A 144,179-nucleotide genomic window follows, 5' to 3' on the forward strand; every position below is an offset into this window, starting at 1 on the left:
ACATACATCGAGCGTTCTCAAGAGAAGTAGAAGAGGGTTGCCAACGAGCATAGAAGGCAATCGAACATAAAAAAGAATGAGTAAGTATTGCTGAAATTTGGGAAAGCCGAACTTCGTAAGAGACCTGAGAACGAGGGGTTGTGCTCCAAGCTCTCTACCGAGTACTATGGGCCATTCAAAGTCCTTGAAATTGCCTTTGCACATGTGCGAACAATCATTGAGCATTCTCAAGTGAAGCATAAGAGGGTTTGCAACAAGCATAGAATGATTGGGCATTGCTGAAATTCGAGAAAGTTAAACATCCTGAGAAAGACGAGATGCACACCAAGCTCTTTACCAAGTACTATGGATGGTTCAAAGACATTGAAAGGAGCCTCGTGTAAATACGTGGGATCGGAAGCCTAAAGAGTAGATACATCTAAAGCGGATGAGTTGGAAGAGGTGTTACAAGTGGAACAAATTGTGAGGTGCGTAAGCTTGTAGGTGGAAAACTTCAAAGACGCTAGCTTGTGAAGTTCAAGAACAATTCACCTATGGTTGTGCTATGGATGGATGAACCCCCCGCTCCTAGAAGCATACTTGGAAGCTTTTTATTTGTGGTCAACACCTTAGAAGCAAGAGGGTAAGAGGGAGGGGGGGGATCATTTGGGCATTCTCTACACTTTGCACCTATGGACGAGCTCCATAGTGTGGACACAACACATGGATGGCCGTAGACTATGCCTATGCCAAGGAGTCATGTGGACTGGCACCCAAGATGGCAGGGGACTTACGTCTACACGAAGGGCTGGTAGGCTTGGGTACGTTTGCTAGCTCCCAGATCCAAAGAATGGTATTCCGGTTTGCTTGGGGACATCTTGTCAACGCCCGAAATGACCACCAACTACAAGCTAAGTGAAAGGGATATTTGCATGCTTGGAAAATGTTTTCGTGTGAAATGTTTTACTACTTGCAAGATCTATATTATGGGCTGGGGATGCCCTCTCGTAAACTGTGCATGTGAACTCGTATTCTAACCATGTGGTAAGTGTGACTCTCTAATTTTTGCAAGAGTATATAGTTATAATATGATTTGCGATGGTACATTCATTGAAGTGTGGGCAGACACTGACATGAATTAAAGTGGCGGACCAGACACTAGGTGTCCCTTTATTAAAAGCGAACTGTGGGCACTCTTGCGAGTACCCTCCCCACTTATGGGAGAGGTGTGGCCATGGGTGTAAGGTGACCCAATGGCCACCATGGAACATCACAACTCTTTCCCTCTCTCCCCCAAGCCTATGCCAATCTCTAAATAAACCACGCTTTAGCAAACCAGTTCATACAGCCATACCACCATGCCAGCACTCTATCCATCGGTATACAGCAGTCGTAGTACAACCTGTGCAATTACTCCAGAGTCCATACATATGTACCACACAACCACGCATGAGGCCTTCAGCTCTCTAAACCACTTCGCAGCTAGATCCCCACTGCACATGTCCCATACCACGCAAGGTACCACCTACGAAGCTCAGAAATCCTTCGACTCACCGGCTAGATCTTTAGGTCCAAAGCCACACGCAAAGGGTGTGTAATCATTTATGAGCCTCTGGTTCACTTATATAGTGCTCTGCTCTATTGTTAGCCCATCTTTATGGGGTAATACTCCCTCTCCGCACAAGTGACTACTAATCCCGTCACACCTTCAGGGGTTAACACTACAGTGAGATCATGAGAAAGCCAAAAAAACTGGCACGAACTGAAACAATGGAAGGAGCAGTGTCACAAATTTCCAAAGACATGTAGAGATACAAATCTCTCGATGGTTATTCTATGGCCGTTTGTGGATTCCATATTTGGCCTCTTTAACTATCAACTTCCCAGGATGACCTTAAAACTTGTACTAGATTCTTAAATCTTACACTGAATGTTTCTCCGATAAGTGCTTGTGTATTGGACCCAACTGTCACAACTGTCACACTGCCTTAGTATCACTTATAACTTTTTGAAGTATCACTTATAACTTTTTGAAGTCATCATACAGCTCAGAGAAGCACATTACATAAGAACCCTACATGAACATCCCATAAAGGAACCAGACATTCCGTGTTTGTATATATTACTGTTTTACAAGCTCATTTCCAGTGACACGTTTAACACTTGCATGTAGTGTTCTCAATTTTAGTCACTCCCCCTTCTTCCCTTCTCAGTTTGAAAGGATTGCTGTTGTAACTGCTGAAGCCAAAGGACTTGTGAACCTTTGCTTTTTACAGATCTTCAGCATCCAAAGGCAGGACTGTAAGAATCTGTTTTGATTTCACAACTATTTTCTTCTTAGATTTCCTCAGTCTCACTACATGACCTGCTTACAAGAATTGCTTGTTCTGAAATGTGTGCTACCTGCTTCAAACAATGCTTGCTTATGAGTAAAACTGGTCTCGTAATATTGCTATCTAGAGAACCAAAAAAATAACTATGCAAATCATGTCAATATGGGGGATGATCATGTCAGTATGGCGAGTTTCATTACCTCGAGCTGCAGATCTCTGGGAAGCTCCACACTCGAAACAATGTGGCACATTTCCAAATGAAGTTTGCGGTCAGTTATCTCTTCCCATATTGACATGGGAAGCGCTAGAAGTAAAACAGAAAACAAATCTCTTGTTGTAGGATGAAAGCTAGCTTCTTCCAAAGAGCATTTGCAAGGGCCTCCAACAGTGTCTACTGCAGATGTTGTTGGAACAAGAGCATCGATAACCTGCTCACATCCATTAACAAGTAACTTGCTTGACAAAACAGCAGCTTGACCTTTGTCACAGGATCCCACATAGGTTTCAACATTGTTCTTAATGCACATAATATTTGATGAACATTTTTCCCCCATGAAAGCAGCAGCGCCTTGACAGCAAGCTTGCACAACCATACTTTGTAGGCTTTCATTGGCTGAAAAATCTAAACAGTTTGTTAACTTAGATTTCATCCACTTTGTAACCAAAGTAAAGGCATTAGTTCTTCGTAGCTGTTGAAGCACCTTGCTCTGTCGGGATAGGTATATAATCAGTGCTCTCTCTCTCTCTCTCTCTCTCTCTCTCTCTCTCACACGACAAAAGTACATCATCAACCAACCTTGCTCTAACCAACACCCTACCCAAACTCACATAGAGTCTTCCTTCTCAGCTACGCACTCCATACTGCAGCCCTACAAAGCTCTGTCTTCACAATCAAGTCAACCAAGAAAGCCCATGAAGACAAGAGTTGGAATGAAAAACTCCATGATCACTATACTTAGTCCAGCCAAACAGAGGGATTAGTGATGTCAACATTAGATGCCAGTTGCGAAAAACGAGGATGAAAATGAGGAATTGCTTGATGACCTTTATTGAGAGAGAGCAGTTTGGCCCTACTCTTGCTGAGTCATGATTGAGGACCAGGTAAGTGTGGCACTTTTTTGTATAGAAAAGTCATGAGCAGGCCAAAGGAGAGGATAGATAATGGCCAATTACTCATCACATCTTTCCAGAATGTCAGGCAACACTTACCTAGAAAGCCACATAACAAGGTGATAAAGGGCGCGAAAGCACGCGTCAAAAGACTCCCGCCCTAGGCAGTCCTCATAATGATGACCACACATAGCTGCATCTAGGCGAGCCCATATACTTGTCACGTGGCATCTCACACACCCACGTCATCCCATAGACTCACTATTCATACTACCCCATCCACTACTCAAGGGACACCACAGAAAACTCACTGTTCACCACATAGCCCCTGGGAGGATGAGGTCTTTACCCACCTTTGCAGCTCCAAGGTCTAAACTGAGAGAACTTGCAGCATGTGTATGCTCAAAAAGCATTCAATTTTGCCAATGGCTCTAGGGAATGCCATTTCATCTCTTGTCACACATTGTCTTTACATTGTACTATTTTGGTCTCATAAACCACTTTGGCCTTCAGTAGACAATAACCTCTCTCTCTCTCTCTCTCTCTCTCTCTCTCTCTCAATCTACACCGGCTAGGTGTGAACGTCCTTGGGCACCATCTCGTGAACAATATACACGTCACACTTAATATGTAAAAGCCACATTGCACATAACTACTGAATGATAAATCATTGCACAAGATAATCTGCAAAGAAGACGAGCACTGCACAGTACACCATTGCCGGGGTCACGAACGCCCCCCCCCCCTTTTCCCTTCAATACTGCAGTATATTATTGGAGTATTTAAATCTGTACAAATTTCCAAGGGCTTGCCAGCCAGATAATCCAATGCAATGCAAGTATGAAGACAAGTTACCCAAATAGAAGTGTGTTGATGCCGGACTTGTCGAATGAGTCTAAATGTCTCGACCCTGTGTTTTTCTCTGGACAATATGCAGGTGTGCACGGGGACATGGTGGACAGTGTGAATGGCATCAGGTTGGAGTGAAAAAGGAAGCCCATGTGTGGACAACCCCAAGTGTAAAGGGGGGCCAAGTGATTAAAGTCTTCCCTCATAACTCATGGGGACAAAGGGGTTTGGAGGAGACAAAGGTTTAAAAGCCCTTAAAAATCAAAGAACCCCTTTTAGGGGATAATCATGGCCTTATGCTTTTCTTAGAGGGAGTCGAGCTGCAGTTCCAGATGCATGTGCTTTTTGGGAGGCGCCTGCTGGATTTCTGAAGGAGGGAGCTTCTAGGTCTTTCTCTATCATCTGATAGCCTGAACTCCACGTGGTTGGACTGCACAGGGGCTGGACTGCAGGTACAAGTCGGCTGCGTGGAGGAGAAGACAGTCGGGCAGGGACTGAACAGAGCGTGGATCTCTCCCCCTTCCTAGTGAAAAGCTGCGCAGGCAGTTACAGGGCTGCTGGAGGCGGATAGAGCTGGCGCAGAGACTGTCGGCATGGACTCCACGTGGATGGACTGCAGAGTGTACATGCGCACCTTAATACCTCCTTATGCATGCTTTTTGGAGAGTGAAGGCTGGCTGCTGTGCTGCGCTACAGGACAGACACACAGGCCTCCTTTCTCTCTCTCTCTCTCTCTCGTGGCAAACAGGTGGCTGCAGGCAGCGCTGGACAAAGCAGCGCATGTTTTTCTCCACGCACAAGGGGCTGGACTGCAAGCGCAGAGGGCTGAAACTCATGCTCTTTTGCACAAGAGTCGCTTACAGGTTGGTTTTCTCTAGACACACGGGCAGCCAGGTGTGTGCTTTTTGGAGGACGCCGTGTTTTTTGCAGAAAGGAGGGGCTGGTTTTTCATGAACATAGACATCATGTCGATGGCGTTCAACTGATGGAACTTTCAGCTTCTCTTTGCTTTGGGTTCGGGACTGTTTTGGGACAGTTTATGGGCTGTTTTTGTTTGCCTGCAAATTCAGCAATGTACTTGGGTTTCTGGCTACAAGTACAGATCTTTTGGTTATGTTTCTTGGCATGGGAGAGATGCAAGCTCGCATGGCTGCGTGCTCATGGAGCAGATTGTTTTCTTCCTGCTAGAAAGGAACAGTGGGACCTCCAGTTATGGGCATCTCTATGTTGCCAGATGTTTCATGAGGGAACAGGTAACTAGATGTATGGAAACAGGACAGAAGTTTCAAAGGGAAACAGGCCTAAGGGTTTCATGTGGAAACAGGTCGTAGGTTTCTCGAGGAAACATGTTTTTGGGTTTCTCCAGGAGATAGGTCACATGCAGGCAAAAAGGTACAGGAATGGACACATGTTTGGTACAGCCTTGCTACTGATTGGGCAAGGGACAGGGAATCCATGACAGAGATGGATAGTACCCTTGGAAGGTAGAGAGGGTTGGTACAGGTGTGTCGACTGTATAGTATGCTGTGCTGTGATACGAGTTCTCTTTTGAGAGACAGTTTGGGAGTCTGTGTTGTGATGCAGAAGCACTGGATGTGTCAGGGTGTGATGTTGTTCATAGTGTGAGAGGCTATGGATGGTTGTGGCAGCCTTGATCATGGGAGAAAGCTTCTGTATGCAGACTCAATGTGAGAGAGTCTTTCGATGTGAGCAATGGCTGGATTTGTTTGTGGATGCCGAGTGGACAAGAAGCCAGATGCAGGTTCTTTGCAGGCTTCTAGGGTTCTACTGCGACGGCTGAGTTCCCAGCCTTATATTGTAAACAAAGCTCTTATAATCAATTAAAGAAATACCGCAAGGGGCGCCACTGCGATTTGGGGCCAATCGGTGTCCCTGTGCTGTTTGCAGGAGCACTCTAGCTCCCCTTGTTTGTTTTCCTTTTCTAGGTCCTGAATGGTGTTGAAGTGTTTTATGTGCGAGTGTTTATTTCACCGCCCTTTGCTTTCTGATTGTACTTATAGGTGCAGTAAGGCTTTCAGATTGTACTTGCAGGTACAGCTAGGGTTTCAGCATGTACTTGCAGGTACAGTTAGGGTTTCAGCTTGTCCTTGCAGCTACAGCAGGGTTTTCAGCTTGTACTTGCAGGTATAGTTAGGGTTTCATCAGGTCCAGTAGGTACAAAAGGTGCCCACTGCAAGTACACAAGTACAGAAGGCGGCTACAACAAGTAGTTGCCCACAGCAAGTACACAGTAGGTACAGCAGGTACAGAAGGTGTCCACAGCAAGTATACAGCAGGTACAGCAGGAGTCTATAGCTAGTACACAGCAAGTACAGAAGATGCCACTTGTTCACATGCCACAAACTCAGTCAGCATCTGCACAGTTCATGGGTGCGTGAACTGGACCATCATAGAAGGCGGTCACAGAAACAAGCCACGTGAAATCAGTTTCAAGCAAGCACAGATGCATGCACATGCATTATGCAATGGATATATCTCCCGTTCCTAGAACTTGTAAATAGTAGGTCTTCCCGAGCACGGGAACTGGCTCAGGATATATATCTGGCCAGCTGTCCCGTGGCCGAAAAAGAGAATTTAAAAAAAGAAGAAGAGAAGAAAATACAAAAAGCAACCTCTCGCCCTTCCTCTTGCCATCCTCTCTTGTGCCCACTCCTCTCGCCCACCCCTCTCGCCCTTTGCCTCGCCTACCTCCTCTCGCCCACTTCCCCTCGCCATCCCCTCTCGCCCTTCGCCTCGCCCACCCCTCTTGCCCATCGCCTCTCGCCCTTCCCTTCTCTCCGTCTCACCTACCCCCTCGCCCACTTTCCCTCGCCCTCGCCTTCCCACCCCCTTGCCCACCTTCCCTCACCCTCGCCGTCCCACCTACCTTTCCTCGTCCTCTCCGTCTCGTCTAACCTCCTCGCCTACCTACCCCCTCCCTCGCCTTCCCGCCTACCTTCCCTCGCCATCGTCCTCCCGCCTTCCCCCTCCCTCCACACCCTCGCCTTTGCCTACCTACCTCCTTCCTTCGCCTCCCGTCTACCCCCTCCCTCGCCTAACCCCGTCGTCTACCCACTTCCTCACCTCGCCTCGCTTCTGCCCCCCACCCCATACCTCCTGGCCATCCCCTCTCCCGCAAACCTGCCCACCTCTTCATCCCTGCCATATTAACCAATAAAGAAAAACCTGGCCACCGATGTGCTCCCACTCCATACTTCGCCAATAAAAGCAGTGCATTCTCTTTTTAGGTGACTTGCTTGGAGGTGTTCTCAAACAACTTGTTCGTCATCTTTGAGCGCACCTAGTCATCTTATCTACTCCATGCCGAACACGCCAGCAGGTCCCGCCACATCTATGGTACCTCGTGAGAACACCCCCCCCTCTGTTAGCCACCCCTCCTCTGCAACCTCCGACTCACCTCCTCTGGCGATTATTCCTCCTCCAACGAGGCCTATCGCCCAAGTCAGGGAGGCCACTCTAATTCTTCGTCAACATCTGATTCATCTGCATTTGAGAAGGCTCCTTCCAAGAGCCAACCCAAATCTCCCAGTAAGTTTTCTCAAATCACTTTAGCATGTCCGTCGCTTCCACGCACATCCTTTACCCCTTTCACAATTCAAATTTCAGATCTTTCTCCCTGTCCCTATTCACTTCTATTTTTTCTCCTCCTGAAATCACTACCATGAATTGTCAAGCCCTCGCATCTCTAGCCTTTCCCACCATTGATGAACCCCTTCTCTATGCATATCTTCATTGGTTTCCTCGCCTCTCTGTCGGTTACATTACCCGGACCCCTGATAGTCTTGCTCGTTCTCTATACTTTCCATGTGTTCCTCAACCTACGACGCCTTCCTTCTGTGGTTTACCATTGACCGCCTTGATCAGTGCAAGGCTTACCTTGATCCCTGACATTCAAAATATTCTCGCTTTCATCAAATCTTCCGCCTTTTTCATTATTTCTTTACCCCCCTCATCACCATCCATCCCCAATCCCATTCTTGCCGATGCTTTTCTATGCCTTTGCCTAGTCAAACCCTATCCCTTTCCCAAACTCATACACACTAACCTTCAGGATCGAAGCAAGCGCTTCACCACCCAATTCAAAAAGTTGGCCACTTCTCGCTTCACACTCCCTTCTGCTCCGTTCATCACCTTTCTCCTTCGTCTTCCTGGAGCTTTGGCACCGCAAACCCCCACCCCCCCGCGGCTTTGTCACCACCCTCTCCCTCGGCTTCGTCAGCACCCCCTTCCCTGGCTTCTTCGTCAGCACCCTCCGCCCACCCTGCAACCATTGCTACACCCTCTACACCAGCTTCTTCATCAGCACCCACTTCTACACCCTCTGCACCAAACAGTGGAAAGCCAGCTTGGCAGCTCTACTCCAGCCTCTACATCCCCCTCCCTTGGCACCTTCCGCCATTGCTGCACCCACACCACCAGCCAACCATCACTTCACTCCCACCACCAGTCCTCCGTGACTTCTCATCATCCACCACTTTTCCCAAATTCAATTACTTAGTTTCCTTTGTCTTTCACATATCAACATGTTTTTTCTCATTGCTCTTAATGGGGACGGTGAGTTCTCTAGTGGCGGGCAACCTATAGCTGGCACCCTTGTCATGGGAACAGCTCCAGATGACATGGCAAAAGGGGAAGTGACTTGGAGTGACTTGGACTTGGTGGATAACCAGCCACGGGACATCTGACCTAGATAGTCAGCCATTGATGGTGACGCGCTTAGACTATCTACCCATGGACTATTGGAGTCGGCTACTCACCTACTATAGGCTATTTTGGTCGACCCCTACCAAGGGCTTCTACACGCGTTCCCGGTGGGAGCAGATATATATCACATCCTCATCATCAGTTTTGTATCTCATCCTGGAGCACTTAGCCCCTTAGTTTTCCTCTGTAGCTGCACTGTTTTCTCTTACAGTAGTCTAGCCTGGTGCACTCCCTACGCATCCCTTGGTTTCCCTTCAGCCATTGGTCTAGTAAGGGCCATCCTAGGATGTAATTGTAGGAAACTGGCTATTGGCCAAAGATGTGTTGGAAACTGATTTCAAGAATTGTGATTTTCCAATCCTGCAGGAGACCCATGGGATTCACGGTGGCTCCATCAGCTAGTTTCACAATAAACACAGTGTCATCCACCATAGGGGGTTTACTCCATTTCTCATAGCATTGCTTGGGGATGATGCTCGCTCCTTTCCCACCATCTAGAATGGAAGTGACTTGAAGCTCGTCGAAATCTAAGGGCAGTGTTGCAATAAGTTTCTCCTTCAAAATATTTCACTAACTCATTTACACGTCTTGTTCTCACTATGCACTAGCACTTTGTAGGTATTTGAGCAGTTCTGGTGAGTAGACTCCCTCTGGCTCGACATACTGTCATCTGAGAGAGAGTCCCCAGTGAGTAGGGGACCTAAGCCACTCAGGCTCGCGTGTCGGGCTTCCCAATGACAACTTGCTTCCCAGGCCTTAGGAAGGAATACCTTCCTCTTCTTCCGGTGATTGGTGGTGCCATCGGGAGAGTGATGGAATCCCCCCCCCCCCCCACCTGCTGCCTTGGCCCTCAGCACGGGCAGCTGGGATTCCATCCCTTCGCATTTGTGTTGCCTCACCGGATTCAATGCGTCATGTTATATCTATTCCATGCCTCCGGGGAGACCCCATCATTCAGCGCGTGGAGTATTCGTGCCTTCCAGGCCAATGCTTCATTTGCAGGCAGATGGGACATCTAGCCAGAGCTTTCCCTCGGCGTCAGTCCAGGAGACCGCCTCCTATGGTTCCCCCCCCCTATCTCCTGTTCAGATCCTCACCAAGGGGCAAAGAGAGGCAGGGTCTCAAGCAGCGGAGCACCAAGTCCTTGACTGCGGAGCACCAAGTCCTTGACTGCGGACGACCCAACTGCCAAAGAGTGGCGGATGGTTGGCCCGCACCTGAGCCGTCAACCAACCAACAAAGCTGAGCGCCGCCGCCGTGCGTGCCAGGCTGGCAGAGTACAGGAGAATTCGGTTCTGTTAGAGAACCATTTTGAGCATTTATCACAGCACCTACCCATTGGCGATAGGCCCCCTCCAGTCACGGAGCGGTTCCCTTTGGCCCCTCCGATTTGGTGGCCGATTCCCCGTCAAGATTCCTCCCCCGGCTCTTAGTGCCCAGTGAAGCTCGTAGACCCCACTAAACCCCTGATGAGCTTCTCCGAGCAGCCTTCCTCTCCAATGGATCTCTCCTAGTAGCGCCCCTCTCCGGCCTCTCCAGCCTCTCGGCCCCCCCCGCCTCCTTCATCCTCGCCCCCGACTCTACCTATAGCAGTTCCTTTTGCCCCATCCTCCTCATCAGAGCCCACCCTCCCCCTCCCTCCACCTCTCCAAAGCACTCCTGTTGACCCCCTGCAACCCCTGACCCGAAGCAGAGGCAACCGGCAAGTTCCGTTTGCCGCTTGATTCACCGTTTTTCTGTGCCAGTTTAGATGACCATTGCTCCTTCCCCGGTGAGGGCTCTCCCACGAGAGTCCACAGGTGGGCCCCCTAGGATCTTGGGGCAGCGTGTGAATTATAGTTTCTTCCGATGTCTTCCGGCATAAGGGACATATATGTTTGTAGCCCCTATTCGGATATGTGTGGTTTTTCACCACTCCTGACCCTCTACGCCAGAGAATGGTGCGATGATCTTCTCTTTCCCTTTGAGTGCAACCTCGGGGAGGGACAAAGTGGGACTCAGAGTCGGTGGTTGCCGCCATCCAAGGACATGCAATTGAGCTCTCCCATCATCTGCACGATCTTTGCATAACCAAGTACTCACCCATCTATGGCCATTGGCTAGGATAGAGCCCAAGATGGGGAGATGGTGGCCTCCAGGCTGGAGGTGCTGCTTTTTGTGTTCATGCATATTTCAATCTCGTAGTACCTCTCCCCCCTTCTGACAAGTACCTTCATTGTGATCGATGGAGTTCGGAGTATGCATGAGACAGGCTCAAGAGTCAGTTCCAGGGCGAGCACAGTTGCTTACCATTTTGATTGGAGAGAATAGCGTTGCCTTCCTCAATGTCTATACCCCGAATGCCACTGCAGGTAGAGCCGTTTTTTGGAACACAATCCGGCAGGCCCTTTCCCACTGCCCAGGCTGACTTTTGGTGCATAGGTGGTGACTTCAACATGATTGAGGCAGCAAAGGATAGACTTGGAGGAGGCACGGCCACAGTCTTAGGAGCAAAGTACTTTGCTTGGGAGGAGATGATACTGGTACTTGGGGGACACGACCCTTGGCATCTTCCAGAGTTTGGACGCAGCCCTGGGAACCTTAGCTTCTCGCGATTGGATAGGAGGAGCACTGGCCCCAAACACGATTTCCAGTCGGCCCATCGGCATAGCAGCCGCTCATACATACCTGAGTTTCACACTAGTACGTAGATCCCCGAAGAGAGATGGGCCAGCCACTCATCTACCTAGGTACTCGAGATATCAGTTTACACGTGAGACAGTTGAGGTTTACCGAGATGCAGTATCTGATGGCTTGTTTGCTTTAGACCCGCATAGCCCTCTGGACGAGATCACGAGAGGATTGGCAGGTGTACTACATGCATCCGCCTCATATGCGTTTCCCTGCACTATGATCCCCCCCCCCCCCCCGCACTGCCCCACAGAACAGTTGGTATGATGATGAGTGTCGTGAGACACGAGCACAGCTACAGCGTGAGATTGCCATTGGGACTCACACGCAGAGACACGACAGGATGATCTTTCGGCGCCTTGTGCAGAGGAAGAAACGAGCCTACCTGGCTGAGCTAGAGGAGGAGATCTACCAACTCTTCCTGGGGAAGGACAGCAAGAGGGCATGGAAGACGTTTCAGGAGAGACAGCCTGGTACTCCAATTACTGCACCTGAGGCATGGCATACTTATGCTAGAGAGCTAAATGATGCACCAGGACAGCCCCCCACCCCCCCTCCACTGGGAGCTAGACCGGCTAGCAGCACCTTTTTTACTATGTGGATGGTGCTAGACGCGCTAGACAGGTTACAGAATGGAAAGGCACAAGATCATGATGGGCTAGTTGGAGAGCACTTCTCATATGCGCGTGACACTTTGGCTCCGCTCATCATACATGTGTTTAATTGTGCCATTTATGAGGGTTTCCCGGCAAACTAGACAGAGCATATCATTGTACCACTCTTTAAGAATGAGGATCCCATGGTACCAGGCAATTACAAGATGATCATGATTGGTCATTACTTGGCCAAACTATATGGCTCTATATTGGAGTTGGAGCTGAGCCGCTGGGCAGGGCAGAGAGGCATGGTCATCGAGCACATGGACGGGCCAACTTCAGGAGAGGATTTACTACCTTGGATCATTACTTGGCCAAACTATATGGCTCTATATTGGAGTTGGAGCTGAGCCGCTGGGCAGAGAGGCATGGTCATCGAGCACATGGACGGGCCAGCTTCAGGAGAGGATTTACTACCTTGGATCACATACTGACACTTCGGGCACTTATTGAAGAGGGCAGGGCACAGAAGAGAAGCATATATTGCTGCTTTGTGGACTTCTGCAAAGCCTTCGATACCGTACCACGTGCTTGGCTTATGCACAGATTGCATGACATTGAGGTACCCGAGGATATGCAGTGGGGGATATATGCTTTGTGTAAGTCTATGACAGGCAGAGTCCGAGCTCTATCCGATATGGTGACCAGCACGATAGGGGTGAAGCAGGGAGGCCCGCTATCGCCCACCCTCTTTGGACTGTACATTGATGTGGTCTCCGATTATGTAGACAGATTGGGAGGCCCAGGGGCATGCTTGGCAGGGGTGTTGATACCCATCTTGTTATATGCTGATGATATTGTTCTAATCTCAAACTCTCCGGAGGGATTACACAAACACCTAGATGCATTACAGGCTTTCTGTGCGGATAGAGATCTGACAGTGAATCTTGGGAAAACCAAGGTTATGGTGTTTAACGCCACACAGGCATGGGTGACGAGATCAGAGCCTCAGTTCACTATCCGAGGGTGGTTGAGTACGTCAGGTCATATGTCTACTTGGGAGTTACTTTCACAGGACTGCGTTTCTCCTTGAACGAGGCAGCAACAGCTAGATTAGCTCGAGGGCATGTAGCCTTGGGGGCACTTGAGAGGCGGTGTGCACACATACAGTTTCAGGAGCCGCGCACCAAATTGTAGCTATTTGATACGCTTGTCACACTGACCCTCCTGTACGGAGCTCCAATTTGGAGGCCCAGCATACATCATAGATCTCAGAAAGGGATGTAGGCAAATGGAGAGACCACTGATTATGATGATTGCCCGCACAATTCGGAGAAAATCATCAGTACCACATGAGATTGTTCGGGCTCAGCTGGGTGCCACACCAGTAGTGACTGAGGCCCTATTCCAGGCAGTTACCTTTTTACAACGGCTATGGGAGCTCCCTCAGCAAAGGTACTCTTGATTGGCATTGACCTCATCCATACAGTTGGTAGAGGATGGAGATACTCATTGCTGGTATGCTCAGATGAGATCGTGGTTTGACCTATACATGGTTTGCGGATAGAGGCACTACCACCCTTTCGGTACAGTCTGGATTGTCCATTTTTGGATCTTACGACCTCTCCATTCTAGATAGCCCCATGGTGGAGATATTTGATCTAAGGAGAGGGCAACACTTCAACTAATCAGCATACATGGATCTACCTGATATACATTTTCCAGGACAATCAGTTTATTGTACTTTTTAGTCTCATTTAGTTGTTCTCTTTGATGAGACACCAACTTCAAATGTACTCTCAGTTTTGGTCTCATAGGCCACTATGGCCTCTTAGAGACGTTCATATATCATTTCATTTCATTTCATCTCTCTCTCTCTCTCTCTCTCTCTCTCTCTCTCTCTCTCTCTATCTCTCTCTCTCTCTCTCGCTTTGCGCCGCTGGCTTTAGTACCCCGCTGCCCTCTATTTGCGCACCCTCTACCCGTTTCACGCTTGTGCCCATGGCGGAGATACTTGATCTAAGGAGAGGGCAACACTTCAACTGATCAACATACATGGATCTACCTGATATACATTTTCCAGTATTTTTGAGTATACATATGCCGCTGCCCAGTATACTATGAGATCCGCAGGAGGTTTCACAATCTATTTCGTGAGGGATTCGGTCCACTCTCCACGATCATTGACTTCCAAGACCAGCGTTGCCTGGGCCTCTTCCTGCTTGAGCTCCGCAGACACAGGGACACCTTCTTGAGACACAGGCCCCAGCCACCCCGCCCCCTCCCTCGGCAACCAACCATCACCAGTTTCTTCCGGACCCAGGAGGTGGAGGACACCGACATAGTGAATCTTGTGGACCCTCCACGAGCTGCTTTGGACCTACCTCGCCCGAGAGGAGTTACCTCAGATTGAGCCTCTGCACTCCAGCGTGCCCGACACCCTCGACCCCCCCGTTGGCCACAATCACCACATCAGCTCCAGATCCAAGACATGCTCCACCGCCATCGAGCTACCTTTCCACGCAACATAGCTAAGGGAGACCTCTCGGCCATACTCGTCAGCCCCATGCTTGACATTTTGGAGAGTGGTATACGGAGCTAATGTTTTTTTTTTTCCCGAGAAAAGATCCTTTCATTAGTTATGTAAAAAAAACGCCCGTAGGGCTACAAAAGAGATCTCTCCTGCTCCTAACAGAGAGAAGAGCAGTGAATACATCATGGCAGCCCGGGAGACTCTCCCTAGGTGCTGCAAAATACAAGCATCAGTCTAAAGGACTAAGCGGCTAAATTGCTCTCTCCGCCTCCTTGTGCCAGGCGCTGCAAACTGGAAACATGTCTCAATCTTGGGAGGGAGAACATGATGGTGAAACCATCTTTCACACCCCCACGAAGGCACCAAATGCCTACCGTAGAAGAATGAGGGAAGGGATCATGTCCCCTGGCTCACGAAGGCTTGCGAAGATGGCGCGACAAGATGAGGCCCTTTCTGAGGAGATACAGCTGCACATAAGGACAGAGATGAGCACCATGCGACAGGAGCTTGAAAGGGAATGGACTGAGAAGATGCATGCCCAAAAGAAAGTGATATACGAAACGCTGAAGGAAGAGATATATGCCCATTGAAGGGAGAAATGCAAGCCCAAGTACAGATTGAGATGGAATTAGCCCAAGCTTTGATGTACACAGAAATGAAAAAAGAGATGCAGACATGCTCCGGGAGATCGGCACAACGGTTGCATCGTGCGAAGGCACCTTGAAGACACATATGGCTGACCGCGAAAAAGACATCACAGAAATGCAAAACACTTTGGAATCATGCAAGGCAAAAGTCGCTGTGGGTGAGAAGGAAATTCATTCATGGGCTGAAATTGCCACCACCACAAAGAAACAAATTGAGGAAGTAAGCCAATGGATTGAAGTAGTAAAGAAGCAGAAGGATACATTAGTCAATAAAGTAGAGGTGATGAATGCTACATTGGAAGATGAAGCCAAGAGATGGGCACGGCCTTACATGTACGTGTAGTTAGTTGGGAAGATAAGGGGAATCCCCAGAAGGATGCAAAAGCTCTTGCAACAAAAATTGGAGCCACTAATGTACCCATTGCTAGAGCATGGCGAGTAGGCGAGATGAAACTAGGGCGAAGATATTGATCATCAAATTTGGTGACTTAGAGAAGAAGAAGGCCTTCCTCTGCAAAAGGATGGCGTTTAAGGGGGAAAAGATTTATTTGGATGAGGACCTTACACCGACATAGATAGCACACCGGAAGGAACACATGCCGTGTGTGCTTGAGGCAAGGAAAGAGGGGAAATGGGCGGTATACAGAGGAGATGGCCGAGTCATCATTACGACGAGGAGGCCCGCCTGATGGTCCGCGGCCTATGAGACCTTGCAATTCACGGTGTGGAATTGCAATGGAGCCCTTAGAACAGATGCAGGATACTTTGAGGATACTTTCAGACACAGTGATATTGCTATGTATATGGAGACCCATCAGTGCACAAACAAAAGGCTCCTTGACATGCGGGCTCCCATGGCAGAGATATTTGATCTGAGGAGAGGGCAGCAGTTCAACTGATCAACATACATGGATCTACTTCATATACATTTTCCAGTATTTTCTACTAAGTATCATCTAGGAATCTTACTTGCAGTTCTTATAACTGTATGATAGTCAGTTTATTGTACTTTTCAGTTTCATTTGGTTGTTCTCTTTGATGAGACACCAACTTCAGATGTACTCTCAGTTTTGGTCGCATAGGCCATCATGGCCTCTTAGAGATGTTAATATATCATTTCATTTCATTTATGATTTCTCTCTCTTAGTGTGTGGTATCCTCTCTTTCGCCCTTCCTTATCTTAGTTGCTTTATCTTCCTATCCTGAGCCTCACCGTGTGATCTGCAACAACTTTCGTGACACAACAACAATGCTTTTGCTTCATGGACACTTCTTGGCACCAGCATTTACCTCTTGGGCGCATGCATTTGCATGCACCTATGTCACTTTTCTATATGTGTGTAAACCCGAATGATGGATTATAAGGAGAAAAAGAAAAAACTTTTCCACCACTATCATGCTCAACTTCCTTCTCCTTTGAGGTCGCTTTCTCTTTCAATCTTCCTCACTGAGGACGGTGAGTTCTCTTGTGGTGGGCGACCTGTAGCCACCATGGGGTGCCCACGGTGTTACAATGGTACAGTGTTATAATGTTAGGGTGGTACAGTGTTACAGTGTTACAATGTGGCAGTGTTACAGTGTTTCAGTGTTGCAGTCCAAGATGCTCCAAGTGGGAAGTCCAGTGGACATATGTGTGTAAACTCGAATGATGGATTATAAGGAGAAAAGGAAAAAACTTTTCCACCTCTATCATACTCAGCTTTCTTCTCCTTTGAGGCCACTTTCTCTTTTGATCTTCCTCACCGAGGACGGTGAGTTCTCTAGTGGTGGGTGACCCATGGGGTGCCCACTGTGTTACAATGGTATGGTGTTATGCTGTTAGGGTGGTACAGTGTTACAGTGTTACAGTGTTGCAGTCCAAGATGTTCCAAGTGGGAAGTCCAATGGACACTCCTGCATGAACATTCTAGAGCACATCACTCCAAGGCACCGCACCCCAAGAAAGGAGATGTGTGCCGCTACACCTAAGTGCATCTGGCACCTTCCAAAGATAGGGAGATGCTCACCAACGGTCACCGATGGCATCTTTGTGACTCTCCGTAGTTAAAAGGCATTCTACCCCGTTCAAAGGGGATATAAGCTATCCTGTAGTTCCACTGTACTTGAGTTCTGTGTTCACCATGGCATTCCGTCCTAAGCAGAGTGTGGTGTTCCTTCTGACTGTGACCACTATTGAGTGTGCACGGTGCAGTGAGTGGTTACACTAGAACCCATGCAAATCTGAAGTATATATGACATATGAGTGCTCACAAACGGTCCCAAACAGTTGGAGAAGCCACCTTACAGAATCTCCTGCTCAGCCATCTTCTACTCGCCTCCCCGCCATCTCATACTCGGGCCCCCTTCATCCTTCAATCACCCCTCCACACCTCCTCATGCTCGCCCCCAGCCATCTCATTCTAGTGTCACCACACAGATGGCGAATCTGTGTGATGACACTAGAATTTGACACATGCGAATCTGAAGTATATATGACATATGAGTGCTCACAAATGGTCCCAAACAGTTGGGAGGTGCCACCGAATCCAGAGTAGAGATGACAAACACACACACACACACACACACACACACACATACACACACACAAACTTCATAATTTTTAAAGTTTGTCGTGATGATTTTGACCATTGAATCTCTACTTCTTGGGAATCATATTGAACCACCACATGTACTCACATCAAAATGTATCAGGATGACCCTAGTGGTAAAACCAAGATTCCAAAAATAAAAATTACTAACCTTGTGCTGAAGACGTTCAATCTCATCTCTATCTATACTTTTGAAACCTCCATCATCAGCAAGCTTGATTTCAACTATCCACTTCACAAAAGAAGCAACACCAGCTGGTAGAGAACCAAAAACAGTGTGTATAACTTGTTCCATATTTGTCAACTCTGTAGTTTTCAATAACTGAGGAACCACTTCAAGCAGATGCTTGGACATGGCTCTCCAACGCTCATCCTTGCAGGACTGCATATTAAATGGAAAGGTTAACATAGTACATGCCAGCAAGAACAACAATGGTAGTTTAGGTGATCTATACCCATACCCATACCTTATGGTGTAAGGTCATTACTCCTTAGTGGATTATTACATAAAGGTCTTGGTCTAAGGTTCTAGAATGGTGACATATCAGGGGCTGGGCGGCACTCCTAGGTGGCATGAATCCCCACTGATCAAGGCAACTCCCTATTGTGTAGGAGAGGTGGAGTAGATTTAGCAAAGGTGGAGAGGAAAGTGGATCTTGGCACCTAACTCATGGAGGCCTATAAATTCAGCTAGCTCTCACTCATTCTATAGTGAGTAGAGAGTACTTTGTGGTGTAACCTCTTTTGGTTAATATAATCATGTGAGAACTTTAGTGGAAACTATGTTCTCTTGTCTTTATGAGTTAATCATTGTCCTTAGTCTCATTCATTATGGTTACTCTCATTATGCTTAGTGTTAATCAATACTTTGTGTGCACTACTCTATGTGAGTATTAAACCAAGCTTAGAAGTTAGCACTTAATCCATTTGTCCACCATTAAGCGAACCTCTCTTCCATCAATTGGCATCAGAGCTATAGGTTTGCATTAGGGTTTCTTTACCTTAGTGATTAGAAGTCTTGATTAAGAGAGGGCTATCATCTTGAGAGAATAGCATCTTCTTGTGTGAGACACGAGGGAGATTGTTGTGTAGATAGGTTGTGAACCTTGGTTCTCTGCTTCATCTTCTTGAGTGGCACAAGAGAGAGGAGCCCGGCAAGGGGGAGGGGAAATGAAATGTTATATTAACGTCTTCAAAAGGCCATAATGACCTATGAGACCAAAAAGTTACATCATGAGAGAGAGAGAGAGAGAGAGAGAGAGAGAGATTTCTCTACAGGCCTGTGTCAAGTGGGTCATTTTCTATGTGGGCTCCACGGCCATCTCTGTGAGAGATGCGTGCAACGGTGCTTGGGCATCATCCTCAGTAGTGTTTAATATATATATATTAAACACTACTAAGAGATGCGTGCCCAAATTCACCTTTTAGGAACGTGCATGTTATATACTCATGGTAGTCAACCCACAAGACTATATAACTATCAACTCCATTATGCATAGTATGGACTAGATACTACGACATCCCCACTAACGTCCTCAGTGCCCAATAGTGGGTGTAGAACTATGTATCAAGATATGCTCACACACGCACTCCACACACACACACACACACACACACAAGAGCATATATTCACACAAAGCCATTCGTACTGAGTTTCTATCAAACCTCCGGAGATGCAGGGCAAACTCAGCCATAATGAAGCCTAGCACTAAGGGAAGAAGCAAATAGAAAGAATTAGTACAGCAAATAAGTGTTTAATGTGTGGAACTTGCTCAAGTGTGAGCACGGCCATCTCTGCATGAGCAATAATTGGAGGTGGCTAGTGGTGGCAATATTGAGATCACCCTTCTGTGTGGCAGACGTAGTGGTAGGTTATTTATTAGACAAGAAGCAAGCAGTCGTGTCCGTGTGTAGTGGTAGCTGTTGGTGTTGCAAAAGTAAACCAGTGTGATCAAGCAGACCTCTCATGCGTGCTCTCAAGTAAACCAGTGTGATCAAGCATACCTCTCATGTGTGCTCTCTATTTGAAAGAACCCGTCTGAGTGGAGTAAATGCATGCATCTCGTGCGCTGTTCATTGGCAATACCTCAGTTGGTTCTACGGCAGTCCAGCTAAAGCAGCAACTCATACAGTAGAGGAGCCACTATTGTAGCCTGATTTGGGGGAGGAAAGGTTTCTCCCACACATTCCTTCCATGAAAATAGGAGGGAAAAGTTGAAGGTTAATTTCAAAAATTAACTATTTTTAACCTCGGGCATGGGTTGATGTTGAGTGTCTCAAATACTTTGTGGCATGGATTGATGTTGAGTGTGTCTCAAATGCTTTGTGGCATTATTTTCTCATTGTGTATGAGATGTGTAGAAGCCTTGTCTTGTGGGATGAACTTTCATTGCTGTTTTTTTTTTTAATCATTGGTGAGAAAGCCATATCCTTGTAAGATCCTCCGTTTATAAAGGACCTTCCCATCTTAAGCGAAACCTTGAGGAGATTTTGAATGCAAAAACCTTAGTGGACATGTTGAAAAATGCCTAAGCCAAATGAAGTTGGTGATTGCATAAATCATAAAACAATCCTTAAATCCCATAAAACAATCACTAAATAATCATCTAACTCTCATATTTTCACTATGCAAAAGCACTTTGGTTCTCAGATTTCATAAGTAAAAACATGCATTTATATGGTGAAAGGTAGTATGGTGAGCAGTAAGAAGTGTTTTTTTGTTGTGTTTGAGAGAACTTCAAGATTTTTCCTCTGTGTGTGTGTGTGTGAGAACTCCATCTCTATGGTAGTCCTGTTGTTATAAAGGACATCCCACTACCAAGGCCATGAGCAGTTTTCTCTTCGGTCAGGAGAGAGGGCTTTAGGGGCTGCGTCTTCCCATTCGTGCGCAGGAGTTGTTTGGCTCAGAGTTTCCCAATGACACAACGACCTACTTATCTGGAGATGAGGGGAATCTCCAGAGATTCGCCGAGGCGACAAAGATCTTCTACCGTGCACCCGGAGCACAAATCAACTGGTACAAGTTGTGTGGATTCTCGGTTGGCTCATCACCTACTCTGACTTGGAGGCTAGTTGAGGCTTTTCAGTGGATCCCGAGTAGCACTCCAATTGGTTACCTTGGATGCTAGGTTGGTATCGATATTTCCCCGGAGCAGAAGCTTGTCCCTCTTCTTCTGAGCATTCAGAAGCAGCTGCTATACTAGAGTTCAGCCAAGCTTTCCTTAGTTAGTCGGTTAGTCGGGTCATGGTGGCGAACCAAGTTCTTCTTGCCACCATGTGGCACCATGTGGTACATCACCTCTTGCCGGGCCTTCTCTCAAGCTTGCATTGGTCACATTCAATGGTTGATCCGCAACTTTCTTTGGGTTGGTAGTGATGATGGGAGACCCAGGCACCATCGACCCCTCTATTCAAAGCCGTGCTCTTTTGGGCAAGTTGATAATTCGTGGACTTCTTCCAGGTGGCGAGCCCTCGAAGGACTTCTTCCTTGCCAAGATATCCTCCCACACCCTGGTTTTGGGAGGTCCTTGGCCCCAGAGTACGAGATGGATTTTTACAGAGATGCACGCTCGTGACTTTAGCCCTGCATTTGAGGACAGATTTGCAGCTAGCCTCCTACATGCTTGGGATCACCTCAAGTCGGCCCTTCAACAATCCCCTCCCGATGCATCGAGGAGTGCCTCCGCCAACCTTTGATATGGAACCTTACATGCTTGGGATCACCTCAAGTCGGCCCTTCAACAATCCCCTCCCGATGCATCGAGGAGTGCCTCCGCCAGCCTTTGATATGGAACCCCCTGGCCCGTTTGCCCAGTGGTCATATGTTGGGGGCACGTCCGCACATTTCGTGGGGAGCTTTGAGTATGGGTCCAGCTCAGTCACTTCGAGATTGGCTTATTTTTAGACCGCTGCCCCTGGAAGCCTAGGAAAGGAGCCTCACTGGGATACGGGGTAGGAATAGCCTTAGCTTCTACATCGACTCTTCAACCCCCCCAAAGTGGCTGACTCCGATCCCCCCACCCCCACCCCCACCCCCCGCCCCTCCCCCAAGTGGTTGGGAGTGTTCACCAGACATAACATTCCCTTGGCCATCTACGGCGCTGATGAGAGCTCCACCTTGCTCACCTTCACTATCAACCCACATGGCACACTTGACAGAGCAAAGCCCCCTTTGGAGGATTTTTGGGGATGCACCTTGCAGAGGGTGGTTTCCATTAGCATAGGTGGCACATAGACCCTCCACTGGCGAAGGTGGCAAGAGAGGGATTCTAGCAGTTATGGCTATGGGAGAGACGTCCTCTCACGCAACTTCAGTGGTATCCAAGGGACTGGGCATGGCACAATCTCTTTGATAGACAGGAGGCTCCCACTACCCCTTTCTTCGATTACACCGCACGACTGGGCTACAAGATTTAGATGCTTGTGATCGAGGGCACTCCAGTAGCAACAGGGCACTCGCAGTCTCAAGGCTCTCTCAGTTTCTTTCAGATTTTTGAAAGAGATGTGGGACAGTTTTAGGCCGCGAAAGATCACTCTCTTTCTGTGGCAGCAGCTGGCACATCGGAGCTTGGTGGTTGGCACTTGGCCGGCCATCGAAGGTATAACAACAGTTTGTTTGAGGTGTGGCCCACCTCGAGGAGTCCTAGCCACATTGTCTTTGGGATTGCACAAAGGCTCAGTAAAAGTTTGGCAAAAGGATTCTCCGCATTATCCCCCCTCTCGCACTGTTACTTGGGGCATAATTACATGGGCCACTGAGGTTGAGGCTGCCATGGTATATGAGGAGGATGGTGGGGGCATTGCCTTGCAGGTCTCTCATCTCCGTATCTCTGCAGTTCCAGTTGCAACTCAAGAAATCTAGACTTGGTGTCTAAGTGGGACACACCTAGACTTGGTGTCTAAGTGAAATCCAGACTTGTTCAGGTGTGGACAAGCAAGCTTATGCAACAGGAGAGAAGAAGAAGGCTTTAATGTTGGAGTGGAAACTAAGGTAGCAAAACACACACATAGATGCAGCAAGTAAGCATAGATACAGAGAAGCACAACACTCAAAAGTATATTGATGAGAATGAGTGAAATACAAGTAAAGTGACATGATAAGCTCACTTACACACTCACTCATAAGAATGTGTACACATGCTCGAGAAAAAAAACCTCCTAAGGAAGAAAAAAGTGCCCCGGTCCATTATTAGTCTACGTCCACACATCACTACTATATAAATGGCTACAAATCCCCCCTGTAGTGATGATGTGAACATGTAAAGGGATCATGTGTCTAATCGATTCCCAAATGGCAATAAGCCCAAAGCTTTGCGAAAAGCTTCTCTCATGAGAGAGCCTTGGTGTGAATATATCTACCACATTGTTGTGTCTAGCGACATAAGCTAGGCTAATCTCTCCTACAATGAACCTCTCCCTAACATAATATTAATGTGTTTTGTGTGAGCATGAAACACTGGTTTCTTTGCAACAGCTAATATGTTATGGCTATTAGAGAAGATGGAAATGGAGGACTTCTATCCAACACCAATATCTACCGGAAGGCATTTGAGCCAGACACTCCATAGTCGTTGTTAAAGCTATCCTCTACTCAGCTTCACAGCTCGAAGTGGCCGGCTACGTCTTACTAGAAGATGAAAGCCAAAGCCACTAGTGGACACTAACGTTTCATAATGTCCAGCCCAATTGGAGTCATTGAAAGCATGTAACTGAATATCACTCCACTTAGCATAGAGTAGGCCAAGGGAATGAATGCCCTGTAAGTATCCGAATACTCGCTTGGTAGCCTGTCAATGCTTACTTCCGAGATTGTGCATAAACCTACTCAACTAGGAGACCCAAACGTAATATACAACCTATTGATAAAGCGATACATCAAATGGTTCACCTGCATCCTGAAGACTGAGCCTAGCACTTGTCTCCACTGGTGTAGCAATAGGCTTACAGTTTTCAAGGCCAAACCGTGTAAGCAGTCATTGTATGTACTTAAAGTATCATAATACCATCATCACGTTGCATAAACTAGATGTATAAATAATAATGCAACAGGCCAAAATCTATCATCTCAAAAAATGGTGTGGCTGATAGGAAGAAGAGATCTCTCATGAAGATGGCACGTTGTATGGTTAAAGGCCAAGATTTGTCTTATGTTTTTTGGTTGGAGGTAGTTATTTGTGCCACTTATGTGCTAAACAGATGTCCCACCGAGGCCTTGCAGACAATTACCCTTTATGAAGCTCGGAATGGCAGGAAGCCATCTACGGCTTATTTACATGTTTTTGGTTGTCTTGCTTATGCTCTTGTGCCTGAGAAACAATGCAATAAGTTGGATGATAAGGCAGAAAAATGCATTTTTGTGGGATTGCTTATACTCTTGTGCCTGAGCAACAATGCAATAAGCTAGATGATAAGGCGGTAAAATGGTGTGGCTAATAGGAAGAGCAGATCTGTCATGGAGATGGCACGTTGCATGGTTAAAGGCCAAGATGTGCCTTATGTTTTTTGGCTGGAGGCAGGTACGTGTGCCACTTATGTGCTAAATAGATGTCCCACCAAGGCCTTGTAGACAATTATTCTTTATGAAGCTTGAAATGGCAGGAAGCTCTTTGCGGCTCATTTGCGTGTTTTTGGTTCTCGCTTATGCTCTTGTGCCTGAGCAACCATGTAATAAGCTGGATGATAAGGTGGTAAAATGCATTTTGTGGGATATAGCTCAAAAAGCAAAGGGTATAGACTACCATCCAGTCACAAGGCGGTTTTTGGTAAGTAAAGATGTTGTCTTTATTGAGAACTCAGTTCAGCCCATGCTTTTATGCAAAGACCAATAAAAGGTGTGCTCAGAGGACGTCTTTGATACACTCCTACCTTGGTACAATGCCGAATAGAAATATGTGGAGCAAATGAATGCTCAACAAGGTGCTGCAAATCAGTCCATACCTATTGAAAATCAGCTTGAATTTCAGCCCACATATCAGCCTATTGAGGAGGCAATTGTGGATGAGGAAAGGGCAGCTATACATGTGTCCAAGCATATGCCAAAATGGCCAGAGGACACATTGCGGTATGACAAATTAGCTACTCTTTTGCCTAGCAGGACATATGTAGGGTTCCATCTTGCATCTTATTTCATTGTAGATTATGCTCTCATTGTGAGAAAATGCAATGAAGAGGAATGTGTTTCCTTTGAGGAAGCATAGGAAATGTTCTTTGGATGTAGGCCACGCAGGTGAGTATGACTCAATCCTCAAAAATGACACATGGTATTTGGTAGATTTGCCTAATGGTAAAACGGTCATTGGTACAAAGGAGATTTATAAGCTTAAGCATAAAGCTAATGGTAGCGTTGATGACCACTACAAGGCAAGGCTTGTTGCAAAGGGTTATGCTTAGGAGAAGAGCATAGATTATGATGAAACTTTTCCCTCCACGTCTCGTATGACTACAATCTGGTTTATTATTACATTGATAGCACATCATGGATGGAATGCACATCAGTTGGATATCAAGACTACCTTCTTAAGTGGTAATTTGCATGAGGAGATTTATGTATCTCCCTCTTGGTTTTGTTCATAAGGGACAAGAGTCTAGAGTATGGAGGTAAGAAAAGCTTTGTATGGCTTTAAGCAGGCTCTGAGAGCATAGTACGGGAAGATAAATGCATACTTGGTTGCAAATAGTTTCTACAATAGTCCAACTGAGAGTACCCTCTATGTAAAGAGGATTAAGAATTGTTTATTGGTCATCATTTTATACTTTGATAACATGCTCCTCAGAGGCCCTAATGAGGAGAAGATTTCAGCCTTCAAGGATGAATAAAATTGTCAAACAATGCTCTCCAAAAATGGGACATAAACTTAGAATCTCTATCTGATGTGATTGTCACTGGCAAACCACCAATGGGATACCAAAACCAAATGAACAAGTGAGCTATGTCCTCGGCTGTGGCTGTCTGCTTGCATGGCATGAGCATGCAGAACTTACTCAATCTCTTAACTGTTAGCTTATTGAGCGCCCTCTAATCCACACATAAGCTATCCTCCTTTTGGACAAACAGACTGGGAGTAACAAAAGGGGAGGAGGAGGATGATCGGATAAATCTAGACCGGAGTAGCTGGGCTAACTGCTGCTCCAACTTGCTCTCCAATGCCTTGGAAAGGCGGTAGGGGAACTTGTTGGGAGGCTCTGAACCAAGAACCAACTCCATGCGATGGTCCTTAGGTCTACTGGATGGAAGGTCATCTCGCAGCATGATGTTGTTGTATTGAGACAAAGACCAACCATCCACTGCTCCACTACGGGTACTATCTGAATTGCATTAGACTGAGAGAGGCCATATAGTAACGCACACTCTGCTCCTTTTCTGATGGCTTGTTGAGCCTGAATGTGGGAAATGAGTGGAATTCTAGGAATGCTCCAATCCCCGCGAATCATGATGGGCTCGGGAAAACCTTCAACGATAGTGAAAGTGTCTTGCCTCCAATCAAGAATGGGTGCATACTGGCTAAACCACTAGATCCCGAGGATCATGTCACACCCTAAAAGGGAGGAGGCAATGAAATCCTGTTGGAATGTTGCCCTCTGAACTTGAAACTCAAACTACTAAGCTTTATGAGAGATATGTGTACATAGACCAGGTGTAAACCCACCACATCTAAATGGTAAGGAACCAAGGTATAGCTCATCTTGTTTGCCAACTACGAAGAGATGGCATTCTTAGAACTACCCATGTCAAAGAGGACAATGAACTATTGTCCCCTTGCAGTGCCATAGGCACGGACGAGAGCCTTTATCTGTCCCTCAGCCTTACCCTCCTGCTTATCATCAAACACCATTGGTGGCACTGAATTCAAAGCGGGCAAAAGCTGAACGGAATTAGAGGTTGATGGCGGAGGTGTGCATGGGGTTACTTCAGTTGCTACTATGGAAGTGAATGCCTTAGCAGACTTTTCTGCCTACAACTTAGAGCAATCTTTCTTCGCGTGTCCCACAGTGTGAATTAAGAAACAATGGTTCTCCGTCCTTTATCGTGTCTGTTCATCCGGCTGGAGATAACCTCCACTGATGCCCTCCTTAGCTTTTTCCTCAAGAATCTTCTTGGGCGTAGCATGCTTCCTATTGCCCGCTTGCCCTGAGAGTTTTTCTTTTGGTCCTTTTGGTCTTTGCTGTTCTAAGCCCCGTTTACCTTGGGTAGATGACTGTTGTTGGGGCTTAGGGGTAGACTGTACCTGCTTGGACTTACCTCCGTTCAGCATCGGTTCCTAATTCTTTGCAAGGGTTAGTGCCCGGCATGTCTGAGGCTCAAATTTCTTGACTGGATACCTAATATTAGTGTCTAAACCTCGAATGAATTTCTTGAGCTTATCTTCTTCTGAATCGCCCAATTGTTGGGCCATTGTAATGACCTTGTTGGAATAGGTCAAATCAGGGGAACCACCCTCAGTGAGTTTGTAAAACTCATCCTCAAGATTGGTCATGTACTGTGGTGGAAGAAAACAGGCTTTGAGGTCAGCCACGAAGGTAGTAGTCCAACCAAATTGGAATTGGCCTGTGATGGGACCTGTGTGAAGTTGTGACCAATGCTGCCACCAAGTAACAACTTCCCCAATGAGTTGGGGTGCTCCCACATGGACTTTATCTTGTGGATCTGTAATTTTAGCTAAAGAAAAATGTGCTTCAAATTGAAAATAAATTGAGTAGCATAGCAGCAACATGATCACACTTACCATCATACTTACTAAAATTTGGAGGGGTTCGTATGACGGCACAACTTCTTGTTGGCTTTCTTCTTGATGTGATTTCTCTCCCAACGTGATGGAGGCCTGGGTGTTTTTTCCGGACCGCAGTATTACCATCCACCGGATGCTCTCACTTCCTTAGGTAGCCCAGTTGGGTCACCAACTTGATGCTCTGATACCAATGTTACATGCACTGAGGTTGATCGTGATAACGCACAACAAGGCCTTCTTTATATCTTTGAGTGGTGAGAATCTTTAGCATCCAAATTCACAGAGTAGAGAGAGAAGAGAATGAGGGAGTGAAGTAGACGACACCTTATTGGGTCCCAAATACCCACTAAAGAGTCCTCCCTAGAAGGACGAGGAAGACCATACGTTGGCTAAGTATCCACCAATCCGAGGCACTCTTGAAGACTCTTCGGGCCACTGATGCAAGTCCAGATAGCTGTAGGACTGCACATATGTTGGCTGAATGCTGAAGAGGTTCTTCATAGTTTGCCTGGAATGAATAGGATGCTGAACTGTTGAATACTTTGCGGAATTACTGAATGATTTATGGGGATTTGAGGCAACTGCTTATATATGTCCTCATGATGCTGGTCAGTCCAGGGAAGGGCTGTCGGCCAGCAGAAAATGGACAAAAAATGCATAACTGGCAACATTAAATGTTGGGCATAACATTTTCTGATGTCCTGTAATCTGGCTGACTGGATGATTCTGCCCGACCTGTTGGCTGGTGACCATGATGCTGGCCGACTGCAGTCCTTGACCATTTAATGCTGGCCGACTACTGCCTATAGGCATGTATGGCACAAGTAGGCAGCCGACTGGCTGCCCAGGCCCCTTCATGGCCTAGGTGCTGCCCTTGATGGGCTGCCATGCTCATGGGATGGCCTTGGCTGTCCCATAAGCACCTTAATGCAACTATATGCATGCTAATGCAAGACCTACTGCTAAAGCTGACTCTACATGCACTTATCTGATGAATTCTCCGAGTGGGTTAAGAAGACTGACTCTCAACTGACCTCTATGGCTTGGAGACTGACCTACGTAGCTGACTGTCCCTAGACTGAGGGGTCACAATGGGGTCATGGCGTATGACAAATATCCCTATAACAAGCTACTACTTCTGTACAAAATGTTGCATTGATGATCATGCCAGTGTGTCACTGTGTACCCCAATGCAAGGTGCACGTGACAGTATCTTCAGTGCCAAGTAGGCATCAACATCTCCCCCCCCCTCTAGGAATGCAGCTACAGTCGGCTGTTGGGGTCTCACCATTACAAATCACCAAGGTCCCACTCAAAACAAACCAAGGGAAGATTCTCCCAAAGCTACAAACGAAACGATGACAATCAATGGGCAATCAGCACACGTCGAAGCCTACGACTTCGTCGAAAGTGGCGCAGCAAGTAAGCAAGCGGCCAAGATCCAGTACTAAGAAGACCTTCCGAGGTAGACCTCCCTGCATAGCGAATACCACCAAGTCCCAGGACATCATGCTGGGAAAAGGGGGCGACTTTCTTAGGGTCAGGTGGAGAGGCTAAGGGATCTCACCAGTAGGGTGGGATGGCAGAGTCGATAATGAGGCTTGTGCCTCCCCCCTGTACCCCAGACAAGCCCTTCTGCTATATGGGGGAGGGAACTTCTTGGACACGGAATCAAGTATCCATTGTCTGGGCCGGCCTTGAGCAAAGACAGTGTCATGTGCAATATGAGAAAACATGCTGAGGAAGTGACTAGAGGGGAGGCAAGTTGGGGCCATTCCACAACAGAGGTTGTCGAAGACAACACTCCTCGCACGAGGGCTGCTCCTGGAAGAGAGAAGAGGATTGAAGAGCCTCCCAAGCTCAAAACAAACTTGCGGCAAACTTGTCCCCAAAGGAGGGACCGAGCTTGCGGAGAGGGGCTGCAGAGGTTATCCACCTGATGCCAGCGGGCAGCCACTATCCACCGTGAGAAGGGGTATGGTCAAAGAGGCAAGCAAGAAGTCCTTTCATGGTTTCCCATCCCGCTGGAGACCACAGACAATGAGCTTCCCTAAGTGGGTGGCGCGGCTCTGAACTGTCGGATCCATGATGCCTAGTCCACTACTGTGAGGAGGCTGAACGATGTCTCTCCATGCCAACTTGGCATGGGCTGCCCGCTTGTCGCTGCCAGCCCACAGGAAGCTCCGAATGACACATATGGAGAGAGGCAGCTACCAGTGGAAATGCATACCTTGCCCTGGTTCCTTAAGGGACCAGAAGCAGGGGACCAAATGTGTGATTGCAGCCTCGAAGAAACTTGCCACACAGTCTAGTCGTGCCTGCTATCAGATGATCGTGTAGCATGAAGACATCGAGGTCTCCCCTTACTAGAGCCCTCTGAATCACTCCTTCCTCCTTTTACAGAAGGCTCCCCCCAATTGTAGCTGAAAGACAGGTGACATGATACATCCATAGGTGGACAAGAAAGATCTTGATCTCCTAAGGAAGCTGGAGGATGAGATAGTATTTTGCAATGGGAGCCACGCCTTTGCAAGACTCACCGCACTTCTGTGAGAGACTCAACTGCAATCAGTCTCTTGCTGGGAGAAATATGGGATCAGTATCCCTGTATTGGTTAATGTTCACTGGTTACTACTTACTCTAAATTGGAGTACTTGCAAGTTACTTAGTACTTACTACTCATGTCCTCTTCATGGCAAAAAATGCCTTGCACTACAAGTCCTCCCACAAGATTCCAGCTCTAGCTATGGTCCTTGTGAGAGGAACTAGAGCACAGGAGCCCTCTTCCATGCAAAGAAGAGGAACAGATTATTCATTGCTCAAGTAGAACGGTTGGTTTATTTCCATGCAACCTCCCTCTAACTGAAAAGCAAGGTAATCCCATCAAGCTGCGGACAAGATCAACATCGAGAAAGTGAAGGATATACCAAAGATTCCTCTAGGGGAGCCCAACTCTATGCCATGCTCTACGAGGAGGTGTTGGAACTTGGCATCAGCTCGCGTGATACGAGCACATGCATTGGCAGACCAAGCTTCTATGAGTGTTGCAGCTACAACCTACAAAGGCTAAGGGACATCATAAGAGGTAGGTGATGACACTCAGGAGGTGCAGGAGCTTCAAGATGAGGTTAAAACTTAACACATGCATCCTTTCAGTTGAGATATATCAGAATTCAAAAAATTTGTATTGGTTTTTTCAGTACTTCTAGAACTGCTTATTTCTCGTGACATTTGTATTTCAAACTATTAAATTTACTAGTGCTAGAGTCTACTGTAGTTTGGACTCTATGCTACTTCAAGAGCACTTATGCACCGTTACTCTACTTGCTTCTCATGCGTTTAAACTTTGCCTTTCTATATATATGAGTTTGAAATGTTTCCAGTCATGATTTATTAGAATCAGCACAAACATACGTTTTTTTTTCAACCGATAGAAGGGTTGTTTCTTGGGGAAAAAAATAAAAAGACTAAGGGAAGTGGTGAGCAATAGGGTGGCGTACTCTTGTTTAGAGTAAACTACTAAATAGAATCAATCCCTTCTATAAGAGCTCATTCACCTATGACATGATCTTGTTAACCTACACTCATCTTTTAAGCTAGCCTATTGGTAGTGAACTCTTAGGGGAAAAATCTATCCGATGTCTTCTTGGTCAAACATCCTAAACTGTACTACCTTTCTATCTCTAACAAAAACAAGTGTAAACAAGAAATTAATCTCTTTACTTCCTTGTAGCTTACAGCTTGGGATAGTGTCCCCTAGATGCCCTACATCAATTGCCATAGTTTCCCGTCATGCACAAAAGTGATCTTCTTGGTCTTCAAATCCTTACCCTTATTCAGTTTCATATATGTATGCCATGGCAATCAAAATAGCACATCGCAACCCTTGAAAGGAGCGACCAAGGCATTCTCATGATATAGGTAGCCTTGTATGTTGCCAATCACAGGCACTATATTGTTGGCCCTCTTGGATGCTAGAGTTAGAGTATGGATAGTAATGAAACACACACACACACTCACAGGAAGCAACATGAGTGGGAGCAAAAGTGGGAGAAGTACTTGCACGTATATTATATTGAGTCATAAGAAAATGAAGTACAAGTACAAGATATAAAGTTTAGTGTCCTTTCACACTAGATGTCCAGGGGGAAAACCCCAATAGGAAAAAGTGCCTCTAGTAAGCCCATGTTCACACATAGCACTACTAATCTATAAGAGATCTGTAAGACACCTTCAAATCCCCCCTGTAGTGATGTTGTGAACCTATACAAGGTAGGAAATCACTCCCTGTAGAAGAGTAAGCCTAAAGCTTTGCCAAAAGCTTAAAACTTCTCTCGAGGCAACACCTTGGTAGACACATTTGCAACATTGTCCTGTGTAGGGCAGTAGGTCAAAGTCATCTCCCCTACATGAAGCCTCTACCTGACAAAGTCATCTCCCCTACATGAAGCCTCTACCTGACAAAGTGATAATGTATCTCTATGTGCTTGGTACGAGCATGGAAAATTGGATTCCGTGCCACGGCCAATTTGCAACCTATCTCATTTCCAACTTTGGCAACAAAATGCTGAAAACACATGAAGACTTTAGACTTTACCCTCAAAGAGTAAACCCAAGCAAATCTGGAATAGTCATCAATGAATGTTACAAAGTATAGATGCTTCCCAAATGATGGTGTCCCCATGGGACCACACACATCACTATGTATGAGCTGTAATTTCCAGACAACCCTTACAGATCCATCCTTGGGGAAGGCATTTCTATGCATCTTGCCCAAAATGCACCCTTCACATACACGTTTAGGTGGCAGCTTAACATGTGGCATACTTTGCACCATTTTATGCCTCTGGAGCAACATCAAACTCCCAAAATTTACATGCCCAAACCTAGCATGCCATAACTCTACCTCTTGCATGGCAAAAGTATAAAGCATGCATCCTATCCGTTCTTCTCAAATGTGTCGAAATGATACAAGCCTTGGTACAATGAACCAAAAGTGACTATAGCATAGTCTCTCTATCCCTCATTGTGCATCTATCATCCTCAAAGTTCACAGCATAGTCTCTTTGAGCGAAAGAGGAGTTACATCAAATTCTTCTTGATTCCAGGCACATACAACACATCTGAAATGCATAGGTCTGAACCATCTGCAACTGTGAGTATAATTTCACCAATGCCTTGTACAAGATATGAAGAACTATTTGCACATGTGACCTTCTTCCCTTCTGGGGAAGCCCTCAATGAAATGAACAAATCCTTCTTTGATGTAATGTGTCTAGAAGCCCCACTGACAAAGTACCAAATAATTTGTTTCTCATTAACATTGAGAAACAAAAATCTCAAGTGTTTTGTCACCCCATGCACATGTGAATGTGTGTTCGTGCAAATGTGCATACATGTTCTTGCTCGCATCAGAGTGTACACCAAGCTCATTGAATGCAATTAATTGAACTTGTCCTTAAATAATTATTTGCATGAATGTCCGATCCCGCTCGCTGAAGCTCCCGACTCCCCCTGCTCTGCGCGCCTTCGCTCCCCCCCCCCTCCTCGCGTTCCTTCTCTCCTTCCGCCCCCCGCTTGTCCCCTCTGCTCACCGCTGCGCCCCCCCTCCTTCCTCGCTGCTGCGCCTCCCCCCCCCTCTTCGCCAGTTCGCCCCCCTCCCCTCTTCGCCATTTCGCCCTCCCTCCCCGCTGCCGCCTGTTCGCCCTCCCTTCCCGCTGCCGCCAGTTCGCCCCCCCCGCCTCTTCGCTTCTTCTCTCCCGCCGCCCTTCAGCAGCGCCCCGCCCCCTTCCTTCTCGCGTTGTCGCCGCCCCCCCCCCCCCCCCCCCCTCTGGGCCTCTCCTCCGTTTTTCGCCCCCCCCCCCCCTCCCTCCTCTGTCGTGCTGCTTTTCTCCCCTTAGGGGTTTTTGTTTTTGTTTTTTTCCTCATCGTCTTCCGTCCTTCCGCCTCTTGGTGTGCAGCCCGCTTCTTGCAGGTTTTCCGCTTTCGCCTCGCCTTCGCTTGAGCTTCAGACTCTGATGGAGATTCCTCCCGCCTCGCCTCAGAGGGACTCTTCTGCAGCCCCCTCGCCCGCCCCCGAGGTCATCCCCATCAGGCTTTCTCTTTCGCCGGAAGAGGAAGCGAGCCTCACCGCAGAGGTGGAGCGCCTTCAAGCTCACTCCACCATCTGCCGTATAGTCGGCACTCGCCCCAGCAGAGGGGAGATCAGGGATCTTCTTCAGGCCCGCCTTCTTGCAGATGTGGGCAAGATCCTGGATGTACAGCTCATGGGCCGGGGACATTATCAGATCGAGTTCGAGACCGCCCAGAGCGTTGCCAAGGTCCTTGCCATGAGTCCTCTGGATATCAGGGGTGCTCGGGCTTTCTTCAGGCCTTGGCAGCATGGATTTGACCCAGCAGCGGCGGAGCAGGGAGAGCGCCTCTTCCATATTACAGTTTGTTTCCCTGGTCTCCGCCGGGAGTATCTTCCGCTCCTCTCCAGGCTCGGAGCATTGGTGGGCTCGGTTCTTGAGACGGGCCCCTCTGCAGCTTCAGTGGTGACCAGAGCAGCTGGGCTACCTTCGGTCAGAGTGTTGGTATCTGACATCTCCTCCCTTCCTAAGGTCATTCAGCTACCTAGGATAGGGGGGGGGGGTGGATAGATCAGAGAGTGGAGTTCTCGGGGCTCCCGAACCAGTGCTTCATTTGCAGGCAGGTCGGTCATTTGGCCAAGGCCTGCCCTCGCAAGAGACCTCGGCCCTCACCACAGCAGCAGGCCACGGATGGCCCGCCCACAGATTCGGCTCGGCAGGCAGCCTCAGGGACACCTGCTCAGGCCACAGAGACCTCGGAGTGGCAGCCTGGACAGGGGCGCCGTCGAGGGAGACAGCCACAGCAGCGCGCCCAGATACCGCTGCAGCAGCAGCCACAGTCTCAGCCTCACTGGGTTCCCGTGAGGAACAGATTTGCTCCCCTTCAGGAGGAGACCCCTGCAGCGACCGAGGACCAGGAGATGCCAGCTCCCCCTCCTTCACCTCCCCCACACCCACCCCCTCCCACCGCCTCGCGTCCACCATCGCCTCCTCCCGCCCCCGCTCCGGTCTCGGCAGCGGCTCCCTCTCCTCCTCCCTCGCCTCCCCCTCCGCCCGCCTCGCCTTCCCGGGAGGTCCTGGCAGTTCCCTGGCGCTCACCTGCAGTCCGGAGGGCGCTGAGCACTGACCTCGCTCGAGCGTCACAGAGGAGACCTATGCCGATTAGGGCCTCACGGATTTCATCTATCCGCAGTCGGCTGAGTCGCCTCGGCATTCGTCAGCGCTCGGAGGCGTTTGATTATACCTTTACACGGCTTTTTGGAGCCGAGGGCCCCCATGAGCCAGCACCCATCCGAGTGCATGTAGTGATACCTCCGGCCCGCGGGGAGGAGGCACTAGACTCAGCGGTGGCCTTCTCGTTCCCTCTATGTGGACCTTGTGACCGGGAGTGGACTCTAGAGCTCGCTCTCAGCACGTTGAAGACTCAGGCAGTTGAGTTTTCTCACCACATGAGCGATTTGGAGGTTACAGATGTGATAGGCCGACTTTGGGAGTTGGCTCATTTTTTCTTGGATCCCGGGAGTGTGGATACATCCGGGATTCGGCATTTGGTCGTGCGCATAGTTGCAGATTTGGCACGCGACCCAGGATATGTGAGTATACACGAGGTTACTATGTCAGAGCAGGAGGCAGTCGCCATGGGTCACAGCCATTGGCGCCTGATCCGGGATTCTTGCAGTACACCGGGTGGGCAGACTCGCAGCCGTTCGGATGGGGACTACTCTCCATCCAAGCCGCTTGCGAAGGCTCGCCGCACGGCTGAGACAGCATCCACCTCAGTAGGACATCCATGAGGATCATCTCATGGAATGTACAGGGCCTTGGCGGAGCACACTTTATACGCTATCGAGGCTGCTTGAGGCAGGAGCTACAGAGATGCCTGGTTGGTGGCAGCATTGACATTCTGATGATGCAGGAGCACCACTTGGGTGAGAGCAGGATCCGGAGATATGGTTCGGTGATGCCTAGTAGTAGATGGGACACTTTCTGGTCTGCAGGGTTTGGTCCTTTGGGTGGACAGGGAGGAGTATGCATGGTTATTGCAGATGCATGGCGGCAGGCCATTGTGGATCGAGGGATCATTGTGCCTGGTAGAGCACAGTATGTCATTCTGAGGATGCATGATGAGCTATTGGGTGTGCTCAACATCTATGCGCCCAATCATGCTAGTGCCAGAGCAGAGTTTTGGACTCAGGTTACAGATGCATTGCCAGAGGCCGCACATTGGTGTGTTGGGGGAGACTTCAACATGCTTGAGGACCCGGCAGATAGGGTGGGAGGCAGCCATGTTACAGTGCACGGCACGGAGCTTGCAGCTTGGGACCGGTTTTGCATGTCACTGAGGATCACTGATGCATGGCAGCATGGGGCTTTCTCCCGGTCTCAGGACAGTCTTAGTTTCTCTCGGTCGGATCGCCGGCAGGGAGGGACTAATCTATCTCGGATTGATCGCTTTTATGTGGGCGATTGGTTGGGGGAGCGAGGGGGCTCCGTCGGCATTCTTGCTGGCACCTCATTTTCAGATCATGCGCCAGTTATATTGACTTTGGAGGAGGGGACACGGGAGCCCAGCTTGCAGTTGAGGATCCCAGAGCGGGTACTTGCAGACCCCAGTCTCGCTGAGGACATTGAGAGGATCTGGCATGATAGTCAGTGCTCTGACCAGGATGCAGCGGGCCAGTGTGCCCAGGGACTCATTGATCTTAGCTCTTTTCTGCACGCTGCAGCTTTGACACGACTGGGAGAGATTCGAGAGCGGGAGCAACGGCTAAGACGCAGCCTTGCTTCGCTACAGCGCCTTCAGGAGCAGCAGCCAGCATGTGAGTGGGTGGCGTCCCAGCTGAGCCAGGCCCGCCAGGAGGTTAGAGAGGCAGAGGAGCAGAGACATGAGTTTTACTATCGTCGTCAGGCCTCTCAGTGGACGCAGCTTGGTGATAGAGTGACTGGGGAGTTTTTTGAGATCACTGGACCCCGTCATGCGCGAGCAGGGGTTCGCCAGCTTGGTAGACCGGATGGATCGATAGCTACTGAGCTCGGGGAGATCAGAGACATTGCCACTGCTTTTTATAGTGACTTGCTTTCAGCGGAGCCAGCCACTGAGGATCGAGATGTATGCAGACAGACTGTGTGGGCCCATGTGCAGAGGAGGGTCACAAACCATATGCGCACAGTTTTAGGTGCGCCTCTGTCAGAGACTGAGCTTGCCGAGGCCTTGAGGGTCCTGCCGCGACATAGTTGCCCAGGGGAGGACGGACTGACGCCGGCCTTTTTTATGCGCTATTGGGACCTTTTGGGGCCAGGCCTCCGCAGGGGCTTTCAGCATGTTTTGGACACTGGGGTGATGCCGCAGAGCTTTTCAGAGGGCTTGATCTATCTTATCCCCAAGGGGGAGGGAGTATCAGATGATATTCGGCATTGGAGGCCTATTACGATCCTCAATACTGTCTACAAGGTCTTGGCAAAGGCCTTGAGTTTGACGATCCAGCCCTTCCTGGGGGAGTTGATTCATGCTACTCAGACAGGATTTGTCAAGGAGCGCAGTATCCTTGACAACATCTTTACTTTCTGGGAGGCGACGGCCCGAGCTAGGTTTCTTGGCGAGGACTTGGTCGTGATGCTTCTCGATTTTGAGAAGGCATACGATAGAGTTGATTGGGGATTCTTAGAGGGCACTATGCTACGCCTGGGCTTTGAGCCAGGATGGATCAGAGGGGTGGCAGCTTTGTATTCCACAGCTCGCAGCCAGGTGCTGATTGCAGGAGGTCGGGGGCCAAGTTTTGAGCTGACCAGATCAGTCCGTCAGGGGTGTCCTCTCGCCCCTTTCCTTTTTCTCTTCTTTGCGGAGGCTATGAGTATGTATCTGTCGGCAGAGGAGGTTGGTTTGAGAGGACTTCAGCTCCCAGTCCGGGGGGAGGATTTGCTTGATGCTGAGTTTGCAGACGACACGGGCTTATTTTTGCATGGCCAAGAGGCCAATCTTATTCGGGCAGAGCAGTCGCTCCAGGTTTTTAGTGCAGCTTCGGGAGCATTGATCAATTGGCGCAAGACAGTGGCCTTTTGGATCAGTAGTGCTCCCACTCCGGCATGGAGTCCGGACCCCGGTTTTAGATGGATTCCTCCCGGCACAGCAGTGCGGTATTTGGGATGCCAGATTGGCCTCGATTTGTCACCTGAGCAGCAGATTGCCCCGCTTCTTCTGAGCATTCGGAAGAAGCTATTGTATTGGAGTACAGCTCGACTATCCTTGGCTGGGAGGGTGGTGGTGGCAAATCAGGTGCTGTTAGCGACTATGTGGTACATTACGTCTTGCTGGATTTTCTCGAGCTCTTGCATCAGCCAGGTACAGAGGCTGATCAGGAACTTTTTGTGGTCTGGGCGGGACGGTCAGCCAGCTCGGGCAAAGGTTGCATGGGCAGTTATTACACTTCCGCTGGCTCAGGGCGGTTTGGGCATTATAGATCCAGTCGATCAGAGTAGAGCCTTATTGGGGAAGCTTATTGTTCGGGGGTTGCTTCCAGGCGCTGAGCCTTGGAAAGAGCTCCTCTTGCAGCGACTGCAGGCCCGGGCGCCTCCTGCAAGGGGTACTTGGGCACCAGAGATTCGCTGGATCTTCATAGAGATGAGGAGGACAGGCCTCAGTAGAGGATGGGAGGACAGATTTGCTTTGAGTATCCTGAGAGCTTGGGAGCTGCTGAGACCGGGGCTCTCTCAGCGGCCTCCTTCTTGTGTTGAGGAGCGGGCCAGGCAGCCGCTCATCTGGAGCCCAGCGGTTCGTACAGAGCAGGGTCATATGCTGGGTTCTCGGCCTCGTCTAGCCTGGGGACCTTTAGCGGCAGGCCCAGCTCGTAGTTTTGGAGACTGGCAGGCTTTCTGCAGTCTACCAGAGGAGACCCAAGTGGAGAGGCTGAGTCACTTCAGAGGGGGATTGATTATGAGGGATGATATTCAGGAGGCACTTTCAGAGGAGTGGTTCACACCTCTCGAGCCAGTGGCCCCACGGTGGATGGGAGCCTTTACATAGTTGGAGATCCTGATTGCTGTCAGAGCTAGCACTGAGGATGGCAGATGCCTCTATTATGAGATTCAGGATGAGGGCAGACTCCAGAGAGTGGAGGTGGAGTCGCCTTTGGTTACAGAGTGCACCTTTCAGAGGATTCGGGTAGTGACTGCCGCTTCTCGGAAGTGGCATATTGACCCCGACCCTGCTGACGTGCTCCCGGATTGGCGCATATGGGCATATGCAGCGCGCCCCTTGGCCCGGCTGCAGTGGGACCCCGGAGAGTACGAGTGGCATGATCCTTATGCATCCCTTGAGGCCACAGAGATCACATTTTTCCAGTATACTGTTAGGCTGGGACGGCATATCTTGACGGCGAGGAGGACGGTTTCTCCAGCGGCAGCGGGGCATTGGCGATTGCAGGGACTATCACAGGAGTTCCTGGAGGATTTCTGGGCTCGGCTCTGGGCTAGTCGACAGGCCCGCAGGATCTCGGCTTTTCAGTGGCTGGTCGCCCACAGGGGCTCAGCAGTTGGCACTTGGCTTGTTTACAGCGGTCTTCCGGCGGCCTGCGTCCGATGCGGCCACCCTATGGAGACACAGAGACATTGCCTTTGGGACTGCCCTCAGGCACAGCAGATTTGGCTGCGGATGCTGCGTATTCTGGCCCCCCTCTCTCCAGAGGGTATGTTTACGTGGGGTGCCGCTGCTTGGTCGACTTCGTCAGGGCCTGCTATGGGCTATGAGATGGAGCAGGGCAGTCAGGCCATCAGATTTATTAGGGGCCAGCCTCGCCTGGTTCCGGCACCGGATTTCTCGTCCGCCAGCTGGACACAGGAGAGGGATTTACGATGGGAGCTCCTCAGCAGCCTCACCATCTGGTTCACCTGGAGGGCCCGGTGCTTCACGGCCTTTGAGGGGAGATTGGAGCCACCAGCAGAGACTGTTCGGGGGATTTGGCAGGAGTTGATCCACACCCTGCGAGGACAGTACGACCGCATCCGGGGAGACTCGGATGAGGCGATCTTACGGCGCCAGGCCTTTCATACCACTTGGCGCTGCGGCCCGTTCTACACCCTACACACGGGATCCGCCCGTTGGCACTACAGGCCACCTGTTTGGCTCTTTCCCCCCCCCATTGTATGATTTAGCCGCTCAGTCCTTTAGACTGATGCTTGTATTTTGCAGCACCTAGGGAGAGTCTCCCGGGCTGCCATGTTGTATTCACTGCTCTTCTCACTGTTAGGAGCAGGAGAGATCTCTTTTGTAGCCCTACGGGCGTTTTTTTTTACATAACTAATGAAAGGATCTTTTCTCGGAAAAAAAAAACATTGAGAAACAAGTGCTCCTATGATGCATCATAACTACATACCAAGAATGTCCAATCATCCTGCACAAAGTGAGATGAATCCTCGGCCTTTGTTGCGGGCATACTAGAAGAATCCACTGACAAACCTTGTTCCTTTTTCTTCTCTCTAGCCTGTCTCTTCCTGCACTCACTAATGTAGTGCCCTAGTTTCTTGCAATAGTGACACTTGCCCTTCTTCTTGGGCTGATCTGCATCACTTTTGCCTTTGTTTGATGGCTGTCCAGAATTCGCCTTGGGCTGATAGCCACTCTTTCCTGTTCCCTTGCCCTTATCATGGGCAACTAAAGCTTGATCACTGCCATGTGCCATGGAAGACTTATTCCTCCGCATTTGTTTCTTCTGTAATAGCAAACCAACCAACTCCTCAAACAATAGGGGTTGATGGTTGCTCCTCAATGACAAGGTGCGAGAAGTGTGGAAGTTAGGTAAGACTCTGGCAATGAATTCAATGTCCTGGATACAAGTTCTTTTTCTGGTATGACTTCATTTATATTGAGCAATTGCTCGCTTAGATCCTGGATCTTAGTTAGATGATCAGCCATACTCTGATGTTCTTGCATGTCCAAGTTTTCAAGCTCTTTCTTCAAAAAGTCAACCCTAGCCTCATTCTTGGCCTGATACATGGTCTCCAAGACTTCCCATACACACTCTGACATTTTACATGACCAAATGTGTGGGATAATTGATCTCTTCACTGATAAAGAGATCACTATCATGGCCTGGGCAGCAAGTGCATCCCACTTTTCTGCTTCGGAGTGGCAACTATAGGTTGTGCCTACTGAGCATCTCACCCTACATTGGCAGGTGCAATGTCTGCAGAGCAGGACAAGGTTCATCCCCGCTCACATAACCCCACAGGCTTTTAGCCACAAGCAGATTTTTGACCATAAAGCTCCAAAGTGAATAGTTAGTGCCATCTAACTTATCCTCCTATGTGAGTAGACCAAATACATCAGTTGCATTTTGTGCCATAATGACCGAATGCACAAACTCATAACCTACAAAATACTTCTCCTGAAAGAGCAAACACTTCTGTAGGCAAATCCCAAAAGCACCAATGTGATGTGCTAGGCAACTCAACTGAAAATGTGCAAATGAATTACCCACAAAATGCCTGCAAATTGACTGTGCGTAACAAATCTGTGCCAAAACTTGTAAAGGGACAGCAATGGTGCTCCTAAACAAAAAAGCCACAAATTTCTGAATGCAATTGGGCTGTAATGTGCCCTTATTGCACAAAAATCCAAAAACCCCAAATTTATGTGTATCCTTCAGCTTCAATTATGCAATTAAGCAAAAATTGTCAAAAAGCCCCAAATTTTACAAATTATCTATACATAGCAGGTATTCAGGTACATCAAGTACTGTATTGACTGTACACACTGGTCCAAATCAGTTCAGAGTTGTACGGACACATGCAGCAGAGTGAGGCGAACACATTTGAAGTCGGATCTGATTTTAGGTTGGTTGTACAACTATACAGACTGTTCATTCAACTGAAAAATTAGGGTTTTCTGGAAACGCTTGCAGAATCAAATTTTGGATGGTTTGATGAGTCCCTTGTATGAAGGGTTTGGTCAAATTCAGAGAAAAAACCCTAAACTATTGAAACCCTAAAATGAGCAGATTTAGAAGCTCTGATACCAAATGTTGGCCCTCTTGGATGCTAGGGTATAGATAGCAATGAAGCACACACACACTCACAGGAAGCAACACGACTGGGAGCAGTAGTGGGAGAAGTACTTGCACGTATATTGAGTGACAAGAAAATGAAGTACAAGTACAAGATATAAAGTGTAGTGTCCTTTCACACTAGATGTCCAAGGGGAAAAAAACCCAATAGGAAAAAGTGCCCCTGGTAAGCCCATGTTCACACATAGCACTACTAATCTGTAAGATCTGTAAGACACTTTCATATATCACATCTCTTCCTTGGAGACGGAGGTAACCCAAGAGACCTTGAATTACGCTTGATTAAGACAACTTTATATGATGCAAATAAAGATCGGATTGAAATATAATCTGACAGGGTAACCCAAGAGACCTTGGATTACACTTTATTAAGACAACTTATTGGATGCAAATTCAAGTTCAACGTATGGGTGCCGTGAGCATGCTTTATACTCCAGGCAAGGGGCAACCCGCCTTCTAGTTTTTTCATTTCAAAAGGGAAATTCTTCAACAAAGCTATGTGGGTACTCAATAAACCTGTCACTTGGAGTCTCAAATTCCCATATAGACAATATGAAAATAATTCTGACAAACAGCTCAAAGACGACACTGAACACCATCTTTGTAACTTTGTTTTTTCTCATCTACCACGTACAATGTCCCCTACACGTGTGTGAATCTCTTTGTTACCCTTTTTCTCCTATGGTCATGAGCAGTGCCTCCCGCTTGCAACCCAAGGAACTCAACAGACCTTCGGAACCTTGCCAATCCCCTTGTCATACGCAATGCCTCCTGTTCGCAGCCCTAGGCACATAACTAGGATCTTCAAATCATTGAAAGATCTCACCCCAGCAGCAACCCAAGTGCATTCAACCCTTCCATACAGCTGTCGTGAGAGACCACAATGCTGATGTCACCACTCCTTAGTGACCACATATGTTGGAGCCTAAGAAATGAGCAGCTGACATGGCGCCCTGATTATTGGCCGCACAGTCTTCGTGTAATTTCTATTGATGATGATCTACTATTGTAAAGTCCCATGTATTGTTCGCACACTCTCAACAGCTGTTGTGAACGTCCATCCCAGCCTCTGCCATATAGCTGACACTATTGTTGCTTATGTTCATAAAACTTCTTTCATACACCTGATGTTGTCGTCCATACAGTCATACGGCTCTCTCTCTTCATTGGGGATTCAAATCAAATTCCCAAATCCTCAAGGTTTCCTTAAACCTTGAAGTAGCTCCTTTTGAGTCAAGCATGGGCCTTCTCATTATTGTTCAAATTCAACTAGTGAGGGCAGCTACACCTCAATGTATCCAATATTGGAGCAAGAAATTGGAGGAGTTTCCTATGGAATGGATGGACAAAAGTCCTTGGAGTGCAAACTAAGGCACCGACAATGAAAACACAAAACCTCAAAATTTCATGTCAACGAGAAATGCAGTTAGAGTGACCGCTTGGGAAGTAGCTCAATGCACTTTAAACTACATCAATTGAAACCTTGCAAAAGGGCCACGGGCCATCAAAATTCATGGAGTAGTGAGGGTCCGAAACAAGGGAATTGGTGGTGTCATTGTAGGCATGAGATGCCATCATAGAGAAAATTTTGGCTGAATCCCCAAGTATTAAATGAGTAACTAAATTCAAGTGCTAACCAATATCCAAAAGAAACAAGTGCCAAAAAACATGAAGGATAATTGAAATATGGCATGGCTCCGAGTGCAAGATCCCAACCAAATGATAAGCAACAAAGCCACTCAGTGATCATGTTGCAAGGCTAAAATAAGGACAGCATTGAGACCTTCCAATGGAGGCAAGAAAACGGCAATGGTCATTTAAATGGGACGTATACTTCACAAAGTGGGAGGCAAGAAAACGGCAATGGTCATTTAAATGGGACGTATACTTCACAAAGTGCCTCCAATTGCACCCAACCAACAAAGGCAAAATTGCAAAGGAAGTTCCATCAAAACTTATGAGATGCCTACGGATTAGGGTTATGGAGCCAAGTACCTCCCATAGGTTGGCTCAAAAGAGAACACCCACAATTTGAAAGGGAACTGAAGACAATGGGATGATCAAAGTGTCAAAAGATATGAGAAGTCAAAATAAAGATTGCAAAGACAACGAGGTCATGCCCTTCGGAAGCTATGTTCTAAAATATCATCATTAGGATTGGATATGCCATCATACATAAGAAATCCATAGTGCAATTAGACAAGAAAGAAGGGTGTGAACTAGGAGTAGGAACAAGATTAGAATTCATCATGGTGTTGCCACCGTCCTCAGTAACTTGCACTAGCTCTTCTTGGTGATGCCTATAAAAGGGAGGAGCGGGTTGTGCCAACACCCAGTGGGACACCTTGGGCCTCATCCAGCCACGCCACAATAGTATAGACTCCCCACCAAAATAGTATAGCTGTGGCCAGTGACTGCAATAGTATAGCGGAGGATTGTGGCCCCAATGACCACAATCCTAAGAAAAGTCATTTGTCCGCTCATAATGACCGGGTTTATACTAATCTTGGTAGAATGTCTAAGGATTGATGCCAAAGACTTGAAGCCACATACAAGGATTGTTGCCAATAGACTCGGAGTGACAATGAGAAGAAGGATGACATCACTGCAGGAAAAGCAATGTGTTAATGATGATCTATATTGGTGAGTGGGTACTTTAACCAATAGACTATCTCTAGGTAACTCTATTTTGTTTTCTATATGATTGATATGCCTAAACAACTAAGTTTTAGACACCTAGTGTCAAAGGTGAGCGTAGCTTGCCTTTTGAAGCTTGTAAGGCCAAGACCTCTTAAGGATTTCGGATAGTGCAAAAAAGCCATGGCACTCCATTAAGAACCTCAATAAATATTTTTTCATCTCTTTAACTTGACCAATAAAAATCTTATAATTAAACAAATGACATAAAATTAGACAAGTACTTTCAAAATCTATTGCATAGGCCATGGGCATGGAGACAGTGTCTCATTTCTCGAAAGATGACGGTTGAGGTCTTAAACTTCCCAATTGAGCACCACGGCCAGGATAGATGTGAATCTAAGGATCCTGTAACTTGGTTGAACACAATGCTAATCAATACACTTAAATACACCAAGATTTAATGGACAACATGCTCAATACAACATCGAAGTGTGGGATGCACGTGACATCGCATGTGCATTTCTTCCCTGAAGCCCCCTGTGGAAACTTCACAATTGGGCTTCTAATCACATGCTTGACTGAATCCCCCCTTGCCCAATGGCTATAATGTGGCCACTGGGCAATTTCTTCCTAAGGTTAAACCCCCTTTAGGATCTTCACCTTTAGACACTTAAACAAGTTCCTAAGGCCTCTCTCTTGCCCATTTCACTTTGAACTAGCCACCTCATCCACAAGCTCCAAACTCGCTTCTTACGCACCTGTCCCTAGAACAATCCCCTAAATACAATTGATGTAACAATTTCTCTAGCCCTAAATACAGCTGATGTAACAGTTTCTCTAGCCTGGTAACAGTGTTGGTTTTGGGAGTGAAATTACTAGCAATGCAAACATAAAGCGTCATTTTTCTAATAAGAACAAAAGTTTAATGAAACTTGAGCTATAGTTTGGTAAAAGGAAAACAAAAAAGCAAACAAACAAACATGTCCAAGGCCTGCTCAACTTACCAACGTGAAAAGAAAAGATGGTGGATTCTCGCGTTTGCAAATCATCATGAACCTACATATAAGGCCACATTTGGAGCAATCAGCATGTGCTCATCGTCAAAGTTGACAATTATACTTGCAACCTTCTTTTAAAAAATGTGTGTAACATAGTCACAAGGGACGGGGGACGGTAATGGGGGACAGGGACGAGAAAGGGATGGGGGACAGCCAGAAGTAGGGAATGGGGACAGGGAAGGGAACGGCACTTAAAAAATACTTTTTTTTTTAATTTTTTCTACTCTACACTTATTCTACTTTGGAAGTACATCAAAATGAGCACAAATTTACACTAAAATGGTAAGCTTTTGAGTCAAAATACACCAATCAAAGAGTGAAGGCTTTGATTGTATTAAGTAGATACAAAATGACTCAAGAGTCGGGACTAAGCCTTAAGGAGGCACAATACATGGAAGGACAAAAAAGACTAAAGCATGGAAAGACTCAAAAGTGCTAAAGCCTAAAGCTAAGTAGTAAGGCCCATAAATCATGATCCATGAATGATCATCCACGTGAAGTGCTCGCCTCATGATCATGGGTAGCTTGTGCCAAAGAAACATCAAGCTAATCCTCACTCTCATCCTCACTAGCATGCTACTGCTGCACCTCATCCTCTTGTTGCTCTTCTTGTTGACTCATCTTCCACTCGGTGAAGGGATCTGCCTTCTTGGTCATACTCTTGCAAAGCATTCGCAAGTTCGCGCTGAAGAAGATGACGTCATTGGCACGCTCTACCCCGAGTTGGTTCCTCTTCCTAGAGGCAATGTGGCTGTAGGTGCTCCAAAGTTGCTCCGAGCAAGAGGAGCTAACGGCCTAGCTAAGTATGCGAATGGTCAGCTGCTGTAGCTCCAATCCATCCAAACCAAAGTCCTCCCACCATAGAGCAGCACCAACTTTGGAGCGGTCGATCTGTGCATTATGACAGCCAAAGGAGCCATGAAATGACCTGTACATGAAAAGCTGGTCCCTAATCTTGCGCCTAACTGCTGCATCAGGCACAAGACGGTCCGAGATGATCCTCCACCCAACGCTCACCTCCCGGTCGCCCTCCTGCTTGTTACCTTGTAATTTTGGGTCCACCACATAAGTTACTGCATGCAATGGAGAGTAGTAGGAATTCCACCTTCCTAGACACAAGGCATGGATCCCCTCGTATTTGTCTTCGTCAAGCATGTAGTCTTTCAACTTCTCTATTATGCGATCCATGGCCTCATAGACCTTGCCTATGCATGGTTGCATAGCGTCACCAATCCTCAATAGGTGGACTATGGGCCTCACCATAGCATCCATGGTCTTCACACTCCCACCAAGAGGCGTCATCTGCCCGTAACCTACACTCTCGGCCGGTGTTTGTACGGGACTCTTGCATGTCGACAAACTCGTCGCTAAGGGAAAGCCTCCTCAAAGCACCACTACAATCCTTCAACTGGCCCAACATGAGGAAGTTGTAGGCAAACTGGGTGTCGGAATATTTTGAGAGAGAGAGAGGACCTCTTGTTGAACTCATGCCGAAGTCGTTGGTGGTTAAGAACAAAGGAGACAATGGTGTTGGTCTCCTCAATGAGCGGGCTGATCCATGGCAATGCCCCTGTGTCCTTGAGGAGGTTGTTTAGGCAATGAGCCATACAAAAGGACACCATGACATGTCCATACATACCTTGGAGGATAGCTCCTCCCGCCCTATTCAAAGGCTCCCCCTCCACAACAAAGCCTACTACATGCTCGGGGCCAATGATCTCCATGGTGGTAGCCCACTCCGCCGCAAGCACATCCACGCTCTTCCCGGTGCCGGATGTATCATGAAATGAGAATAAGTACATCTCTCCACACGAATATGCAACCACACCATGAATACTCCTCTTGCAAGTGTCGCTCCATCCATCCACAATGATGGAGACTCTGTTCCTCTCCCATTGGCGCTTTGTGTTGTCAGCCGCTTGCTATACAATGTGCTTCTCCTTCTCGAGCAATGTAGTGCGCAAGCTCTCGGATGAGGGGGGCGTATAGGTTGAGCCATACTCCCCAATCTTCCTAACCATGGCCTTGAAGTATTCCAACCTATTCAAGAAAGCAATTTACTAATGAGAAGAGGACTAGTATCATGAAAACATAAATGATGAATTGGCGATCGCACTTACCTAGCTGCATAGTGGTTGAGTACTTTAGGTACAATGCGGTATGGTACGTGTACGGTACGAGTATGTAACTACTTTCTTTTTTACCTTATTAACCTCTACATGACTAACAATAGGTATGGTACTTCCTGGGGTACCAGCATCTATAACAATCTCTCCACCTCTATGTATGAACGAGATCTTCTTTTCTTTGTGTGATTTCTTTGGCTCCATACAAGCATGCCAAGGCATTCCCAGCAAAACATCACAACCAGTGAGAGGAGCAACCATAAAGCTCTCAAGATCAAGGTAGCCCTATATGTGAATGCGGAGCTTGCCAATGATTGGCGTTACATTCACTCCTTTACCCTCAAAAGCTGCATCTACATCCATTTGAATGCCATAATCCGATACATCCAATCCTATGGCGGCAATGATCTGCACAGAAATGAAATTGTGTGTGGATGCATCATCAAAAAGAAACAGTGCAGGTTGATCTTTCAGCTGTCCCCATGCTTTACATACGAGTCTTTCAATTGAAGTATGTCCTGTATTTCCCAATACATCTGGCACAACATTTACATGGGGCTTCTCAGCGCCACTATCTGCATTTTTCAGGTTTCATGGACACCCGTAATACAAGTGATCTTTACTTCCACATCCAAAACATTTTCTATCACGTGCATACTCAATCCTCTGCTGTTTTGACAGCCCATGATCATTGCGTTTACCTCACAACTTCTTGAATGGACATTCCTTTGTACCCTAGGCATCTTTTTGATCAATTTTAAAGGGCTGTCCACCCTTTTTCTGGTCATAATCAGCCCTCTTCTTGGCCTTGGAAGAATCTGAAATTGGCTTAGATTTATCCTATTTTATGTGCAATGTCGCCGCCATGGTAGCCGAATGCGTTAACGACTGAAGGGTTTGGTTTGGGTACACTTCAATGCTCTCTTGAATGATCGGATGTAACCCAGACTCAAACTTTCTTTTCTTCTCTTCATCAGAGAGTGTCATGAAAGGGGTAACTTTCAGCAGTACCTTCCCATATTTGGTGATGTAAGTTTGAATCGACTCCCCTTCTTCCTATTTCAACCAATCCCATTATTTATGCACATTTTTAGCACAGTTTGGTGGTAAGAATTGATCATAAAACTGAGTTTTGAATTCAGCCCATGTGTGGGCAGCACTATGGTCCAAGAGTTTGGCCATCCACCAATCACTAGCTGTATCTCTTAGATGTGTACCCATCTGTCTCAGTTTAGACTTCTCCGAGAAGTCTTCATTGCAAAAAGCTATCTCAAACCGCCGAATAAAAGTAAGAGCTTTGGTAACTTCCAGCTTCCCAAAGAAATTCTCAAATTTGATGTCCTTATCCCTTGACTTAAACATGAGATCTACCATGCCCTTCAGTTTTAGCCATAGGGGACTCATGTCGAGCTCTCTTTCCACTATCCCAAGCGGCACTCATAGATTGAGTGGAATTAGCATGATGAGAATGCTCTTAGCATGGAACAGTATGATGAGGATGAGATATGGCCTCTTCTGAATCATCAGAATCTGCATGTACTTCCGAGCGAGAAACCTTTCTTCCACAGATACATCCTTTTGTCCTCTCAAATAAGACTTGGCCAATTAACGAGGTTCTTTATATCCCATCTCTATTGCCATGGCCTCAAAGGTTGCATCATTTGGAGAAACTTTCCTTTTTGTACTCAAGACTTTTTGCACATCAAGATCCTTTCTCAAAGATCTCCACTACATTGTCTCGTCACAATATCATCTAACTTGGTGCCTCAAGGCCTCCAACTCACACCTTACACCAACAAGATCTCTATGTGCACTACTAGCAGTCTCTCCTGCATATGCCCCCTCTTGCTCAAGAGGGGTATGAGCAATTAAAACAGATCCCTCTGCATGTGCCCTCTCCTGCTCAAAAGACTCAGCTTGAGTGCTCATGTTCTCTCTTCTAAATGCTTAGCCAAAAAATCTGTATGCCCAAAAATCATCCTTTCTCAAGTAGGGAAAGAAGCATTTGCTCTGATACCAATGTCACAAGTGGGCACGTGAAATACAGAAAACCTGGCCCAAATCACAGCATACATTCAACATCCATCACAGCATGAGCATGAATCAATACATCTGTCACATACATCATGTACATATACATCCTAAAACCACATAAGATAATCTTGCACATGACATAGCACTAGGGGCTGAAGTTGGGCCAACCACACCCCCCCGGCGGGCACGTAAAATACACAAAACCAGTTGCCCAAATCACAGCATATATTCAACATCCATCACAGCATGAGCATGAATCAATACATCTGTCACATACATATGTACATATACATCCTGAAACCACATAAGATAATCTTGCATATGACACAGCACTAGGGGCTGAAGTTGGGCCAACCACCCCCCCCCCCACCCCCCTATCTTTATTACCAACAAAGTGTTGTCTTGTACAAGATGCGGGTCCCCGGGAGTTCCACTCCTCAGCCAGCACCAAATTTATCCAAATATGTGAAAAACAAAACAATCCAAGCTCTCGGTCACCAACCAGAGCAAAGCAGTCATCAACTGCCCAAAAGAGAAAGCAAACCCTCAGTCACCAACCAAGGGCAAAGCAGTCACCAACTGCTGTCCAAATAAAACCAACCCTCGATCACCAACCAAGGCCAGAGCAGTCACCAACTGCTGTCCCGTGAAACCAAGCCCTTGGTCACCAACCTGGGCTTAACAGTCACCAGTTGTTCCTTAATTTCATGGCTGTCCACACGATTGTGCACTTCAGCAACTCCAAACAGGCCCAAAACAGCACTTAGACCAATCGTTTTGCATGCCATGAAGTTGGGTTGAAGCTTGGCACAACCTGTATCTATTCCATCTCAAGGAAACCCATGAAGTATTGCTGAAATTTGCTGTGATTCAGCACAACCAGCCAAAAGACAAGCAGTAAAGGAAGTCGACCAACTCTAGGGAGCAAGTATGCATCTTGACTAGCTCTCTGTGGCTTGTGGGAAACTCGACCAGCAATAGAAGAGAGAGAGAGAAATGTCGGGCCAGCCCTGCAACCTGGTTTTCAGCAGCCGACGAGCCCTATTGCCCCTACTCCAAGAGTCAGCCAGCCTTGTAGCTCGTGTGCATGGAGTCGGCCAGCCTCACCACTCTTCTTCCCATTGTCCATAGCCCATATGCTTACACTAGACAGACAAATAAGTCAAGGAGAGATGTCAACTTCAAAGAGGGAGATTGGGTATACTTAAGGATCATGAAGCAAAGACTCAAATAAGTGAACAAGCGTTGTCCAAAGTTATCATTCAGGAGTTTTGGTCCTTTTCCCATCACCAAGAAGTTAAGTGATGTTGCCATGCAACTCAGATTGCCAGACAATTGGACGATGCACAACGTCTTCCACATCTCTTGGTTAAAGCCTTATATTGGACCTTCGTTACAAAATGTTCCAGAAGAGAAGCAGCCAGAAATGGTTAATGAAGCAGAAGTGATAGAACCCGAGCATATCCTTCTACATCATTGGAAGCACGGTTCCGGACGACAACTTCGCCAATTTTATACCAAGTTCAAAGATCAAGGGACCCATGAAGCCATTTGGCTAGATGAAGAATTCTTCCTCAAGTATCCACAATTATTGGCGGACTACCTCGAAGCTATGAACTTGCCGCCAAGCTAAGCAAGAGGGCATGTCACGTGCACCCATGCACTGTGGTACACGGTGACACACTAGCTCATCAACAGTGCAAGAAACATGTACAGAAGTAGTACCTTGATAGGATATTTTGTCGTATGCCGTGACCCCATTGTGAGCCCCGGTCCGGGACATGTCAAGCACAAGCTAGTACATGTAGATGTAAGCCTTCAAAGTAGAATGCATTAGAAGCATGTTAGGTGTTGCATCCATATAGTAGCCCTAAGGCCAGCCCCAAGGCCAACCCATGGAGGGAAATCCTTGCGATGGGTGAAAATCACCCTCAGCCTGCATAAAGACCTAGTCGACAGCCTTATATGGGGCTTGGGCAGTAGTCGGTCCTGCAAGCAGGAGTATTTGCTTTATTTCTTCTGGAGAACTGAATACAAGCTAAACTGTGTCCACAAGACTAAGCGGACAAACTGACTGACTGACTACCAAACACAAGGACAGTGACCAAACACTAGGCAGAATTGAGCATAAGCTGTAGGCGACTATGAAGTTATCTTCGGAGATGATACACCAGCCCGAGACTGACAGATGGTGCACTAAGAACTATGGGAAGAGACTAAGCTTCGGATGCCTTGGGCTTGAAAGCACACAGGATGCTAAAGTATGCCAAGGCAAGCCACATGCTTGACTGAGAATGTAAACTTGAGATTTTTCTAATGATTTTACACCATGGCAGGATCCACCTTTGTATATGTCCAAGGAGTACTGGTTGGTTGGCTTTACTGTTGTCGGCTTGCTTTTGTCTACCATGACTAACACAAAATAGCATTAAATTACCTAATTCTTTCGTGGTTGCTGGCCGACTGTCTTCAGGCCCTGGAGCCCTTCAGTGGGTAATTGGGACCCCATCTGGTGTCATCTTGACTACTCTTTCAGTTCATGTATGATGTTTAAAGGATTGCTAAAGACTCACTAAACTCAAGTATAAAGTAGGCCCCGTTGTTTCATATGGTCCTAGCTTGGCGTATGTTACACACATGTTGGACACCCGTGAGCGGGTCTGGCGGCACACGAAAGAGGTGGTTTCTCCTGCTCTCCGGACTAATTTGTTGACACCTTTTACTATAGAGAAGCTTGCGGGCTAATGGCACTCCCTAGGGAAAAATGCCCAAAGAAGAAGACGGGCTTCTGGTTTCCCTTATTTCTTCGGCATTGGGATCTCATGGAAGGTGGCTTCGAAGCTGCCTTCAATGAGATTATTATCACAGGATCCATGCCAGAGCGGTTGTCAGAGGGATTGCTCCATGTGATTCCCAAGGAGGGTGGTAACAGATTGGAGATTCGGCAATGCAGGCCCATCACCCTCCAAGGGACCGCCCGCAAAATTCTAGCCAAGGCCATCAGCCATCCAGGACTACAACCTTTCCTCCCCGATTAGCTTCATGACATGCATACGGATTTCGTCCAGGATCGGAGCATTCTAGACAACATCTTCACTTTTTGGGAGGCGACCGCTTCAGCCAGGTTGAGGCAACAGGACCTGGATTTTGAGAAAGCCTATGCTAGGGTAGACTCGAGCTTTCTGGAGGGGACAATATGCAAGATGGGATTTCCCAAGGAATGGGTCCGAGGTGTTTCTGGACTATACTCGACTTCGCACAGCCAGGTTCTCATTCAGAGAGCCACCAGCGACAAATTTCCATTTTCTCACTCGGTCCTACAGGGCTGTCCATTGTCACCTTATCTATTTTTGTTTGTTTGCCAAGGCCATGAGTGCTTTTCTCCTTGCTCAAGAGAGAGGACTCCAAGGGCCGCGTCTTCCCATCTACGCGCAAGATCTACTTGATTCAAAGTTTGCCGATGGCACAAAGATGAGGGGAATCTCTAGAGATTCACCGAGGCAATCGAGATCTTCAACTGTGCATCTGAAACGCAGATCAACTAGCACAAGTCGTGTGGATTTTGGGTTGGCTCATCGCCCACCCTGACTTGGAGTCCAATTGAGGCATCTCAATCAATCCTGAGTGGCACTCCAGTTCATTATCTTGGATGCCATGTGGGTATCGGTATCTACCCATAGCAACACCTAATCCCTCTTCTTCTGAGCATTCAGAAGAAGATGCTATAATGGAGTTCAATGAGGCTTTCCTTAGTTGGTCGGGATATGGTGGGGTACCAGGTTCTTCTCGCCACCATGTGGTACATCACCTCCTATTGGGCCTTCTCCTGGGCTTACATTGGTCAGAATCAACGGTTGATCTGCAACTTTCTCTGTGCTGGTATGACGGGACACCTACCAGGCCAAGGTGGCCTAGAGAGCCACGACATGGGGGGGGCCTAGGCATCATCGACTTCTCTATTCAAAGCCGCGTCCTTTTGGGCAAGTTAATAGTTCATGGCCTTCTTCCAGGCAGCGAGCCCTGGAAGGACTTCCTTGTGGCTAGGATCTCCACCTGCACCCCAGTTTTGGGAGGCCTAGCCCCACAGTACAAGATTTTCACAGAGATGTGGGCTCGTGGCTTTAGCCCTGCATTTGTGGACAGATTTGCAGCCAGCCTCTTGCGCGCTTGGTATCACCTCAGGCCGGCCCTTCAACAATCTGCTCTAGTTGCATCCGAGGAGCGTCTTCGAGAACCTTTGATTCGGAACCCCCCTGTCCGTTTGCCCAATGGTCACATGTTGGGGGCTCGCCTGCACATATCGTTGGGGAGCTTTGAGTATAGGTCCCGCTCTATCACTAAATGATTGGCATATTTTCAAACATCTGCCCCCAGAGGCCCAAGAGAGGAGCCTCATTGGGATACGGGATAGGGACAAACTTAGCCTCGACATTGACTCTCCCATCCCACAGAGTGGCTGGCCCCGATCTTGGACCCTCACCCCCCTGCAATGGTTGGGAGTGTTCACCAGGCATGACATACCTTTCGCCATCCATGGCGCTGATAAGAGCTCCGCCTTATTCACCTTCTCTATCAGACCACATGGCAGACTTCAGAGAGCAAAGGCCCCTTTGGAGGATTTCAGTGGATGCACCTTGCAAAGGGTAAGGGTGATTGGTTTATTGTTTCCATACACAAGAATGGAACATACACCCTCCACCGGCCAAGGTGACCAAAGAGAGATTTTGGCATTTGTGGATTTGGGAGGGTCGTCCTCTCACAAGACTCCACCTAGTGAGACCGGGGGGAGTGGACATGCCATGATCCATATGATAGTGAGGACGCTCCCGGCACCCCCTTCTTTGCTTACACCGCACAGCTGGCTCGCACCATTCAAATGCCAGAGATTGAGGGCACTTCAGCAGCAGCAGCAAGGCACTGCCAGTCTCACGGCCTCCCTCATCGGTCTCTCTCAGATTTCTGGAAGTGGCTGTGGGACAGTTTTGGCCACGAAAGATCGCTCTCTTTCTGTGGTAGCTAGCACATCGGAGCATTGCGGTTGGCACTTAGCTAGCCATGGAAGATAGGCCAGCAGCCTGTTCAAGGTGTGGCCATCTCCAGGAGTCCCAGCGTCCTGGTCTTTGGGATTGCCCGAAGGCTTAGCAAGTTTGGGAGTGGATTCTCCGCATTTTCACTATGGACCGGGCTCCCTCCCGCACAATTTCTTGGGCCACTGAGGCCAAGGCCATCATGGCATATGAGGAGGATGGTGGGGAACTTGCCCTTCACATCTCACATCTTTGTATTTCTGCAATGCCAAACCCAGCTCCATCCACTAATCATTGGACTCCGAGATCTAGCAAAGGTGGGAGATTTGCAGCAATATTGCTGGGTGGCACATTTGGAGAGCTCGATGTAGCGAGGCCATTGAGGGCACCCTCACCCCACCAGCGGAGTCCATCCAGAGCATCCAACTTGATATCATTCATACCATCCGTGGACAATGGGGGAAGCTTCAGGGTGGCTTTGAGGAAGCATGACGAGGCCTTCTTGAGCATTTGGCATCATGATCCCTTTCTCATTGACAGTGGTGGTGAGCCAACTTGGCACTATAGACTACCCCCCCTCCCCCCATTGTATGAGATAGCCTTCTCCTCCCACAGCGACCAGCAGGAGCGAAAGAGGATCCTTCCCCTTTTTTCAATTTCTTGACTCTGTGGAGCTGAGTTTGTAGTTAGCCATTATGGCTGTTTTGCTTGGTAACTAAAAGAAAGATCTCTTTCTCGGAAAAAAAAAACACTTTGTAGCCGAGATTAGACACTGCTGTTGAGTACATAACCAAGTGGTAAGACCTTCTCATTTTCACAACATGGCTTCTCATATGCATATAGACAAGTTCAGTGTCAAAATTTTCACACATGGCAAATAAAAATTAAATTCCATTTTATGAGACAACCTATGGGGTCTAGTAAAGAGCTCACAGGGGGCAACCTCTTCCACTTGCCTCCAACATTGGTACCTCAACACCTATTGTCAGTGCACCTCAGGACATTGCCAGAGAATAAAGACCATATGCAATCATTGCTCTTGGTTTAGGTGATAATTATCTTCATCACATCTCTGATCTTGAGTCTCCTAGTGAAACGTGGGCTAAACTGGATGTACTCTTTGGACCTAGAGCTGAAAAATCCATCTTTAAAAATTACTCTCTTTGAATTGCAACTGAAAACAGTAGAATCTCTTGCTGCACATCAGGAATGACTCAACTTGCTGCTGTTCAGTCCCCAATGACTGAAGATGATGCCATGGCAGGGCTTCTCAAAAGCATGCCCGAAGAGTACAACAACCTAGTGACCACCTTCAAGAATGTGCTTGATCCTGCACTGGAAGGAATCAGTAGTGCCTTGCGGGAGGAAGAAAGAAAGAAGAAGCAAAGATCAGAAGAAGTTGTTGAGGAACAAGTCTATGACAACCAAAGGTAAACCTTGCAGGTTGTGTGGTAAAAGCAATCATCGAGACAAAGATTGCTTTAGTATTAAATCTTGCAGTATTTGTGGAACAAATAATCACCATGAAAAATATTGCTATTCTAAGAAGAACACTACAATTGTTGCTATTGAAGAGGCTCCCAAGGAGGAAGCCAATATGTGCCATGATGATGAATGGGCTTTCTAGTTTCTAGTTTCTAGTTGTTTCTTTTACAAAAAATAAAAAATAAAAATTGTATGGCTTTATAGACACTGCCTCATATGAGGTTACACCACCCAATGCATGTTTGTGTGTTGTTTTTTTTCTTTCTGTAAGAATGGTCTAATCCCATTTTTGTCTCTACCCTTTTGGGAACCCATAACTAGCATGTGAAACTAGAGCCACAGGCCTAGATTTATCCTTGACACAATATGTGGCAATCCCTTGAGGAGGGATTTGTAGGGATCAAGGCCTTGCCTATTTCCTGTTGTGTGTGAAAGGGTGCTAAGGAAGAGACAGGAGGTGCATTAGGGTGCACATGTATCTTGTAGGAGTGTGGGTGTGATAGCATGTGGGGTGTCACATGGTACTTGTGTGCACATGCGTAAGGCTTGTACTTGCCTATAAAAGTACACATCTATGAATAAAGAAAACACTCTTCTTCTCAAAACTCGTGTACTATCAGCTTATCATTGTGTACTTGCTCCACTTCTTAATCTCTAGTCATTACTATGATCACTTACTAATCATGGCATGAATTATCTATCACCCACCTTAACCTTCTCTCAGCAATCATGCTTATCCACTAACCCTCACTAATCACTCCTTCATTTCTTTGTAAGGCTTGTACTTGCCTATAAAAGTACACATCTATGAATAAAGAAAACACTCTTCCTCTTCTTCTCAAAACTCATGTACTATCAGCTTATCATTGTGTACTTGCTTCACTTCTTAATCTCTAGTCATTAGCATGATCAATTACTAATCATGGCATGCATTATCTATCACCCACCTTAACCTTCTCTCACCAATCATGCTTAACCACTAACCCTCTCACCATAAAGTGACGTGGCTGCATGGACCTCCTAGGAGTGGACAAGCTCCCCACAAGATAGCTCAGCAAATGGAGCTCCCTATCTCCTGCCGTAGATCCCCTTATCTCATGCTATATTTAGGTTAAAGGGATAAGGTTATGGCAGAGAAGGGAATGAAGACTGTTAGTGCTTAAACTATCCTAATTAATGACTTATATGCTGAGTGTGTGGGCAGCATTGCATGCTCTAATACCAAATGTTGGAAATGAAAGAGTGATTAGTGAGAGGGTTAGTGGTTAAGCATGATTGGTGAGAGAAGGTTAAGGTGTATGACAAATAATGCATGCCATGATTAGTAAGTGACATGGTAATGTCTAGAGATTAAGAAGTGGAGCAAGCACACAATGATAAGTTGATAGTACACGAGTTTTGAGAAGAAGAGGAAGAATGTTTTATTTATTCATAGATGTGTACTTTTGTAGGCAAGTACAAGCCTTACACATGATGTGGACACAAGTACCATGTGACACCCCACATGCTATCACATCCACACTCCTACAAGATACATGTGCACCATAATGCACCTCCTATCTCTTCCTTAGCACTCTTTCACACACAACAGAAACTAGGCAAGGCCTTGATTATCAGATGTGGACATTCAGCTTCTAGCCTCTATAGTGGCCTCCTTGGAGGCTACCACTTTGGTTTACAAGTTTGTCGGAAGCAAACTGGCATGTGGACAGATTTGAGACCTTTTGCAAGCAGCCCTTATTTGTGAGCAAGGGCATATTGCAGATAACCTTATCCTCGGCAACCTCGACGTACACATTGAGTTCGACTCGCCCTCCTTCGCAACGAAGGTGCTTGCTTCGAGCCCAGCCATCAGTGCATGGTTCCCAGCTTTAGCTCGCTCAGTGGTGGCATAGAACCTCGGGATGGACTTGTATAAATGAGCAATCTTGGGACAAGGGGAGGAATCAGTTTAAGTGAATCAATGCAATCGTTCTTATTCTTCTTGTCTGCGTACTATGTGTGTGTCTCTTTTCTTCAAGTGTCTTAATGAAGGGTCATCTTGCCAATTGCTAGTGGCCACTGTTGCTTGGGTACACATTACACATGGTGTCTTGTCAGAGTTGTGTGAGTGCGTAGTGGAGCGGGGCGGCCCCGTGATCTCTTGGACTTGGTTTGTCTTGCTACGACCCTCTAGATGTGGGAGAGTTCAAGTGTGGGACTCGACAACATGGGTGGCATAAAGTCAAAGACAAGGGTAGCCAGTTGAAGGCCAAGGATAGTAAGGGCAAGGCAAGTGAGGGGAGGGGGGAGGGATGTAGCAGACCTTGCTGATGTGCAAGAACTGCGTGCAAGGACAGTTTCAAATCATCCACAAATCGCTCAACCTGATCCGACCGCCAGATGGTCCTCAGGAGCATGAGCAAAAGCTTCTAGAAATAGGCAAGAGTTGGTTATCGATTCGCCATGATTTTGCATAAAACGCTCCCACTGTTTCTTCAATTCACACTCAGGTAATCTTCAGGATTAAACTGCATCAAGATCGCCTTGCGGCATTCATCCCAACAAGCCACCAAGTGGTGCCTAAGGTGGTCTTCTCACCACAAGCTGGCAGCACCTGTCAAAGCCGTATGCACGAAATGGAGCTGAAAAACATCCAAACCACCTGTTGCCACCCCAACTTTAAAACATCGAACCTATACACCAGAAAAAATCCAAAGAGTGACTTTTCCCAAACCCGGACATGTGCACTCCTGAAACCTAGGGGCTCTACCCTATCCAAGCAGTCAACGCACGCGGGCGCCACAAAAGAAAATATTTGCAGGTTCACTAGGCTCTAATACCATGCAGCACACTCGTGTCTATGTGCTAGGGTTTTCATAGATAGAAAAGAGTACAACGGGATCACACATACAACATAGTTGTCCTAAACTACCATTCTGTATTATGTACAAGAAAGAATTGTTACAAATGTACTTCAAGTACAAAAGATGACTGAGAATGAAGGTGTCGGTTCTCAATCCACACACTCCCTAAGATCTCCTCGACCACCCTGTACTGTAGAGAGACACTCTGTAGACTCTGATCACTGAGGAATGCAGATGAATTTTACGAATTCCTTGGACATTTGTATATATGCACATCACCGTGCACATGGGGCTGTCAGCCTACTGAGAGGACTGCCCACAACCAAGACCATTGACTGATTATCATGTGGCAGTGCCACGTGAAGCTTGCACTTGCCGACTGCTGCGCGCACTCATTCAACTGCTCTTATTGCTCATAGCACACCTGCTTGAAACTATTCCTTGATGCTCAGATTTGGGAGATGCGCCTTGAATACTCATGGGTGTGTCACACCCCAATAGGAGCCTGTTGTGTACATACCTCCGGATAGGTACAACGAAAGGAAAGAAACAAGAGGGGGAGCTCCCTTTCCCACTGGCCGCTCTCGGAGGGAGACTACATAAGGGAAAGAGCCACGTTGGAAGCCTGTAGTGCCTAATTTTTCTTCCGCCCTCTATAGTGAGGAAGGGGCCGGGACTCAAGGCGGCCAATCGCCTCGCGCCAAATGCACACAGGGCTCTGCCAAAAAATTGGTCATTCCAAGAGACGATCCGCATGGCTAAGGAAATAGGTTGTAGGCACTTGAGGGTCCCTCCTCGGCTCTCAATGATTTCACAGCTTGAGGATTCACAGTCCATTCTGGGGTGAAAATGCTCCAAGTGACTGGTGAACAAGAAAGTCCACTCTGCACTCGCCTTAGAGTGAACTGCTATGGGGGTTTCATCACTGTGTATGTACCTGAGACCCCCCTCTTGGCAGCAAAGCTGAGGTGGAAAAAAATGAACGAGTGAACGTCCCTAGCCTCGGCCGTCAAGGGCTGGAGTTCCATGCGGCATGTCATACAAGTAGTTTCGACATCCTCCGGGACCGTGAGTTCCCCCAAGGAGCAAGAGAAGGTGATGGCCTATCTCCGAGGAGTACCCTCTACTAAATTGCACTCCCGCTTGGGGATCATGCTTGGGGGGTGGGGGGGGAGAGAGAGAGAGAGAGAGAGAGAGAGAGAGAGACGGCTACCCCAACGTCCAAGAGAGATAGGCGGGAGTGGAGAAGAACCACATACTCAGAGAGCCGCCACCACCTTTGCTAGAGAGCTAGTCTCCATAGGGAGGCATCTTAAGAAGGAATAATCCACCTGGTGTCCGGATCATGAGTAGTCTTGCCAAGCGCCCTTGTGGACAGGCACTGGTGGTATGGGACGCCAGGGCTGACTGGCATGGACTCATGGGAGTGGAACCTTAGCCCTTGGCTCATGGGAGGTTTGCGGACGCGAACCTACGGTTTGCCTACACCCCTTTTATTTGGTTTCTCTTATCTTGTTTATGTCTATATATTAGGTGATCCTAGGAAGGAGTCCCTTACATTCCTCCTTTCTCATGCTTACACAATCATAAATATATCTCGATTCAAGAGATTGCAGATGCTCTCTACTTCCTCTTAATTATCTAAGTATTGGTGACCATCCTTCTTGTTGGAGTGATACTTCAGTTAGCCTCCCTTCCTGCTTGTTGTTTGGCTTTAAACTGTCAGCTCTTCTTCTTTCCTCTATTTCCTGCTAGGACTAGTCAAGACCTCTTTTTCTTTCTCATGATTTTAATTTGTGGTCATAATAATATGCGCACGAAAAAGGTTGGTGCTTGATTTGTCGCATCATGGAAAAACAAAACAAAACCTCATCCATTCTATCTTTGTTCACACTTGCATTGTCTTATAAAAGACCTAAAGTGATGCATAAAACTTCAGAGTGAAGAACAAATGTCTTACAAAAGAATGTACAACTGAGTGGAATTATTAACACACAAAGAAAACTGAGAATGACAAATGCTGGCTTTTTTGCACCCAAGCTGCATGTTCTAGAGCACTTCTGCCTGAATGCACAAACTGAGCAACAGCCCCCAACTGCTCGTTAGCCTGGTTCGACTGCATACAACCAGGTTGGGCCTTTACAGAAAAATTTGTTAACCTTCCTAAAGTGTCTGCTTATGTCCCACTCATGACCAGCCAGCTTACATTCACACCCCCAACCCAATCATGCTGTCTGGTCGAGGCCTGCACAATCCTCCAGATGGCCAAACACACGTCTCTGCTCTCTTGGACAGCCAGCCCTTGGTAGAAGCTACCCTCTAACCTACTACATTCCAGAAAACTCCCGTGATCATGCTGATAGTGACTACAGGTTGGGTATGTGTCACAAAACGTTGGAGTCAACTCCTACTAACTTCGCTCATATGATGGTAGTAGGATGTAAAAGGTATCACAATTTCATGCAGGTACTGTACTGCAATTATGGAAAGTAGTGCTGAAGTAAGAAAGATCTACGCTCTGAAAGATTGGAAGAATCAAAAGACAAGTTTTAGAAGTTGACATGTAAGTATCCTCTCTACAAAACGAAATATGCACCATAATAACAACCAGTAAACTACAGTAAAAAACGCTCAACTTCTTCTCAACGACACATAAGCATAGCCTAAACAAGAATGATGTCATCAAGGCTTCATTTTTTAAAGAACAAACAATTAGTATGGTGTCAAATCCGTACCCTCTTAGTTTTCCCGTAGATTCATCAATAGTGTTGATTGCCTCCCACAATAGAGGGAGAGGTACCCAATGAGGGGGATACTTAAAACGTGCTACATCTAAAATCAATGCCATGTCTTTTTGACGATGATATCCACCCAATGGAGAAAAATGTCCGGTGCCTGTCTGCCTAAGTAAACAGTTAAGCCTCAAAACTTAACATTGAAAAAATGAACTTCAGATTTCATCATCCAACAAGAGAGCAGATACAGTCAAAGACAAGATAATAAAATTTGTAGCAACAGACAATATGAACATGTTGCAAAAAGTTTACATGTAACATAACATGCTTCAAATAATAAAGAAGATAAAATTCATTAGGTAGCACCATCAAAAACGTGTCCATGATTGAAAAGGGACGTGAACAACATATTTTACCAGAGGCATGCATGGTGTATAAACAGCTCCTGTATGAAAGGATGAAAGCTGCCTATTTGCGAGTGAAGTGTCATTATAGGTTCAACTTTCATTGGTCACACTTGGACCCATTGGGCTCAGATCTTGTTTAACCTTTGCTCATGTAACCTATTATAACCTGTTTCATGTGAATCTCTGTTCAGTTCTCTTCCCAGTTCTCCCTGGACCATTTTTGCTTCAATTTACACTATATAGGGCTCTTCAAACTATTTCAGATTCCACTCCGCACTTTCTTCAGCCTTGTGCTACTGTAAACACTCCGCATAGGGGGGAAAACGGCAGAAGAATGACATATTATTGTTTGGATATTTGAGTGGGTCCAGTTGTAGATGGGTTTTTTACTTATGCGTAAAATCCCTCACCTGTAGAGAAGAATTTATGTAGAGACCATAGACTCGGGCGAGCAAAGAGCCTTCTTTGGCTAGTCTTGCCAAGGTAACCTTCACTTTGTTTAGATGAACTTTGGAATGCGGATGTGCTTTGGTGTTTATTCTGTGACCTGTGTGTTGCAAAAGTGGGAACCCGTATCTTTTGTTGGGATCCTAGTGATTGCACACTACTTGGTGTGAACCAAGAGAGGATGTGAAGGATTGACAGCATGACTTCGATAGTGCTATGTATACTATGCACTTATGTATTTGTATTTTGCTGGCAGAGTTGTCAATATCAATAGTTCCTTCGTGCATCCAGCCGGCTCGCTGCTGAATGCCTAGATGATGGCCGCCTTGCTCTTGAATGCCCCTAGCCCATGCCCTCCAAGGGCTGGTCGATTGGGCCTATGCCCTATAAGGGCTGGCCAACTATGCATAGGGGCTTGTGTGGGCCAAAGCCATGGACCATGTTGCTAGATTGTTCATCAGGCATTGGTACCTCATAGGTGGCACACCTAGGACCATCGTGGTGCCAAGTTTACCAGTCATTTCTGGAGGGCATTATTTGATAACTTTGGGACTAAGTTGAATTTTTTTGTGCATATCAACCACAGACGGACGGCTAGATGGAGATTTACAATCAATTGGCATTCGACGTGCTCAAGTGTTATGTCAACGATCAATAAGGTAAGTGGGAACAGTTTTTGCCTTTAGTTCAAGCTGTGTTGAATGACTCTTTTTCTTCAGCTATGGCAGGACTCCAAATGAGGCAACTTTTGGAAGACCGTTCCAGTCTTTTTTGACCAAGACGTCGCCCTTAGTGCGTGAAGCTAATAGATTCATGGAGTCTTACCAGGAGATTTTGGAGTTTGTGAAAGATAGGTTGGCTAAAGCGCAAAAGGCTATACTTGATAGGCCAACAAGAACAGAAGAGATGCGGACTTCTCAGAAGGAGATTGGGTATATCTACAGATTATGAAGCAAAGGTTGAAACAGGTGGGCACGTGATGCCCAAAGTTAATATTTTGGAACTACGGACCTTCTTCCATTCTTAAGAAGATCAACGAGGCTTCTATGAAGCTAAAGCTACCTCCCAGCTCAACCATGCATGATGTGTTTCATGTTAGTTGGTTGAAGCCTTATTTAGAACCTCGTCTCTTCTTTGTCCACAATAAACAAGAACCAGACATAGTGGACGAAGCCAAAGTTATGGTTCGAGAACAGATCCTCCTACATTGTTTCAAGCATGGCTCTGGCCGAAGAGAAGATAGTTCCTCATGAAGTTTTAGGACCGAGGGACACATGAAGCGGTATGACTTGACAAGAATTTCTTCGAAGATTATCCGGCATTATTGACGGACTATTTGGAGGCTTTGCAGCTTGGTCAAGTTACACAGAAGGGGATGTCACGTGGCATTCGAGTGTACAACAGGCGTGGAGTGGTAATTGGCCCCTTGTGAGCTCTAGTCCGGGACTAGTTAGCCATGTTTCCACTCTAAGCGTCTAGGGTCAGGTGTACAAGTCCCGTACATGGTCTTGCTCGGCAGTAACATTAGCCCTACAAGGTAAAAGCATAACAAACTCACTAAAACGATCAACAATTGTTAAACACTGCATATTACGCTTACTTGGGCTCGGAAGTAGATTCATCACAAAATCCATACAGATATCTTGGGAAGGTCCTTCAGGAATAGGCAATGGTTGTAACAACCCTATCTTCTTCCCACCAGGAACTTTCACCTTTTGACAAATCAAATAGTGTTACACATGTGTGAACACATCATGCCTCATTCTGGGCCAATAAAACTGCCACTCTAACTTCTCCAAAGTTGAGTTTATGCCCCTATGACCACCAATAATGGCATCATGGGCATTATGGATAAGAGTTGCTTGGAATTGTTTCAAGACACAAAGGCGGCCTTTGGCATGGTCCTATGGCATCCAATGCATGTTCCCACGAGTACCGAATTCCACAGAATCTGCATGCTTGTGCTTTATCTCGTCTAGTCATGTATCAATGAGATCCATCCGTGTATATTGGATGTGGGACACGGTTCCTTTCCTGCTCAAGGCGTCAGCCACTGGGTTGGTCTTGCCTAGAAAGTACACGATTATTCCACCAAACTGCTCGAAAATCCGGCTCCAACGGTGCTGTCAGTGTCAAATCCCCACCAGATCTCCTCATGGAACGCTCCTGGTACAAGACTCGAAACCTGCAAACAAACAAACAACAAGGGGGTGCAGGCCTGACTCACCTCCCAACCATGACAGCCGTGGGCAAGCCCACAGTCTTGGCTATCCCCACCAAGACACGAGCTGAGCTAACTAGGTTGACGTACCGACCAATCTCTACCTCGCGACGTCCCATACCGCCACGAAGCTACCCTCGCGGGCCTCGAGATTGCTGCCGACCTCGGCTGCGTAAAGCAGGTGCACATCTGCACTAGATCCAGGCTCCATACCATAGAGCTCTTACAAATCTCGCGAGACTCTATATGACTAATGACTAACCTTGGCCACCCTTTTATAGGCTCTTGGCCGGTCATCGGGCGTCCACACTTGGGTGCCCGCTCGTCCATACTTGGGTGTCCACCCGTTAGTCTATACCTAACTCAGCTCGCCAATCAGCCTGCCTAGCTCCAAGCTTCCCCAAATCTCGAAGCTAGTCTTGTGTGCGTATAACACATGTTAGATACACACTGTGCACATGACATACTTTCCTTCCTCTAAGAGCTCACTCCTGAGCTCACTAAAAAGCCAGGATAATCTCTCTGAAGAGTAGTCAATGTCTCCCATGTAGCGTCCTCCTCAACACGATCCTTCCACTTGATCTTGTATTCCGTGATAAGCGTATTACGCAATCTTCTTTCACGAAATCAAGAATCTTTTCAGGTTCGTGCGGAACAAATGTCATGTCCTCGACATCTATAATTTCTTGAGGAGTAACTAACTGGTCTGTTTCACCTAGTACTTCCTTAAGTCTATTGACATAAAATACAAGATGGACTTTCACATGAGAAGGCAAATCCAATTCATATGCAACTGAACCAATCCTTCGTGTAATACAAAATGGTCCACAGTATCTAGGGGATAATTTCGGTGATCGACCTGTCCGTAAAGTCTCAGAATCTTTCGGAACTCGCAAATACACCATCGTTCCTTCAGAGAACTCACTAGGTGAACGATGTCTATTAGAATATAATCTGTCTCGGTCTTGAGCACTTCTAATAGATTCCTTCACAACTTGTAACATTTCTTGCATATCTTGCGTGCTGCATCATGCTGAAGTCCTAAGAATCCTACTGTAACAGGTGATCTAGGTTGAAAACCATACATAAGCATGAAAGGACTAAAACCTGTACTCGTATGCTTAGTACTATTATATGCAAATTCTAACATAGGAAGATAATCCTCCCATGAACTCTGTCTTTTGGATACATATACTCAAAGCATATCCTCCAAAATCTGATTCACTCTTTCAGTCTGGCCATCAGATTGAGGATGATCGGAGGAACTCAAATTCAAAGTTGTTTCCAACTTCTCAAAAACAAGTTTCCAAAAATCACTCGTAAACTTAGAGTCCCTATCACTGACTATGTCCTGCGGCGGTAACCCGTATAGTCTAAATAATTGCTCGATAAACTGCCGTACTAATTGCGTAGCTGTAATAGTCTTCCGGGTTGGTAAAAATCTAGCCATTTTTGTCAAGCGATCTACCACAACCCAAATAGAATCGTGGCCTTGATGTGTTCTTGGCAATCCAGTAATAAAATCCATGGAAATACTTTCCCATTTATTACCTGGGATTTGCAAAGGATGCAACAACCCAGCCTGTCTAAAGCGTTCAGCTTTATTTGCCTGACAAATTTGACACTTGAGAACATAATCTTCTACATACCCTTTCATCTTTGGCCAATAAAAAGTGTTTCACTAACGATAGTGTCCTATGTATCCCAGGGTGTCCAACAGAAGAGGCGTCATGACACTCCTTAAGAATCATGGACCTAATGTCCGGGATCTGTGGTACACAAATTTTGTCATTACGGAATAGTAAACCATTCCGAATCATCCACTGGCCTCCTGCAACCTAAATGGTAGACTGCTCAGTCATTGAGTCTTGGTCAATCAATGAGCTCCCGTCTTGGATCTTCTGCCAAAATAGACCAAAATAACTATCAGTCCTGCAAAGCCCTCTCAATTACTAAAATAAGTCAGTAGAAATCTCGGTGAACGACAAAGTATTCACCTCTCTAATTCGACTAAGCGCATCTGTAATACTATTTATGAATCCTTTCCGATAACGGATCTCAAAATCAAAATCTTGCATTAACTCAGCCCAACGAGCTTTCCTTCCTCTCAAATCATCCGCATCACACACATACTTGATTGACTGATGATCAGCCCAATACCACAAACTTGGAGCTATATAAATAATGTCTCCAAACCTTGAGAGCATGAATCACAGCATAAAGCTCCTTCTCAAGGGTTGGCCAACGAGATTGAGTGTCGTCTAACTTTTTACTTTCAAAAGCAACCGGTCTACTATCTTGAAATAGAGCAACCCCGATGGCATAGTTACTGGCATCAGTTTCAAGAACATAAGGCCGACTAGGATCGGGTAATGCTAAGATAGGTGCTTCCTTGACTTTATCTTTCAAAAGTCTAAAGGCCATATCCAAATCGTTATTCCAAGTGATAGGCTGATTTGACTTACGTCCACGACCTTTCAATAAGTTGGTCATCGGTAGTGTGAGCTGAGAGTACTCCTGCACAGATTTCCAAAGAAAAACAACAAAACCGAGAAAAGAACGAAGTTGTTTCACTATTCGCGGTATAGGCCAGTCCAGAACCTTCTATTGTGTGTATTCAATCCATCTCTAGTGATCTTGTGTCCCAAGTAAATGATTTCTGTCATAAAAAACTCACATTTACTTAATTTAGCATATAGTCGATTTTGTCTTAAAATAGATAAGACAATCGTGAGGTGTCTAACATGATCCTCAAGAGTACGACTATATATCAAAATATCATCAGGAACACCACCACAAATTTTCCCAAATGTTCACGAAAAAGATCGTTCATCATTTGCTAGAAAGTGACTGGAGCATTGGTTAACCCAAAACGTAATACGAGAAACTCGTAATGGCCATACCCAGTTCAAAAGGCGGTTCTTTCGACATGCCTTTCATGAATACGTATCTAGTGATAGCCAGTACGTAAATCTATCTTCGTGAAATATTTCGCTCCTGCTAACCGGTCAATCAGGTCATCTGATCTAGGGAGAGGATAACGGTTCTTAATTATCAGCTTGTTCAATCTCTTGAAATCTATACACATTCTCCAGGTGTTGTCCTTCTTTCTCCTAAGCAACACAGGTGCACCCCAAGGTGATTTACTTAGACGGATCTCGCCTATCCTCAAATGTTTAGCCAACTCATCTTCCTCAGCTTGGCTCATCCTGTAAGGTGGAATACTGACAGGATGGGCACCAGGGATCAAATCAATACAATGATCTACTGCCCTTTCAGGTGGTAAACCCGATGGCAGTTCCTTAGGAAATACATCTTGAAACGAATCAAGTATCTTCTGTAATTCTTTGCTTTCAAACACACTTAATTCATTGACTTCCATGGAAGGGATGAGAAATGAAGAAAGTGGGATGAGAAATGAAGAAAGTGGAATCAATGCACAATGGAAAGCGGTATACAAAGAAGAATCCATTATATTTCCAAAATCAACTGTATTTACAAGAGGTCCCTGAGAGGGATGTATACAATCACCTAAAATACTATAATGGGTGTCCTTATGCTGAAAACAAAAAATATGACTAGACCAATCTATCTGGACTTGACGAGTCTTAAACCACGCAATCCCAATAACAAGTCTACATTTTCTAGGTGCATAACATAGCATTCCAGAGTATCTTTGTAGTCCTGAATCTGGATTGGAAGCATCTCCACCTTTCGATCCCATACTTGCCTTCCCGCAGGTAGGCGTACCTCATAGGTGTGATCGCTGGGTGCCGTATCAAGACTCAATTTCTCCACAAGTTTGTAGTTAACAAAGTTGTGTGAGCTGCCAAGGTCTAGAAGAATGTGAATTCTATGGCCATTCACTTCTCCATAAACTCGGAGATCATACAAGCCAAATACTTTAGAGTTGAACAGACAATCAAAACATGTACTAGGGCGAGAAAGTACAGTAACTGACGTACCTGCCAAAGACAACTGATAAGCTGCCTTTGGCTTGGGTCTTGCATTGGTCTTTGCACCCTTTTGCTTCGAGCACTCATTACGCATGTGTCCTTTTTCTTCGCGGATAAAACAACGTCCCTCCTTCTTGAGCTTTAAAGCCTTAAGGAGTCGTTTCTTCTTCGGTGGTGTCGAACTTGAATTCTTCGAAGGTTGGTCCGAAGACTTTCCTTCAATTGTGTTAGCCATAGGTGCAGAGAACTTTCTTTTATGCTTGTTCCCCTGCTCGGTTACAGGTTTAGACTTGGAAGAGACCATCGTATCATCATAGATACGAGCTGAATGAACATCACCTCAAAGAAACAATTTCTTCATGGATCTCGTGTTCTCTCTCATCGTCTAGGTTCGCCATAGTGGGAGTGGTCAAGTTTTTCCCTGACCGCAATAAAACTATCCACTATGTGTGTGGGAGACATTTCAGGTCGCTTCCGGAGGCTATAAACCAACCATCCTTCAAGGGACAAGAGTCACACCCGAATGGGAGTGCAACTGGTGTCTAAAAACCAACCACACAACGGAAAAAAAAAATCTTCTTTTGTTGGCTAAGTCTCTTCACCAAAAGGCAAAGCTTTGATACCACTATAGCATCCGGAAGCTTACAAACAAGATCATACTTTGATAAGGAATATTCAGCACCTTGGTTCTTGATGATTGCACAATGTAGTGGAGATACGGGTGCAAGAGAGAGAGAAGAACAACAAACAAGTACACCTGATTGGGTCCCAAATACCCTCTGAAGGGCCCCCACCAAGGACTGGTGTATTTGCTTTACTGAATGAGAGGGCGTCTAGCGGGTATAAAATTGGAGGCTTGGAGCTGCTGCATGGGAGAAGGTATCGGAGGTGCAAAGTAAAAAGGGCCCACTATGAGTAGGGGCTATTCACCTTCTTCTTTTTTTCTTTTTTCTTTTTTCTTTTTTTTTGTGTGGATTGAAAGAATTTAAGGAGAGGTTCCAAGGTGATACACCTTAATCCTTGAGCCATTCACCTAAGGAAGCAGAAGGCCTTCCAATGTGTGGAGTTGCACAGCACCTTGAGGAAGAATTTGGTGGACCAGAAATGGCCCTTCCCAAGCCAAAAGCAGCTTCTTTCCCTGTTTTTGTCACGTGCAAGACATGTGCATGCTCATTCCAAAAGCTAATCTTTGATAGGCAGTAGGAAAAGACAGAAGTTTAGGGCATGAGCCTGGCTCAGTTGTGTGTAGGAGAACCCAAAGAAAGTGAACAGAGGACTGTCGGCTGCAGCTACTGTTGCTGGCCGACACAGATTGCAAGTCGGGTAGATTAATCTGCTGGCTGACAGCAGGTCCGCCAGGTGCAAAAGAAGAGCTGATAAAAGGCTATGTCAACTTCATTGTTGAATCATTCAGTCCCTTCTGGACTGAGTCAATAGACTAGGTTTAGATTAGGTCTTTTCCACCTTTTGAAGGGCAGCCAGAGGCTCACCTTTTTGTACTTTATGAATATATTGAAACTCGGCTCTCTCTCTCTTCTCTTCATCTCTTTGCTTGCGTTTTGCATCGAGTTGTTCCAAGATGGCGTTTAGGGCTAAAAGAAGACTCCCAGAGCTTCCGCATGTGACATTGGTTTCAGAGCTTCAGGCTGGTTCTCAAATATTGTTGTTGCTCATGTCCCACGCACCCTTTTCAGGTTGGTTCTGAGATATTGTTACTGGCAATGTCCCACCCACGCTTACTGCATCGCGCATAGATGAAACCATCGCCCGTATCTTGATCTTTTGGTGGTGTGGTGACTTGGTAACATTGTATCAGCATCAGGTTCAGCAAGGCTAAACACTAATGGTGTCCTAGATGAAGGTGCACAGTCCTCCAAGGAGAGTAACACAAGCCGTGGATGAAGTTCCTAGGAAGTTGGTTGGTGGTGTTCCACAAGACCCAAGGGGAATAGCAGTCCTGTGTGTTGGATGCCACTTGGGGCATACCAAGAAAGGCTTTCAGGCAATGGTTCCAAAGGAGAGTATCCTCCAAGGGGTGGAGTGACAGTACCAAACTCAATACTCACAAAAAGAAGACCAAAGAAAGTGTTCAGGGACAAGGCATGAAGGGATAGGGAACATGGTGGAACAGATGCACAGATCTTCATTAGATTTGGAGTGGATTTGGAGACCAAGCAAGGTTTTCCGTCGTGAAAAGATTGCCAGAAGGGAAGGACGACAGGTTGGGGAGTCCATGAGGAGACAAAGGGATGATGACAATCATCAAAGGTCAGAGGTTGGACTACCGTCATCAAGTTTAGCAGGGCGAGATGTCATGTGCAAGACATGTGCATGCTCATTCCAGAAGCTAATCCCTGATAGGCAGCAAGAAAAGACAGAAGTTTAGGACATGAGCCTGGCTCAGTTGTGTGCAGAAGAACCCCGGAAAGGAACAAAGGACTGTCCGCTGCAGCTATTGTTGCTGGCCAACACAGATTACAGGTCGGGTAGATTAATCTCAACCAGGTTCCTTGCAAAAGAAGAGCCTAGAAAAGGCTATGTCAAGTTCATTGTTGAATCATTCAGTCCCTTTTGGACTACGTCAATAGACTAGGCTTCGATTAGGTGTTTTCCACCTTTTGAAGAGCCAAATCGTACACCCTTTTGTACTATATGAATATACTAACACTCAGCTATCTCCCTCTCTTCTCTCCATCTCTTTGCTTGCATTTTGCATCAGGTTAATCCAGGATGGTGTTTAGGGCTGAAAGAAGACTCTCCTCGAGCTTGGTACACCAGTACCAGTTGGCCTTCCTAGAACCAGGGCTTCAAGAGATGGCGATCATGCCATGCCTTCCGCCGGTTTTGATCAACCTCCATTGCTTGGGCAGCCAATGCCCGGGTTTCATCTAGGACAGTCATCCGGAGCACAATGGCATGGTGTGAAACATCATTGTGGCGGTCGGACCCTACCTTGTGTGACCCATTGTTAAATTCAAAGGGCATGACTGCTTCCGGAGGGGGAGCCAATTTAAAGGGGATGTGCCTTGTGGTAGCTTTTGAATGTGGTGCAATAAGCCCACAAGGTACCTAGGAGTGCCTTTGACCAATGACTTGGGTGTTGGTGGCACATTTTCCGTATCTAGTGGCAAAGCACTTTGTTGGTGCTTTCAACCTGACCATTTGCCCAAGGGCAATAGGCATAGAATTTCCAATAGAAGATCTTGTATCTGTTGAGTAAGGTGGTGATGACTTCTGGTGCTTCTCTCATGCATGCATTGGCCTATTGCGGAGATTGATCCGCAATTTTCTCTAGTCGGGTTTGGATGGCACCTCAGACACTCATGCCAGGGTAGCTTGGCTCACAGTTATTTAACCCAAACAAGAGGGGGGCTTGAATATTATCGATCCAGATGTTCAATGCAGGGCGTTGCTCTGCAAACTTGTGGTCAGAGGTTTCCTACCAGGACTGAGCCTTGGAAGAATTTTTTCTTGTCTCAAATTTTCGGATGTGCACTCAGGGTTGGGAGAGACTGGATGCCCAGCACACGATTTTTGTTCACAAAGGCTGATATTAAGGCACCATTCCCCTCTTATTGCAGCCATTGTCAGAGCATGGAGAAGCATGAGATCTTTTATGCGACAAATGCTTCGTAGGTCTTTGGATTAGGCTGACCGACAACCTATTATGTGGAACAAGCTCATCAGGGATAAGGCTGGTCGGCCACTTGGTGCATCTCGTTATATGCAGTGGTCAGGATCAGAGAGATGTGCATACACAATTCTTGCTTGGAAGACCTTTAAGAGTCTTCCGGAGGATCGGAGAGCTGCACCCATTCAGCATCTTAGAGGCTCTCGCATTCGTATTGATCATATTGATGCAGCTATTCCGCATGAGTGGCTTTCTGGGACCTTTCATGGAGACTATCATCCGAGTTGGCTGGGAGTTTTTTCGAGGATAGGCATACCTCTGCAAGTCATTGCTCTCCTGGGCCAGGAGGCTACAGATTGCATCATTTACTCTATCATGCCTAGAGTGATGTAGTATGGAGGAGATCATCAAAGATACTAGGCTTAGTCCAGTGAGGATTGTTGGTCGTTCGGGGAAGCATTGGTTCATTGACCCTTCTCTTCAGATAGTGACTCATGGCTCTTGGTGTTTGTGGTTATATGGTGGCAGTCCTATCATATATCTTCAGTGGGATCCAGGAGAGTGGGAGTGGATTGATACCTTCGATCCTTTGAAAAGCCTTCCTTTTTTCAGTTTCACCGTCCGGAATGCTGGGCTTCTCCTCACTCAACAGATGCATAGGATCCCTACTCTCAGGCCTCATTGGGAGAGCTATGATATTTCTCCAGTGATATAGTGCAGATATTGGCATAGACTTTGGCACTCATACAGAAGGAGCCACATCTCTCATTTCTTTTGGTTATTCTTACATGGTGGTCTCCCCACCAATCAGTGAAGATCGGTTTTCGGTGTAGCACCTTCCTGTCCTAGGTGTGCGGCAGATTCTGAAACTATACAACATTGTCTATGGGGATGCAACATTGCACAGCAGATTTGGGGTTCTGTAGCCCAACTTATGGGAAAATTGAGTGGCCGAGCCATGCATGTGACTTGGGGGGCAATTGCTTGGCTGTCCCAGTCCGGTCCGCAGCTTTTTTATGCGGGCAGTGATACAGATTCTGCTATTTTCATTCATAGAGGTATTGCCCAACATGGTTTATTGCAGGATGTTCCTCACTCTGATTATACACCCCCCAAACAGAGGATTGACACCAGTTGGGAGATTGTTGCCAGTATTACAACATAGAGAGCTAGATGCACGGAGGCTATTGAGGGTGTCCAGATTTTTTGGTATCAGTGCATTAGTACGATATGGGGTGATATCATCCATACTCTTATGGCTACTTGGGCTCGCATTCAGGGGCCCTCTCATTTTGCACAAGCAACGCACGTGATATTTATGCAGGAGTGGGACCATGGCATCTTCTTTTCCTCTAGTACCACAGGTCTGACATGGCATCATGATGCTCCTCAATGGTTGAAATCATCTTATATATTGGGGTGATTCTATTCTATTCCGACTTATAGCTGTGATTGTTGTATGTTTTTTTCATACTTAATAGAAGTCTCTTTCTAAAAAAAAAAATTTACTCACATACTACATTACGACAAGTGATAACACAAGCATAAAAGACATCTCTACCATTAATATTTAAACGTCAAATCTCAAAGTTTCAAAATTTTAAATGTTTCACTTTGAAGGTTTCAGTGGACATTTCACTGAAACGTTGAAACGTTTCACGTGTTTCAAAGGTTTCACGTTTTAAGTTGCCTGAAACACATTTCACGGTGACCATGATCCGAGATGACGTTGAAGTGCCTACGCAAAAGATAGTGACGGAACTTTTGGCAGGAGTAGACATTGGCCAAACCTTCCTACTGCGTGGTGTTGTAGTTCTGCTTAATTGGAGTGAGAAGGCAACTGGGATCGTAGATAGGCCGGTCCATTTTGTACTCCAGACTCGGTTGGGTGAGGACTACACCAACAGCAGTGAGACTTGCATCTCTGTGGACGTGAAAGATGATCGACCAGTCGAGTGGGATAATGATGGGTGCTTCGGTGAGGTACTTTTTAAGGTAGGTGAAGGCATTGGACGCCAAGTTGGACCACTCAAAGATGGTGAAAGGTTTGACTAGGCAAGTCAATGGAAGAGCTACATTTGCATACATATCTATGAAGCGGCAATGATAGCCGGTGTGTCCGACATAGACTTGGGTTCCTTTGGGACTGATGGGGGGTGGGAATCGAAGGATGGCGACGATCTTATCAAGGTTGGGTGCCAAGCCTTCAGGAAAGATGATATGACCTACGAGTGTGCCTTGGACCACCAAGACATGACACTCAAGAAATGACACTTAAAGGGATTAATACGTAACCAGGAAGAGCGACTTGGCAAAAACTAAAGCTAATTGTGTAAGGTGTTCAAAAAAGCTTATATGGGGGGGAAATTGAGCAGGTACTCCCTGAAGCTCCCTGAAGATGTTGGTGAAGATCTGTTGGAAGGTGCCTCAAAGCCCAAAGGGCATCTTGTTGTAGATATATGTTACCCCATTGGGTGACGAACGCTATCTTGGAGTGGTCCACCGGGTGGGATGGCCACGTGGTTGTACCCATTGAAACCATCCATGAAACTTTTCAAGGCATGCCTGGCCACATCCTCTAAGATGAATGGGAGAGGAAATCCATCCTTGATGGTAGCTTTGTTGAGGGACCAAAAGTCCACACAAACATGGATCTTGTTGGTTTTCTTCTTAGGAGAGATGACCATAGGTGAAACCATACGGAGTGTTTCACAGGGGAAACGATGTGGACTTCATCCATTTTTTCCAGCTCTACTTTGGCTACTTCTACATACTTTGGGTTGAGCTTGTAGGCCCATCCACAAATTGGACAAGTTCCTTCTTGGAGGGGTATGGTGTGAACACCAAAGTCGGCTGGGACACCATCCAAGTCTTTGTATGTCTAGGTCAAGACATCCTTGTAAGATAGGAAGAAGGCAACTGCTTAGTCAAGTAGGGTTGGGTGGTCTTGCATCCAAGAGGCTAACAAGATGGGTCTGTAGTACCAAGGTTGAATTCCTGGACAAGGTCTTGGCAAGAGAGAAAGGAGACGGGTTCCCCTGTCTCATCTACTTTGGAGAGGAGAGCGGGATTGTAAGCTGACTGTTGATAAATTTGAAAAGTGTCGTATTGTTCTTCTGTCCAAGACTTAGGACACTCCCCCAAGGGGATGGCAGGTTCTTCCAAGGGCACTTGTCATGGTAAAGAAGTCGTTTTGATTCCGGACCTGAGCAACCACTTGGCCGGAGTCCTTGGAGCAAAGTCCGATGTCAGCATGTTCACTCTATCTTGGACTCTGCACAATCTCTGCATTCATGTGCAATGCATGGGTCCCTTGCAAGGCATCATAGCATATATCCTGCTGTACATCCTCCAAGGCCTTATAAGATGGCAACATGTTCTTTGCATCCATACCAAGTGCATCCTCTATGTTGTCTATCCCAAGCAAGGAGGACTCAACATATTCATTCTACCCTAATGCAACATCCTTCTATGAGGGTGACTCTGCAAACTCATCACTTTGACCCAATACATCATCACTATGTACATTGTCTTTGGGAGAGGCACCAATGTTCCCACCTGGAGGGTAGCCATGAGAGACGACCTACCACTCCTAGCAAACGGCTAGCCGAGGCAAAGCATTAGGCTGTGTCGCGCTGGAGGAGCACATTTGTGCCACCTACGACCCCTAGCCCTAGGGCAATCCCGCGTAAAGTGGCCCATCTTGTGATAGACCCAACATTGATCACGTCTACCCGATGTCTCCATACATTGTTTCAAGGGACCATTAGGTCCCGTAAGCCGCACAAAATCCTCAAAGGACTCATTGTCATGAGCCAACACCATAACCTTGGGAATAGCATCAGCCGACACAATGACTACCTAGGCAACAGAATTGGGAAAAGCAAGGATGGTGGGCACCTGTAGCACTAGCCCAAAGGTTGCTCCAACGGCCTCCAAAAATGGCCAATAAGCATGAGGAAGACCTCGGAATCTGAGTGTAATAGGGTAAGGACGGTTCCGGTCCAGACTCTTGGACAGGTCGAAGTAGCTGCTGTAGGGTAGGAAGAAAATCTTCCTTGGGGTGATTCTATTCTTTTCCGGCTTATAGCTGTGATTGTTGTATGTCTTTTTCATACCTAATAGAAGTCTCTTTCTGGAAATGGGGAAAAAAAAAAAAAGCCACCTCCTCTTCAGCTAGTTCATGCGTATGTTTGTGGGCACTTTAACACCACAACTTGGGCGGTTATTCCTACTTCATGTTGCAAGATAATTTGCATGTACTTTCTAAAGGATAAAGATGACGCTTTTGAAAAGTCTAAAAAATTGCTTGCAATGGTTGAACTGAGACTAGAAACAAGCATAAGAGGATCACAACAAGTTGCTGGTAAAAATTCATGTTGGATAAGTTCTTGGTGTTCTACAAGGAGAAAGGAATAAAGATGTAACTCACCACAACTTATACCCCACATCACAATACAAAAGCAAAATGCAAAAAAAACATGGTGGTCTGGCAAATGGCTTGAAGTATGTCCAGTGAAAAAGGTTTTGCCAATTCCTTCATATCTTGTGCATGTTCTAGAGTCAAAGAACCAAACGGATCTCAGAAAGCTGAATTGTGACATCTTCAGTTGCAACCTGAAGTCTAAGGATTGCCAACACTAACCGTCTGAATGAGGCTTGGGCATCATCTTGGAGAAGACTAATGGGGTAACTTTTCCAATATAAGTGATCAAAGATTGCAAGCTACCTAATCACTTCAAACCATAGCTCCAAAAACCCCTCAATCAACCAACTGATAGGAAAACTTTGAGAATATCTGAGAACATTTTTTCCTCAAAAAAATCCCCAAGTTGAAGTTCCTCCACCTCAGCTCCTGAACAGTAAAGGGAATTTTAACCCCATCTACTCTATGAGACAGACCAAACAAAGAGAGACTAATATCCATTGAAGACAAACAAACTGCACCTTGAGATTTTATGATGCTTGTCCAACAAACCTGTTGAAACGACCGCCTATCATAAGAGACAATGAGATGGCGATCATCAGAAGAAACACACGTTTCTACTAAGGCTCGGAATGAGTTTAACGAGCTTTGATTGGCACGAAAAGCTTGAACTGAGGCCCCAGCACATTGTGCCAAGCAAGTCACTTTTGCAAAAGTGATGCCCTCTCGCTTTACCTTCTCAAGAGGCTCACAGCAATCTAGCATTGATTCATCAAACCACCTCCAGGGACCTGTCAACATCAAGGAGCCATCAAATTCAGAGCACCTTCGGGCATCATTCAAATTGCGAAGGCTGCCAAAAGGCACCGTTATTAAACAACTACAACTACAACAACAACAACAACAACAACAAAAGAAAGCATGCATGCATCATTTGTCGTCATTCTGCAAAGTATTCGCAAACCTTTCCATTTACGGCCAGGATCGATAGAAAGGGCATTAAGCACCACTGAGAGGGTAGTGAGGCCGCAGTAAGCTGGTTCAGCTTGTGTTTGGAAAGTGCCAATTAATCTGAAAAACCCGTTCATGGTTCCATCTCCCAGAGCTTCAGCAAACAGCGCCTGAAATATGCAACAAAAATGAGCTGGACGAAAATAAATAACCAAAAGCAACAAAGCGAATTTGATCTCATGGTCAGGTATCAGACCTTTCCTTCCTGGGATGCAAATTCAATTGCTGGTGGGCAAGGTAACACACGCTTGTACACGCCAGCAACAGCCATCGATCGATAACCGAGGTTGAACCTTTGCGTGATGAGTTTTCGAGTGAAAGGTCTACAAGCCCCGCACTTTGCAATAAGTATACTTTACTAGTGGCTTGACTCGTCGTAAAATAATTATACTTTACGAGTGGCTTGACTCATCTCTCACGGGAGCAAGAGTATTCTTATTTGTCGATCGTAAGAGTATTCTTATTTGTCGATCACAAATTACTGCAGTAGAGAGAGGTGTTGTTCTAGAGTCCCAAGATCACGGGTTCAAGCTCTCATTGTTGCGAAATTGACTTTCTAATTCCAGACAATTGCAAAAAAAAAGAAACGCTTATCTTCAAATGGGTAAGTAGGGATAAGCCTTATATTTGAGGCCCATGATGGCCCCATGGTCCCTAACTTGCCAACCTATATATAAACACACCATGCTTGCTATATATATATATATATAGAAGCTCCTAAAGCACTTAATTTCATTGAATAAAGCACCGAACTTGGCGTAAATAAACAACTAGCATTTCAACCCAAAATAATGTTGACAATCTCAACACACCTGAACAAAGCTTTAAAACAATCTTCGGACAACTGGATTATCTCTGTTTGAATGCCTATACTCCTCGCCTCCATCTAGCAAAAAACATTTAAGAAAAAAACATTAGCTAGTGCAAGATAAACTTTTCGTGAAAAAAAAGAAGGAAAACAACAAAACCTTACAGAACTCATTTGGTGGATCAATATTTGAGGTGAATGGGGTTTGAACAGACTTGTAGACAGCACATCAAAAAATTATGTATTGTCCAGTGCCTATGACTCGAAAATCTAACCTATCAGGCTTTTCATAGTACATAAAGTTGGTCCGCGATCTTTTGTAATCTCAGACCTCTCGTTGTAAGGGCCTTGACCATACAAACCCAACAATAATTTGGGTTCTAAAAAATAAAGATATTTCCTGTTAACGAAAAGAATGTATCAATAGCAATATAAATTTATCAAACAAAACGCAAAACCTACATTAAAAACAAATTTCTATATATACCGTAAAACACCAATGCTCTCTAACAGTTCAATAATTAGAGACGTTGCTTGTCCTTCCCAAAATAGAGGGTCTACAATTTAGCCATGAATATTATATAGATTATGAAAAATAATAATATCTGAATTATAGCAATCTCAAAAATAATTACCTTCAATATCTTGACCATCACCATAAACAAATGAAAATGATCTCCTTGGCATCTCCATCCTAAGAAATATACCCCTGATATCAAATATAACACTCACAACACTAATAATTTACATAACACTTTAAGGTCTCTCTCTCTCTCTATATATATATATGTGTGTGTGTGTGTGTGTGTGTGTGTGTGTGTGTGTGTGTTTAGTATTTTGTGCCAAGCAAGAAAAATAAATTAAAGCAAGTCAAAAGTAAATGTTTGCTTATCCAAATGTCAAAAAATAACAAATAGGAACTCACTAACACCCGTCCGCCCATCTCAACAATTAGAACCACCTCTTGAGCAATGACGGGGCACTCTCTTTTATGGATCTACATGGTATCTTCCCTCTGAAGATCTTTGTATACCCATTCTACTAAACTTAAAATGGAGTTCCCATGGATCAACATTCGTGGTGGTATAACCACTCTGCCTTCATTGTTCGGATGGCCTATAGAGCCGTCTCCAATTTGTAATGTTCATTTGACAAATTCTTGTTCTGTACAATCATAAACGCCCTGTCTAACCCACATGTTTTGGGTGAGCGTTAAAACATTCACATATCTCCAAATCTGTGATTGGCATAACGTTGCATCAACAATGTCCTCACGCGATCCCTTTGGCACAATCGGTAAGATTTGCCTGAAGTCACCACCAAAGAGCATAACTTTCCCTCCAAACATTGTATCACTCTGCATAATGTCTTTCAATGTCCTGTCCAATGCTTCATATGCGTACATGCATCATTGGAGCCTCATCCCAAATAATTAACCTTGCAAGCTTCAACACCTCCACTATTGGTCTGTTAGCTTTAATTCCACATGTGCCAGAAGCATTGAGCACCAATGGAATTTTAAAACGTGAGTGTGTTGTACGACCATTTGAAAGTAACAATGTAGCTATTCCAGATGATGCACATGCCAATGCAATTGGATTCTCTCCACGTAATCGTGACAGCAAAGCATTATAAAGATAGGTTTTGCATGACCCAGCATGATAGTTACTACCTCACTTCCTGTAGAAACCAAGTATTGCCTTGAAGTTGATCGCGCTTCAATGATGATCATTCTCAAATCTATATGTGGACTTTAGTGTAACATTTCTCTTATTGTATGAAGAGCACATGCATACAGATTATATCCATACATCATTGTTTACAACCTCTCAAGTACATTATGATTTAAAGAAGGCATCCCATGAAGTCTATTCTCTAATTCATTCTCTGTATCATACACATAGTTGGGCAAATCAAGGACCCGCATCTCATGTTTCATCAGGTATTACAAAATAACACGATGATAGGTAGTACCATGGATTCGGAAAAATTAAATACTTCTCTCCCCCTAGTGAACTGATTATCCAAGTGAAACAAATGCCAAGGCATTATTGTAAGAGCGGATATTCTTTCTGTATCCTCCTTACTTGTGTTATTATTACCAAGCAGCAACTCAGCCAATGCAGGAGGTGGGTTTTCCAAAGGTAGCAAAGAGACATTCCTACTCCCACAGTCCGCTCACATATGTCCTCAATATTTTGTAGATGTTTAGAGTTTGGTTGTCTGGATGGAGACCTTGACCTAGCAAGGTGTTTTACAGCTCGAACATTCATCAACTCCGGTGGAGTAGACAAAGCTACTTCTTCATTGGAAGAATCCTTCGCAATCAGTACATCTCTTGAGTGGTTATTATCATTCTGAATCTCCATTTGCTGAAATTCAAAATTAATATCTTAAGGCTCTACAAATATCTCTTCATATCTTTGCCAACATATAATCAACCCTAAAAACCTACCTATACACATGTAGATTCCTCCTAGAAAACTATCATAGAGATACATATAACTGTCTCTCTATATTTTATGTATTGGCAAAATCATAAATTTTTTAAACTTTTTTAAGAACGTTTCTCAAGTTAAAAGAACTATTCTCTAGGCTACTATAGTTTGTAAATTCTGTAAGACCCATTATACTCTCTCTAGAACTCTCTCTACAATCTCAAAGGCAATAGTCTAATAAATGGAATGTTTCTAGCTTATGTAGCCAAGCACACCAATATTGTAAATTGTTTAAACGTGGTAACACACTCAATGAGATTGAAAGAGAAATAGAGAATGTTTTAAAGTGCTCTCTCTCTCTCTCTCTCTCTCTCTCTCTCTCTCTCTCTCTCTCTCTCTCTCTCTCTCTCTAGCCAACCATACAATAAACACATTAAACAAAGAAACCAACCTCAAGTTGAACAGAGAATTGGATTCAAAATAACTAGCTTTCATGCTATCGTTCTTGTGCTTTCTTTTACATAATCACACGGAGAAACCAAAAAAATAATAAACTTATGATCTCTCTATTTTTCTAATCCAAATACACAATAAAACGTAAGAGTAACTATTTGTGTATTACATGATTGTATGAGAGAAAGAGAGAGAGAAAGACAAACAAATAGAGAGGTAGAGAGAGAAAGAGACACCCATCAATAATCTAAAAGCTTATTACATTATCTTTACCAACTTCCTTAATGGAATGCATTTTAGAATTTCACTAAAAATGAAACGCTTTTCCTCAGTGCTCCTACATCTACTACCCACAATGTAAAAGGCATCTAGTAATCCCAATGCCTCTTTGATTAAGAGGAGCTTGAGATTGTCATTTGCCTATAAGGGTCCAAGACTATATAAATATACCAAGGATTAACATCATCCCACCCATCAAATCCAAGGACTTTCCATTTTGGGTTTGGCTGGCTGGCATCCAAAAAAGCCCGATTGTGGCATCTCCTCAAAGAAGACAATATCTAACAGATAGTGGTGCTTCTAAGCACATTACTTTTCTAAGAAGTTTGGTCACTAATATGAAATCTATGCGCAGGATGGTATATGCGTCAATAATGCCTTCTATCTAGTCAAAGTTATTGGTGAGATTTGGCTTACTACTACTAGTGGTGAGGATTCAAAATGTTTCCAGGAATAAGCAGAACCTACTTTTAGTACCCACTCTAGAGCAAGGGGGGTCTATGATAGATAACATATGTAAATTGTGCTTATTATTGGAACTCTTATAGCCAAGGTTTGTACAATTTGGATGTGTATGAGAAGTGTGACGATGCTTGTCTAACACTTCAAATGTAATGAAAGATGCCCAGTTATGGCACACTAGGTTTGGCCATTCATTGATTGGTAGATTAATGCTTTTGTAAAAACATGAGATGTTAGAGCCCTCAACTTAATCCCCCACCCTGATATGTTTGTAAAGGATATATCCTTGGCAAGATCTCTCGCAAACCTTTCCCAAAGAATGCAATGGATAGAGGTGACCACAAATTGCAACTCATACATAGTGATGTGTATAGTCTAATGCAGATTCCATCTTTGTTGGTAGGAAATCTTTACTTTGTCACATTCATCGATGATTACATTAAATTTGGCTAGTCTTACCCTATGAAAGTAAAATCAAAGATGTTTTCTTATTTTTCACACTTCCTTGCTTTGGTTGAGAATGACATTGGTTTAAAAGTCCAAACCCTTCATAAAACTAGAGGGGGGGAGTATTTGTCTAAATCGTTCAAAGACTTTTTGGCACAAAAAGACATTAAGCATCAATACACAATTCTTTATACACCACATAAAAATGGTGTTGCTCAGAGAAGAAATAGGACTCTCATGGAGATGGTTCCATGAATGATTAAAGGTCAACAACTTCCACACAAGTTTTAAATGGAAGCAATTCTTTATGCTACCTATGTGTTGAACAGGTGCCCCACTAAAGCTTTGAAAACCATCACTCCTTATGAGGCTTGGTTCAACAAAAAACCTAAGCTTAAACACATGCGTTATTCTATTTTTCCTATGACGAAATTCAACAAACATACCTATGCCAATTCCTTGGACATGTTTGATGGTTTGTTGCAGTTGTTGCCAATTCCTTGGACATGTTTGATGATTTGTTGCCAGTACCAATGTCTGTTGATGCTCAAGAGATTTTTCCTACTGGGTGTGCTTTCAAAGTCTATGCATTGCTTATAGGGGACTAAGTATTGTGGCAGGCAGCTGAACATGTCTTTAGATACAAGGTACTTAAGACCTTGGATTATTATATGCTAGGAGGTGATTTAGAACTACAAGTCGTCTCTGAATTCAACTCGATTAGGTGATTATGATACAAGATAGTCCACAGCGAGAAACAACTTCTTTCTTGGCAGTTAACTCATGTATCTCCTGGCTAAGCAACAAGAAACCAATGGTGGAAACCTTGCCTTATGAAGTTGAATACATAATAGTGACAGTTAAATGTGTATGGTTGAGAAGATTGATGGAAGATCTCGAGTCTCAACAGACATCCCTACTCTAATTCACCTTGATATTCAAAGTGCAATGGTAGTAGCCAAGAATTATATCTCTCATACCAAGATCAAGCACATTGAAGTCCACTACTACTATATGAGAGAGAGACTCCATGTAGGTGAGATTAATCTGATCCATTATAGTATATAAATCAATGTGGTAGATCTTTTCACTAAAGCCTTATCACGTGAAAAGTTTGAGGTCTTTTGTAAAGTTTTGGATCTTGTCCCTTTTAAAGACTAATCTGCAATCTCTATAAACCTCACATTTGTACTATAGAGGGGGTTTGCCAGATATTTATGGTTATATTATAGTGAGACCATGTATTGATGCCATGGTAATTTTTTTCCCAACGGGTTTTTTCCCATGGCCATCTAGGTGTGAATAGACACCTCAGGGCTAGCTAGGCACATAAGCAACCACATCCATTGTTTAGGGTTGTTGCTCATTTGTACTCTCCATTCTACTTGTACATAGCTTCATCTCTCTCCCCTTTGAACTATGCATTCTCTCACACTCTACACCCTTGTGTTCTTCTCATTGAGCATTGTGTGTTTGAGAGTTCAGCTCCATTGTGAGCTAATAGAAATTTCCCAAAAAATTTATAGAGATGCTATTGATGAGTGTCATAAAAGTTATAGAGATGCTATTCATGAGTGTCATAAAAGTGGCGGTGCATTAGTTAATCCAAAAGGCATAACTTTAAACTTGAAATGTCCATAGCAAGTCCTATATGTTGTTTTGGTTTTATCCTCAAGTCATAACGTACCACATAAAAGTGATAGTGCATTAGTTAATCCAAAAGGCATAACTTTAAACTTGAAATGTCCATAACAAGTCCATAATAAGTCCTAAATGTCGTTTTGGCTACATCTTGAAACTTAATGCATACTTTCAAAAAAAAATTGACATGATAACCTTCATTCTTTTTTAAAGAAAGACATAAAAAAGTATCACAAAAGATGAGATCATAAAGAATTACTTTAATGATATCCTTGTATTCCATTAGTTGTTCTAGCTACATCAAATAAATAAGCATAGAATTTGAAACATCCGGTTCACCTTGAAGTTGAAACTCTTTTCATCATGCTAAAATGTAATGAAATCATTTGATAGCTTCTTTGTCCTAATCTATGAAGCTATTACCTAGAACCACATTAATCCTTTCCAAATGCATGAAGGAGAGGATTCCAAGAGTCTCATGACGTTGAAGAGTTTAAAGGTTTCCATGAAGTAACACTAGAGGAGGAGTCAATTTCTTCGTACAAGAGGATGAAGCATTGGCACCTCTCTTGCAAGACCATTATCTGTAGGGATGATTTTAGGTTGTCCCAATGACACCCAAGTGTCTATTGTCATGATGTTATGACTAACTCGAGGGCTAATCAACGTGCATTTGCACTTAACATCATTGCCTGTACAGAAATCTAACCATACCATGATAGAAACTTCAAGTGGAACCATTAATGTTTCAGCTTTCAAATCCTGTTTCTGTTTCATATTCCAATTCACTTTCATCCTCTTTTTGGCTCTCAGCTTTTTTGAGAGTACCCAATGTGTACAATGGCACACTTGGGTCTCTAACAATCCTAACTGAGGTCTGTTTGGAAACTTGTGAATCCTCATAGTCCTGTTTTATGGAACTCGTAATGTCTTGGGATAACTTATGTTTAGCCTTTAAAGGTGCAAGTGATGATGCTCTACTGGCTTCGCATGAGAGAAGAGCACTCCTCCAAATGAGGATTTCAGAGACTGATTTAATTTTGTAAGGGATTCATTGAATTCCTCATGTGCTTTTTCAACTGCATAATTCATGCAATCTTTCTCTAATGACTCTTCTGTAGAGAGTACGTCTTCCTCTTGAAAGCGGAAGCGATACTGCTCTGGTTCTTGTATTTTGGTTACTTTTTTAGGATTGGCATTATGAGGTTCAATCACAACAAGTGATCCTATATGACACTTAACAATGCTAAGCATACTCTCTTGAGCTTGCCTTTTACATTTCGTATATGCCATGTGATCATGATTTTCAGTTTGGGATGGTTGGGTGGGTTCGTTCTAGTTTCTTGACTAGTCTGTGAGGTGCACTAAGTGACGAATCAGAATTGGTTTCATCTTCAATAAGTGACATATTAGAACTTGTATCATTTTTTGACTTTCATTGGATAGTTAGGTTTTCATTATATTTATCTTTGGATAAATCTGATTGGTCTCTCAAAACCTTAATTTAAAATTTTTTGAAAATCTAGACCCCTAGGATAAGGCCTCTTGAACAGATTATACTTCATTTCTAATGCACCTTCTAAAAATCTTTTTGAACTTTTGTTTCGGGGGAAACTTATTTTATTAAGAAGACATATTTTTCCATCCAAAAATATTCAAAATCTGAATAATCTCTCTCTAAAATATTTTCTCTCTCTAGACCAAAACAAGTAGAAACAAGATCTTTTATATTTTTGAAGAGAGATTTGATTATAGGAGAAGATGCTGGACATCTTGAGAGGCAAGGGAGGAATCTTACACTACCCATATATCGTAAGAACTCGCATTGAGACTTGAAGAAGTCCAAAGGTAAGTCCTTAACCGCAATGAAATACATTGTTTGTATAACACTTATGATGCAACTTTTCTTGGCATCAATCCCATAAGCTCTGCATGCTTTTCAATTGGCAATACATCTTTGCGGCTTTTGAGCCTCCACCTTTGGGTAGCTAGCTTATGCACATCCGATTCTGCATGCTTATCAAGAGAGCGGGAAGCTGGATGGTTGTAACCCCCTCTTTACCATAAGGGTTATTCATTTCGAATTCTTTATACCACAAGCATCTTACTCTTACTTTTCTATTTTCAAAAAAAGGACGTGCCCACGTATATAAATATTTGTTTCCATTATGGAATGAAAGTTCTTACCTTCTTTTCAAGCGGCTCAACATTGTCATGTTACTCCCGAAGAGAACTTGCTCCAACAACTTCCTCAATTCAAGTTAATGGCTTCCCTTCACTTTAGGCCAAAAGCATCCTTGATATTCTTTTCCCTAGGATCATTTCTAGGTCTTCCAATCCTAGATGTCTTGCTGGTATTTGCTTCATTCATGATGATAGTTGAGGCCTATTAAAAGAAGATTAAAGTCTATCTTAATGAATTATATGATTAAATAAACACAACAATCTTGAGACATGAGCATTAGTTATCATAAACACATGAGACACATATTCTTTAGTTATCTTGAGACATGAGCAGGCTTTCTCTTAATACAAAGCCTATTTCATCTTTAAAAAAAGGAACATTTTCTTACTCTTTGAAAACTCTGTGGCAGAGTGCTCTCTGTGGCGGGGCCTGGGTGGTGTTGTCATCGGAGGTTGGCGTGGAGCGTGGAGCCTAGCAGACTGCAGTGAGAAGGAGCTTCGAAGTTCACTAGTTGCAGCCTGCCAGGAGAGGGCGTCAGAGTCTGGTAAAGCTCGATTATCGATCTTCCACACACACATTCTCTTCCATTGTTATATACAATGTACATAGATACCGAGAAATAGAAAAGACTGACTCGCAGGGTTTGCCAACGAGTACGACGAATGATGAATCTATAGCTTTGGCGACAAGAACGACCACCAATGCTCTAATCTGTCTATATATGTACCACTAGAACGATGAGATATATGCATTACTGGTTAGCAAAGGGCAAAGGGGCCATTAACGTGCTGCATACTATGGATAATAATTGAGCCTTGAGGAGGAGATACACGAATGATGAATCTATAGCTTTGCCGACGAGAATGACCTGGCGGAGAGAAGAAGATCAGCACCTGGCAGTGGGCATTGCGTTGACTACTGGGCGGACAGAAAATTTTACTGTAGTTGGAACTTGGCGTTGAGTGACGAGTCTTGACTGTTGGCGGACGTTCAAGGAGTTATGCCATATGGTTCAGTCACCAGTGGAGGCGCAACAACGGTGAGCACTGAGGAGTTATGGTTCAGTCACACGACTCACCACTGGAGGCGCAACAACGGTGAGTAGATCGAGTGGAGCTCTAGCGGCCAGCCTGTTGAACAATGAGCACTGAGGAGTTAAGTGGAGGCACAAGTATGAGTAGATGGGGGGAGTCGGGGAGCTCCAACGGCCAGTAGTTGAAATGTGCAGCAGTGCAACTTGCAAGTGTGCATTCACTGCGCATTGCAGTGGACTCCAGAGGTGTTGGTATATGCAGGGCCTTCTACGGTGCATTATATGACCATTACTTCATTTGCTTAAGCTTGAATGCCTTAATTTGAAGCTTTAATTATGCCATGCCATGTCTGATGTATCATGTAGACATGTAGCCCATTATTATTATTATCTTTCCTTCATAAAATCACACATTGGTTCTAGATTAACTATACATCACGATTCATAAGTCCTCTTTTCACACTATTCTTCCTACTTGCCCAAGGTCTAATTTACCTAGTTGTGACATATGGGGTCCACTCTAGCCTTTTTTAAATCAAAAACTCTAATATGAACCTCTCTCCTACTTGCCAGTCAGGGGTTTGCTTCATATTCCACCCTTATCAAAGTTCTTAAAATTACGGCGATTGGCATCCACATGAAGTGGGTTCATGCCATTTTAGATGCTTGGTCTGATGTGAACCACTCTTGGACCGCTGTTAGGTTGGGCATCCCCTTCAACTTCACTTTGGTGTCGGTGTATGCCCCCTGCTTGGCTAGCTTGAGAGCCAATACCTGGCAGTCTATCACTCAGATTGTGGGTCCCATCTTTCTCATTGGGGACTTTAACATGGTTGAGGCCCAGGTTGACAGAAGCAGACTTCTTGGCAGTACCATTAGTGGTTTTGAAAAGATTAAATGGGATGGGTTAAAGGGGGAGAAAGATCTCTCTGATCTTTCAGGGAAGATATATTCTTGATGCTACCATTAGTCTTTGGGAGGGTATGGAGCATGCTGAGAACTCCGGTCAGAACTACATCTTCCTCAAAATAGACTTTGATAAAGCCTATGATAGAATAGACTGGTCTTTCCTCTTCCAATCCCTGCAAGATATTGGGCTCAATAGGAAATTCATAAAGTATGTCCAAACCTTGCTTGGAAATGCTTCTTCCAAGGTGGCAGTCAATGGAGCCCTCACTGGTGCTTTTCCTCTGAGGAAATCTATAAGACAAGGCTGTCCCCTGTCCCCCCTTTTTTTTGCTATTGTTGCGGATGCTTTGGGATGGCTTGTTAACAAGGATATTACTGATAAGAATATCAAGGGTATTAAGATCCCCAACAGGACCGATCCTTTATGTCTTCAGCTTTTTGCTGATGACACGAATGTGCTGCTCCGGAACGATGTGCAGACTGCTACCCACTTTATGTCTTGCCTCGAGACCTTCTGCCTGGCAAGTGGCTCTCAGGTTAACCACTCCAAGACCAGCTTCAGAGTCTTTGAAGGGGTACCCCCCCCCCCTCGATTCTGTCCGCTGGTTGTAAGAATATCCAAGATGGTGTTGTGTTCAGGCTTCTTGGAGTCCCCATGGGCTTTAACATCTCTTCCAAACAAAGGTGGGACTATGTCCTTGATAAACTCAAGAATCAAGTCAAGAAATGGAGTCACATCAACACAGGGGTTGCTTCAAGAGCGTTTGTCCTCAATCACTTCATTATCCCCTCGGTTGTTTACTTCCTGGCCTGTTGGAGACCCTCTGAGACCCAACTCCAATCCCTTAACTCGATCATGGGGAACTATCTGTGGGGGGGATCTCTGGGGAGTAAGAGGATCAGCAAAGTAGCTTTTCAGACATGCTGCTTGGAAAAAGATCAAGGGGGTCTCGGCATCATCAACATTGGTTTACTTGCTGAAAAGCTTGCTGCAAAATGGGTTCATAGAGCCATCTTGTCTAACGATGTCTGGGCTGACTTACTCAAAAGGGATATTGATAAATTTTGGCTCAAAGGTAAAAGATCTTGGAAGGGTTTCTCTCTCAATGAAGTTTTGTTCTCAAAGACCGATCTCTCCCCTATAGGCAGTAAACTGTGCTGTAGGATGTGGGAGTCTTGGATGAAATACAAAAGGCTCGTCTGTTTCCAAACCTTTACCAAGAGAGGTAGATATGCTTATGCAGCTGACTCAGTGTGGTTTGGTCATCTCGTGTCCTCGATCTCCAAGGAGCAGGTCCAGACCAGTCTTTCATGTTTCAAAGCTGGTATTAAGGTTTGGGGTGACTTATGTGACTCAACTGGCATGTTAAACAGGGATCAAATCTACAATAAATTCATCTTGTCCCGTGGCGGAGTTGAGTTGGTCATTCAGAGGTGTAATGCTCTTAAGGTTCCGATTCCCACGGGGCTGATTTGTGACTGTATAAACTTTTCTAAAGCCATCCGGTGGGGCGACTCCAGTAATCTGGGCAAGTTACCAAGCACTCTTCAAGCTAGAAATCTGATTCTCAAGCTCAATAAGAGATGGTCTTTGGCCTGGAACAAACATCAATGGGCCTTCCGATTTAAGCTCATTTGGGCCTTCGCCCATGAAAGGAAACACGCCATTTTGGCCTGGCTTGTCATTCACAAGGCGACATGGACCCTTGAAAAGGCCCTGAAGTTTGGGCATGGTAACGGCCTTTGTCCCCGCTGTAATTCCAAGCTTGAAACTGTCCCCCATCTCTTCTTCTCTTGCCCAGACACTAAACAATTCCTGGATGTTTTGAACAAGGCTTTTAAAAAAATTAGGAAAATCCCTTTGAGCTGGAAAGAAGTCCTCCTAGGAGAATGCCACTCACTTGACCCTTTAACGTGGCAGTCCGTCAGAATTCTGTTTCTTTGGCATGTATGGAAGCAACGTAATGAAGCTCTATATGAAAGTAAAACTAATCACCACTTTTATCTTTTTCTTGACAGTGTACTCAAGCTAATCCATCAGCTTCAGCCGAGTGGTGTTCCCATGGAGGTGGACCGGTGGCAAGACTTACCTTGGAGGAAATGGAAGAGATTCCATGTCTCCTCGCATGGCCAAACAAAGGAAACTATGATACAAGAGCTTCATCTGGAATGTCAAAGAAGGCTTCAGAATTCCTAGTACTTTGTCCAGGATTCAGGAAGTTTATGTGGGGTTCCTTAAGCCCCCATGGTCCCAAGCTGCTGCTCATGTTTTTCCCAGTCTCTCGCCTGAATAGAAGTCAGGCTAGCTCCAAATGGGGCTGGTTGGCCACTCCTCAGTCTTTGCGTCAGTTCTTGTATGTCAAACTTGGTCATCAGAGTTGTTATGCTGCAGTTGTGACCTCAATCTCCTGCACTCTTTGTTTAACTATCCTCCCTCCCGGAATTGAAGAGGGGCTGGTCATCAGGAATTGTCTTTGAACTGTTGTACTCCTTTTTACATTTACTGCTGCTGGCCGAACTGGTTAGGTTATGATGTAGCACAGTTCCTGTTCTGCTTCAGAGTTTTACCCTTTCTTTCTGGGTGCATTTGGTCTTAGTGTCTCCCCATGGACCTTCCACATGGGCTCTTGTAACTTCATTTTTCTTTAATATATTCCGCTGTTATAACTTTTAAAAAAAAAGTTCTTAAAATTTGGGTGATAAATTTCAAGACATTATCTGATTGTATTTGGAATTTGAATGAATATTTTTGAGGACCTCTATCAACTAGACTAACTTTGGGGTTCCCATCCCCAACTTGTCCCTTAGAAATGTCTCCTGTTTGGGGTCTACACAAAGTTTTATCTTCACTTATGAGTTCTTGAGATTAAATAGAAGTTTTCTATTTAAACATAATTTTAAAGTGTTATTGTATCTCTCCATACTATTTTTCTCTCTCTAACTTCTTATTGCTCATCAAATGAAGGATTCTTCTCGTCGAGTTCTTTCAAAATTTATACAATAATTTGATAACATATCTTAACAGAATACACAACCTTGAAATATTCTAACGTGGATAATTAAGATAGGTGCACCTACCAGGTTGTCCCAGCTAGATGAAACTAAAAAATATCTTACTCATTTATTGTTGGTTTTACAAATGTGCTTTACCTCTCTGGGTCCTTGTGATCAAAAGAAAACTTGCATTCAAACAAATTTTCAAAATACCCATGGCGACCGGATTAAAGGGTTGCTTAATAGGAATATTTTTGAATTGCTGAATCTGCAGATGGGTTGTAGCAGCAAACAGGCTGATTTAGAGCCAAGGTGGGCTCAGAGGAGTCAGCACTAGTACTAAACAAAGACAACAATGTATCAAATACATTTGGAGCCTCAATGGATGGTTGTAGCCGACAGAAAAGCAGGGGTTGAGATGCATATTCATCAAAGATGACATCTCTGGATACAATCAACTTCCGACTAGATGAAAAATACAACCAATCTCGTTTGCTCTCACTTCTATACCCCACAAAGATACATTTTAAAGCCTTTGCTTCAAGCTTATACATGTGCTGTGCTGGCACATGTATATAAGCCAGACAACCAAAAACACGCATATGAGTAATGATTGGAATTCTATCATTCCAAGCTTCATAAGCTGTCTCATAGATTTCAAAGCCTTAATTGGACAGTGGCTCAGTACATAATTGGCACATATGACTGCTTCAAGAGCCAAAATCTAGAAGGCAAATCCTTGCTTTTGAGCATACATTTGGCCATTTTCATGAGTGACCGAATTCTAATGTTTAGCCATGCCATTCTGTTTTGTGGTGTTTCTGGAGTAGTACACTAATGAGAAATGCCACAGGCCCTAACCTTCAGTTCATGGGAAAGAATAGATGACTCCTATATAGTTCTTTCTGGAGGTCCTGGAAGAATGTGTATCTCCACTTGAAAACGGTGGGTTATTATGAACTCGACCTCTTCCATTTAGTATAAAAGACATTTTCTTGTCCTTTTGTCAAGGTAGAGGAGGTCGAGTTAGTTGAAGAATCTCTAGCTTGTCCTTAGCGGCACTGATCATTATATCCGTGATTGAAGTTAGCTTAAAAAATACTTTAGCTCCGTAGTAAGGGGATTCTCTAAGCCATTTACAAACCTACTTAGGAGCCACTCTTTTGCCATTCATCTTGTTTAGCCATGGGTGGGTAAAAGATACCAACTCTTCAGCATTTCTTTAATTTGGTTCAAAGAAAATGACCCTTCATATTCAGTCCCTGAGTCCAACATGCTAGCTTCCACAAGCTCTTGGCAAATCTATTTGTTGATAATAACCACTTTATTGATTAACATGGTTTTACTCACCCCTGACCTACAATAAGGTTTTCCATCTTACCTATATGAATGGGCACTTAATGTTTGTAAGACGGCACTAGAACATATAAAGCAGCCTTAATTAATATTAAATAAGGAAATTCTACGGACTTAGTGTACATAGTTGCTTAAGACTACTAATAGAGCGGCTTTTCCCCTGTGCTTATTATCAAATAGCTAAAGTGTACGTACTTAATGTATATAGTTGCTTAAGACTAGTAATAGAGACCAGACCATTTTTAAGTTTGGCTTGCCTAGTATGAAAACTAGTCACTTGTGAAAACTAGTCACTTGTATATAAGTCGTTTTTAACAATAAGTAATGAAAAATCATTCCCTTGCAATAGTTTACCTGTGAGCTCTCCTTCTTCCCTTTTCTTGTTTGCTCATATGCTGTTGAATCTTGCTTTCTGGATGGTGGATGCATGCGAGATAGGTGCCTGCATCTAGGCATTGAGAGCTCTCCTTTTACTCCTTAGCAAAGGAGCATTTTGGTGTGACAACAACGGAGTGAGGATGCAACACATACAAGCTAGTACACCCACACAGAAGTTACAGATTATGGCTCTAAGGAAAAACCCAAATGACACATGCTTCAACAAAGCTAGGGTAAGCTCTTGATTTGAGCAGCAATTAGGACTAAGCTCTGTTTTTTCATTCATTCCAAGATTTTAGGGCCACCCAATATTACTTGGTGTTGACTAGGAGGTCACACTCCAAAAACAAATGGTTTTGGGACCTTGGATGTGTTTGTTTATTAATAACCTCATCAACGCCAACCTCCTCGCTACATCTGTGTGGTGGATGGGGAGACCATGGCAGCTACAAGCCTGGCCCATGGCATGACCCATCACCTAGAGAGCCCTTGACCATGCTAGTACCTCCCTTGGGCTTCCATCATGCATATGTCCTCTAGTTCAACCTCCATTTCACCACCCACCAAAAAAACATTACCCTGGTCAACATATTTGTCAAGCAAAGTCTTATCTAGGCATAATACCTTGTCATGCTAAGCTATCTCGGATCTCCATCTAGCCATGCCAATTATTTCATGGTGGTTCTAGCACTCATTACACCAAACACAAGGTGTGGACCGCTGACCTTATGTTGAAGGCTCCACACCACTCCCACAACCAACATAGGCCCCAACATGAAGAACCTCTACATTGCTTATTATCACTTTCCATGCTTTCTCAACAAGCTATACTATCAAGGCACTGCCCAAAGCTACCCATAACTTTGCCTTGTATTTGGCTATAGATCGGTCCTAAACTAACCACTTAACCTCATTGACAACTTCATGGTATATCCTTGACCATCCACACCATCCACTTCTCGATAGGTAGCTTCACTGCCGACTTGGGTGACATGGGGATATGGTCACCATTACTTTGCCATCTTACCACACCAAAAACGGACACTAAACCTTTGTAGGATGACACTGGAACATATAAAGCGCCCTTACCCTACCCTTAATGTCACCAAATAATGGAAAGTCTATGGATTTAGTGTACATAGTTTCTTAGGCTGTACCATTTTTAAGTTTGGCCGGTCTAGTGTGAAAACTAGTCACTTATATATAAGCCATTTTTTGACAATAATGAACAATCATTCCCTTATAATAGTAGATGGTTTAGTTTATAAGATGACACTCATTATCTGAGAGACTAGGATCATCTACTATAACATGATAAACACCACACCACCTTAATACCACAAGATTTAAGCACAAGTGAAGATTGGTAGACCATAATGGGGAGGGTCTAAAGGCTAGTATGCAAGAACTATAGTTCATAATCTAATCCTTCTACCACTCCAAAAAAGCAATGTTGCTCCTACTAGGTAACTACTTCACATTAGAGCTGTTCTTCTATAACCACTCTTACCAACTTGAAGTACATCAACTCTACGTGATCCATGGGGTCGTGATCATCTAGGGAAGGAAAAACCCTAGTATAACTAGTACAAAAAAATAATTCTTATCACTCTTAATAATTTGAGATACTTCATTTATCTTTTCTCTAGTCATAAAAGTTTATATACAAAAGACAAGCTTCATAAATTTTCAATCACACTCTAGCTCTCATCTCTAGGAGGTCCATCTATCTCTGGATCCCAAACAAAGTGTCTTAGTTTCTTTATGAATGAGTAATTTATATGAGAAAGAAGTTGGAGTATCATGTCCTCATCTTGCTCAAATTTATTCAAAAGCTAAGCTAGGGGATGCATCTAAGACATAAGTGGACACTAAACCTTCACAATCCATCCTTTTTATAAAGCAAGAAACCCTCAATGACCCTCAATGATTCCCTAAGGGAATAAATTCTATACAATAATCATTCGTAGAGTTCTAGATCATATCCTAGAAGTCTTGAATTCCAAGATGTCAGAGGATATTTCCTAAGAATAGGCCAAGGTTTACAGCCCATTCATGCATTCTCTTCATGCCTACATGGGTATATCCTCTCAAGTAGGCTGTGAGAATTCGTCCAATTCCTTTGGTAAGTTTTGGTATCCTTGAGGAATAACCTCTTCCATGGCCTACATTTATCACAAGCCATAGTCCCCCATTATTCCTCACCCTTCAACATCATCTGTGCTTTAATACCACTTGTGAGGACTAGGCCCCCCCCATCCCTCCCTCTTGGGTGGGCACCGGCCTCATGATAGACTAGGTGCCTCCCACTTGGGGATCCAAACGGACACTCCTCCTAATCTAAGGGGTTCTTAAATTCTTATCTAAATAAAGTTCCTTAATTCTTGTGGAAACTAAACTAACTTTTTAGAGTTTAACAAATTGTTAGACTAACATAAGTTTATTTGAACTAAATGCTTCCGTTGGTGAAACATTAGAGGAGAATCCAGCTTGGATCCATCCACGGTGACCCCCATGATCTAGCCACCACCCTACTACTCGGTCTGAGGAATGGTTTTAGTTCATTACGCTTATTAATTTCCAAGATTAATTCCTTTTCAAGTCAAAAAAAGCTATCCTTAGCTTAAAGACAAACTCTTCTTATAATCCCCTCTCATGGAGGTTCTTAAACAAGTTCAAATCATCTTCAAACAATCTTTTCTAAAGCAATCAAGTCAATTTAATCATAATCCACCTTTTAGGGAATATCTTCCATGACCTAATTACCCATAGTGGATTCATGTCCAAATACCATGGTACTGAGATCTTGGTACACCGATGGAATAAATGATACCCGTTTGGATCTCAAAATTTTTGAATAAAGCTTTCTTCTAGGAGTCATAGCACCATGACCCATTGACATGAGATGCATCCCTGAGACCTTGTCCTAGTCACCCATTGGTGGGGGGTTAGGTCAATTCCCAAACTACTACTCATCCATTTCCTCATGGGATTTCTTCCCCACAAAGTGGCATGTAAAAGACCTTTGACCCATAGTGTGAGAAGCATGTGGATTCTCATAAGACCACTACTCCACAAAGTGAGTGGCCATTCTATGATGAGAGGCAATCCCCATCGTTTAAATAAAAAAACATTCAAGTAATCCATAAAATACATTTCAAGCAGCATTCCATAAACTTCAAAGAGCCTTACGAATGTCAGCTCTTCTTCATCAGTGAGAGGATCTAGCTGATGGCCACGGTTCCCTCGCATCATGATTCTGCCAAAAATGATACATTATTAAATTTTTATTTTGACTCCACGAGATCCTAAGACTTAAGAGGTTCAAGAAATAATTTCTTAAACAAGATAAATGATCTTATTGGAGATCTATGACATATGTCCGCCGCGGTAAGAGAATTTGCTTTATCAATTTGTCAAGAAACAATCACTTATACAACAGGGAATTTTTCCACAAAACATTTCTTTATTCATATAAAGGTTGCAATATGTACATAGAGCAGCTCGGCTCGAAAAGTCAAAATCTCCTCGGGAGATGCATAAGACAGCGGTACTCGGCTATAGCCATGCCCTGATACAAATGTTCCCTTACTGCCAAGGGAGCTACCATGAGATAGAGTCTCCTTGGTGAATTTCAATGGGGTTCCTTATCATCCTTATGGTCCTTTGAAACTCAAGCAAGGCATAATACCTCTTTCCAAGTTTCAACATTAGTCATAACAAGGAACTAATATCTTGATGTAGGAACTAAGTCTTTTCATTCTTAAAATTCCCTCAACTTTTTGCGAATTTCCACTCAAAGGAATCTAGCTTTGATGTTGCATCTTAATGAACTCACTCACCCGGTTTCTTTCCTTCACTAGTCTTTGAGGTTTCCAGATTACTCTTAAAACATAATAAAGAACTTTATAACACGTCTAACTTTCATCTACACAAACCAAACACTTAATCATAGAAGGAGAATCTCTTCATAAGCTATTTAAGTATGAGTAATACCATCTAAACCTAAACATTAAACAAGCATACCACAACTATAACCATCTAAACCTAAACATTGAACAAGCATACCACAACTATAACCATCTATAGAATCAAATCATTTCTAACATAATTATAAACTTTAAATTTTCAAGCATCTAACCAAGTTTACATACTAAAAGAAACTAATAATCATACATGAAATACGATTTCCTACATCATGCTTATAATCAAATTTCTCAACTATGAAGTAGTCTTAATTCAATTGGAGATCAATTAATTACCCATTAATTAATCTAAATAATGAGCTAAATCTCTAATTAAAACATACATAATCATCAAGCATAACTCAGTCTAGATTAATTTACCCACTTAAATACACAAATTCTCTAATTAATTTTAAGCCCTACCAACACTTGAGCACACCCTTTTAACACTATCAATAATTACATAATTCATTAACAAAAATTAGAAAACAATCATGAGGGTGATTAATTCCCCCATGCCCTTGATACAAAGCTTGACTAATTAGAAGCATTCAACACTAATCACCATATCCCACAAGAGAATCGCAATCCCTATCACAATCTCTACCATAATCTCTTTCATGCTCTCCCCTTAAATCTCTTCTCATGCTCTAAGCTATGTTTCAGCTTAATTAATATCTAATTAGTTAATCAATTTATCAAGTTATTTTTCCCAATATTCTCTCATAACAAACAATAAAGAGGCTAAACCCATGCCTCAACCCCCAAGAGAATAATAGAGTGATAAGCAAATGTAAAATCACTATAAACATACCTTACAAAAATTTACAAATTAGTACTTTAACTATAATTGGAGATCTTGGAAAAAAACATTTGTGCATTGTAAAGCCCACAACCTGATGCACAACTTTATATTTCACATCATATTAGATTCAACCATCATGAAGGTGAAAAATACACAGTACTAAGGAGGTGTTTAAAAATCAGTATCATGTAGAGGAGAAGATTCCTCTTGTTTTACCAAGGACCCTTGGGTCCTCTTATAGCCTAAGGGGTATCTCCACATGTATGGGAAGGGACTTCCAAGCATCAAAAAGAGATCTCATGGTTAGCCGCCATACTAAATATGCTAGCCTCCATGTAAAATTCATTTTTGAATGAAGTGGAGCCTAAAATTGCATGTATATCTTCTTATTTTCAAATTCTTACCTCTTTAAAATATTTTTTACATATTAAGGATGAATATACCTTGGTTTCCAAGCTCCCATGGAAAACACAAATTTGTGGCTAAAAAGCTCATGTATATACATACATACATGCCTTTAAATACATTCATGGATATATATGCATTTGAATCTCATCAACTTCAAGATATACATGCGCATGCGTGCACACATATATACATGCCTTTGAATACATTCATGGATATACATGCCTTTGAATTATATATATATATATACATGCGCGCGTGCACACACACATGTACATACCTACATATGCAAATATGTATATATACATATATACATAGGCACACACACACACACACACACACACACATGTATATAACATACATAACATAAATACATATGTGTGTGTTTTTTTTATAAATATATTAAATATCTATAGTTAAACATTAACAATTTTCCTAACTCCAACCATGCCCGACCAGTTAGTAACAACAAGATATATTACATTGTTTTAGATATTGGAAATGCTGAGATAGTATCTCAAATTATGATACAATGGTTTTATAAAAGGTAAAAGACCCTAACAACATTCATTTTGAGAAGGCAAGTCTTGTTACCTGCATCCATACAAACAAACAAATAGGTATGTTAGTCCAAATGCGTAATGGCAGTGTCAGAGGACCCTACCACATGCTATAGATGTCACTCAAAAAGAATGTCTATCATCTTTTGCGAGGTTAAAAAATCATTCAATCTAAAAAAATCATCATTGCAAGTATGCAGTTATATTCCAAGCATTGATCCACCCTTAAGAGCTTCTTCTATATATAAGAAGATTGTGTTCTATGGTTATAAAACCACAATTTATAAATATTTGAACAAAGAGCTGATCAGGAGGCATCCCTATAGAGCAATAAAAAGGCATATATTTATGTCTTCCAAAATTGGGATAGCAAATCAGGGCTAAGGAAATAGCCATAAAAAATGCTCACTTTGTTGTAGGGTTTGGACTAAAAAACCTATAGTAAGTTAGAGTTTAGGTAAATAATGCTTATAACATAATTGTTTAAGTAGCTCAAAACCAAATTTGCACAAAAGCTGATGAGAAGCCAGCCCTAAGCACATCCAAAGAAAAAACCTAATTTCCAACTACCAAAACAAAGGTATACAAACATCATTATATAATGCAAGTCAAAAAATCTATTATGCCTTCATATTCCAGGTCCATGCAGCAAAATTAAGTCTTTAGTATCAGATAAAGGTATAGAAAACCATGCCAAGCTATGCCATAACATCAAGGTAATGCTTGAGATATTGTATTTTAGAAAACAGTTATGTAACCAATTGTGACCAGCATATTATATCACCAAAGAGAGACAAGAACCAAATATTAAAAGCAAAAGACCTGATCTTAGGAGTCCTCATGTAATCCTTATACAAACCATACAAAAACATATTGAGATGTTTATTTTTTCTACCAGCATTCCGCCTGTAATGTAGCAGTGGTAGCTCTAGTAGTAATGGTAGATGCTTCATCCCCCCCTTCTACTTGATGTCTATCAAGACTCCATACATTCTTCTTCATTAGATAACCCTTAACCTTGGTTTGCCATGTATGGAGACTAGTGCCATTAAATTTCTTAGGAGATTTTAATGCCATGATTAGGATAGTCTTACCATTGAGAGATATTCTCGGGGCAATGTCTAAAAACCCTTCACAATATGGCAATTTGGAATGCCTTAAGTGAAAAATGAGCTTATGTAAAGATTAGGGCATGTAAGAATAGAGGTTTATAGAGATTTTACTTCCCTTCACTTATTTTTAAGTGGTTTTGTCAAGAGATTAACCAAGTGATAATTACGTGTAGAGAGTGGAGCTAGTGAGGAAGGTAGCTTGGTAATTATGAAAGGATTCTGTGCAGTGCCCTCACACCCTACAGCCACCCCCTAGGGCTTAATCAAATGGAAGTTAATTTTTAGATAATTACGTGTAGAGAGTGGAGCTAGTGAGGAAGGTAGCTTGGTAATTATGAAAGGATTCTGTGCAGTGCCCTCACACCCTATAGCCACCCCCCTAGGGCTTAATCAAATGGAAGTTAATTTTTAGATAAGCTTCATATATCATGGTTATGTTGTTTAAACATGATTAAGAACCAAAATTAAGAAGATAATTACCATTCAAAGTATTTGACAGCTTTTGGCAGCTTGATAGGGGCTAAGAAAATCAGTTCATTATCCTCGTGTAGACCACCATTGAAGGAGCTTCTTTGTGGGCTTGTAGAGAACCTAGGGGCACTACTTTAACTCAAAGGAATTGAATCAATTTGAAGCATAGAAGGAGAACATGCCTCTGCACCCACTACCTATGAAAAATGTGTCTGTTTTGGAGGTAAACACAATGACGGGCTATATGTGTGTGAATCTGAGAGATTATGATGGTGAGCTTCAGTGCCTTGAGTAGCTCTACAACTTTTGTGAAGAAAACTTGATGATATTTTCCCTAGAACAAGTAGTGCAAGCCCTCCAAAGTAGTATATATGCAGTTTGTAAAAAAAACCTATTTCTACTCCTATTATTAAGGATGCTCATTAACTAGTTAATTAAGTACTTAATGGTGATAATCATGGCCTAAGGACTCTAAATGCTCTGATACCATGTTGATATTATGGCGGATAGATCAAATATCCATTCATTATATGGATTAACATAGATTGCATTACTTGAAATGAACTAGTTACATAGGCTTATATAGCCTTTAAGGAGGTACACTACTGACATCACTAATGAAGTGCACATAGAATCTTTTCCATTAATTTCTCCATGACCCCTTGAGGCTAGGGATTCCCCTTGACATGTGGATGGACATGTGTAGCGATGCTACATACTTTGACTCTAGCTTAGGCTAACATTTTATCCTATGCACATTTGTGATTTATTAGCGAATGACATCTTCCCGGCATCATGTCAACTTGTAAGGTACCTTCACAAGTTTTACTAAGTATATTACAAACATCAACTTGGATCACGAGACACAATAAACCATCGCAAGTTCTGAGATAATCTTAGTCCTCCATTGAGCCTCTGAACGTATTTGAAAAAATTACTCTTGATTTCTCTCTAGGGCCTTAACAATCATTTGTATTAGTCCCTAATCTTCTTTCAAGATCTTCTCTTCTCAAGATCTTAAATCCTTTTTATTTCTTTCAAGTTTTAAAACCTCTACTGACCTTGTTTTTTTAATTCTTAAATTTTTACACTTTCTATTTCTAGAGATCTATTATCTCTCTCTAGAATCTTGTAGAATTTTGAGTCTCTTTTTTATTCTAGACTTTCCAAAATTTAAGTTCTTTCCCATATAATTCTACCTTTCTCATTAAAATCACCTTTAATTCCGGTTTCTATGGGGATAATTTCCATTGGAGTAGGTATTCTCTCTGTCTAAAGAGATGACTAAGCCTTTATTACGATTATGGTCACATTTCCAAGGTTTCTCTTCCCATTATTTAAATCATTAATGAGAACTAATCCTTGTTATTATGTATCTTTGCTATGGTTCTTTTGGATGAAAGCTATGGTATGTGGCCCTATACATTAGAAGTGTATCTAGGGGTATATTTTTTTGGCGAGCATTTTTGAGCAAGAGCTTTTTGGTGTTTAGGCAAGCGGTTTCTCTCTCTACACTTCCTTCCCTCTATTGTCTATCTATTGTCTCGCACATTGCGACTCATGGTGGTGACAGTAGAGGTATTCGAGTGGATGGATACAAGAGCACTATACACATTGCAACTCATTTACAACTATCAATGCATATCAAGTTACAACTACCATTACAACACATTTAAAGGCCACAGCATTACATGACAAACACCTATGACAAGGCACAATCATTTCTACTTCTTTAGATACCATATGAAATCATTCTGGGCCTCAACTATCATCTTTGCCTTTTCGATCTACCCTAACTTGTGAATGAAGGTGGCAACTTCAACTCTTAGAGGATCCTCCTTTTCCTCTTCAATGATGTCAAAAGCTCTCCATATCCCAATGGCTAAAGCTATTTTCACCTCTAGTAGCATGTTCTTGTCTACAAGGTCTACCACTTGTTGGCATGTTTTATGCTTCTTGTAGAGCTTATTTACTTCAGACATTGTTGTCCATGCCTTCAAAACAGCATCCTATATGGGTTCCTTTTCTTTGAGTTGCATGAAAGATTGAAGAGCTTTACTTAAGATGATTGCAAACATAGTAGTATTAGAGGGATTACTAAATGAAGCCATAACCATAGAGTTCACAAGGACTCTGTTACAATATGAAGATATAAGGGGAGAGGGGTGTGGTATGTGTCTAGAAGAAGAGTGTTGGAACATGGAAATCTCTAATGTTTTTATAACTTCAAAAGAAATAAAAATTTACTTTTTCGAGCACTATAATTCTTATTTTTAAGAATAAGAAAAACTACTTTAAGCATAATTGTTATTATTTTAATATCTTGATCATACTCTCTCTCTCTCTCTCTCTCTCTCTCTCTCTCTCTCTCTCTCTCTCTCTCTCTCTCTCTCTCGCGTGTTGTTGAGATCCCACTTCAAGAAGAAGATAAGATCTACACCGAATCCACCCAATCAAGAGAAGAAGGGGATCAAACGGTCAACCAAAAAGAGCCTGACCTAGAGATGCAAGGGGAAAGACTATCAACCCCTAAAGGAGTCAGTGAATACCCAAATGCCAAAGAGGAGATAAGGAAGCTCGAAGAATCCAAGGCCCTAGTAGAAGAGTGCCAACGACTTCATAAAGCTAAGTTAAGGGCTAACCGGGTCAAGGATACAATGTATCCAAGAAACGAACCAACAAGGGAAAGAGAATTGGACGTACCTACTCCACTCCAATTCTAGAAGAGACGAAAGAGGGATCCCAAGGAAACACAATGTCAAGAATGTTTGAGGAAGATGCACAGGATGATTCCATCCATTTATTCCCTAGGGATGGATACGAGACACACACATGGAAGGAACCCTCAATTGCCAGAGAACCTAAAGACATAGGCAGCCTCACAGCCATACGGTCCACTGTTGTGCAAATGCCATCTAGGGCAACTGTTACGCAGTTCACCAACATTATGGGTAGACATAAAGGAATGGGTAGAAGGCACAGACTAAGGTCAGCCGACACTACAGAGGATGTTCTGTCACCTCTGGCCGGTAGAAAGAACCTTAAAACACATAAGGGAAAGAACAACCAGAGTCGTCAAGATACCGGTTAATCAATTGGGGTATTATTACAAAAGTGACAACACTAATGCTACAATCCTAATTCATCATAATGGGTACCAGCAGGCACTAGATATCCTAGATGGTGGGGTGGGGGTTAGCATTATCACAAAATGGTGTAGTGAAAACTAGGAAAAACCCGATCTAAAAAGATCAGATCTAATCGTTAAAATGGAAAACGAAACATCTTCAAGGCCCATTGGGCTTTTAGAGAATGTGAGACTCAAACTCTTTACGTTTTGCTACCATCATACATTTGTAGTAATGGACTTTATGTGCCAACCTAACTCATATGACATAATATTGGGGAGACCCTTCGTAAGGGAATCCAAATTGGTATTAGATCATTTGTATGTGCGTAGGGAGATCACAAGGCCGTACCAGCACCCGACGCCTTAGGAGATGGCGAAAGCAAAAACGTTATATTGCTCACGAAATGCTTTACTACAAAGAAAACCCACGGATGCCCAATGGCTAAGATACCTTGAAGCCACTAAGGTACACGACGAGTTTTCTAAGGATTGGGGTGAGGAATTGAGTAAGATATCACTTGAAGGGAAACATAAGGAAGAAGTCATCCTTCAAGAACCAGAAAATGCATAAGCTTTACAAAAGCTGGGCATAAAAAATGAAACAAAGCTTTGGTAGAAGCTGAGCGAGAGACCAGGAAACGCCAAGCCATTATACAAGCTACTTATTGTCTTTGAATGGACTGAGGAATGCCAGGAAGCATGAAGCAAGCATTGGCTAGCGTGCCAATTCTAAGACCACCCAATTGGGACCTTATATTTCATGTGCATATTGATGCATCGAACTTTGCTATTGGATATGTTCTAACGCAACCTGGTGACTTCAAATTAGACTACCCAGTCTGCTTCGCTAGTCGTACAATTGAATGATGCAGAGGTGAATTATACTACCATGGAGCGAGAAGGGTTGGCCATGGTTTATGCAGTGAAGAAGTATCAACATTACCTATTGGCCAACAAATTTGTGTTCTTCGTGGACCATCAGGTTTTATTATATTTGGTGAACAAGCCTTGCACCACGGGAAGAATCACACATTGGTTGCTATTACTATTGGAATTTGACTTTACAGTTATGGTGAGAAAGGGGACATAGCATGTGCTATCTGACCATATGTCAAGAATTCCAAATGGAAAACCAGCAAATTGGTGTTGATGAAGATCACCTCCCTGATGCTTGTTTGTTCCAACTAGACATGGTGCCCGAATGGAACAAGGAGATATCTGATTATCTAACTTATGGCTTTTTGCAACCAAGAAAGACCCTTGAACAAAGATAAAATGTGACGGCTTATCAAACTTGCTGCACCTTATCAATTAATTGTGGGAGAACTATATAAGCTAGGTAAGGATAATGTCCTAAGAAGATGTGTGAGAGAAGATGAGTTCATCATGATACTGGATGAAGCACATTTAGGGATAGCCAAAGAACATTTTGTTGGAGAGATTACGGCTCGCAAGGTACTTCAAGTAGGACTATGGTGGCCTACGTTGTTCGAGGATGCCATAGAGTTTGTCAAAGGGTGCAAGGAATGTCAGCGATTTGCTATCCCTGCAAAAGGGATAGGATGCCACTCACCCCTATTATTGTCAAACAACCTTTCGAGAAATGGGGGATTTATTTTGTTGGACCTATCAGCCCAACGGCGCATCCATCTCACAAGCCCAATATTTAATTGTGACACGGACTACTTCACAAAATGGGCAGAAGCCAGAGCCTCTAAGCGAGCTGATGCACGAACAATAGCAAAATTCTTATATGAGCAAATTATTTTGAGATTCGGCTGCCCATTAGAGTTAGTCAGTGATCGCAGTTCGCATTTCATTAATGAGGTGATTGATTGCTTACTTGCTGGAGGATTTCTAGTAGTCCACCGAAAGTCATCACCTTATTATCCACAGGCTAATGATCAAGTAGAGAGTACAAACAAGATTTTGTGTACTATCTTGACAAAAACATTGGAAGCAAGTCGAACGGACTGGGAGCTTAAGCTAACAGCAGCCTTATGGGCATACCGAACATCATATAAGGTAGCGACATGATACACTCCCTTCCGTCTAGCTTATGGTTATTGAGACAGTAATGCCTATGGAATACCTAGTTCCAAGCTTAAGGATTACAATGCAAGAACGTCTAATGGAAAATGCATTAGCTGAAAGGCTAATCGATTTAGAGAAGCTTGATGAAACCAGACTAATTGCATCGCTTAGACTCATGGTCGAAAAACTACGAAGAAAACATTGGTTCGGCAATAACTTAAGACAAAAAGAACTAGAAACGAGAAACCTTGTCCTCATGTATGGTGTAGGGAGCACCCAAAAAAAAAAAAGAAACTCAAGTACAGAGGCCTAGGACCCTTCCGAGTATCCGAGATCACACCTCAAGGGTCATTTAGAATTGAGACAATTGAGAGCATACAGATGGAGGGTTACATCAATTGGAGAAAACTTAAAGAATATTTTGGACCACTGACCTAAGAGATGCTCTTGCAAGAACATCTTTTAAAACAATGGAAGGAGCTTGCAAAAGAAAAAATCCAGCAAGCTCAAGAAGAGGGTAAGGAAAGGGAGGCCAAAGCCAAACAGATACTCCAGAAGAGAATGTTGCACGTGAACATAGCTTCACTAACCCTCCTTGTTGACAAAGAGGAACTAAACATTGAGCTAGCACAACTTAGGGTGGGACTCTCTATGGCTGAATGTCATGCAATGAGCATAGCATTGATAGATACAGGATCAAGTCATAACCCGATCTCATATGAGACATGGATAGCCTTAGATAAACTGCACCTTGAAAAAACCACCAATGCACAAGTACATAGTGTGCACTTGACAACTACGAAAGCTGGGGGATTTTTAAGTGTTAATGTTTCCATAAGAAATAATTCCTTGGTTGGAAAGGTGTTCGCATGCCTGCAGGATCCATCGAAGAGGAAATGATCCTAGGACAATCCTAGATTTGCGCTAGCAACTGTGATATCCAATGGGAGAAGAGGATAGCACTGCTAATGAACGAGGGCAACAATGTCATTTTCGTACCCTTATGGAGCCTGATAAACACAGGGAAAGCATGCCATGATTAAGGATATAGAAACACCAAAAGCACAATGACATCAGCTCATGAAGCAAAAAAGGCAACAATTCCACAATCCCTATGCAAAAAGTATCCCAAGTCATAGGGTACATAGCATTGGGTGCCTAAGGGTCAACTTGGAAACTTGCTCTACAAGGATGAGAAGGGGGTCAATAAGGAATCAACAAGAAGGGTTCAAAAGGGAGACAAGGGACAGAAATGGTCTTTACATGTAAGTTGGCGGTACTCCAAACAATGCAACACTCCACAAAGCATTCGTAAACAATGGGTCTGAAAGGACTTGCTAATGGCACAAGTTTACTACCAAGGCATTAAGGCAATATAACAGTATGGGTGCCCAAACTCCACCCAGTGGCCACCATTGCAAACACCTCCGAATAAAAAGGAAAGGGTAGTAAAGGCATTCAAAATCAACTCCCAACTAAAACCAATGCTAAGAGTGCACAAACACTGGTGTGGAGGAAGAAGCCAACCCAACAAGATAGGTTAAATATAACCAAACCAATACCTGTAACCACCTCAATCAAGGAGCTAGACAAGGACCTTTAAAGGAGAAAAAAGAAATTTCAACAAATGGACACTGATACAAGCCCCAATCCGCAAGGAGAAAAAAGAAATTTCAACAAATGGACACTGATACAAGCCCCAAGCCCCAAGACTCAGTAGAAACATTGATCAGTTGGGTGGAGGGAAGAATCAAGACTCTCACACGAAGGTCCATTAGTCACAAAATAGATACAAGGTAAAACTGGGTATCATTTACTCCTTTAAATGCATGTTTGAATGTCTGAGCATAAAGAGAAATATAGGGTATCAATCTTGCACACATATGATCTAAAAAGGTTCACAGCGTGAACTGATCCAAAATGCATCATGCCATGAACTGGTACAAAAAGGTTCACGTCGTGAACTAGTACGAAATGGTTCATGCCGTGAATTGGTCCAAAATGCTTCACGCCATGAAACGGTTACTTTTTCTAGACCAATTATAGAAAGACATGTGGCATTCTTCATTAAGGCAATCACCCAATCTGACGGCTCCGTAATAAAATCAAAATTCTTTCCTTTTTTTGTCATTTTGCAATCGTCAATCATCGTATACACAAACGCAATCGAGCCTTCCTTGCATCACCTTCCTCCTCGTTTCTTCGAGTTCAATCAACACCTACATGTTGAGGTGGGAGCTTGGGCCCTTCTTTGTGTTCTCTTTTCTTTCATGTATTCAAACATTGATCATAATCAATTGAATGACTTGGGCAAACAATGTCTTTACATTTCGATCAAAGTTCTTACATTTTGAACAAATGTCTTTGATTGTCAATTAATGACATCGTCATTAATTGCCTCGTGATAATCCTTACACAAAACTCCGCTCTACGGTCTAATCCAATAATGCATTAATTGAATTTACAAAAAACAAAACATAAATACTTCACGACCAAAACCTACAAACTCACGACTATGGCCAAAACCTACAAACTCACGACTACGGCCAAAAACCTCACGGATTTCCATCTCATCACAGAAATCCATCTTAGGATTTCCATCTCACGAATTTCCACCTTATTACGAAACGAACTCTCACGGGTTTACCCCGTTTCACAAGATTACCCCTCACGACCTGCACTTTCATGGCTTTAGCACCTGCACTTTCACGGTACTTAATTTGACCTTGTCATATCATATCTAACATATCTTGTTTATTGCTCACACCACTAACACCCTTCCCATCACAATTAACCTTCTTACCATTTTATTTTTTTTTAGGAAAAAATAAGAAAAAAGTCAACAACAAGGAGTGGCACATACCCCACCAATCTATGGACTGATCTCTTTTCCATGTATAGATGTCGACTTCAGACCCATAAGCCATAGAGACCCCCGTGGTAACACAAGCCACTGCAACGAGATCACCAGTGAGCCAGAAGAAATGACCAACATGGGGCCCGAAGATGAACTATCTGGGTCCATACGCCCAGGCTTTCCATGGTGCCATCATCAACAAGGAGATCCACACAGCACATGGAAAGGTGGCCTTGCAGTATCACAGCCCGGAGTGCCTCCACATTCTGGAAGAGGCACAAGTTAAAGACAAGCTAGAAAAGGTGAGCCTCGACAGGATGGCACAAGTTCTCCACTGGAACATAGACACAGAACTTTGTGTAGAATATATAAAGATATATAACAAAGCTGCCAAGAGGGGGATAGTAACAAAAGTAGATGGCACCACGGAGCAAGTACTGATCACAGAACAGTTAATACGTGAGGCTCTGCAGCTCCCACCACCAGTCAAAGATACATACACACCCTAGATGCCATGTTGAAGAAGAGCTCCTACAACTCTAATGGAGCTAAATACGAGAACATCAGGGATGAAGTCATAGAAAAGGCATGCAGGGCTATGTCACTGATCATGCAAGTGAAGCCAGTGGACAAGTTCAACAAGGTACCACACTGAATAGAATCACAAAGGTACGAAGAAAAGGAGGAGGATTGGGCCTATTATATCCACAGGGAGATGGAGAACTACCTTAAGGCCCATCAGTCACAAAGATATAAAACTTGTACCTGATGACACAAGTATTGAACCATGTGGCTCAAAGGCCTCTCCCAGAACTAAAACCAGAAGAGCAAATACAATTAACACTCCTCATAGAGCAACCAGTGCTAACTGTTATAGAAATGCAAGAAGGAAAAGTTGTCCTCACATGGAGACTAAGGTACTAATGATGAAGGAGATCAAGAGAGGAAGGAAAAAGAAAACTGAAAGAAAGATGAGAGATGTCATACCAGATGTGGCTAAAGAAACACAAAGAATTGAGGCTGAGCTCGCACAAGAAATCAAGTCGTACCAGGAAGTACTAGGGCAGTAAGAAGCCACTATTAGCGAGGCCACACAAGAAGAGAGGACAGAAGCACAGCATATGACTCCTCCTCAAATCCCAACTCAGTTAATCTTCAAAAACCTATCTCCCCTAAAGAATTCTACTATGTCAGACACACCTGCGAGGATGCATCCAAAGCCTAAAGCAGAAGTAGTGCCAGCAGAAGAACCCCAAGAACTTGAAGAAGCAACATCACTCCCAGTGCAAGTCACAGAAGCGCAATTGAATACATGTAAAAGGCCAACGATCGGAGATACACCAAGTCCAAGCAAAAGGAGGCATCTGGAGGATAAAGAGGTGATACTAGAGATGTCATTCCTACATAATTTGGACTATGAAAAATTCTTTCAGGAAACTATGGAAGGAGGACTAGGGAAGGAGGACTGGATGAGCTATTAAATCTGTCTCGCATGCAAGATTGGAAGGGGCAACGGCCACAAGTGCTTCACTATGGGAGTAGGAACAACGGGTATGGTGGTGCCATCTCCTCGACACATATGCTTCATGATTGCAATGCCACACTCTAGAAGCAAGTTCAAGAGGTAAACAACCAAGTGCAAACCTTGCAAGAACACTTAACAGCAGGCGGAGGCCACCCAAAGGGATGTGATCCTGAAAAGTTTAATAAAGGCAACTGAGGAGAAAGAGGCCAGGTATCAAGCACTGGAAAACAATAATTTAGTTCTCAGCCAAACTATTGTGCAAAGAATTAAAGAGAATACGGATTTGAAAGCACAACTAGAGCAAGCTAAAGAACAATTTTAGAAGGAAGTCACCCATAACCAAGCGCAAACAGCCACCCATGCCCATCAAGTACAGTAACTCAAGCACTTTGCCCTGGCCAAGGAAAAAGAGCTACAAGGCCAAATCCAAGCACTATCCTTAACTCTGAAAGAAGTAGAAAACAAAGTGACCCACTTGCAACAAGAAAGAGAACAGAACAACAAGGCAAATGCGAAGAAGACTAGAGCGCTTAATGACACCATTAGCACCAATCAAGCTGAGATACAGAGAATGATGATTGCCTACCAAGAGGCAATGGTGCAAGTCACCCAACAACAGCTACACGACAGTCAAAGATTGGCTGCCGAAAGACTTCAAAGAATCATTGAGGCTTAGGGAAGGGAGGCTACCACCAGACGAGCGCAAGAAGAAGCAACAAGGTGCTTCAAGGAACTAGTTGCTACTAGGAACAGCTATATCAAACCTCCTCAGCACTAAGGACTCCCGTATCTAAGAATTGGAACATCAACTGGCCATACAAGACCAAAGTCAACGACAAGAACCTATAGATGAAATGTGCCTACTCCTTGAGCGAGCCTCGAAGATAGGTTAGTTGCCAGTAACTCCTCGGGCCCTTCCTCAAACTCTTACTCTTTTTTTTTCTACACTAACCCTCTCATTGCTTCAATATGATATAAACCTATCTCTAAGGACCTAAGCCTAGGAGAACTAACACTCATTAAGCAAAATACCAAACATGATGCTGATCCCACTATCATTATGGGCATTTTTCGAGGGGACGTAGTCTTAACTAATTCTCAGGATATTTACTTTTATCCCTTGCACCCAATTGTACTAAACCTTCTTAGTTGGTGTCGAGTGCTCTAGAACTCTGAAATCCTAGACAACAATGTCAAAAAATTAGACCTGTTTATTCCAGATGATATTCTCGACACACCGGCCAACTATGAGGTTGTAGCCCATAGCTATCAATGGATTGTAAGCCATGGGTGGCTAGAAGTATGCAATACTCACTAGCACTTAAACTTATGTGAATCTTCTTTATATCACCCTTTTGGTATTCTAAAACTATATCATAATATCTACAAACATTTAGAATCCATGTTAACAAACGTCCTTTACACTTTTGATAAAACACATATTAAAGGACAAAACATTAAAGTTCCACGTTACTTTAGCTATACTACTCAAACAATCGATGGAGATGTGGAATTTAGATTCCATGTTACCCTAAATCCCCTTGAGTGCGATATCATCCTTGGTGGAACTTGTATACGTGACTCGTATTTAATTGATGAATCCATGCAAATAGCCACCTTGAACACTCCTGCAAGCATTGTGCAATTGCTATTCGGGAGGAAGAGACCTTAGAAGAGTTGGAACTTCTAACATTTCTTACAAAAAAATATCCTAGGAATTATGGCTGGATTGGAACTTTCCAATAAAATCACCACAATCCAAGCACAGATTTATCCACAAAGAGAACACAATCTCATGATCCTCGCGTTATGGGATCTATTAGGTCAACCAATACTCAGGGCTCATCCGGAGAGAATTCTATTCACACAAGACTTGAACATGCCATATTTGGGGTACTTTGAACATACAATGTATGTCAAAACTAACTCCCTTACTTGCAAGTTTTTTGTGGTTAAGTATGTGGTGGAAGTAGATTTGATCTTAGGGCATAAATGGACTATTGTTGCCCTAGCACCACTATGCTTTGCTAGCGATAGGGTCATCATGATGGTCGACGACACAAAGTTGATAATACCCTACTGCAAGGAAGAGGATCCAAGCCTAATGGATTTCTATGATGCTGAACGCAAAAGTTACAAGGCTCTTCCATGAAAGCCCCTCTACACAATGACCTACCATCTGCATAATTAACCAACTCTGATAAAGCATATACCCCTTCATCTCCATCCTCACCAAAACAAAGTCTAATACCACAACCATGCAATCAGTAGCTATTCCTGAAAAAGTTTCCCAAGCGCAACCATCTACCTCTAAAAAGGAAAAGCCTCAGATCCCACGCCTCTTCAACCACTACCCTCACCACAGGAGACAGCTACATTCTTAAAAACCTCATCTTCGAAAGCCACTCGACAAAAGACTCTAGCCTTATCATCAACAACTTCCATTAGTCTCACAATCGCAATCTCAGCACGCCAACTGATGTGAAGGAGTGCCCCACTCCATCCGCTTCATTCGAAAAGAAAACTCCACCACAAGAACCAAAATCAAGGTATCTTAATGGTATCAAAATGTGGGCGGAGAAGAAGCTACTTGTAGCCCAAGGCTACTACGAAGGCACCAATCCAATTTGGGCACCTCAATCATCAGAGCCTCTTCCTCAACACAAAACTCAGAGGCCAAAGAAAAATAAAAGTACTCCACAATACTATCCACAAAAGCCTATGTTAGTTCCTCAAAGAACTCTAACATCTCAATAAGTGTGGGTTCCAAAAAGATTACTGCAAGCACAAGGATATTACTAAGGTAATACCAAAGCTTGGATTCCTAAGCACATTAAAAAGTCCCCTAAGCCTGCACAAATATAGAAATATCCACACAAAAATCATCAACCATTAAATCCTAATGTTCATCAAAGATGGGTGCATGTGCATGTGCTTCAACAACAAGGATACTATGATGGTAATCTTGTCGTGTGGTTGCCAAAATTGAACAAAGTGAAGACAGCCTCACCACCGACTTCAACCCCAACAACTTCACCTAAGATTCGACAAGAATGGAGGCCCAAGCAACACCAAGCAAACCACTCAACCCCTCTCATGCATTCAGCACCTACACAAGAGCTTGTGTTCAATCCCTCTGGATGAGAAACATGAGTGCAGATGCTATGCGGTAGACTTAAAAACCTATTCTCTCAAAAAGGGGAGTAGCCAACATAAGAACCCGTTGCTCGCAAGGTGGTAGCCAATCAAAAGGGAAACAAAAAAAAAACAAAAAACAAAACAAAAAGAGACATGCACACAAGGGAGCCACACATATATCCTACCTAAAAATGGTAGAATATCACAAGCAACTCCCAACAATCTTTAATAGCTACATTAAATTTTCGTTAAGCTTATAGCTTACTATTATTTTGGCTAAGTTAATGTAGCAGACAGTTGCTCCATGAGAGTACATATCCATACTCATGCCCTGGAAGACATTTGCACCAAGGCCTCATCATCGACAACTTTCTAGGTACATCTCTGGATGGGGGGGACATGGTGGGCGGAAGCTTAGTCAATGGTACAACCCATCGCCTAGAATTTTCTGTCAAATTACAAACCTCTCTAAACGAAGCTAGAGTCTTCACAACAAAATGATATATAATCCTTTGTGAAGATATTTATCAAAGCCTCACAAGTCGATGTAATTCTTTCAAGCCTCACCGACAAGTGGCTACTTCAACAAGAGCAGCTTAATAAGAGTCTATATGACTCAATTCTTGTACTTCATGTATATCTGCTTCATACAATCACTAAGCATGCAGGAACAAGTCCTATTCAATAACATTTGGCAAGAATCTTGCCTCCTGCCCACAAGAAGGGACTTCATCAAAGGCCAATTTATTCAAATGAAGAATGTCGCTTCAATGAATAAGATGAGGAACTGAGGATCACAATCTCATTCTAATGATTTTGTCTATGTTCTTCGGATCCTTCCTTCTCTTCTCTTCCATTATTAACATCTCTTAATTTTTCAACTAATACAAAATTCCATGTAAATCTGCTTATGATTGCCAAAAAAGTGAGCAAAAAATATAAACAAAAAAAGGGCTCATAAAAATATAAAAATGCAATCTTTCGCAAATACCCCAACCCCCCTACCCCATTAGGAATTTTTGCTAACCTCTAACCTTTTCATTTACTAACTAACCTTTCTTATTCCTTCCAATGGGACAAGGACCGTTAAAAGTCACTCAACATCAAAAGCCATGAACTTGTCAATTCTTCCCACACAAAGATCTTCAACGCGATCACGAGAACACCATCGACATCAGGAAGGGGGGAATGTTGACCTATTCTTAGGGTTAACAAGAGCTACTACCATTATCTTATATCAAGCAATCAAGGTAGATACACCAAAAGGTCATACATTCAAGATATGAAACAATGGTGTCCAAATCTAAAATTGGATGGGCGCTCGTAATGGTCCTATGGAATACTTATGGTGATTTTTGCTACAAGAGCATGCGGTAATAAGTTAGGATGAAGTCCCAAGTGATGTACTTCATGTGTATATTATGAGAGTAGCCATTGTAATAGCATTAGGCCTCTTATGAGCCTAACGTGCTTGGTTGGCCACAGTTTAAGTGAGTGTAAACACTTATGGCCATGTATATAAGTGAATATCTCTCATAATACAAGGACTTTCCCATCGTGCAATAGAGTCTTTCTCTTAATAATCTCTCTCTCTAATGCATGCTAGTGAGTGTGTGTGAGGTGAGAGGAGGGAGGGACGAGTACACGTAGTGCAATGCGACGGTGTGACAACGCTCGGGGGAGACGCAATGGAATTGCTTCTCAAGGAGTTGTAGATCTTGGAGACCTCAAGGGTTATGAGCTTGGTCATTTGAAAGATCCTCACATCAGTTGCAGTTCACCAGGTAATCTCTTATTGGATGTGTTTCAAGGAGGGTTAGGGTGAGCCATAACAAAAGTCTTCTTAAGAGTCAAAAATTGTCGAGGAAGAAAAACCATGTTGTCCACTTAGTGAAGTTCCTTTTGCTTTTGCTTTTGTGAAAACCTCCTTTCTTTCCACTACCAATTATGTCATGAGGATTTGGCTTAAAAAATACAACGAATCATCAATGAAACCCTTTTGACTTGCAGTATGTGTCAATGCTTTTTTTGATCACCCATCTCTATACATAACATATGGATGTACTAAACCCATGTGTGCTGGCTCAGATGGTGATAACAATATTCTAGCATATACTAAGTGCTTGGCTCTCCAAATGCAAGCATCTGCATAACAAGCCAAAGCATCCAAGGCCTTGCTGGCTACATACCCATCCTATGAGTTATGGGCTTGAGATGATTGGTTTGGGAATTCACTTGCCCATGTGAAGCCATTCTTTAAGGTTGACTACCCTAAGAAGGTTCTAAGAAGGAAACAAGAGGTCAAAGCTATGCCCCAATTCCCAAAGGGGGAAAAGTCAAAAAAGAGGGTCACGATGCAAGAAAGCTTGACCATTCTTGTGACAATGAGAACTCCGAATGAAGAAGTGACATGATCTCTTTCATGAGCTATATTAATCCATTCATTACATTCCAACATTCATTAACTCAAAACTTGTATTTCGAGACATGACATACTTCTCGCATTTTTCTTATATTCATGGGGAAGATTCAAATTCTTGTTAGATCCATGCATTTTGAGTTATGAGAATTTGCTAATTGTGCAAGCATTTAACAAAAGATATGAATCAATACGATGTTTAGGATGCAGTGCACATATATGACTAATACTTATATACTTTCAAGTTCACTTTAAAGCCTGGTTAGGAGGTGATTAGAATCTTAGATTTAGGAAGGTTAATACTAATGTTATCTGCAAAATTTAGCTCATCAAAAACCTTCTCATCTCAAATGAAATCCAAGTACAAAATTAGTACATGCAATTGGTAAAGATTTGGGTAAATTAGTACATGCAATTGGTAAAGATTTGGGTAAATTTCTAAATTAATAAAGCAAAGGTAAGTACTCCTACAAAATTAGTTTAATTAAAACTAAAAAATGTATTTGAGATAAGATCATTGTGGTGTATTAGATTATTAAAATCGTTATATTTACATAACTATAACACATATTTATAACATCATGGATATTGAATAAAGAGAACATTAATAGACATGCATAGTGGCAATACATCACACTAATGCTACTCATGATAAAATCCCATCTACTAGGAAACACATTGCATTAATGTAATATTCACTATTGAACTCAAGAAAGTGCACACGAAAGAGACAACATGCAATTCAAAAACCTTACGCCATGTATTTCAGCAACAAAGTACGTAATACCTACCCCTGTAATGAAAGAGTAACAGTATGACAGATGCACAACCAAGGACAGTCATAGCCAACCAACTCCAAAATGCATACAAGGGATGTTTACTCAAGTGCAGTCTTCTTCTTTTATCCTTCAACGTAGGACTTGGTGCAAACGCCGCGTGTTGTGTCGTCGATTTGCAGCCATCACAATATTTCCCTCCTCGGCCATGGAGCCCCCCATTGGTAGTGTCCACACTAGCCCCCTCCCCAACCATGAAGCCTGCCTCCATCAGCAGCGTCCGGAGTCATTCCCTCCAAGATGATCGAGCCTCCATCGTGGTAGCATCCAAAGTCGTTCCCTCCCTCCACAGCCATTAAGCCCACATGATGGCCTACAGCCTCACCTTCTGCCGATCGAAAACTATAGGAACATATTAAAAAAGAAAACATGTAGGCCTACCAAGGCAATATTACGCAGCTTGCAAAGACAATATATAGAAAATGCAGTGCCACTTCCCAAAAATCGTATCATCGCCTCGCAACAGTGAATCTCCGGCACTTACATTCTTGGAAGAGTCATCTACACTGTGCGAAAAAATGTTAAGAGTATGTGCTCATTATTTTTGCACATTTTCAAAAAGAGATGCATGAAGAATGTTGTGCACTGGTAGTAGCACTCATCCTAGGCAAACGTAGCACACCCATCCAGACGCCGCACACCCCTCCTACTTTCCCTCGTGCCAAGCATTGTGCTTGAACATGCCCGAGCCCACATAAGTCTTCAGAATCTCCTAGAAATCCATCCCGATAGTTGTCACAAGCGAATTATGGCTAGAAATCCATCCCGATAGTTGTCACAAGAAAATTGCGTTGCAGCTTGAAACTTGATGCGTGCAGCTCTAGTCAATTTGTATACCTTCATTCTAATAATTTGGCCTCTCGTTTCATACCTCTGTCGTGGAAAATTGTTATCCTTCTAGGCATTCCAATCAGAGAAAATTGTTATCCTCCTAGGCATTCCAATCAGAGAAAATGACATCCAAGGCCACATGTTTAGTGGCACAGCTGCTCCATATGTGATCAATGCCTCCAGTAGCCATCGTTGGTGGATGTGCATCCAGGGATGGTGCATACGTAGAACGTATGTGTACCTGAGTCGTTAGTGTGTGCATGTACCTCCCACAAAGGCAAAAAAAAGAAAAGCTACTTCAAGACCCTTAGCAAGACCATTTTCCCTAAACCCTAAACCAATTGACTAAACATTCACGATGCAACCATGTTGGTATTACTCATCGACAAATGCAAACTCTCGAATTGGTGTAATAAATTATAAAAACAGAAAACTCCGCCGGGGGGGAAGCTACACAAAAGTTATTCAATTACAATTGTACAATGCATCACTTCCAAAATTAAAAAAGCAAGAAATGGTGTGCATGAAATCAAAATCTAGATCATGGAGTTCAACGACTAGCTGCCACAGAGGCTATCCCATCATGCGACCTGCCGTCCTCTCCAACCCAACCTCTGTTGGACAGCCATGAAATTAGTGCTGTTAATCTTAAATAGTTACGTACATGAAATTTCCCCAACGGACTCTTCAAATCAAAAAGAAAAAAGCAACAAAGAGTGTGCCATCCTCTCTATAACCCAGCCTGTTGGGCGGCCATGCATTCACCTTATCATAACAGGTGGCCTGGGTCCAGAAAAGGCGTTACAAAAAGGGAGTGGGCTAAGAGAAGGACAGGCTAGGAAGGGCACACAGGTAGCCCTGCTCAAGCATGAAAGTCAAATCAAAAGTGAAATCGAGAGAATTTACGAGGCTAAAATGCTTACTGTTTACTGGTAGAACATAACACATTTGCTAGTATTTCTGTATTATGAACAGCCTGGTCTAGTCAAATCGAGTGGATAGAAACAAACGTGGAGATATCGAGCAGGATGGGTGTCACCTCTGTGCTTAATGGTGAGCTCGTGGCACCATTGTCCAAGCTCACCAATGTGCCCACTCTGCGCCGCTCCGCTCGTTGAAAGCGCGTTGTTCTTCCTTTTCCCCACTGGAGACCACCCACACAATTGGGTGATGACCCCAATTGAGTGGTGCTCGACGCCATGCACCTTTTTTAGGTCTGTGCTTTCAAATTGCATGCATCGCTCGCAGCTATGCACCCGGCGCTTTCAAATTGCACTAGTTGCATGTCATGCCTCGGAGGGCCATGACATGTACATGCCCATGACCCATACCTTTTACCTCGCTCATGAATTTTCCTGTCGAAATCCTGCTCGAGGAGGTGGGAACAATATGTTGTTCCTTCTCCTAGATGCAGGATCAATTCTACCCCCACCCTTCCCCCTCACTTCACAAAGGGGTGAGAGAGTGTTTGTTCCTCTTTTGTTGGTTTGTTTGTTTTTTAAAGCAATGGTCCTGTTAGGGTTGATTTTAATATAGTTGCGAGACCTTCTCTCTCATGTTTTTTTTCATCTAAAAACAAATCAAAATAAAGAACATCCTCCAAAGTAACAGCGACTTGGCAGGATTTTTTTTTTTGGGTTCAATGGAAAATTCGATTTGATATAGGTTACGACGTTAAATTTGTGTTTCGCTAAACTACCCATAGTAAAGATAAAAGATGCTTTTCTCCCGTCGTTACGCGAAAGGTCACGTCCGTTTTGATGAAAAGGAAGCCTCCCGCCGCAATAGTATTGGTCCTTGTGCGGCTGATCTGTGTATTGCAACGGTGTCGAAAACACTTCCAGCCGATTGTTATACATTGCCGCCTTTGTAATTCGAGATCATGGAATGGGAAATCACAAGGAGTCCAGGAGCGGCTACTGCAGGTGGTCATGACCAGTTTCCTAAGGCGCCATTATTATTAGGCCCTTTGGATTATAGCAGCAAAGGGTCCGTAATCAGATGTACTGATGGTTCATCAGTACCCTCGTTGAGTAGGAGTATCAGTAGTAGTGGATCAGAAGAAGCTGCGATTAGTGATGCAGGTGGTGGATCATCAGATGAAGACACGTACATGATCACTCTAATTCCGTCCTTAAGTATAAGTAGCGACGGCGAAGAAGAAGAAGAGGAGGAGGAGATGGACATGACGTTGCGGCCGGATGATAGCTGGCCGCTTATAAGGTGTAGCGTCGAGGGCCAGCGACCAGCAGCGCGAGAAGGCCCAGCTTGGCTCGTTCACCTCACCTCCAACATGCTCTTCGTATACGATCTTGCCCAACGTAGCTGGCGCTACATCCCCTTCAGCCTTGATCACAAGAATATACTGAGTATCACAAACGCATGGTCTGCTGGCCATCAAATCCTTGTCCAAGTGGAAAACTCGCTGGAAAATAGCAAGGCATTCATCCTTTGGAACCCTCTCACTAGCTTCCATCAAGAGCTGCCTCCCTTTACCTCCCCTCGCACTCATCTCACCTTCGCTTTTGCACGAGACAAGATCTTGGCCATAGGATTTGAGACAGTGCATTGCATTGTGGAAGTTTACCATTTGAACAACAGCACGCAGAGTGGTTGGCAAGAGGTGGGACGCATCCCATCGGGTTACATTGTGGACCCAGACAAGGAGATCGTAGAGTGGAATGGCTCTTTCTATGCATTGTGCATGCAACCTCATGAGTACCACATGCTAGAAATTCAAATCCACCAACAGCGTCCTTGCTTCGTTTTGCATGAAATCCCGTCTTCACCGAGGCCAAGATTGGTGGCTTGCAATAACTCCCTTTTCATGGTGGGAGAGGACTATTTTGGTGACTATGTTGTCCCTTGGCGGTTTCACGCAGTGCGAAAAGAAGGTTGGCAAAATCTCTACAGACTCCAATGCCCTCCTCCTCCTTTACTAGCTGGCCCAGCTCTCAAGATAATCAGCATCACAGGAAATGGGAACTTCATGTGCGTTTGCTTATCAAACCAATTCATGGTGGTCTATGATTTCTCGACCGACTCATGGCTCAAGCGACAAAAATGCCCATGTAAACCAAATCCTCGGCCTTTGACGTGGCAACCACGACACGACTAATCACCTATTAATATTACCATCATAACAATTTTAGAGGTCTTATAAAGAAACCACCCTTACCAGATTGCACACTCATTCAACGAGATTAGACTTCTATCAAACAAATTAGATTAGTAAGCACCTCTAAAAATACCCCATCGATCATGTAATGTTTAGTCACGAAAGTAATTTTTGAGAAGCACACACATTAAATGGGAAAGGAGTAACAAAAAAGTCAAAAATCATAGGTATTTATTTTCCATTGGTATTTTCCTCTACAAATTGCATTCAATAATCTTGGCTTTTCGACCCTCTTAACGTATAGGATCTTTATCCCTCTCTCTTGCTTGTGATTTTTCACCCTTTCGTTTCAACTTGTAAAGTAGATTTTTCAACAAATGATGTTTTGCGTGATGTCTTTTTAAGAAGATACAACTTATGTGTCACTTAGGATTCAAACCCTTGCCAAGGAACGTAGGTACACCCCCAACTCACTACAACTTTGCCAACTAAACTAACTCATAAACATTGAAATAAAAAAATTTTCTATGGCAAAAAAAAACCTAAAAAGAAAAGAAGAAAGGAAGATCCGACTTATGATCATACAAGGCAACACTTAGGAGCCTAGGGTCTTTCATAATGTAAAACTCAAAATGCCATCAAAACCCAAATTGCATAATAATAGAGAAAGAGATTTTTGCATTTACGGGCACTAATTAATATGTTATTGCCCTAAGGTTTTAATCTTAGGGCCCTAAGGTCAAAGCAAAAGGAAACGCAGCCAACCCAAGCGAAAAAAAAAATTGAAGTGCAACGCAACGTAGGAAATAAAAAACTGAAGCGGGATACAACGCAGCCCAATTGTTCGGATTTCGCATTGTTCTACCTTTCAGTAGCATTTTGAGGCAGTTAGGAAGAATCTCGAGATTTCTTCCAAATTTGAAATTTTTTCCCCACACCCCACACAATCTCATTTTTTACAAATGTAAGGTTTACATTACAATGTAAACCTTACATTGTAAGGTTCTATTCTCTCAACTAACTAATTAATAGCAAAGAAATATTTTGCTCCCATATTTTCATGATAGTAACAAATCGGTGGATAGCTATGACTCACAATTTTTTATGAATATGTCTCCATACTTATCTAGCTTTGATACAATGTTTACCTCTTCAAAATAGTAATCACTTATATACTGTTAGGTGCTTGATAGTAATGTTTTGTGCTGCTATCATGATAGTAATCACTTACATATTGTTAGGTGCATGATAGTAATGTTTTGTGCTATCATGAAATACAAATCACTTTTTAATGACTACACAAGTTGTATAAGATTAGGTGATAATAATGTTTTATGCTATCATGAAAAATAAATCACTTTATAATGGCTACAGGACTTAGGATTTAAAATGAAGCAAGATATAACTCTTTTGCTCATAAAATATGTTTTACATTCCACCTTAACCAAGATTGGATACTCATGCACTATTCTTATATCTTTTGAATTTTTATTCAATAAGAATAAATTACACAAGGTTAAAACCATGGTACGGTGTGTCATTACTTTAGTGACATTTGGATTTTAAGTACATTTGATAGGCAATCAACATATGTGACATATGGATGCATAATTTTTCCATGCTACACTAGATAACAATAACGTGAATTGTAAAATTTATTGTGAGACCCCTACCCCTTACAGACACTTAAAGTAATAGTAGGAAAAAAATAATGTAAGGGTATAGTGACTCACTCAAAGGCTTGCTATGACACTATCCTAATGTGGGCTATCCTAACAGCTCGTAACTATTCTAGAATAAACTTCGCACTAGGAAATGCATACGATTCCTCAAGGAAGGGTCCCTCCATAATTCTCTCGGATAGAAGTCATATCAAAATGACTCAGAGAGTCCTATTCCTCGATCATGGAGCAAACATCACTACACTACCTAAATTTTTTCTTCTTCTAGAATTTTTTAAAAATATCCATTTTCCCCAAGTTTACTAAGTTTTTTAAATAATATTTGGGTTTCGATTGGAAAGCACCCATTTATTTGGGTCCATCCTGCCTCTTTCTTGCCAAGGGTGTATCCAATTTTTTCTTTAACCAGATCCATATGCACAGCCTAGACCCCACCTGGGTTTAACCTACCACCCTACCACTAGATGTTAAAACTTTAATGGGTAACAGAAAAACATACATACCTTTAAGAATCATATTGAAAACATTGAAATATCATCCATCATAACAAATAGGAATAACATCATATATGTGCAAAATATCTCCTTGCACCACACCTCTGCTCCTCAAACTAGGAAGATCTACACATAAGTACCTATCTAAGTCCGAGTACTCCAACTTGTGCTACCGTTAACGGAGCCTACAAGTCAAGCGCATCTCAAGTCGGCAAGAGCCACTTCTAATGGCCATATCCTTCCCACTATATGAACACTCTAGGTTACGAGCACACTAGAGTCTTGTGACTGAGGGTGTAGCTCTAGTTCAAACCTACTTGGTCCAATACAGTCTAGAGTTACCTCTATCCTCACACCAGGCATGTCAGGAGCACACCCATGTTCGTCGAGATGGGTCAAGGACTCAAACGACCGTCTTCATGTGACAGGACTCACTTAGATGACATCTACATGTTGTATCATATCGACTTATGAGGTACCTTCACAAGTTTCTCTAAGTATATAAGTATATTATAAACAGTATTCACACAATAACAAGACATGAGCAAGCAACTATGCATCATGCATGCATCACAAAACAAGGTAAACGCTCGCAAGTTCAAGACAGTCTCGTTCCTCCATCAAACCTCTGAATTATTCCTGATCTAATCACTTTTTGTCCAAAACTTTGAATAAGAATTTTGGTCTTTTCTAGGTTAAGTTCCAAGGTTACTTGTTTCTTATTTGATCCTTTGTTACTAAGATGAGCCTTAATCGTTACGTTCACTAGACCAAGGAACAAGGTCTCTTAATTCTAATCTACACTCTTTTTCTTAAAACCTCCGATCTTTTCCCTAACATTTTGGTTTGTCTTGTTTCAATAAGGTTTCAACTGAGCACTTTAGTCATATTCTCATCTTTTTACTAAGGTCTTAAATTCAATATTTGAAACTTCTAACTTTTCAATCAACTTGAAAACCCCAAGGTGGATCTTAGAGTCCTTATCCTTTCTTTAGTATCTTTCTTTTGCATTATTTATTCCTCAAATCTGGAAGAGAATTTGTCTAGATAAACTCTTCTCATTTATCAAATAACACCATCAAGTTAACTTATAAACATGCTTTGAAAAAATTACTTTAGATTTCTCTCTAAAGCCTTAACATTCATTTGTACAAGTCCCTAATTTTCCCTCAAGATTTTAAATCTTTTTTTTTAGTTTAAAAACCTCTACTAACCTTGATTTTTTAATTCTTAATTTCTTCACTTTCTATTTCTAAAGTTTTATTACCTCTCTCTAGAATCTTGTAGAATTTTGGGTCTCTTCTTTATTCTAGATTTTCCTAAATTTCAGCTCTTTCCCATATAATTCTAACTTTATCATTAAACTCACCTTGACTCTTTTCTAGGAGGAAACTTGACTCTAGAATGGGCTCCTTCCCTTTAAGCACAGTTACAATTTGGTTGTAATTAGGGGGCATGCTCTTCAACAAGATAGCAATAGTATCTTCTTCAAGAATAACTAATTTGACATATACAAGTTGAGACATGAGACTCTTTATCCTATTAATAAAAGAGGCTACATTTTGACTATCTTCCATTTTAGCTCATAGAGTTTCATCTTAAGGCTAATTTTTGAATGTTTACCCTTAGCACCAAAGGTCCTTTCAAGTATTTCCCAAGCTCGAGCAACATTTTCAGCATTATCTATATGGTGTATATAATCATCTTTTAATGTATTGATAATGATGCCTAAAGCTTGCTCATTCCACATGTCCAAAATTTTTTATGGTCAGAATAGCCATTTCTCACAATGCCCCCATGATCAAGCCAAGATATCCTAAGCCATCATATGAGTAGTATATCACATAGAGAAACATTCCGTGTAAAAGTTCAGTCATGTACATACCTCAGCCATAATCATTATTAGGGTGGATTCCACTATAGAAAGAAATTAGTTTATTAAAGCATCAAGAGTAGTGCTATCATAATTGTGAGTAGTGCCATCAAGAACAGTGCAGGTTATGGCCAAACAAACCATGATAATCAGTCCACCTCTTATAAACAAATCAAGCAATCAACTGTCAACACTAGATTACATGATTCATGTATTCCATCAATATGTCAGAGCCGAGTATGAGAACAAATTAGACATTGTTATGTGAGCCCTACACCATAGCATGCAAAAGTCCCAAAAAATGAAGCATACCCAAGTTTAGAAACCTACATAGGATACCCAGTTTACCAAAAAAAAAATATGGTGGGAAATCCTAGGTATAGTAAATAATAACCTTAGGCAACATGGAAGTACTTAAAGGAATGTTTTTTTTATATAGTTAAAGACAAAACAGTCAGATATGCAAGAGATGTGATTAGTCACAAATCTATTATATGCAAGCATAAACACTCGTATGGAAATAGAACTCGAGTGCACCTGTGTAGAAGGCACCCCAAAAGAAGCAAGGAGAGTAGAGCCATAAACACCAACAATAAGAATTTGGGTTAAGTGAAATGTTACCCTCACCTTAAACATGAACCTTTAAATAGGAAGTTTTTTAAATTCCAACAGTTTATTTGTGAAGAGACAATGAAAATAGAACACATCTTTTGATTTATCCGAGATAGTACATAGCATCCATCGTCCCGTAGGACTTTTGTGGATATGGAAATTACAAAAATGGATAAATGCAATCTGAGCTAAGACAAGGTTTCTAGCTTGGCCACCTAGCTACTAGGAGCAAAGCAAGGAAAGGTGAAAAATAAAATCTTTATATAAAAAAAGCTCCTCTAAATGGTTAAGCACATACCAAATTGCATGGTTAAACCAATAATACTGGAGTCACAGCAGGGAGCCCTTGGATCTAGAAACTTGCAAGCACATTTTAAATATGGTCTATAAATATTCCATATGGTCTTTGTATAGCAATCAGCACTAGGCTTAGAAAAATTCATATTGCCCTTAGTGAAGCCATATATCCCAACTAGAGAAGAACATTTAGAGGGGTCAAGAAAGTGCATAGAGAAAGGAGATTTAACAACTCTTCCCTCTCCAGATTCTGAATACCCTTGATAGCATTATTCTTGCAATCATCCAAAACAAAAGCAGGAAGATTCACCACAAAAATACCCACGTCTCCTACTTAGACTGGTGCCAAGAAGTCTTTGTTGGTGGGCGATGTGATACCCCAGCATATTCAACCTCCATTTGTGTCGGAGATAAGAAAGGATATACCTTTGAAACTTTGGGTACCAACTCTAAAAGCTTGGAGTCTCTCATGGTACACATGTCATTTTGGAATGACTTAACAGCCTCAAGTGCCACAGGGTCTCTATACTAAAAATACTCCTAGCACCGGGCACCATCGAAGTAGAAGGAGTAGCTAGAAAAGATGGTTCCAACCTGCATTGTTTCCTGAGAAAGTTAGAAACCTATGCACCAGTGGTGGCAGCAAAGGAAGCGAGATGTGAGTGATAAGTTTTAGCTAATAGAGGAATTTGGCTGGTTAACTCCCTAATAGCCATTAAGAGTTTACTCTTATCTTTGTCAAGGGTAGACAAAAGTTTAACCCAGTCATTAAAGGATAATAATTGTAGTAAAGAGCCCAAATATGTTGGTTCTGAATTCACAAAATCCATGATGTTGTCCTGAGAATCTTCATCTTTGATACATGCCAGAACATGTTGGCATGCTTTTGAAGGTGTATGGTTCACCAGGGATTTCCAAACCTCAAAAAAGAGGTAGAATCTACATGGCAAACAACCATAACGTAGTGAAAGGTCATATGAAAAGAGTATTAGGAGTGTAACTACCTAAAACCACCAAGCTAAAGCATAATAGCTGTGAGTTACATTCCCACCCCCTAGACATATTATTCCATCTTTAATACTATCAGCCAAAGGCATAATGATAGCGGGAATAAATGGTCTAAGGAGTAAAAGTATATCGGGTGGAGGATCTAGAATACCCGAATGGGTATCCCCTATAGCTAAGTGTGTGTTTTTTTAATAAATATATTAAATATCTACAGTCAAACATTAACAATGTTCATAACTCTAACCATACCCGATTAGTTAGTAACAACTAGATATATTACTTTGTATTAGATCTTGTTGGAAATGCTGAGACAATATCTCAAATTATGATACAATGCTTTTATAAAAGGTAAAGACCCTAACAACATTCATTTTGAGAAGGCAAGTCATGTTACCTGCATTGCATCCATACAAACAGATAAACAGAGATGTTAGTCCAAATGCGTATTGCAGGTGTGTCAGAGGACCCTACCACATGCTATAGATGTCACTTAAAAAGAATGTCTATCATCTTTTGAGAGGTTTAAAAATCATTCAATCTAGAAAAAATCATCATTGCAAGTATGCAGTTATTCTCCAAGCATTGAGCTTAGCCAACCCACCCTTAAAGATCTTCTTCTATATATAAGCAGATTGTGTTCTATGGTTATAAAACCATAATTTATAAATATCTGAACAAAGAGTTGATCAGGAGCAATAAAAAGACATATATCTATGTTTTCCAAAACTGAGATAGCAAATTAGGGCTAAGGGAACAACCATAAAAATGGCTCACTTTGCTGTAGGGTTTGGACTAAAAAACCTATAGTAAGTTAGATTTTAGGTAAATAATGCTTATAACATAATTGTTTAAGCAACTCAAAACCAAATTTGTGCAAAAGCTTATGAGAAGACAGCCCTAAGCACATCCGAAAAAAACCTAATTTCCAACTACCAAAATGAAGGTATACAGACATCATTATATAATGCAAGTCAAAAAATTTGTTATGCCTTCATATTCCATGTCTAGGTAGCAAATTTAAGTCTTTAGTATCAAATAGAGGTATAGCAAACCATGCCAAGCTATGTGATAACAACAAGGTATTGCTTCAAAAAATTATCATAGAGTTGCATATGAGATATAGTATTTTAGAAAACAGTTATGTAACCAGTTGTGACCAACATATTATATCACCAAAGAGAGACAAGAACCAAATATTGAAAGCAAAAAACGTGATCTTAGGAGTCCTAATGCAATCCTTATGCAAACCATACAAAAACATATTGAGATGTTTATTTTTTCTACCAGCATTCCAAAGGATATACATGACCAAATTTTTTATGGTAGAATAGCCATTTCTCAAAGCACATCTCTAAAAAGAGTCTACCCCGACCATGATCAAGCCAAGATATCCTAAGCCATCATATAAGTTGTATATCACTCAATGTAAAAGTTCAGTCATGTACAGACCTTAGCCATAATCATTATTAGGGTGGATTCCACTGCAAGAAGAAATTAGTTTATTAAAGCATGAAGAGTAGTGCTATCATAACCGCGAGTAGTACCATCAAGAGAAATGCAAGTTACGGCCAAACAAAACATAATAATCAGTCCACATCTTATAAACAAATCAAGCAATCAACTGTCAACACCAGATTACATGATTCATGTATTCCATCAATATCTTAGAGCTGAGTACGAGAACAAATTAGACATTGTTATGTGAACCCTGCACCATAGCATGCAAAAGTCCCAAAAAAATGAAGCATACCCAAGTTCAGAAACCTACATAGGATACCTAGTTTACCAAAAAACATTGTGGTGGGAAAGGCTAGGTACAATAAACAATAACCTTAGGCAACATGGAAGTACTTAAAGGAATGTTTTTTTATATAGTTAAAGACAAAACAGTCACATATGCAAGAGATGTGATTAGTCGCAAATCTATCACATGCAAGCATAAACATGCCTATGGAAACAGAACCTGAGTGCACCTATGTAGAAGGCACCCTAGAAGAAGCAAGGAGTAGAGCCATAAACACCAACAATAAGAATTTGGGCTCAGTCAGATGTTACCCTCACCTTAAACATGCACCTTTAAATAGGAAGTTTTCTTCGAGTGTGTGATGTGAACTTGCCATATGAAATTGATGTATCCATCCTTGCTACAGAACAAGCGTCAGGAAACCACCCAAAATAGAAAGTTGTAGAAAAAGTTGCGATAGGGTTATTGCATGCCAAACCAGTACACTCATTTAATGAGAGAGAGAAGGTATCAAATAAATTCTTGACACGAGGCTGAGCCCTAATATTTCTTTATTATAAAGCTTATTCACACTACAACAATTTACTCACAAACATTGAGTATTTTTTTCTTGTGTGTAACTGCAACGATGTGGTTAAATGTGTGTATGTATGTGTGTGTGTGTGCGTGTGTGTGCGCGTGTGCATATCTATATATTGGCACGTGGCATTGCGTGGCATGTTTCATTTTCGATTGTATTGGGGATACACGTCTTCTAGAGTGATACCTAAAGGATGATGTAAAGGATTGAGTGGTTGTAAATAATGGGAGGAGACTCTATAGATTTAGCCATAAAAAGGTTTTTTTTCTTAAATTTATTTCATTAAGTAGCTCTTGCCCATTTTGCATGCATATGTAGAGTAAAAATTATAGTTGTACTTTTTAAAGTAGAATTTGACTATGATTTAGAAATAAAAAATACTATTATAGGTTTTAGTTTTAGTTTTGGTTTGGGGGGTGAGAGATAGGTAAAACATTAAAAATTCCCTTGCCCCTCCATGGATTTCCCTAGCCATGGTTAGAAGCTCAATCCAAGCCCTAACCCATGGCTCCATAGAGCTATAAATACAAGTAGCCCTTAAGCACCAAATACCACTCCCAATGCCACCCAATCTCAACACCAAGTCACAACCATCTCATTCAATGCCATCCCTAGCAAACCCAAGTTCCCACTACTCTTGGCACTTTGCACATCATGGAGCTTTCATCAACTATGTATTCATCTACTGATTCGGTGGGCGTGACTAAGGACACCATGGAAGTCTTGCACTTAGCACCAATGTTTTTATCATTCGATGCACTCTCACCCTCACTCTATCCATCCTCTTCCCCATGATAACCTTTGTACATGAGGACTCTTTTTAGTAAGATCACTCCTCTCCTCTTCATGACTCTCATATGTTCTTAAGCATTTTCCTCTTGTTGGGAGAGTTTTGAGTTGTGTTTGGAGTTGATGTCATTTGGGGTGTCCATCTTATTGCTCACTTGTTTTCATTATGAAAAACCACATCATTGTGTAGGTGTCCTACCCCACCTTCATTTGGCTAGGTTGTTCCCCCCTTCTCCTTGGTTGATAGGGAAGCCCTTCCTCTAGCAGCCCTTAGAGAGTCACGGAGGTGGGTGGGGTGTAGAGCGCATCTCGCCCAGTTTTTCGTTCTCATTAAATGGTGCCTCCATAGAGGAGCCTTCTCCAAACGCCTTCAGTTTATAATTTCTCTATCGGTTAGCCCCATCTCAACAAGATGAACTGTCCTAATTTTCCAATTAGGTTGGTTTATCCTAATCAACGTATTCCAACCCTAACAATTCATGACGTTCTAAGCCACAAAGCCAATTTCCAACAACGGTTGCATTTTTCTTTGGAGCAGAGCGGTTGGTAGAAATCAGTATATAACCTGCACCTGTCATTTCACCCCTTCTCAAGTATGAGCTCCATTTGATGTATTTCTATTCATCCTAATGTCCCAAAATTGTCTTTTTGTCACATCTTGCTTCGTGTTCTTCTACATCCTTCATAAAAAATCCACATCAATGGCTACCTCCTTTCCAACTTTCCATGGAAAACCCAATGAAGATGCATTAGAATTCCTGGATGATTTGGAGATGGCCCATCTCATTTTTGGAAGACACACCCAAGATATTAAGGTTAGGGCTTTCCCCCTTATTCTGAAAGACAAAGGTAGAACCTAGCATCGCAACCTTCCGCTGTAAGCTACCAAGGATGGATGGGATATCCTCCGCCAAGATTTCTAAAAAAAATATATGAAAGATGAGATACTTTGGAAGGATTATGGCAGTAGTTGCTCCTACATCAACAGGAGTCTCTCCAAGATTTTCTAAGGTATGATACTGAATTCCAAGATTTGTGGACAAGGTGGAGAGTGCCTCTCTTCCACTGGAAGAAGCAACACCAAACTTTTTAAAGAGGGATAGATTTGTTACTGGCTTATTTTAAGGGGGAAGCTTTGAAGATGCACTTAGGGTGGGTAGGGAAAAAGATAGGAAGTTGAGATACCATGGACATAGGCCTAGGTTGGATTTGGATATGGGAAAGAGGGGGGAAGACATTTCTAAGGGTCTAGCACTTAATTTGCCAGAGCATCAGTGGACTTAGGAGCACCACCACCACAATTTGTAGAAACCTCACAACATGAGCTTCTCCATAAATTAAACCAATAGTTGGAAAGCTTGAACCTCAACATGATGCAAGACCCTAGACCACAAGCACCACTAGAGGTTGTGAGAGAGGACCAAGAAGGAAACCACAAGATCTCATTTGTTATAATTGTAATGAGCCAGGGCATGGGATGTATAACTGGCCATATCCAAGAAGACCTCAAGGAGGTACATATCCAGTTCACCGACCCCCTCGACCGCTTTTAAGGGATGTATAACTGGCCATATCCAAGAAGACCTCAAGGAGGTACATATCCAGTTCACCGACCCCCTCAACCGCTTTTAAGGGATGCCCCTCCACTACAACAAGTAGCTGTGATTCCACCAATACCACTGGCACCACAACCACCACTGATAGGTAAAAAATCGAGTGGTCAATGTGCAGACCTCGACACACTTGAAGAATAACCCATGGAAGAACTAGAGTCCATCCCTTCAGAGTCAAGAGGATGAGAGCTCACCATATGGAAGACAAAGTAAAATATTTGGATGAGATCGAGAGAGAAGAAAAGCCAAGCCAAGGAAGAAGGCGAGAGCAACAAGAGAGTCAAGAAAGCCAAGTGGACTAAGAGAAAGATTACTATGGAAGAATTTCCTTTGGGTAAGGGTCTCAAATCTTGTAATATTTATATTGTTTTAAGATCATAAAAGCTTAATATTACTTATCCATAAACTCTTGAGTTATCACCCCTTTTGAGAAAGTACCTACTAGCACTAGGATCCCCAAGAAAAAGCATGTTAGGCCTATCAAATTAATCAATTCCAATCCCCACAAAGATGTTGTCCCAATTTTAGATGCTTGTGTTAAGGGTCCCAATTTTAGATGCTTGTGTTAAGGGTTACAAGATATCCAGGATGTATGTAGATGGAGGGGCCGAGATGTGTGTAATATCAGAGAGACTATTCAAGGTTAGGTCTATAGGTCAATTTCCCATCCACATTCAAGGTGACTTTGGCCAACAACTCCAGTATAAAGTGTTTGGGTGTAGTTAAGGATGTGAGTCATGGTTTGTGTAGTAGAAGTGGAAGTTGACATGTATGTGATCTCTAGAAAAGGGGAGGGCGACCTGATTATATAGGAAGGCCAAGCTTGGCTCATAGCCATGAATGCAGATCAAAGATGGGTAATAGGAATGTTAGTGCTAAATCCATATGGATCTAAGGGGTCTTCTAGCCAAAAAATCATTTATGACATGTGTAGGGTCAAAGAGGTGGATTTGAGATATGCGACCACAGTAGAAAAAAAGAGAGTGGTGAATACTCAACCACCACTGAGACTAAGGAAGAAACATTCAATTCTGATAATGATAGTTCATTTGATGTTATGGGCCTTAGTTTCCAAAATGGGGAATCTAAACAGGAGCTAGGGACAGTACAATCAACAGATGCAGAAATTGAAGGAAGATTGGAGGTGATCCTGGCATCAAACCTATCACCAGAAGAGAAGGAGGCCTACATCAACATGCTCCAAAGGTATCCCACCCTTTCATCTCACTGGTTATTCAAAAAATCATAGGAGTAAGGGATATTGAGCTAAAAGTAGAGGCAAAACATGTGGTTCAAAGGTTAGGTGTGGTGCAGAGAGATGGCTTGTTAACAGAATTGAATAAGTTGTTGAGGGCTAGATTCATTTATCCTATAGAGAACTTTGAGTGGGTGGTGGTGACTCCCAAAAACAATGGGAAGTGGCATGTTTGTGTTGCCTACAAGCCCCTCAACACAGCCACAAATTGAGATCATTTCCCCTTGCCATTTTAGGATAAAATCCTAAATGAGGTAGCAGGTCATGAATTGTATACTGTTTGTGATGGTTATTCTAGTTATTTTCAAATAACAATTACACAGGAAGATTAGCGGTGGGGAACACCACTTTCATCAGCCCATGGGGATGTTTTGCATACACCATAATGCCCTTTGGTCTCACCAATTCCCAAGCCACCTTCCGACGGTTTATGAATTATGTTTTTCAACCCTATTTTGGTTCTTCTATTCGAGTCTTTATTGATGATTTTTGCATCTATAGCTTAAGAATTCTACATCTAGCTAAAGTTGAGGAAGGCATCAATAGACTTCACTAGTTGGGTAGTAGCTCAACCCTAACAAGTGTCACATTGCAGAAGAAAAGGTGGTTCTCTTGGGCCATGTCATTTCAAAGGGAGGCATCGAGGCAGATCCGAGAAACATTCGAGCTCTTTTGGCCTTCCCTCCACCTTCAACCACAAGAGAACTCATGTCTTTTATATAGAAGGTAAGGTAATGAGTAGGTTCATATGTCTCCTCTCACAAGTAGTATTTCCATTACAACAGTTGACACATCATAGTGTTTTTTTCATGGGGAGAAGAGGAGGAGATGCATTTCCAAGAGGTAAAAAATGTTCTCAGTTCTTTGCCCACCATTTCATCACCTAGATGGGATGACACATTTTATGTTAATCCTAGTGTTGGGATAGATACACTAGGAGCTATACTTATGCAAAAAGATTCCCATACCTCATTTATAAGGCCAGTGTATTTCATTAGCCGGGTAATGACTTGCTGAGAAAGGGTACACATCAATATAACAAATGGTCTTAGCCTTAATGTTTGCTTTGAAGAAATTATGCCCCTACCTCTTGCCCAGACAGTTTGTGGTGATCAGTGTAAAACCAACTTTCCCATATGTAAAGCACATGGAAACTTCTATCAGGATAGCAAAGTGGGTAGTTCAGATTCAGGAGTATGATTACACTCTTATTATTGAAGATAGCACTAGGGCATGTCTGGCAAATGTCCTCACACATAGATGTCATGAGAAAAAGATCATTCCAAAGCCAAAAGAACTCCCCTTAATCCTTCCACATAGGCAGATTTACAGGATGCTTACACTCTTCATTTTGATGGAGCTTTTAAGAGGAAAACAAGTCAAGCTGTAGGTGCTATCGTAGTTCATGATCCTTGAGGGGATGTCTATCTCACAGAAGGAGAAGCTCTGAAAGGGATAAATTTCAACAACGAAGTAGAGTATGCCACTCTTGTCATGGGTCTCAAATTATGCTTGGATCATGGGGTAAAAATGTTACATGTTAAAGGTGATGTATTATTGTTAATTAAACAAATTTAAGGCACTTGGGCTGCAAAAATTCTAGTTTAAAAGCTTGGCTAAGACAGGTGAGGAAGCTCATGCAGGAATTTGATGTCATACAAGTCACTCATGTGGCCAGGGATAGCAACAAGGAGGCAGATGCACTAGCCAATGAGACAGGCTCGAAACACCTTTTCTGGGAGCCGTCGTCGTCAAATTTTAAGAACCCTTATTCGAAGGGGGCAGGATCACCTTCAAGAGATCGTATAGTTTTTGGAGCTAGGAGAAAGCCCAACTCACATGACAAAGGAGCAAAAACGATGGCTAGCAAAGGAAGGCAGTCAGGTATAGGCTCATTAATGGTGAATTATACTGCAACAAGGGTAAGGATTTGATTTTAAGAAGGGTACCAAGTTCCTGGGAAATTGAGTCTATTTTAAGGAGTTGTCATGATGGAGTATATGGCAGCCATTTTGCACAGGAAATCACAAGCAAGAAGATTTTAATGGGAGGTTACACTTGGCCTAGCCTACACAGGGATGTTCAGCATTGGTGCAGGGCTTGTAAGGCTTGCCAGCTTGCAAGGGATAAGAAGCTCACTTATGAGCCACGAAAACCCATCTTCTCTTTTGGTCCATTTGAGGAATGGGGAACTGATGACATTGGTCCCCTACCAAGAACCCAGGTGTCAAGGAAAGTTTACATTATTGTAGCTATTGATTACATAACAAGATGGGTAGAAGCAGCTAGCACTAGGAGAATAAGAGCTAAGGATGTTGGTAAGTTCATGTTTGATAATATACGCTATAGGTTTGGAACACTCTTGGAGCTAGTATCTGATCATGGAGCGTGGTTCATGGCAAATATTCTTGAGGAACTTTTGGATAGAGTGAAGATCAAACATAGGTATTCCACCCCCTACTATCTTCCGTGCAATGGTTTGGTGGAGAAAATTAATGGAGTTTTGTGCAAGATAGCAGGTGGAGAACAGACCAAAGGACTGGGACAAGCACTTGACAGTAGTCTTATGGGCTTATAGAACTTCATTTAAAGCAGCCATGCAATTTACACCTTTTCATCTAGTGTATGGGTGAGAGGCCTTATGCCTTTAGAAGTGGAGATTCCAAGCCTTAGAGTCTTGGTGAGGAGCCAAGTTGAACCGCAAGAGAGGTTTGAGGAGTGCCTACTGGACCGATAGAGGCTTGAGTTTGATAGAGATCAAGAAGTTAACTTTTACATGAAGTAGGCCACCAAAAAGAGAGACAAATTCAACAAGGCGCTCAAAGACAAAGGTTTGAAGGAAGGTATGCTTGTCTCATGAGGTATGATAGTAGATTGGATAATAGGTTTAATGTCAAAAAAATTCAAAGGTGGGAAGGCCCTTTTATTATCCAGCAAAAGTTTTCAAATGGCAGTTATAGATTATAGGATTTGTCTGGCAAAATGCACAAAACCCGAGTCAACGGGCTAGAGGCTCAAGCCATACTTCCAAAGGGTTGAATTCATGAGAAGGCTAGATGGGCTTGTTATCAAGAAGCAGTACATGAGAAAGAGAGTCCTTACTCGACCATGCCAGCATCATTAACAACCTAGAGGCATGAATGCCTCTATAGCCTAGGGGGAGGGCTAATGATCTAGTGTTTTCACACCCACCACTTAGGCATCTAATTCCGGCCGTGGTGGAACCCTGGCGTATGCTTGTATATAGTAGCTTGTGTCCTCATTTCTTCCTTCCTATTTCTGTACTTGTATGTCCTACTCTCGTTTGTGAACTTCATGGGAATCGTTGTTTGGGTTTCAATGCACTATCCAGCTCATTGCCTTATTGGGGTAGACAAGGATTTATGTTCTCTAATTACAAGGTTTAAAGTAGTGAACAAATGGCTAGGAGTCTATCTTTTCCTTCCCTTTTCACTCGATGGCATCCCGACTCTGTACATATGCTAGAGCTTCCACCTATGTTTATATATATGAATATGTACATGCACATATAAGTATAGGGTGAGTTTTTTTTTAGTGTTCTTCCAAAACTGAAAGGGCCCCTACATTTAAGTTCTCTTTGATGGGTACCCCTTGGGTATATACTGCATTGACATCTCTTTTGGATTGATTGTTTCCTTCATGGACCACCCTATGTATTAAAAAATAATAAAATAAAAAATGGCCGGCAGCCTTTTGCATTAGCTGCCAGCCGCTCTCGCATATGGGTTGTGAGCCCCCCCACTCCCCTTCTTAATAGCGACCTCTTCCACCTCCGCCACCATCAACTCCTTCACCATCCTCATCAGCAGGGTAGCAGCTCTGCGGCAACCACTAGGCGACCACCTTCATTTCCCCCATCACCCCAACTTCTTCTCAACACGCCTTCTTCACACACCCCCTACCTCAACACGCTATGGCCCCCCCGCCTAGCTCTCTACCATCACCTCCTGGCGGCAAGCTACATCTTCATCCCCATGGCCGTCGTAAAGAAAACAAGCATATATATATATATATATATATATATATATATATATATATATATATATATATATATGTATGTATGTATGTATGTATGTATATATATTCATGTAAATATATTAAGACATCTTCTATATATACATAGTGGGGAGGACTGCCATTCGACTTCCCCACTCTCCTCTCTCTCTACCATCACCTCCTAGCGGCAAGCTACATCTTCATCCTCCCCACCACGGCTACCGTAAAGAAAACAAGCACCACTATGTGTGTGTGTATAAATATATATATATGTATATGTGTATATGTGTGTGTGTGTGTGTACATATATATATATGTATGTATGTATATTAATGTAAATATATTATGACATCTTCTATTTCATATATATTTATATTTATATGTATGTATATACGTATTGAGGGATGTTGAACAAAAGAAGAGCATCCATGTATGCATGCCCCTAAAATTTTATAGTATATAATGATGAGAGTTAACTATGCCAAGAATAACCTTGCTCCCATGCAATCCAAATATGTATATATATGAGCTATGATGCATGCTATTCCGATGCATTTGAGGCATCCATCCACCCATGCATGAAAGGATGATGTATTCAATAGGGTCATGGTAAATGAACACTCTCCAACAGCAAAAAAGTAATTGAAGCAACACCACAATGACAAACTAAAAGTCTCTTCCATGTGGGAGCTCTTGATAGTAAAGACGGCATGGTATCCTCAGATCGACTTTTCCCATCTTGAGAGCCTTGTAAATCCACCTGTGTAGATTACATGTCTAGCAAAAAATATGCATATGGCATCACCTTTGTAAAACTTCACTTCATTCCTTCTTCCTTACCACCCTTAGCTCTATCATGAGGGCTTTGGATGAGGGCTTTGGATGGGGGCACTTGTACTCATTCTAAAGTCCACTATTATGGCCCCTCCATGGATTTAACCAACCATGGTTAGGAGCTCAACCCAAGCCCTAACCCATGGATCCATGGAGCTATAAATACCCCCCTCTTTTCCTAAGAAAGAACACAAGCACACCCATATCCCCATAATCTCAACAAACCACACAGTCTCACCCCAAAGTAGCTTTTAAGCACCAGATCCCACTCCCAATGCCACCCAATCTCAACACCATGTCACAACCCTCTCACTCAATTACATCCCTAGCACACCCAAGTACCCACTACTCTTGGCACTTTGCACATCATGGAGCTTTCATCAACTATGTATTCATCTAATGATTTGGTGGGATGTGAGTAAGGGCACCATGAAAGTCTTACACTTAGCACCAATGTTTTGATCATTCCATGCACTCTCACCCTCGCTATCTCCATCCTCTTCTGGATGATAACCTTTATACATGATGAGGACTCTTTTTAGTAACTCCTCTCCTCTTCATGACTCTCATATGTTCTTAAGTATTTTCCTCTTGTTGGGAGAGTTTTGAGTTATGTTTAGAGTTGATGTCATTTGGGGTGATGTCCATCTTATTGCTCACTTGTTTTCGTTATGAATAACCACATCATTGTGTAGGTGTCCTAGCCTACCTTCATTTGGCTAGGTGGTGCCCCCTTCTCCTTGGTTGCTAGGGAAGCCCTTCCCCTAGCAGCCCATAAGTGAGTCAGGGAGGTGGCTAGGGTGTAGAGACCATCATGTCCAAATTTTCCCTCTCAATGTTAACATATGAAGATCTTGCCCCTCCATTGCCTATTCCACAGGCAGCCAAGACCAAATCCCACATTCACAAAAATGAACTTGATGCGGACAGTGACACAGAGTCCGACAAAGACTCATAAGGTGCCCATACAAAATTTGCCAAGGTATTTTATCCTCCCTATACCATTTCTGGTCCAACTTATGAACCAGGCCCTGAACATGAGGAAACTTCTCATCAACTTAACCTTGCCAGCTTATCAGCCTTTCTTTCTTCCCAAATTCAAATGCCCATTAGAACCTTGTTAAAAGGAAATCTAAGCCCAATTGTCCTGAATCACTTCATGAGAAAAACCCACAACCCAAAGGCACACCAAAAATTCGAGTAAATATGCTAGGTGACTACTTTGAAAGAGATGCCACAAATGCAACCCTGTCCATTTCCTATGTAGGACATGCAATCACAACCATCCTAGATGGGGGTGCTCTGGCCTGAGCCTCATCAAGCACATGCTAGGAAAAATGAGGACAACCACCCTTCACCACAAAATTGAAGATACGACTTGCCAGACGGGACATACACAACACCCTTTGGACGATTGAAGAATCTCCAGATTAAATTCCTTGACATGAACTTCAAACACACATTTGTAGTCATGGACTTTCGTTATTACAGTGGCTATGATAGCATCTTGGGATGGCCCTTCATGGTGCTTGCATGACTGGTCCATGACTGGGACACAGATCATGTCTCCACAAATGGGATCAAATGCTCAAAGTCAACTTATGTACATGGAAGACACATCCCATGACGAGAGGTCCCTTAGCCCCAAAGATTCTATGACCACAGCTACTAGGACTAATGATCTCTTTGTTTGCAAAGCTTGTCATCAGACCTTTGATGATGCGTGAGAGCCACCCACAGCCACTTCTGTCAAAACGAAGCCGACCATGACTGAATGAAAATTCTAGCTACACTTGATGCACTCCCCAATCGCAAACTCAGAATGCAATTTGTGGTCCCAGCCTCCCAGTACTTTCATGAATCCTACAAGAAGGCCTTTGCCTCTCTCAACACCCTGAGTGTAAGCGTAACTCCCCAACATGAAATGGAAACCCTTCGGGTATGGTTAGATTTCCCCTTTGGCAGAAATATGTAAAGAAAGTGTGCCTTGTTGTTTAGCCACAATCTTCTGCCATGGGAAACAGGGGTCTCCCTAGACAAACCATCTCTTCATAGTGGTCATGCCAAAATTCAATTTCCTAGTGGGATGACGAATACAAAGCCTTGGGTCTTTTACACAAATGGTACATATTGTCTCTAACCCATTGGCTTGTAAGCTTTATGTGGTTCCCACAGGTGAGACCAAAGAAGTAATCATCCTTGTAGGGAGCTGGGTCAAGAACGCTACATGTACAATCAACTCAGCTAACAACATAACAACCCTCGATCTTCCCAAGGGCAAGGTAATGATGATTCTTTTGGATGGGGAGTGTACCATATCTAATCTTCTATCCACATTCAAGTCCCATCCTCATCACTGGTAGTCTCACCTATTACCTCACCCCATGCCTCACCAAAGCTAGTCAAAATGGCACTCTTGACACCACCCAACACCACAATCAAGCCTTGTCATTGACAATCACCCTTAACTCTATATCCTCGACCATCCACACCGCAAGCACCCTTAACTCTATATCCTCGACCATCCACACCGCAAGCACCCCGATCTCTTACCACCATCATGACAATCACTGGTGGGTGCCCAAGAATCTTCTTGCTACTTTGGGATTCTACAATGGCTACACAGAACTTTGGATCCCAAAACGGCCATGTGAGGATCAAACGAGAAAAAATCCAACCAAGCCAACAACACAACCAATCCTAAGCCAAAACTTTAACATTGGCTCGTCCCCGACCGCCTAGTTATAGAACATAAGGCTACTATGAAGGCAACATTCGCCTCTTGCTACCCAAGAATGCATTCTATGCTTATCCACCATACAATAACTCCCCAACAAGCCGTGGACAAATGGCCTAATGACCAAAGGTTAGACAACCTCAATCACATCGAAGCCACCAACAATGGGTGCCTACCAACGTGCTCAAAGCTCAAGGCTTCCATGAAGGCAACACACACCTACGGCTCCCAAAGCCACAATCAAAATCTTGTCATCATCGTCGATAACCTACTCGTAGCTCAAAGCCTTGTCGACAAAAAACCAAGAAGCCTCGTCAACCCGGGCCCTCATCACTCGACCAACGATGGGTGTCCAAAGATCACTTATAAGCCCAAGGCTTCAATGATGGCAACTCCATCATTTGGACCCCCTGGCATAACCCTCAGTTGGCCCAAACCACACCAAGCCAGTACCTGTCCAATTGACGCAGATGGTTTGGCAACCAATGAGCAAGCAAGTCCCCTCTTCATCAACTAAACCCTATGAACTTGCCCACGCACCAAACCTGGGCACTCACAAGCTCAATTCACCCAATCCTTTCAACCCAAAGAGCCTCATCCATGAAGCTCCACCCCGTCCCTTGACTTCATCACCAAACCAAGGGACAGTGCCACAAATGTCAGAGCTTATACAGCCCCTCAAAGACAACTTCAAGGTAGGGTAAAAGCTCACAAGTCTAGCCAAATGGGCTAATCAATACAAAACCCTATTTTGGGATGCTAGCCAGTAAACACATGTAAGTCCTCACCCACATGAGAACCCAAATTTGTTTTTTTTTAAAGATTCTCTAGGTGATTAGGACCATGGACACACCTTTTTCCCTTGCCCATTCACAACACCTGCAATTCTCTCACTGGGTTCTATCATATGCGTACACACCGCACAAAGCCTCATCATCAACACAGCCATCCAGGTACATCTCAAGATGGGGGAACCATGGAGGTCGCAAGCCTGGTCAATGGTACGACCCATTGCTTGTATTATCTTAATTACCCCCACTTTGTTGGAATAATTTTGCTTCATGCCTAATCAAACCTACCCATAACTTCTTCATATATGCTACCTTACCTTGGGACGCCAATAATCCAAGGTAGCTTCTACTTCCATACTCAAAAGCTACTACTCCTATATGGATCCTCAACGTTAACTATCACTCTCATCAACATAGGATCCCAATCTCATGAGCTTCAACAAAAGAAGAAGATAAACCCCTAATAAATCAACACCCATAGGAGCCAAGATACCCATTAAGGTGTCTTAATAAGGAGGCTATAGCCACATGTACATCGCCTTCAAAATATAGCATCTTGGAGCGCAAGCAATATCCATGCAGCATACCTCCTTGTCCCTCCGGAATCTCTCTCTCTCTCCCCCCCGCCACTTGCTTATACTAACACCATTGTTTTACTAACCTGTCATTCACACCACCACTTACCACTTGGATATTGGTCATTAAGTATTCTATTCTAGTCTACTCATTCAAGTACTCTGACTCCTCTCAAGAGGATGTCTTGCCACAAAGGTGACAAAAAAAGAAAAACACCAAAAATCAAATAAAGAGTACTACTATGCACATACAAGAAATCAAATTCATAAGAGCCCATACGGCTAGATGGATACTTAATCGCCAATACTCCACTAACTTCTTTTCATCTTACTAACCCTCCCACCCCTTCTCATTTTGTTAAGAAAACCCTACCCTAATGTGTCATGGAAAGTTGCCTATCCGCTGAGCTTGAGCAATTCTCAAGAGCTCCACCATAGCCTCTCGTCACACCGACGTCCCCCCGCACTCATTGTCACTACACTGAGGTGGTTTCTCTAATCCTATGGGTGGTGTAATCTCTCACAAAGATCATGTGGGATCTCCATAGAAGATGATCACGAGATGGTAGCCTAATCACTCAAGCAAGAGGGAGAGAAGAAACAAGAGGGAAGCATGAGAGAATAAGTGAAATTTAGCACTAATCACTCCCAAACCCTAACCCTAACACCCCCAGGGGATTCACAAGCCATATCTTATGGTATCATATGAGTGTAAGGGAGGGTTAGTAAGCAAGTGATGACGAGGGGTGAATTCCGGAGGGACAAGGAGGCAACGTGTATAAAAACTCCTTGCGGTCCGAGATGTTGTATGTCAAGGGCAATGTTCATGAAGCTTTAGCATCTTTGTCAAGACACCGTGGTGATGTGTATCTTGGCTCCCGTGGAATTTGAGTCATTAGGGTGCGGTATTCTCTTTCTTTTCTTTTGGTGCTTTGTTTTCTTCGGTCGTTGTAGCTCATGGAACTGGGATCCTGTGTCAAGAAGAGCGGTAGTCAATGGTGAGCCGAAGAAGAAGTTATGGGGTAGGATGGATTAGGCACAAAGCATAGTTATTCGAGTGAAGCAATGGTGATTAATAAAATCCAAGCGATGGGTTGTACCATTGACCAGGCTTGCGCCCACCATGGTCCCCCCATTCAGAGATGTACCTAGATGGTTGATGATGAAGCTTTGTGCGGTGTGTGCACATAGGACAGAGCTCAGTGAGAATTGTAGGTGTTGTGCATGGGCGAGGGCAAAAGGTGTGCCCGTGGTTATAATCACCGAGATATTCCTAATCACCTAGAGACTTTTTTTTTACATGTGTTTATTGGTCAGCACCCCAAAAGAGGGTTTTGTACTAATTAGCCCAGGTGGTTAGATTTGCGAGCTTACCTTTGATTTTATCCTTGAGTGGTTGGATAAGCTCTACCATTTGTAGCATTGCCCCTTGGTTTGGTGAGACAAAGTCGAGGGGCGGGGTGGAGCATAGGGTACGAGTCTCCCTTGGGGGAAAGGGCTAGGAGAATTGAGTATTTGGGTGCCCATGGGTTGGGTGTGGGCAAGTCTGTGTAGGATGTAGTTGAGGAAGAGGGTACTTGCTTTCTTGTTGGTCTCACCAAACCATCTTTGTCGATTGGACAGGTACCGGGTTGGTTGGGGTGGTTTGGGCAAACTGCTGAGGGGTATGCCATGGGAGACCAAATGATAAGGTTGCCATCATGGAAGCCTTGGGCTTCTAAGAGACATTTTGGGACCCATCATTGCCAAGTGATGAAGGTCTATGGTTGTTGAGGCTTCTTGGTTTTTGGTCGACGAGGCTTTGAGCTAGGAGTAGGTTGTCGACGTTGAGGATAGGCTTTTGATTGTGGCTTTGGGAGCCACAGGTGTGTGTTGCCTTCATGGAAGCCTTGAGATTTATGAGCACATTGGTAGGCACCCAGCGTTGGTGGTTGCGCTATGCTTGGGGCTACCTAATTGGTGGTTATGGGGCCTTTTGTTGGAGCTTCTTTGGGAGTTATTGTGGTGGATGAGCACATGCGGCATTCTTGGGTAGCCAAAGGTGAGTGTTGCCTTTGTAGTAGGCTTGTGCTCATAATAGGGTGTCGGGGACTAGCCAACATTGAAGCTTTGGCTTAGGGTTGGCTTCTTGTGCTTGGATGGTGGAGATGGCCATTTGGGAATCCATAGTTCTATGTAGCCATCATATAAACCTTGAGCTACAAGAAGATACTTGGGCACCCACCATTGATTGTCATGATTAAGGTAAGAGATATGTCATGATTAAGGTAAGAGATCGGGGTGCTAACGGTGTGGGTGGTCGAGGATGTAGAGTTGAGGGGAATTGTTGACAAATCTTGTTTGTCATTGTTGGAGGGTGTCGACAATGCCCTTTTGACCGGCTTTGGTGAGGCATGAGGTGTGGTAAACAAGGGAAACTTCCAGTGATAAGGATGGGACTTGACGAGAAAGGGCAGTCAGGGTGAAGGTGTGTGTATGTTTTCCTCTTGGGGACACAAGAGGACTGTGGCCTTTTGCCATTGATTTCCATGGTGGCGGTTTCTTTGCACCAATTGATTTGGCAGTGAGTGGCATCAATCCACTCTTTTCCAATGATAATCAGGCCTTGGAGTGCCCCTGCATCTATTACATGAAATCTGCACTCCAACTAGTTATTTCCAATAGAAATTTTAGGAATAAAATACTCAACACTCATTAGACGCATTTCGTGTGATATTTGAATGAAAGTGTCTTCTTTTGTTAGTGTGGGTTTTCCA

The 144,179-nt window shown here is 43.5% G+C and overlaps 2 protein-coding genes across 6 annotated transcripts; one reads left to right on the top strand and one right to left on the bottom strand.

Moving 5' to 3' along the window:
• Positions 1 to 1,973: 1,973 nt before the first annotated feature.
• Positions 1,974 to 78,285, bottom strand: LOC147617535 (glutathione gamma-glutamylcysteinyltransferase 1-like). Of its 5 annotated transcripts, XM_086775794.1 has the most exons (9): positions 78,130 to 78,282; positions 77,887 to 78,043; positions 77,658 to 77,713; positions 77,444 to 77,490; positions 61,835 to 62,002; positions 45,528 to 45,579; positions 18,182 to 18,412; positions 2,513 to 3,019; positions 1,974 to 2,382 (listed from the first exon to the last, which is right to left on the bottom strand). In XM_086775794.1, exons 1-9 carry the CDS (start codon positions 78,202 to 78,204, stop codon positions 2,317 to 2,319), a joined length of 1,359 nt encoding a protein of 452 aa, XP_086631920.1. In that variant the 5' UTR covers positions 78,205 to 78,282; the 3' UTR covers positions 1,974 to 2,316. The 5 variants fall into 5 exon arrangements, with proteins under 5 accessions (XP_086631920.1, XP_086631919.1, XP_086631922.1 ...); XM_086775793.1 differs by having other exon boundaries at positions 61,835 to 61,998; positions 77,475 to 77,713; positions 78,130 to 78,285; XM_086775796.1 differs by lacking the exon at positions 77,444 to 77,490 and having other exon boundaries at positions 61,835 to 61,998.
• A 40,944-nt stretch (positions 78,286 to 119,229) lies between these two features.
• Positions 119,230 to 120,803, top strand: LOC147617536 (uncharacterized). The gene has a single exon (XM_086775424.1). It carries the CDS (start codon positions 119,287 to 119,289, stop codon positions 120,520 to 120,522), a length of 1,236 nt encoding a protein of 411 aa, XP_086631550.1. The 5' UTR covers positions 119,230 to 119,286; the 3' UTR covers positions 120,523 to 120,803.
• The last annotated feature ends 23,376 nt before the right edge of the window (positions 120,804 to 144,179 follow it).

The sequence above is a fragment of the Cibotium barometz genome, chromosome 36 (genome assembly GCF_041138505.1).
Source record: "Cibotium barometz isolate CiBa-2024 chromosome 36, ASM4113850v1, whole genome shotgun sequence".
In the NCBI taxonomy this organism is placed as follows: domain Eukaryota; kingdom Viridiplantae; phylum Streptophyta; class Polypodiopsida; order Cyatheales; family Cibotiaceae; genus Cibotium; species Cibotium barometz.

Excerpts from the sequence above, each read along its gene's own strand:
- LOC147617536 (XM_086775424.1), top strand. The coding sequence starts at position 119,287 with ATGGAATGGGAAATCACAAGGAGTCCAGGAGCGGCTACTGCAGGTGGT.
- LOC147617535 (XM_086775793.1), bottom strand. The coding sequence starts at position 78,204 with ATGGCTGTTGCTGGCGTGTACAAGCGTGTGTTACCTTGCCCACCAGCA. Across the intron at positions 78,044-78,129 it reads TTGCATCCCAGGAAGGAAAG|GCGCTGTTTGCTGAAGCTCT; the intron begins GTCTGATACCTG and ends TGCATATTTCAG. Across the intron at positions 61,999-77,474 it reads ATAGGCGGTCGTTTCAACAG|ACAGGCACCGGACATTTTTC; the intron begins GTTTGTTGGACA and ends TTACTTAGGCAG.